Source organism: Silene latifolia, chromosome 5, assembly GCF_048544455.1.
Source record: "Silene latifolia isolate original U9 population chromosome 5, ASM4854445v1, whole genome shotgun sequence".
In the NCBI taxonomy this organism is placed as follows: Eukaryota; Viridiplantae; Streptophyta; class Magnoliopsida; order Caryophyllales; family Caryophyllaceae; genus Silene; species Silene latifolia.
Window position 1 is genome coordinate 12,760,703 of NC_133530.1, and position 114,739 is coordinate 12,875,441.

General features: G+C 37.6%; 6 protein-coding genes across 7 annotated transcripts; 2 read left to right on the forward strand and 4 right to left on the reverse strand.

Annotated features, from left to right (window-relative positions):
- Positions 1–6,178: 6,178 nt before the first annotated feature.
- LOC141656756 (uncharacterized) lies at positions 6,179–10,631 on the reverse strand. Its single transcript, XM_074463800.1, has 5 exons — positions 10,189–10,631; positions 8,450–8,750; positions 7,686–7,844; positions 6,993–7,288; positions 6,179–6,705 (listed from the first exon to the last, which is right to left on the reverse strand). The coding sequence occupies exons 1-5, from the start codon at positions 10,381–10,383 to the stop codon at positions 6,487–6,489; spliced, it is 1,170 nt and encodes a 389-aa protein (XP_074319901.1). The 5' UTR covers positions 10,384–10,631; the 3' UTR covers positions 6,179–6,486.
- Positions 10,632–11,825: 1,194 nt separating this feature from the next.
- LOC141656757 (cytochrome b5-like) lies at positions 11,826–14,076 on the forward strand. Its single transcript, XM_074463801.1, has 4 exons — positions 11,826–11,923; positions 12,082–12,180; positions 13,414–13,480; positions 13,613–14,076. Exons 2-4 carry the CDS (start codon positions 12,094–12,096, stop codon positions 13,861–13,863), a joined length of 405 nt encoding a protein of 134 aa, XP_074319902.1. The 5' UTR covers positions 11,826–11,923; positions 12,082–12,093; the 3' UTR covers positions 13,864–14,076.
- An 832-nt stretch (positions 14,077–14,908) lies between these two features.
- LOC141656758 (rab GTPase-activating protein 22-like) lies at positions 14,909–21,222 on the reverse strand. Of its 2 annotated transcripts, none has more exons than XM_074463802.1 (5): positions 20,249–21,222; positions 18,207–18,342; positions 17,685–17,734; positions 17,253–17,306; positions 14,909–16,794 (listed from the first exon to the last, which is right to left on the reverse strand). In XM_074463802.1, exons 1-5 carry the CDS (start codon positions 20,512–20,514, stop codon positions 15,549–15,551), a joined length of 1,752 nt encoding a protein of 583 aa, XP_074319903.1. In that variant the 5' UTR covers positions 20,515–21,222; the 3' UTR covers positions 14,909–15,548. The 2 variants fall into 2 exon arrangements, with proteins under 2 accessions (XP_074319903.1, XP_074319904.1); XM_074463803.1 differs by having other exon boundaries at positions 20,671–21,178.
- A 7,975-nt stretch (positions 21,223–29,197) lies between these two features.
- Positions 29,198–38,038, reverse strand: LOC141656762 (putative 6-phosphogluconolactonase 4, chloroplastic). The gene is made up of 3 exons (XM_074463808.1): positions 37,587–38,038; positions 37,353–37,488; positions 29,198–30,072 (listed from the first exon to the last, which is right to left on the reverse strand). The coding sequence occupies exons 1-3, from the start codon at positions 37,958–37,960 to the stop codon at positions 29,605–29,607; spliced, it is 978 nt and encodes a 325-aa protein (XP_074319909.1). The 5' UTR covers positions 37,961–38,038; the 3' UTR covers positions 29,198–29,604.
- Positions 38,039–38,808: 770 nt separating this feature from the next.
- LOC141656763 (ubiquitin-ribosomal protein eL40 fusion protein) lies at positions 38,809–42,427 on the forward strand. The gene is made up of 5 exons (XM_074463809.1): positions 38,809–39,087; positions 40,893–40,979; positions 41,104–41,206; positions 41,943–42,009; positions 42,183–42,427. The coding sequence occupies exons 1-5, from the start codon at positions 38,985–38,987 to the stop codon at positions 42,207–42,209; spliced, it is 387 nt and encodes a 128-aa protein (XP_074319910.1). The 5' UTR covers positions 38,809–38,984; the 3' UTR covers positions 42,210–42,427.
- A 2,960-nt stretch (positions 42,428–45,387) lies between these two features.
- On the reverse strand, positions 45,388–46,492 carry LOC141656764 (homeobox-leucine zipper protein ATHB-12-like). Its single transcript, XM_074463811.1, has 2 exons — positions 46,007–46,492; positions 45,388–45,932 (listed from the first exon to the last, which is right to left on the reverse strand). Exons 1-2 carry the CDS (start codon positions 46,379–46,381, stop codon positions 45,582–45,584), a joined length of 726 nt encoding a protein of 241 aa, XP_074319912.1. The 5' UTR covers positions 46,382–46,492; the 3' UTR covers positions 45,388–45,581.
- Between the last annotated feature and the right edge of the window lie 68,247 nt (positions 46,493–114,739).

Sequence of the window (114,739 nt, forward strand, 5' to 3'; positions counted from 1 at the left end):
GCCTCTCCTACTCCCACTACACTGCATACCACTACGACTGCCTCTTCTGACTCCCTTCCTCACACTGCACCCACCTCCACACTGCACACTTTATTCGATTGAATAATTTTTTTTTTTTTTTTTTTTTTTAAATTATTTTTATAGTTAGGGTTTGTATTTTGGGTTGTTGAAAGAGTGGTTGGTGGTGGTCGTCGAAAAGGCGGGGGTAGGGTGGTCGGTGAAGGGTCGACTTTATGGGGAAGGTGTAGTGGGCAGGCGCTTGTGGTGGCTGTTTCATAGAAGTATTGTGGTGGTTGTTTGAGGGGACTACTAAGGGTGGTTGCTAAGGGGAATGCAAGTTCTGTCGTTGTAGAGGGTGGTCAGCGGCTTGGCGTTCAAAGAGGCGAGGGAGGTTGATGGTGGGGCGGTTGGTGGAGTAACAAATCTAATTATTTTTTTCTAGTTTTATTCACTTTTTTTTAAAAAAAAATTATTACCTCTATGTGTGTGAAAAGTGAGAGACGTCAGTCGAAATAAGGTGAAAAAACTTGTCGGAGTAAGCGAAATTGTATGCAGGAATAGAAGATCCCCTTCATTTCTTTTCTCTCCATTTCCTCTCACGAATCATTTATTAACCATATATTGCTATGCATAAATCGTAAATCGTTCAATGTTGACAAAATATAATCTTAACCGTTAATAGGTAACGGTCTCTTCATTTTTTTTAAGGAAATGTACTCTTTGAGCTTGATATACTGGCATGGATTTACATTTCTTACACCTGTTTGGTTCAATTTGTATCAGGAATCAAAAAAAAAATTGTTTCTTTATTTCTTATTTTCGAACTAGTTTTTAGGGCTTGCCTGGAATCCCCGGAATAATTCGGGGGTAAAAATTAACTGAGTGATAATTACCGGGGAAGTTATTAATTACTTGGGGTAATGAGTTCATTGATGATATGTTTGGCATAAGGGTAATAATTACTGAGTAGATGTTTTACTCCTTTAATCATTACCAAGGGAGGAGAGTGGGTAATGTATTACCCTTTCAGGAGAGTAATAGATTCAGGAGGTGAATAATTACTCTCATGTCAAACATGGAAAATGCACCTTAACTATTACTCCCATATTCATTCCTCTCCTTTTACCCTCAATCCAAGCACGCCCTTAAAGTTAATGTAATTATTTGTAACGAGATGCTTAACATCTTTAACTAATTTCCATAATTAAATAGTTTGTCGTTGAAAATGTAGAAATATTATTAAACTACCGAATCATTTGAACCATAATTTCTCCGAAGTTAATTATCATGTGTAACTTTTCATTTGTATTTTAAATTATTTTAAATTATTTTGAAAGAAAAGATCCATCTATTAATAAATCGCCAAACGACACTTATAAGAGATATATATACTCGAAAACAACAAATCTAACAAAAGCCAAATGATAAATTCCTCTCGTAAAACTAGGGATCTCAAAACATGATATGATAATTCGGCTCGTCCTTGTATCGCTCTTTTCATGTACGAGTAGCTTTTAAGGGGATCATTTGTTTGATTCATTGATGGAGAAAGTTTACTTTTTATCGGCACCATAGATCGTCGGCGAATAACGTGTATCAATTGTAGAGTCGTATGACAAGTCATCAACAAACTGCTCTTATTTATATTTCCAATAAAACAAAACCCTAGAATGATATAAAAGACATAAAAAAACTCCGAAATTGGAGACAGACAAACGGATTTCACCAAAATGGAGACTTTTATTAATGGATTCATAATTTTCCATACTAATAATTGATACATAAAACTTTTATGGGGCTTACCATCAATTAATGGTCGATGAAAGCCCCAGATTTGATTGATGGAGATTAGGGTTTTTAACACAAATTCTCATTATAGACGGACATTATCCACATTCATTTGTGAGAGGGCACTATCCGTCTATATCTATAAATGGATAGTGTCTGTCTATAATAAGACGGAGAAAAAAAAGGAATTGGAGAAAGTAGAGAGAGAAGTAACAGAAAACACTTTTACATTTGTATTTTAATTTTGATTCATTAGGGGTAGTATGAGTCATATTCGCCATTTAGGTTGCACGAAAACGGACACGGACACGCGACACGACAATAGAAAATTTGTAGGACACGACAAAAAAAATTAATATACATATTAAAATAAAGGGAATTTGAAGAACGTTATAATCAACATCTAAACTTTGGTCATTTAAACTTTAAAGGCCACAAAATCGTAAAATGACAACCAATATTAATGTCTTATACGTTAAAATCAACATGTTTTAATTAAAAATTAAAAATTTCCAAATTACAAACCCAAATTTAAATAAGCATTCAAGTCTTACAAAATAAAATAAAAAGTATCAAAGGTTCCAAATTACAAACCCAAATTCGAGTCTTACAATACTGTTCGCCATAGTTATCAAACTGAATATTTTCCGCAAAATATATTAACATTAAAAGGCACTAGAAATAAGTTGGACAAGAATGTTCACCAAAAGCTGAAAAAAGGGAGTTCACGGATCATCCTTTGCACCATTGTAATTATTCATTAAACTTCTTTCGGTAAGTCGGAATAACACTTCAGTTATCCGCTTCCAAAAATTACCCCTAAATGAAACAAACCCTAGCTTCCGAAAAATCTACAATAATCTCCAAATTTAAAACCCCCAAATTTAAGAACAACAACAATAATAATCATTATAACATTGATTTTGATTAATTTGATTATTTAGAAACTTATTATTATGTATAAAATATATAGAGATTAATATAGAAATAAAACATAGATTGAGAAATTAGGGAAAAATGAAAAAATAAGATACATGGCGAGAGAGGTTGTCGACGGCGAAAGGGAGGCTAACGGTGGCCGGACTCAGACGAGGGGAGGCTGGAAGGCGTCGCAATGTAAGAGAAACAAAGGGAGAAATGAGATGTAAGGGGAAAATGGAAAAGTGAGATGTCGTGATAACTGATAAAGTGGGATTTTGATTTCAAAACTGCTTATTTGGTGTGTGGTGTGTCCATCGGACACGGGCCGTGTCCAACCATGTTGGACCGTGCCCGACACGTTTTCTTTTAACGTAAAAACCGGGGACACGGTTTAAGGCGTGTCCAGAACATTTTCAGGCGTGTCCTACGAATGTCGGTGTCCAACACGAAAACACTGAAAACTAAGCGTGTCCGTGCAACCTAGTTCGCCAGGGCGCCAGCCGCCATCCCCTACCTAAATTAAATCTTCCAAAAAGCCTTCAAATGAAAAGTATCGTGAGCCCGCCCATGTTGTTTGAGAATGCATGAATTCCTAATTTTTTTTCATTTTCTTTTGGAATTCTCGAAGAAATGTTAAAAGGACCTTGAGACTAGTGGTGGACATTGGGCTGGGCTGGGCCGGGCTGGTGCGGGCCAAGGGCGGGCTGGGCTGGGGTAGAGCGACCACTGGCACTAAGCACTAACATAGGACCAGTGTCTTGGGCCGGACTAGGTGGTTTTAGTCGGGGCAGACACGGCACTATAGGGGGGTAGTAGGGCTCAAAACCGGCCGGGTTGAAAAAACCCAACACTAGCACGGCCCGTAGGGCTGACCTGGTGGGCCATGTCTGCCGATCGGCCGCTAATTTCGCCCGTGTGATCTTTGGGCGGTACATCTTCGGGTGGCCCGCTATGTTGTCCAGCTCTACTTGAGACCGATTGTTTATAAAGTACATTCCTAGATGTTTACTATTTCCGTTCAAATCCAATTGTCATATTACTTTTTGCATACTATTTCGTATATTCATAAATAAAAAGAATTTTCAATATATATCAAGAAAAATATATTTATATTGGATCTTGTTTAATTTCTTTTAAAAAATACTCTCTACTTATCATTTTAGGGATGGCAATGGGTAGGGTCTGGTTGGATCCATATCCATATCCATATTATATATGTTGGATCCATATCCGACCCATATCCACTGGGTCTAAAATTTTCAGACCCATATCTAGATCCACAAGATCTGGGTAGGATATGGGTCTTAAATGGGTCCGATCTTTTTCGTTAATTTCGTCATCTTCAAAATGTATTTTCGCTATTAATATTACATAAAATGTATTAGAATGTTTAATAGAATTATGGATATAAAATATGTCGATATTTATCATGATAAAGTAACAAATTACCACGTAAATTATTATTTTTACGATGAAAAAGTTATTACTTGTTTCTCGAATATTTAAATTAGGTTTTAAATTCGTTAATGACTATGAAATAAGAAAACTGACATAAGTGAATTAAATAAAAGATAAGAAAACATGAGTTCTATAAACGTTAATTATTCTTATATACTCCCTCCTATTCATTTTAACCTTCCCCCTTTCCTTTTTCATCTATTCATATAACTCTCCCCCTTTCCTTATTTAGTAAAGTTTTATACTTATTTTAATTACCTTACACCACAACAATATCCCACAATACTCATACTTTATCTTATTTTAATCACCTTACCCCACAACAATACTTATTTTAATCATCTTACCCCACAATAATATCTTCCCTCTCTCCAATTACCTTACACCACCACAATACTTTACAATAAAATAATCCTACCCTTAATTTGCGTGCCCTTTTGAAAGGGGAAGGTTAAAATGAATAGGAGAGAGTATCTAAAAATCTAAAAATAAAATAAAAAATATGGATCTGGGTAGGGTCTGGATCTTAGCGATCAGATCCATATCCATATCCATATCCACATCCACGTAAATTTTTCTAGATCCATTTCCGATCCATATCCATTGGATCCATAAAAATGAAATCCATAACCGCTCAATCAAGGTTCGATCCAGCGAATATGAATAGGGTCCTGGATCCATTGCCGTCCCTACTTATCAATATGTCCTGAAAAATTAACATGCATAAAAAGAGTAAATGTGACAATTGTGTTTGAGGCGAGGAAGTGTTTCTTTTCGGATCTTTCAAGAAGATTTCAAACAAAAAGTACCATGAGTCCATGACATTGTTGTTTGAGGATTTTTTTTAGGGCTTTTTAATAAACTAAACTACTCTGTATTCATCAAATTGGCATTTATTACAAACTATTTGTCTTAAATCAGTTAAATGGGTCACGTAAGAGTGAATACATTTTTGTGAGGGCCAGAGATAAAGTCGCTACCGAAATGTACGCTGAAGTTGTGCAATGGGGAAAAATTAATGATTATCATGGTGAATGTAACTATGTAACACACAAATTCTCATTTGTGACGGCACTATTTCATCACAAGCATATGATCTCTCATAAGAAGCAAGTGAGAGGGAGGCTATAAGAGATCACAAACTTGTGAACGTCTTTATGAAATAATTTGCATTTAAGATTTTTCGCCATAAACTACCTTATTTTGTAAATCAAGTCCCTTCGAAGTCCTTATGTATCTTGTGAATCCATTTTATAATAATACATGGTAAAATAGTTTACAAAATACTTTGATGTCTATCACAGTTTACCAAAGTTGCTTTAACGGGATAATCAAGTAAAGTAACGCATGGTTTGACGATAAGGTTGACATATCCGTCTGAAATGGTCAGACGGATATCATTTCCTCTCACAAAAAACCCATTTAGGGTGTGAGTGGGAAAGCACATGGGGGTGTCCCACCACCCATGTGCTTCTCACTTATGAGAGGTCTTATTGCGGTCTGAAATAAGGCGATCTTAAACAAGACGGACTGGATTCCATTATTTTTACCAAACTCTACCAAAGTGACTTCTCCAGCTAAATAAGTCACATTTTCGGCGTTCTTGTGAAATATGGTTTTAATAAACCCAGACTCAAATCAATACACATTTTATCAAAAATCTTGATATGAAATAGGACGGACAACAACATTACCCCAGTGCCTCAATGGCTCCCGCAAATTGCGGGGCAAGGAGGGGTTAAATGTACGCAGCCTTACCCTTGTGTTAGCAACACAAAGAGACTGTTTCCGAATGACCCAAGATGAAAATTGCGTCGAGAACTCTATTGAAGAACCGCTACTTCACAAAAGAAAGAAGCGCAACCACTTTAGTGAGCCATTTTGATTTATTCCATTATAATCCATAACCAAAGAGTAATGAGTCTTTGACTCCATTGGAAATATGAAATAGGACGTAAACATATTAATTTTATTACATTAGGGGAACAAGAAGGGAAAAAAAAAATCCAAGTTCAAGGCACCAAATTGAACTTTATATTACCCTGAATCACTTAACATCATAGTTAACCCGGCTCCAACCTTGGGGCATCAATCGAATCGTTTCCAAAGTTTTCCAGTAGAGAACATGAAGAGCAAAACTTGAGAGTGAAAAATTACACATTCTTAACCATGAAAACATTTAACACATTGAAAAAGAAAAAAAATATGAGTATTACACGTAAAACCGTGCCATATATCCCTATAAAAAATCACCTTACCAGCTACATTTTTCACCTAGTTGGTTAGTGTGGGGGATGATAATTGATACACAACATAAGCTTACTTGTCTTCGTTCTCAGCTTGGATGTTAAGTATTTGAGATACAACCAGCTTTGAGAGCTCGCTGATTGCATTGACAGGAAATTCTTCTCCGTCATTCGATACAGGCCACGATGATGAATTTGAAGCCAACCTCGAGTATTCATGAGCAACTGCTGCAGTCCTTTTAGTTGTAAGCAGAACTTTCTCCAAATCCGTTTGGGTTAGGGCCCTAGGAGCCTGATTATAGAGTGCAAAATATCAGTCACAAATTCCCGGTTTTCTAAGAATAAATGCCAATCACATATTCACACGGAAAAGGTTCACCATAATTACAAATGAGCAAAAGAAGCTGTTAGGAGACGGAAGGGGGAAAATTAATGTACATTCATTTAAGTCAGCGCGACTATGAAGTATTGGACGCAAGATGTGTTCTATAGTGTTAGATGTTGTGTCGGGAAGGGAAACTGTTGGGCATGCAACATGTAGCAAGAGTTGAGTGAAAATAAACATAGAAAATGCTTTACCGAATAAGGTTTCCCGCTTTTCTCTGCATCCAAGAGCTCTCTGATTGGAAGATATGCAGCCTTCTTACAAAGATCAACCAGATCAGATCCTGTACATCCATCACACAGGCCGGCAAGGTAGTCATAGTTGATGTTCTCGTCCACCTGTTCACCTTTCAATGTAATCTTCAATATAGCTGCCCTTTCCTTACGACCAGGTACTCCAATCTCAAATGCCTGAGAAAAACGGCGAAGAATAGCCTCATCAAGCTCAGATGGGCGATTTGTCGCAGCAAGAACCATCACTCTAGCATTCTCTACAAGGATAGAAAAATGATGTCACTCATATACTCAGCTCACAATGAATTTGGTAAAGTGAAAGCAACATATAAGAGTAAAAACAAATTATCACATGAGAAATTGACCCAATTGTATTAAAAGTAACTCGAATGATAATACCTAATTTCTTCCGTGACTCTTTCAGTAAGTAACCTTTTTCATATTGTTACTTGTTAGTGACCAATTTTCATTCATAATGGTCCTATTGCTTACCATTTTATCGTTTGACAAGTCCAAGCGATTGTTTAGTTTCCTTCTCACACTAAATTATTCGAGACACTCTCAGAGGGTCAGAGCATATCTACTAACAAGTACTCCGTAAAAGATATCTGTATATTAAATATCAGAATAGAAAACACAAAACAATTGGCTTACGATCAGTTGTAAATCCATCCCACAGAGACATAAATTCCGTCTTCATGTTTGTCATAGCCTCATGATCAGAATTTCTACGCTGTCCGAGAAAGCTATCAACTTCATCGATAAATATAATAGCAGGTTGCAGTTTGTAAGCCAAGCTAAACACAGCAGTAACTGCCAAAATTTGAAGCAAGTGTCAGCAAACTAATGTAGCTACAATGAAAGTGAATATGATGATAAAACTACAAAACATTTTCGCCATTTATAAAAGTGATTAACACAAGTTTGTCACTTTGTATCTTACAGAACCAAAACTACTCTTCTCTGGCGTCTTAACAATTTCACTCCAGATCCCATGCGTTCGAAATTTGGTGTGCTATAAAACACATCCTAGTCCGGACCATATCACTCATACCACTCATGCTCACTTTTGGATTGTCCCATTTTATATTAGCAATAAATGCAATTTCACCAAGCTGTTTCTTTTTCATAAGTGTATTTCGAACAAATAACTGCAGTTCTTCGTGTTAAGCAACAGTCAGAGGAGTGAAAACATGAACACTCAGTTCACTGGCATACAATCTCCTAATAAAGGGAGCTACATGAGCAGTTTTCATGCTGAATGCAGGTTATTAACACCAATGTACAACAACTTTACCTAGCAGACAATTGCATCTCTGGTTGATAACATCGCCATCAAACAACCCCATTGTTACCGATCATGTCAATTTCAATGCCATCGAGACAAACATTAAAAAAAAACACTACCATAGCCTTACCAAGTTTTTGTGCGTCACCAAACCATTTGCTCATCAAGTTTGATATCCTCACATTGATGAAGACAGCCCCAGACTCTTTAGCAATAGCTTTGGCAAGCATAGTCTTCCCAGTTCCTGGAGGACCATACAATAAAACACCCTTCTGTGGACCAAGCAGTTTGCCATAAGAAAAAAGCTCAGGCCTTTTCAGCGGAAGAATCACCAGCTCAAATAGAGCTTGCTTGATGGTTTCTAAACCACCAATGGATTCAAACTCCACTTCAATGTGGTCAGGATTGATGACATCACATGCGATTATATCCTGCAGAGAAGCTTACCATTAAAATTTAAAGATAATAGCTATCATAGCATGAACTAAGTTTATTTAAGAAATAGCTTGTTGTATTACAGGCTAGCATCAATCGCAAAAATAATATTTCCATATGTTAGGGATATCAAACGGCAACAACATTCATCAATAGTCATTTGTAAGACTCGCCAAAACAGAAGACAAGTAAAACTTCATAAAAGCAAATCTCGAAAACATAAGGCAAAAACAAAAATTGTATATATTTTTGAACTGGGTAGCCTCAAAGTACGTAAAAGTTTGACAAAATCACAGCTTGATAGGTTTTACCAGCTAGGTAATAGCCAGTCGAATAAATAACACATCTATATGAAAGAAAGCCAAGCAGAACATTCAAATCCCTTGGCTCAATTTAATTCTTAGTGCTCAAATAGTTGATCTATGAACTATCAATTCCAATCCATAGACATTAAGGGTGTGTTTGGATTGAGGGATTTTGAGGGAAAAGAAAGGGAGGGAGAGTGAGGGATTTAAATTCCCTTGTTTGGATAGCAAATAAGGGTGGAGAAAAATGGAGAGGGAAAGATTTGGAGAGATCCATTTTCCCTCCTCCAAGGCAAAACAAAATCTCTCCACAGTAGAAGAGATTTGGGAGGAAATTGTATCCAAACACCCACATCCCATTTCCCCTCCCTTTCTCTTCTCCCTTCCCTTCCCTCCACTTTTGCTATCCAAACACACCCTAAGTTCCATTAAAATATTGTTGGCAAACAAATTGTTCCACAGGTGCCACTAACCCGATAAGTAGGTAAAACAAATTCTTCCATTACATAGGAATTTAGATTAGTGGTTGCCATTCATTACACTACATCTTCATATCGCCCTTACAATCTACTCCCTAGCCATCGAAAAATTAACAATCTCTAGTCCTTATAGATGGAATCCTCATTATAGGGCCTTCCTAATTGTAAACTTTACCATTACCGTGCTCGAAAATCAAGGTCACTACATAACACAAATGCACAATAGTGGCCAATATAACAACGAGCCAACAGACAAGAATAAAACAGCCTAAACAAAAAGATTACAACTCTCAATCAAAAACACATAAAAGAAGAATCAGAATACCTTTCACATCAGCAAACCTAAAACCCTAATCAACAAGATTAACCAATAATTTGAACTACCCAGATTACAAAATCATCAACTAAATTAACCCAAAATTAAAACAACCCACAAAGGAAAACAATTCTAACAACCAAAAAGATTACAACTTTCAACCAAAAACCCTAATTAACAGAATTAACCGAAATTTCAAGCTATCCAGGTTACAAATACATTCAATCAACAAAATTAACAAAAAATTAAACAACCCAGAAACAAAAACAGCTCTAACAAACAAAAAATCAAAACTTTGAATAAAAAAAACATAAAATTAAGAATTAGGGTAAACCTCATAAGGATTAGTTTGAATAAGAGGACGACCAAGACGTTTGGCAATTTCTTTCTTTTGTTCAAGAGCTTTTTTGGCGGATTCTTTATTTGGGTCTAAATGTTTAAGACCTGCAACTAATACTAAGCAACTTAATGCTGCACTTGCTGCATATAACACCAGTTCCTGCACAAAACTTGTTTGTGAATTTCTCATTTTTTTACCAAATAATAATTAGTGCTTTATTAATGATATATTGTTGAACAAACAAAGTTTAATTATAAGATTAATAATAATAATAATAATAATAATAATAATAATAATAATAATAATTAGGAGATGATTTATGGTGATATATGATTATTATGTGAGGATATGAAGGGTGTTTATAGAAGATTAGATGTTGGGGTTCTTGGAGGAGAAGAAAAGGGGAAGAATTTTGTGGGGGGGAATTTTGAGAAATTAGGAATTGTTGAAGGGAAGTGGAAAAATTATGGAATTTCTTGGTGACGTTTGGATTGATTTAGGCAATGTTTGGGTTTTTGGGTTATGTGGTGGACCAAATTGTGTAAATTGGGCTTCTTATTTAATTAGGTTCATATGTCAAAGATTGGAGGTGAGAGGAAAGTGTAATTTGGTTTACAATTGGCCCATTTGGTTTGTTTAAGACGATAATATTCGTCTTAAACTTTAAATGGCTTAAATATGGTAATCAAGGTAATGCGTCGGGTTATTGAGCTTTTGGAATCGGGTCGGTCAAAATTCGGCTCGTGCTCGGTCAAACTAGGCTCGAGTTTGAGCCGAGCTTGGCTAGATACGAGCTGAGTCCATGCTCATGCTGAGCTCTGAATCTCGTTTGGACTCGTTTATAAATTATTATTTTTGTATAATTTTTATGTTGTAATATTATTTTTATTTCAAATTAGATGTTATTTAAACATTTATTTAAACATATTTGAACCGTTTTCATTGTAAGACGGATATTGTCGTCTTAAAAGATACTAAGGCCATGTTCTTTTGGACTTAGGACCAGTTCTTTTGGACTTAAAGTCACCCGTTTAAGTTCAGTTCAGATCCTATAAATTCAGTTTAGAAAAGTTCAGCAAAATTAGGTAACACTTCCTTTTTGACCCTATTCTATTCAGTTCAATTCAATTTGACTCTTTTTAATCGAAAAGAAGAATGACATAATGTCGGACCACAAGATATGTCTACCACACTACCACAAATCAATTGGTCTCCCTTGTGACGGGTTACCATTTGTGACGGATATTTTGTGAGATAAAATGGTAACAAAATGGGTTAGTGGAGAAAGGGGACCACATGAATAGTGTTGCAGAGAGAGAAAAAGTGGGTACATTGTGAGGTAAAATGGTATCCGTCTTCAGCTTGTGACGGATATGTCATGTCTTCAATGAGAATTTGTGACCACAAATATGGTTACAGATCATGTTTACCAGAATCACCCCAATTTATTTCCAAATGCAATACTGTATGTAGACAATGTACTTTATAAACACAAATTTGTTACCAAAAGCTGCAACACAGTAACACAATGCAGTCAAAAATGAGCACCTATCAGAAATTACATTGGATAATTTGGATTTGCGGGTCAAATTTACCAACCCACTTGAGTATAAAATTGAGCACACTTGACACCACACGCCCCACATTTCCAACATTCATGTCTCTTTGAAAGTAGTTGGTGATTTATAGAGTCAAATAAACACCTGGCTCTCTGTTTCTCTCCACTCTTGTAAGTAACGAATTCCTACCATTTACTAGATCTCTGTTAAAAATCCAATCTTTCTTTTGATTTCTGCTTGTTTACACCATTTTATCATCTGGGTTTTTGTTTAATTACAGTTTTATCTAATCTTTTTTAATTCTTTTGTGTTTTTGATTGTGAATTAGGAGTATTAGAAAATGTCAGCAGATCGAAAAGTTCTCACCTTTGAAGATGTATCAAAGCATAACGGCTCTAAGGATTGTTGGCTTATTATCTCTGGAAAGGTCAGATCTTTCTTTCCGAATCTCGGTTATTTCTTTACGTTTGCTTTTGGCACAAAGAGTAAAGAAAAAGTAAATAATTGATCCGATAGAGGGAGCATTGATCGTTTTTGTTGTCTTTTTTAAAGTTACTTTACCTGAATTATCTGCTTGATGATTACCTTTTTTTTACTGTTTTGGTAAATCAATTGTAAATTACTGCAACTTAGACATTTTTTTTTGTGTAAATGTTTAATTGTTTGTTAAAATGAAATACTGTAACATGTTTGACTTAATCTTGGGTGTTGTTAATAATGCTGTGGAGACTGGTGAGTGGTTTTGTTATAGCCTTATAGGTAAAGTTTAGGAAGATGTGTTACTGAAGAGCGAATTCTCTGTCCCATTTTCATGTTCCTTATCATGGATGGGACACGTAAATGGGACAGAAGATCCGGGCTCATGTTGCTGTGTATAGTTGGACATTTTCTTACTGATATCAAAGAAATCAAAATTCAAAAGCACTTTATAATTTTTATCCCTTTAAGAGCAACAAATTATATGATGAGAACATGATCTATGATAGGAAAATAAGTCGATAAATTTTAACGTCACTTGGGTCTGTGAACTCCTTCTTCATTGACACAAAAATCCCTTCCAAGAGGGTGAAGGCTCTTTAATTACCAAATGGAATGCAATTTCGTTCTACTCTATTTTCGAAATGTAATCTGTATGTTGTCTGATTCGTGTTATATACGCACAGAATGTGGCGTAAGAGATTGAAAGCCAAGGATATGTTTCTGAATTGTGATGAAAGTATGAATGAGGATTCTCCGTCCTTTCATTAGGGAAGGCACAAATTCACGGGCCAAATGTATTGGCACACGGGAATTGTCAACATAGCCCCTTATTATAAATCAAAGGATAAATAAGACACCACTGCTTTTAGAGGGCTTTTAAGGCAAGTGAACTATAAATCCCGTGTGCCAATACATTTGGCCCGTGGATTTATGCCCTTCTTTTCATTAAATGAGCGCTCAGCTTAAGGCTTCATGAAGCACTATTTAGTACAGTATGAGACATTCAATGGGATTGGGGAGGGGTCGAGGGGATATCCGCCTCAAAGACATTAACACCGACCAATATGACTCCTGTCAATAGTAGATTCAGGCTTGCCATAAACGGGATAGTAAGTTAGATTGCTCGTGTTTTTTCTATTTGCAATCGTTGATCATGTGTTATACTGTCTAATGTGTTCAGGTGTATGATGTAACTCCCTTCATGGAGGATCATCCTGGTGGTGATGAAGTTCTACTCTCTGCAACTGGTACATACCATTATCTCTCCCATTCAACTATCGCTTTGCATCGCCTTTTCACAAGCCTGAGTGTCTGACCATGCTGCATAAATAATAATACAGTAGTAAATGTTCTCAACTGTTCTGTTGGTCCTTTTACAGGTAAAGATGCAACAAACGATTTTGAAGATGTAGGACACAGTGATTCAGCGAGAGAGGAGATGGAGAAATACTACATTGGAGAAGTCGATGCATCAACAATCCCTGCTAAGCGGGCCTACGTGCCACCTAAGCAAGCACATTACAATCCCGACAAGACACCAGAGTTCATCATCAAGATCTTACAGTTCCTATTGCCCATTCTCATCTTGGGGTTAGCTTTTGCGGTGCGTCACTATACTAAGAAGGATTAGAGACTCCCTCATTTCCTTGTGTTATAGTCTTATAGACATGTGTCTTGGCTTACGAGTTCTTAGAGTCGTCAAAAAAAAAAAAAAACTTCACAGAACAAGAAATCGGCTTTAAGTACATTGTGGTTTGAGACTCTTATGTTTTATCCATCTTATTTTCCTCAATGTCCGCGAGCTATCATAATGGAGCATCCTGAATGATTTTACGCTCATAAACCGTGTGTTATCTTTTACATTAGCTGATCATTACATTCTCGTTTTACTAAGATCATGCCTCTTGACATGATCTCATTCTCGAGAGTTGGTCTTTTAGGAGACCGTCAAAGATATAACAAGAGTTAGATTAAGTTATGAACAGGAAACGAATCCATATATCGAAAAGATTAGTCCACACCCATCTAGTTTCTGCACAGCTGCCAGCTCTATTTGACTTGGTGTTTGTAATTTGAGGCTAGCATGTTGTCAAATCATTGTCAAGAATGCAGTATTTGACCTAAATTAACGTCACAAACAAGAATTTGTGCTAAATTAAATTGTCTAACAGTCAGTCAGTCAGTTTGGATAGTGTATCATCACGGACGTTTTAAAACAAATGAAGACCCGGTGCGACATGGAAAAATGAGGCCCCAAATATGAATGCACAAGTATATACCTAGTAAATTCTTCTCCGACCACAATCCCTTCGACTTCATTCCTCTATCATACAAACTAGGGATGGGGCCTAAATCCTTGCTTCCATGATGTCACATTCCGAATCTAGGGTGTTTACCTAGGTCGAATTTTTAGGTCCAGTCTTACGCGTATATGGATTGGTCGTTGCACCCGACAGGCGACAACAACGGTAGGACCAAGATTCCAAAAATATTGATGACCGAGAACTGGACCTAAATTTATTTAGTCAAGCCTTAAGACCCCATCCAGACTCCTGACAGCGTGGTCCGGTCCGTTATCCAGGTCAGGACACACGTGCGCAACCCTAACATAACAGAATGCGTGACCAAAAGGGCCAAACCTCAGAAAACCCCTGTATGCAAGATGAGGATGTAAATTAGGCTATACGCAATATTTCTGAGCTAAAGAACAAAATGTCGAAGATTTATTTTGTCATTCCAGTTTCTGGAGTACAAGAGGGCCTAAAGTCTTACGGTCTCAAACAATTGGATTAATATTCATAAACCCCTTACAACACAAGATACAGAGTATGACGATCAACGACAAAGTAAGATTTTCACCATCTTCAGCCACATGGTAAGCTTCTCCTAGTACCATCGGCTCAAAATCACTTCATGTTCATGCAATACGAACATAGCCACCATCACCGTTTTTGAACGAGACATTCCATACATAGATAATTCCGTATCAGCCACGGAGCATAAACAATTCATCCGATGGTTGTTCAACAGCAGCTGTCCAAAATGCTGCAAATGCTGATCTAAGCTCCACAATGAGAAAACACTTTGAAGGACTTGTTCCAACAAACGATCTCTTTAAAAACGGTTTTAACATTAAAATATTGTAAAGTTGCAGTTATCTACCCAGATAGCCCTATAGAAACTTTTAAGAGACCCCCTGCTATATGGGTATTTGGGTAAATAACATACGCTTTTACAATAATAATCATGTAAACCCGTCAAGTATTTGTGTTGTTCGCAAACATGTGTGTCACGAGAAGTGGGAGAAGTAATCAATCATCCATCAAAAGGCCCATCAACCTTGTCATGAAGTGTTATCACCAGATCATGAGCATCATCTAAGAGCTTCCAGACATCAAGTTGCCCTGCCATATTGTTGCACTCTCGCAGGATTTCGTCCATGCTACTATACTTCTCGATGATCTGTTTTCTCCTCTGTAACACAGAAGCAGCAATAGCATATAACAATAGATCCTCTGTTGGGGGTGCGCGCTGCCTTATCCTGCTCCAGGACGTCTTCCCTATCCCAGCCCTGAGTGCCGCCTGGTCGGTCCACATAACCTCCCAAAGGCAGAGTGTCTGCTCGAAATTCAGCTCCCTTCTAAAGAGGACAACCACCATTCTATACACAAAGAAACAATCCTCCGCCTGCATTTTCACCAAGTGCTTGTAAAGGTGGGAGTCCTTGTACTTTATTATCTTTGCCACTGTTGTAAGTTGCCTTCGGATTCCCACCTCATCAAGCCTGAAATTATGACGAGCTTTCTTCATAAAACCCACAAAACACCAGAACGCCATGTGGTCTTCCTCGATCATTGAGATAATTGGTGAAAGAAGATCGCTCATTCCTTGACAGTATCCGATTTCTGAGTCATATACAGCATAAGCTTCAAGTATTGCTACCAGTCGAGCAGCATGGTAAATTCTGCAAGGCTCAAGGTGTTCATAGTCCTTCAACCCAACAGCCTCGGCAGACCGGTGAGCCCGATCTTCAGGCACAGCAGCCTGAGAAGGGGAATACGGAATCCATTCTCCATTCGCCCTCACAGCATCAAGACGAATAATCCGTTGCCAGCTGGCAAAATCTTCCTTCTGGCAGACATTTGACTGCAAAGTTGACTTAGGAGGACTAGGCTCCCCTTCAGGAGTCACGTCAATATCATTCAATTGCTCAGATGGATACGAAGCTTCATCAAATTGCTCGTCAACAGAAGAACCGGAATCAGAGGAGTCAGAGTAGATTACAGAAGGGGTAGCATTAGAGATTCGGCGAGAGCTACTCGTGTTATCCAAGACCGTGCTGGAATTATTTTCAGAGGATTCAACGTCAGAATTTCTTTTCTCACTAGAAAGGGAATCTCGTGCACTAACAATATCTTCAGAGGCAGGTGAACCAGGCTCCGGACTGGAGCTCTGGCATTCCCCATTGATACAGTCTTTTCTTGTTTCCTTCTCTCTAGTATTCTCATCAGCTTGCTTTCGTAGTCGCCTACACTGTCTTCTGAGTTTTTCGTATTCTTCTCTGAAAACAGAAACAGTCAAACACAAATATGTAAACAATAAGTTCTTCCCAATACTAGTTATACAAGGCCATAGGCGCAACGATGACCCCCCGCAATGAAGCGCAACTGCGCAAGGCATGACGTGTAGGCACACACCCCATACAAATGAGGATACTGTTCTTAAAACAAATTTGCATTTCTAAAATAAATTTTTGACAACAATACCCTCTTTGCATTTTCAGGGGGTTAATATGTACAGAAACATCGTAATAGAGCTGATGGAGAGGGTAACAAAAGAACTGGGATAAAAAAAATATGGATATTGCATATCAATGTGCTTCTTTAACTCCGTCTCATGCAAAAGGCGACTGAGGTACTTTTGCCTCAATGAGGCTTGAGCTTAAAGAGCCCAAGGTGGAATTTTTCTATCGAAGCAAGATATGAAGATAAAGAAATTTCATGTAAACCTTCACAGTACCTATTCTTGTTCCTGACAGCATCTCTTTCTTCTTTGGTACTGTTCAAATCATAGCTGTTGACCGAAATAATGAAGATCAGCACAATAATAAGGACCCAACACAAAAAAAAAAAAATCACTGGAGAAGAAACTACAGTGCCGTTAGCAAATGTGATGGTGCTACTGACGGTATTTGCTTTGCATTCAATAACCAATATACTGAATACAATCATTATAATGTAATTATTTGAACTTCTATTAACATATTTAATGAAGTCCGAGAAATCCAGCATGATTGGATACCAAAGCAACATTCAGAGGAAACACAATCAGAAGCTAGTTTCATGGCCTTAAGCCGTCAACAGAACTGAAATTTACCCCCACCAAAAATAGGAGTAAAACTTATTGAGACCATAATTGTGGGATCAGGAATAGCAGTTTTAGTGTACTTACACCCCAAGAAGGAAAGGCCAAACCTCAGCCCGAATGCTAGGTTCAATACCCTGCATCAGAAAATTGAAGGTAATGAAAATCAACATACTGACATCACGAGAATTCAAGTGCTCTACTACACTCCGTATTCAACTATGAATTTTCCTATTGAAGTTGTCCCCAAATCCACAGACTAGCTCTATGGTTATTATTCAAACAACCACTGAGGTGAGGCGAGTTTTGTCTACAGTATATTTGACAGCAGAAAATTCGATTATATGAATGCCACGCAATTAAACAGGTGACAAACTCGCATTAAGAATTCCAAAGGACACAAAGACAACGAACTCAGGAAAGGGGTGTTAAAAAGATGCAACTCTTATCTGACTCTCAAACAACACAACTTTGCCAAACTGAGTCCCTGGATAAAAATAAAGGTGTGACCATAGGGCTCAGCCACTCGGGTAAACTATTTACAAAAACAGGAGGTCGTTCTAAAATGCATGTACATGTATTAGTTTGCATGTATGTATGGTAACTCACCCCACTCCGTATTTTTTTCAGAAGCTTAAGTCCACCATCGCGGAGTTTCCCATCTTCTGTAAATGAACTCCTCCACAACTGTAGAGTGAGTGTGTGCTTCTTTCTTCTGCGAGACCACGGCGACTTAAGGTGACCACTGAAGAAAAGAGTCAAGGGTACACAATTTCAAACCCAGTACAAAGTATAAAAAAGTGAATTAGTTTAAGTAAATAAACGAAAAATTCACGTGGTACCCATTAGATTTTCATTAATTATTTAAAAACTAAAACTTTCTGCATACTTTTTAGTTGTTCCACCTGGTACCCCTGGGATTTTTAGGACTTTGGCCACGGTGGGTGTAGATAAACCTAAGGAGCGTCATGTGTACAAACTTGAACTTTTAGGTACCATGGTAAGGTGTAAAACCTTAGGGTCATGATGTGAATTTTCCGATAAATAAAATACATATAACAATGTACATAGCAGCATATAAGGAAATAGTCATCCATAAAATCTATAGAAAAATACTTTCTTTATCAATTTCTTAGCAACCCACAAGTCATAACATAACACTGAATGATATTAGCAACCACGAAAACAGAGTTTCAAAAGAATTAGTACAAGTATATAGACTTCTCTAGTGTAAAGACTTCCACTTAATCAATTACGACATTTCAAATCTTAGCCTTTCCCTGTGACAGGTTGACAGGATATGACAGATGATTACTCGTCATACACAGCTACGATACAAAAGAGAAGCTGACACATGATTCTTAAGCAGACATGTCATTCCACCCAACAAGAGATTAGCTACTTGTTAGCTTCCTAAAGACGGTATTGCTCCGAAGATCACTAATATTTGCTAAGAAGCACTTTAAAGCACGCTGAAATAGGACCCTTGGAACTCTAAAATACAATTAGTTAGTCTGACCAACCAATCCAAAATGCTCATCAAAATTGTAAGCACTTCCTATTTACCATCAAGTGAAAGTTAGTATTGCACTTTCATTATGGGCAACTAGAAGCAACCTGCCTTCCGTCAAGACTGCTTAATATCCCCTCCCCCGCCCCCTTGCCCAGGTGGAAGACTCCTTAGAGACCCTGGGATATATAAATTGTTTTTCCTTGACATAATTTCTTAATAAATACGAACTTTGTGAACTATAACACCAACTAAAATGCTGAAAAGCAATTGCCAGTGAGAATGAGACAAGTGGGAATCTGAAGCCAGCAATATGACCTATATGCAGTCACATCAAAGCCAAAGATACAAACTTTTGAAGTTTACAGCGTCTAGATATAGAAACTTGACGTGAAAGAAGTCACAGCAATGCAAAATATAGACTTTTAAAACCATGACATGAAAAAATAAGATAATAAAACATAAAATACAGCCTTTGAAAGATGACGATACATAAGACCAGTACCAATTAAAACAGAAATGTGGAAACTGTCATTGTAAAGCAAAAGATGCGACCTTTGAGCTACCTATCACAAGCGGGTTGCGCAATAAAACCAGTTTTGAGTAAGAAGGAAAGCGCACTTAGTGTTTTAAAACTAACAACCTAGATTCAAAACAGTTGTATTTAGTAAAAGATTCAAACTTTGAGCTCTATATAAAAAATGAACGAGCTACAGAAGCTGAAGAAAGTTTTCCAATATAATGAGAGGCACTACGACTCTAAGAGTGATCCAAACCTAACAATATGAAGTATGAACCTACAACTGCTACGATACGTCCACCAAAGAGTGACCTAAAACCAGCAAGTTAAAACCAAATGTCCTAAAATGGAAAGAATTGTTACGATAATGCAAGAGAATCGAGTTTTTGAGGACCTAGCACCAACCAACACGCGAATTAAGCTAAAAACCAACAATTACGAACCGAAAACTGGAGGAGCTGCTAGTAAAAGAATCAAATTTCTGAGGTCTTGGCACCAACCGACAATGAATTAAGCTAAACTCATCTAAGCTAAAAATTGAGATACACTAAAGAATAATCTAAAAACCAGCATATTTCGAGTCGAAAATGGGAGCTTCTAAGAAAGAGTGAGAAGACGCACCGATCAGATAAAGGTGATGATGCCGGTGAGGAAGAAGAACTAACAACAAACAACACTGATCGCAAATGAACCCACGACGAAGACGATGATGATAATGGCGACGACGATGAATTTTGTTTTTTATTCCTACTATGATTTCGATTAAACGGTGATAATGACGACGACGAAGACGGTGAGGATGACGATAATGGTGACGGAGTAGAAGAAGAAGACGATAATGATTTCGACGAAGACGAACTAGTATGATTTCTTCTTAAAGCTTTCATTTAATTTAATTCAATTCAAAATTCAATTAACCAAATCCAAACCCTAAATAATCACCTAACCACCTAAAATCTCAATTAATTCCACACAATCAGGGAAAAGCACAATTAAACAAGAGCGAAATCTAGGGTTTTTTATTTGATTTTAAATTCGTTTACCTACGAGTGTAAACAATGGCGGCGACAAGAGCAAGACCAGCAACCGCCGTAACGGCAACGGCAACTCCACCGCCGGCGCCGCCGTCTCTTCCGACGCCGCCGCCGTTAAAGAGGAGGAGAACGCCGCCGATGCTGCTGTATAAGCTCGACGACGACGGCATCGAAACCGTAACGAGGGTAGTGAAATTAACAATCAATTAACACAACTGATATTGAAATTTATAAAGGGTATTTTTCAAAATTGCAACTTTTTTGAAGATTTTGATGAATTTTTTTAAGGAGAAAAATTAGGGAAAACTACAAGTTGTTCTTTCTCTTTCCTCTTTATCTACAAAGTAAATTAATTTTTTAATTTTTTAATTAATTAATTTTAATTATTTAACTAAAGGGTTGAATTAGTTTGTCTTTTCTACTGGTATTTTTTAGATTATTTTATTTATTTAGTTATTTCTAGTGAGAGAAAATAAGAGAAGGGAGGAGGTGAAGAAACTTTGAGAAGTGGTTTGGTATCAACTCATTTTGTAGTTGTAGACTTGTAGGTGGTGGTTATCCAGGGAAGAAGTTAGATTAGATTGCATTATTTAAATGTGGATTTTATTTTTTATAAGAAGTGATTTAATGGAGTTATGGAGTACTCATTTTGATTTGGTAAGTAGATGGGTGGTTTAGTTAGAATTTAGATGCATGCTTCAAAAGATAAATTTAGACAAATTTAACAAAAATAACTCAATCTTTGATATGTCTTTGACAAATAACTCAACCTTGTAACTTAAATAATAATAATAATCCAACTTTTATATTTTGTCACAAAAATATACTCAAATCTCACTTAAACTAATTTCTACCTAATATTGAAAAATGATACTCCCTCCAATTCACAATAAATCTCCCATTTTATTTTGACACAAAAATTAAGAAAACACACTATCTCACCATATAAATAAATTTGAACCACACAAATACACTACCCCACCATACAATTAAATTTGAACCACACAAACACTTACCAAAAAAGGACAGAAATGGAAATAGGGAGTTTTATTGTGAATTGGAGGGAGTATTTTTTTAAATAGTTCCATAAATCTTTACATAAAGTTTATTAACACTACATAAAATTTTTGCTAACATTAAAAAAGTTTAAAACTTGCAATCTTTTCCAAACTATTTCTTTTTTCAAAAAATTATATTTGTTTTATTAATTAATTTTCCATTTATAACTAAGGAAATTATAATTTTTCAAATTTTTTGGTTGCGATTTTTTTTGAAGTATGATATCGCAAAATAAACTTTATATAAAGATTTATGAAACTATTTTACAAAATATCATTTCTCAATATTAGGTAGAAATTAGTTTAGGTGAGATTTTGGGATATTTTTGTGACAAAAATACAAAGTTTTGATTATTATTGTTTAAGTTAAACACAAAGACTTTGGAGAGACTTACTGTAAGTTTAAAGGTTGAGTTATTTATAGAAGACATAATAGAGGTTGAGTTATTTTTGTTAAATTTGCCATAAATTTAATGACATGTTAAAAGGGAAAATGGATTATCGGTGTCAAATTGATGTTATTATCCTTTTTAATTGTACATAAAATTCTTGTATAAAAGAATTTGTGTTATATTACCGTGTTTAGTCGCTTAATTCAAAATATCGGAATGGATTGGAATGAATTGTGATACCATAGAGGCATGGAGTTAAAGCCTCATACTTGCTCACAATTGTTTGGTTCGATCTTGGAATAGATTGAGTATAGTATTGAGGAATGGATTGAGTATAGTAATAGGATGGAATGGATTTAGAAACCTTGGTTTATACATGAGTATGATATTTTAAGGGGTTGGAATGGAGTTAACATCCATTTGGTATCTAACTCCATTTCAAAACCCTCTCACAAAATCTCATCCCCCTTAAACTAAAAGAGTAACAAATCTCTAAAGTTTTCCCGCCTAAATGAATTAGGATATAAATGGGCTTTAACATCATATCTACAACCGGGCCATCTTGATTAATTTCGACTTAAGTTATAAATGGGTTTCATAATATCATATTTACAACTGGAGCATGCTGATTAATTTCATACAATAAGTAATTTTTATATACCATTTAAAGAAGGGATAATATTCTTTTAATTTGCATAGACATATTAACGGATATTCTTATTTTGTTACATACATGAAATTGCACTAATTATATGGGACAATGTGATATAAATATTTTTACTTATGATATATTTTTTTTTACACATTAACTTAATATCCATCTTTGCTCCATACTATATGAAAACTTAAATTTTGATTACTTTTTTGTTTAATTATTTATACAACGCCTTCAGAATATAGTGATATAATTAAAACAACGTTTTATTAAAACAAACTTAACAAAATAATTTTAGTAAAACCGACAATCTTATACGGAGTAAAAAGTGTTGAACAATCTCTTTTCTAGCTCTTAATACAAAATTACTAATAATAAATTTTATAATTAAATTTCAAATGGATTTGAATACCAATAGTATAATTATTAAATTCTCTAATATTATTTTCTAAAAAACCGCGCATTTGCGCGGGATCTATACTAGAAATGGATTGAATCCATTCCAATACATTTCAAAAGCTCAAACCAAACACCTCAAGGCGTGGCGGTTGCTCATTTGATCCTTTAACCACGAGGTCGGGTGTTTTATGATGATAGAATTTTTCTAAACATATTTAGGAACCCTAACAGAGATTTAGGAAACTCTTAACACAACTTTTAAAACAGCTGCATAATAATTAATGAAACTTATAACTAACTTCCTTAATCAAAGTTACAAACATAATCAGATACATAATGTGGAATATGCTCTTTAAAAAATCAAGGCATATTCTAACAAATTTTCGCCATGACTTGAATTTTCTCACAAATAAGTAAATAACAGATGTATCATGCACAATATACTATTGTCAGATGAAGAGAAGATGTGAAACGAAAATGGATGAATTAGTGAAGAAGTAGAATAAAATATTGATTACCATTTTGTGTAATATGCATGTTCTACATGATATTTGGTGTTCTTTTTTATTTGCTTTTAATCAGTAATCAACGCTTCTTTTGTGAAGTTTTGTATATGAGATCAACATAATAATTTGTTTATAGTTAAAAAAAAATTGTCGTTTATTTATTTTGTTTTGGTATAAAACTAGTCAATGTCTACAAATTTCACCCGGTCGTTTGAATTTAAAAAACTTTTAATTAGTAAAAAAAATATAAAATAAAAATATCCTAAATTAGAAAGAGAAAATGGTAATTTAAATACTGGTAAAAGTTGTTGCCAAATCAAATATCCACTTTGAAAACTAATTTAGTTTAAAGTTTACTATATCGATGAACCTTAATGTCTTATGAGATCAGAATTTATTTAATAATTTCGTATACCCCTTTGTTCCGGTATTTGTTTATTTATTTCATTTTTGGGTGGGTGTCTCATTTATTTGTTTAACAACTATAGTAGGAATGTTTCTAGTAAGCAATTTGATATTCCACATCTCTTATTATCCACTTGTCATCCAATAATACTAATAATCACAAGAGTTGGTCTTCTTTCAAACGGACCATTTTCGTCTGAAACAATAAAATGGGGTTTTGAGTCCATTTTACAGCTAAATATGACCATTTTTTGAAAAAAACGTTACCGATAAGATGTAGCACTAGTTGAATCATTGACTCATTGTGGCTATATTAGGCCACAAAAACCCGTAATATTATTTTAGAAAAAATGACCCATCTAAAACAAGTATTTTTTTTTTCAGAAAAGATCATTATCATTAATAAAAAGTCATACGACATCTACAACATTTGCTAAGCTCAATCGGATACAAATCGATTACAACCATAGGAAATAAATTTTTGTTCAAAGAATGAAACACTGCAACAGAGTCTCTATCATCGATTCGCCGCAAAAGGCTTTCATCCATAAAAGGGTCTCCGAATCTTCCTTGACGAGTATCCATTTCTTCTGACGTGATTGATTGTAGCCATGAATCGGGCAAAATATGTAAAACCATATAACGATCTATAACAACGCCGATCTTCCGACTTATTAGAAAAGCGCAAACGAACAGGTAAAACGAAAGCTCTCAAACGAAAGAAGGACACCAGATGATAGACGGGGACAGAGCCCTCGTAAAGAGAGACGAAACAAAACGAAAGCGAAAATTAAACAAAAACATAAAGGAAACAAAGCGGAACACGGGAGAAAAAAACGGAAGCCACCGCCTCCCTACCAACCCACAACACCGCGCGGATCAAGCACCAACCCGCCACACCACCTCAACAAACTCGTCCGATAAGACCCGAATAGCCCACATACACCACGCGAGGCCGAGAGGGCAGGCGGGACCGTCACGATCCAACCGGGTGTGGGTAAGAAAATGGAGGAGGTTAATCGGAAGAGAGGAGACGGGTCGCCGGAGAAAGGTCTTAAGAGACCCCATCCCCGGCGACATGGTAGGGGGTTGATGGATGGCGGTGGGAGGAAGGAGGAGAACGGCGGCATCAAAGGGGGAGGATTTAGGGTTTTGTTTTTTAGAGAGAAGGGGGAGAGAAAACTAGAGAGAGAATTTTTGGATTTACTTTCCGAATTGGTTCGATTTCATCTAAAACAAGTATTTGATTAATCACAAATGGTCTTCCTCAATTTCCTTGATCTTTTTACAAGAAGCAAAGCAGGAACGGAGGAAGTATTAATATTGATTATGCTTTTACACAAAATCTCATTTGTGACGGCACGTATCCGTCACTTTGGAGTGACGGATACTATTTTCCCTCACAAATGACCCAAATAGAAGAGAGAGGGAAGCACATGGGGGTGCCCCACCTTGTCCCCCCTATCCGTTTTATGAGTGGCATTATCCGTCACTTGCTCCGACCCGTCTTCAACAAGACTAATTGATACTTTTATTATGCCAAAGTTTTTTTGGACTCGAGTAGTAGAAGTGTAGAGTGATCCAAGTAGTTCAGGTAGTTATCAACTGATTTGTGCTTCTTATAGGTCCCTAAATTGGCAATTGGCATAAACACACGAGGACTTAAACACATGTACAAGTTGAAGATGTGGTCGGATTTTGAAGTGTCGCAATGTTGAATGCTTCTTTGTCACACTTTCACTATTTAACAAGTGCCAAGGAAAGGTCGTTGTATAATCGCGATATATCAGTAGCTACTTTATTCTATGTCCCCTCCACTTCACAAATTCTTGTTTGTGACAGCATATGTCCGTCACTCTTGAGTGACGGATACCATTTTACCTCACAAAGTACCCACTTTTTCTCTCTCTGCAACACTATTTATGTGGTCCCCTTTCTCCACTAACCCATTTTGTTACCATTTTAACTCACAAAATATCCGCCACAAATGGTAACCCGTCACAAGGGAGACCAATTGCCTCCACTTTTTCTTTTTACCTTGAGCCTTCTATAATCTATCCCTTCATTTATACCAACTACTATTGAAATACCACAAATAGCCAATGTAAAACCTTGCATTCACATTTCCTAAACAGTTAATCGTCCTTAAAACGGAGGTATCTCTGATTTACATTGTTAGATTTCAACTGGTATTGTACAACATTTTGTATTTTTGTCCATATATTCTGCTCTATCTTATTGTTACGGGAAAAACCTTGCGTTTACATTGTTAGATTTCAATTGGTGCTGTCCAAAATCTATTGTCGGAATATTAAAAACATTAGTAGAATTATTGGAATGAAATATATAAACAGCTCATATGAATTTTAATCACATTTCAAACTCATATAAAAAATCTGGCTTATTTAGTGAATTTCAATCACCTCATGAAAAATCATAGGCGTTTTTCAACTAAAAGTCTCAATTCTTAAGTTGTACATCTATTATTTCTATCGATATAAAAAAAAATAATCGTTAAAAATTCTTGTTTTACCTAACTTAAAACTTATCCTATACTATTTTCATTTCAATTTTATTGTCCTATTTTCTTTTTTGAATAAATAAATAAAAAAACCTAATATAATGGTAAGGTTGAGTGCAAGTTCAATAATTCAATAATTGTTGCATAAAACAGTTGTAATTAAAGGTTATTTTAAAACCATCAATTACTCCAACTAGGGATGGCAGTGGGTCGGGGACCCGACCCAGACCCTGAGGGTCGGACCCTAATGGGTCGGGTATGGGTCTCATTTTTTCAGACCCAATGGGTATGGGTCGGGTATGGGTCTTAAGAAAATATTGCGGGTCCGGGTCCGGGTCTAAGTTTTGAGACCCATACCCGACCCTTAGACCCTTTATTAATAAAGAAAAAAAAATCAAAATTACAACTTTTCTGAATTCATACTGACAGACTGTAGAAACCCAACTAAAGTATCTTTCTCTTCCCTCATCCCATAAAGTGATAAAACCCAACCACTGACAATACCACCACTCCACCACTGACACAAGAAAACCAAAGACCACAAAGATCGATACGCGACCGGCAACCACCTCTCTAATAGCGTGTGACCGACAACCACCATTAACGGCAGATTAATAAACTCATAATGTTAAAGTAGTATGATTTTTTTTTAATATTATAAACCTCATAGCTGTTAATCTTGTTACTAAAATGGCTGAAACTCGGACCCGCGGGTAGACCCAAACCCTACCCTTACCCATAGGGTCCGGGTATGGGTCCTCAAATTTTAGACCCTTGAGGGTCTGGGTCGGGTACGGGTCCAAAGGGAAAATCTCGGGTCGGGTCCGGATTTAGGCGGACCCTACCCAGACCCTACCCATTGCCATCCCTAACTCCAACCATGAATTTGGGAGTTCTATTCTCATCCGCGACATAAGTGCGCTTATTTGAACAAAAAAACCGTCAGTTACTTTAGCTAATTACCCTCACGCTAGTAAAGTCGAGTGACTACCATGAATACATGATTGACTAATGAGGACATCAAGATACTTTATTATGGTTTTACAATGTTTATCATAAATCTGTTTTACAAGAAACCTACTCGATTGTATTATAGAATAAATATACTTATGCAATTCATAAATGGGACAATAATTTTGGAATAATCTTGACGAGAAATGGGACAATAAAACTTGATTGGAGATAGTATTAAATTATTAAACAATGCAAAAATAACATGAAACAGATAACTTCCAAATATGTACTCCCAAGTTGTCCAAGAAAAAAAGTACTCCCAAAGACTAAAGACACTGTACCTTAAAAAGAAAAGACTAAAGAAACTTTAATAATCACGTAGTAACATGAAAGTCTGACACTTAAATCATACCATAAAATACATACAAAAAATAGATATTATGAAATAAACAAAATGATTAAGGAGAGTATAATTGAAACGTGAAAGGGTAAAGGCATTTTGCAATGAATTAGTTTCATGCATGTTTTTCACCTTAATCTACTTTCTCTAACATTTTAGTCTACACATGCTTAACATAATAATTTTCACTTAATCACTTTGCCATTTTGTTGATCGTATCTCATTCATACTATTGGGTCGGTGTACGGTGCACTATATCTTATATCGGGTCGTAAGCCTGCAACCAGGTAAGGATGTCGATGTACAAGCACCATATCCTGTATCGGGTCGTTGAAAGCCTGTAACCAAGAAAGGATGTCGGATGTACACAATAAATCCTCTGTACTTCTACGTAATCAATCAAGGGTTTCCTTTAGGCAAAATGCGGAATATTTACAACGCACTGGTAGTTAAAGGGTCGTGATACTGCTAGCCAACCAATTACGGAGTAACATGACTTGTCAGGTACAACAATTGTTAGGAAATAATCGACTTAGAGTTATACCTATGAGTGTTACAAATAGTCTTACGCGAGGAATGTGGCAACGTTGGAAACATAAGATGGTCGTTTTCGAATGATGCAACAATCAACATAAATCATTTCGATCAAATTCAATATTGGGACACCGAACTTAACCCCTATCATGAAAATCAATGACAAATTGTTCAAATCACCTTTAATCAACAAAATTAGGGCTGAGCAAAAAACCTGATTATCCAAACTTATCTGATATCCGATTCGAATCCGATCCGAATTTTTGGATATCCGATCCGAAAGTTAAGTTTGGTTTGGATATCTGATCCGAAATCTTTGGTTTTGGTTTGGATATGGATATTAGAATTAAAACATTTGGATATCCGATCCGATCCGAAACTATAGTTTTCTAGTATAATTTCGAGAAAATAAAATTTTATTTGATACAACTTAATTAATGTTTAAGATATTAGAGAAATATCTAGGTGTTACTTATGTCGATAACATTGGAATAAGAATACTAAAGAAAATCATCATGTAACTATGAATATAATCATGTTTCAAACTTAATTTTAAAGTAAATTAAAAGTATGGATATCCGCATCCAATCCGATTATTTTGGATATCCGAAACATTTGCTTTGGATATTGGATATCTAACTTTAGGATTTCTAATATGGATATCCGATCCGAATTAGTACTTTGGATCAGATACCCGATCCGTACTCTGCCCTAAACAAAATCCACCATCTGATTTGTGGAACTTTTAGTTCTTCAAACTCATGTTCTCTCAATCATTTATTTTGATACATTTTATCAAGATCAAGACTAAGGTACAACACAGAATGGATACTACCAACAAAAAGAACACCTCCTGCATAGACTGGATGTCCCTAAAACTCCTAGGTATTTCCGCACTTCATCCCGTCGAAGTTCCGCGATTATTGTATCGAGATTCAAGACTCAAGAGCAAACTCAAATTTACAACACCAGAGCTTAATGCAAAGCCTCATTGCTCGAAAAATTTATTTAGGCCTGCTAAGTCTTATGGTCACATTTGATCGGAAAAAAAAAAAAAAAAAAAAAGCATTACAAGAAAATTTTGCTCATTTGGGACAATTTTCATAGAGATGCCAAGAGCTAGAACAAGGATGCTGCATCCTTGTCCAGAAACCATTTCAGCTCCCCTTCTGGCGAAACCATTTGAACAGGCAAAACTTCGGAACTCTGATTCTCGCCACCGAGTGCTGACTTTACGATACCGGCTTTACCAGCCCCACAAACCACAAGGGCAATGTAAGCCGAGGAATTGATCACGGGGAAGGTGAATGTGATTCTCTCTGGTGGTGGTTTCGGGGAGTCCATTATATGGGTGACCCATTTCTTATCCTCCTTGACGAGTGGATGGCCTGGAAATAGAGAAGCTACGTGCCCATCGGGGCCCATTCCCAAAAGCATGGCGTCAAATTTAGGGAAGCCGGTGGTGGGGGATGTAGCTAGGACGCTGCTGTCCACTAGTTGTTTAAGACGGATTTCATATTCCTCCGCAGCCTCTTTGGTCGGGAGAGTGTCGTTGATGGCGTGTACGTTGTCTGGGAGGATAGGAACCTGGAAGAGTCGAAAAATATGAGCAATATAACGCCAGAAATGAACATCATTAAGGAAACATGAACACGAGTAGAGCTATGCTTTGGTAATTACAAGTTGGTTTTGGAACACCTAAAACTGATAGTTCGAGTAAGAAGACTATATTTTTTTCGATTCTTACATAAAAGTTGACGAGAGAGTGCTTGCCTGAGGACAATCAAACATAGCATGCAACAATCTCCTTGATCAGCCTAATTTGGAGTGTAAAGTACAAACCATAAATAGGGGTGCTAACGAGCCGAGCCGAGCCCGAGCTTGGCCTTGCTCGGCTTGTGCTCATAAAGTAAAACTCGAGTTCGAGCCGATCTCGAGCTTACCCGAGCTTGAAAAAATTGTGCTCGTTATCAAGCTTGCGAGCTTTAATGCGAGCTCGAGCCAAACTCGAGCTCAACTCGAGCCTATATATAATTGTTGAATTGTCGTTTTTTCTCTCTCAATATGTTAATGAACAAGGCTCAAAAGTTTTATATACAAATATTGGAAAATCAATAAGACAGTTTTGATATGTGTGATACAAATATATAATCATGACAAAATATTTTTATAAAATATGAGTAATATCTCATCTAATTACACAAGTTCGAGCCGCTCACGAGCTTTTCGAGCCGAGCCAACGTTTGCTCGGCTTGACTCGTTAAGCTCTCGAGCCGAGCCCGAGCCCGAGCCGAGCTCACACGAGCCGAGTTTTGATCGAGCTTTGACCAAGCCGATCTCGAGTTGCTCGCGAGGTGTCTCGTCTCATTGACAGCCCTAACCATAAATACCACTGAACTATGTTACTCAAGTCTCTCGGGTAGAAGGACACGATTCATGTACGTGTATAGGTGTTAGGCTAGGGTATTTTAATAAAGTAATCATACTTTTGGCATAAGCGAAAACACGTCTGTAAGCACTTTCATCTTCATGAAGGGGGCAAGGCGCCGGTCAGAACTATAACCTTGCGGCTCGAATCTAGTCCTATTGTTAGCTCATCTATCAATATGGCTTGCGGTGAACGCCTTGCCGTAGGTGCGTACATAAGTATATGAGTGAGCTTGTGAGAGCTAGTCCAGTTCATGTTTTGGGACTAGGTTGCCCGTACGTGTCTAAGTGTTAAGGCTAGGGTATTTTAGTAAAGTAATCGTACTTTTGGCATAAAATGCTACCTAAGTCCCGGTGTAAAGTCCCACACATGTACCACGCAAGTTAGCATGGAGAATCCTTGGCATAGACCTTGCACTCCATACCTTCTAGTATTAAAAATCTCTCAGGTCAACCCGCCTACTAAAAGTTTTAAACTAATTCCTTCACAATCAAGCCTATCCTTAAAACAAAAGTCACCAGTCATTTAATCAGAATGCAAGTAGAATGCAGTGTCCGTCTCTACTTTGAGGTTGTACAAGCTTGCAGACATTGAAGTCGAAATCCGGTCATAAAAAGATTCATTTACAGAAATCTGTTATAGCCTTATGGGGTGCTAAAATAATTCTTCAAAAACAAAAAAGGATATTTTCTATTATTTGTCACAAAAAACTGCAAACTAGCACTCGATTTTTAAATCCAGGTATGGTGGTCTGGTTGGATTGGCTGTCCACTTTACAGACATTCTATGACCTCAATAGGAAATGAAGAGCTCTCTTGAAAATGATCTTACTCGCATCATTCAATAAAGGTTCATGCAAACATTATTTATCTAGCTCCAAGAAGTTTAGCTGCTGGTGGTGATTAACATCAGTGCTGGTTCTCCAACTGGCCATAGCATATATGCAAAAATTGACGAAAGTCTAGAAACTGCTCGGCCTTCTTATAACGGCAATTGTGACGGATGAACTAAATTTTTTGTCTAAACATGAGATGTATGTTTGTTTTCCTCGACAAAAAGTCGTAACAAGTACAAACTTTGTGAACTACAACACCAACTACTATGCTAAAAAGCAATTGTCGATGAGAATGAGACACATAAGAATCTAAAGCCAGCAACATGACCTATATACAGTCACGTCAAACCCAAAGATATAAACTTTTGAAGTTTACAGCACCAACTAATAAGCTAATCGAGCTGAATACCACTTTCAATCAAATATCAGAGACTATTAGTGCCTACTGCCTAGATGTAGAAACTTGACGTGAATAAAGTCACTGCAATGCAGAATATATTCAAATGGAAATTGTTTACGCTTAATTGTTGATAAGAATACACGAGCTCAGTTTGATTATATTCAACAATTAAGCGTAAACAATTCCCATTTAAATATATTCTGCGTAAACAATTTCCATTTGAATATATTCTGCAATATTCAAATGGGAATTGTTTACGCTTAATTGTTGATAAGAATAGATGAGCTCAGTTCAACTGAACCCTCGCTTGTGTTAGGTGTTTGGACACCGTAGCTTTTCAACGTCTCCTATTCCTCGAAAAGAACCCATTCCAGATGATGCATTAATAATATGCTCTGATACGTCAGTAGCGGTAAAAAAATTTCACGGGTATTTTGTGTCGATGGAACCGAGACGGTTCCTCCGTACATCAGAAAGTGCTTAGAGAGGTTGTACACGGCGTTGATGGTGATTCTGATTACTACGAGACCCACTCTTTCGATCGCACTGTTAGGTATATCTTGGATTTTCAAGAGAAAGGCCAATTGCCGTATTCGTCGTCGCTGATTTTCATCAACGACAATCAGACTGCTGTTAATTATATCAACAAGACTGATCTTGTGGTTGCTGCTACACGTACAAAAATGACAGCAGCTGTTTTGGAAGTATTTATTTCTTACTTGGCTAAGAAATGTGCAATGTACTCAAACAGGTTTGTCTGTTCAACAGGAAAATACGTCTCTTCTTTTGTTTAATTCCTTTTCCCTTTTTGCCTCTTCGGGTGAATTATCATTTCTCAACCGACTTACAAGATGGACCCCCTTCACTAGCCATTTCACCTTGTGATAAAGGTCTATATTGTTCCTTTTCTTCAGCCAAAAGCGTCGAATGACTAAAATCACCGGGTTCTTTGAACCATTTCGTTTGAAAGGGCCTGTTCACAAGTAAAAAGTCATTAGTAACCGAAACCACCGGCTTTTTTTAACTTTTGCAATGGCTTTTGCCCCGAAATTGCTATGTCTCTATCCTCGTCACCAATGGAAGGGTACTTTTCTTTCCATTCCACATCATCAGCCAAAGCTTCTGGTGGAGCATCCTCAAATATTTATAACTTAGATTCTTAGAATAAGGGTTGGGCCTGGTCTCCTTAACATTGATCGAACTTATCCGCCCATTTATGGCGAACTTCGTCCCTTAACCAACAACCGCTGATACCGGTTAGGACTTTCTCGAAGAAAAGGAACAATATAGACCTTTATCACAAGGTGAAATGGCTAGTGAAGGGGGTCCATCTTGTAAGTCGGTTGAGAAATGATAATTCACCCGAAGAGGCAAAAAGGGAAAAGGAATTAAACAAAAGAAGAGACGTATTTTCGTGTTGAACAGACAGACCTGTTTGAGTACATTGTACATTCCTTAGCCAACTAAGAAATAAATACTTCCAAAACAGCTGCTGTCATTTTTGTACGTGTAGCAGCAACCACAAGATCAGTCTTGTTGATATAATTAACAGTAGTCTGATTGTCGTTGATGAAAATCAGCGACGACGAATACGGCAATTGACCTTTCTTTTGAAAATCCAAGATATACCTAACGGTGCGATCGAAAGAGTGGGTCTCGTAGTAATCAGAATCACCATCATCCACATCAACGCCGTGTACAACCTCTCTAAGCACTTTCTGATGTACGGAGGAACCGTCTCGGTTCCATCAACACAGAATACCCGTGTAAAAAATTTTTGCCGCTGCTGACGCATCATAGCATATTATTAAGGCATCACCTAGGATGGCTTTGAAGAGTCTATCGATCCAAAATACTCAAGAGGGGGTGAATTGAGGATTAAAACATTTACCTCTTTTTCGATTGTATAAGTATAATTAATTACTTAAAGTTTATTGATTAAACTTTAACTAATTAACTAATGAACAACCAAGAACGAAATAAACAAACGAACGAAAGAGAGAGACGCACGGTTTTTGAGGTGGTTCAGTTTCACAAATCGAAACCTACGTCTACTATTCTCGATTAATAAATTTAGTACTTTTCTACGGATTACAAATTTACTAACCCAACTTGTACAACTAACCCTAGTTGTAACTCAAGTGAGTACCGTTAAATACTTGAGTGACTATCTTACGCTAATAAGAAAGCACTAATGATTCTTGCAAAGGTTCACGTTAATGAACAAGTAAGAAATCGATTGAGCACTATTATCTTATAACGATAACTAATGAATGAATATACGAGTTTAAGAAACACACGACCTTTTTCGAAAATTGCAAAAACGGTTTTCTTGCTTTTGAAACACACGGTTTTGCTCTTAAAAATAAAATCAATTTTTATGCTTGGAGATTCTACTTTCAAATGTTACAAAAGCAAAGTATTTATAGGAAAGGAAAGATCGTGGCTCACGGTTTGCTCGAAAACCCTAATGGCCGAAATAAGGATATGTAAACAAATCACATATTTCATTATTTCTTTCCTTAAAGCCTTAAGAGATAATAGAAGATATTCCAAAAGATAGAATATAAATTATTCTTCTATTATCTTTTCAATAAACCTTAAGATATGATAAGATTTTCCATAATAAAATATTCTTATCATAAACAACCATATCAAGTTAAATATAAAAGATATGTTAAGATAATTCTAGAGAATCAAATCAATAACAATCTTTTATCCCTTAAGGCAACACGAGATAACACGTCACATATGCCTCGTGATCCGTGGAAACCCTAGCTTGATATTAGGTTAGATTTTAGGGTTTAAGAGTATGCCATGTTAAAACCCTAATTAGTAATATGGAGCAACTCATAAGTTGATCCGACGTGATTACTAATTATAAGTTTAAAATAAAATCATACTCCATATTAATATGGGCTTATATAATAAATACTTTTGCTAGAACAATTAAAAGAAATAAAAACATTTTACAAAAACAATTTGGAAACATTTTAAGTCGTGTAGTATAAACTCAGTATCTCAATGTTATAGTAGAAGAGCTATAACGTTGAGCTCTTACGTTGAGCTCTTACACAAGTAATGTTATAACTGTGAAGCTATAACTTTACCAATAAGAAATCCACTCATAGGTTACCATTACGAGATAATCACCTACATTATTCTAAGCTTCTTAGGAGATCTTCGAGTGTAGGCTACTTCATCATTCAAGCTTGATTAATCTTTAGACGAGCTTCGTCTTTCGTGATGCTTGAATAATTCTTCCACAATCTTGCAAAATCGTGATCCGTAATTGAGGACTTGATCATAGTAATAGTCTTGTATACTTTCATCACAATTCTTTAAGCTTGGCGAATAGTCAGTCTAATCTAAAGAGACTAAACAAACAATTACGCGCAACGAGTATATAAAAAGTAAAGCATTCTTGACATCATCAAAACATAAACATATATTCTATATGATTCAACAGGGTTCTTTTCGAGGAATAGGAGACGTTGAAAAGCTACGATGTTCAAACACCTAACACAAGCGAGGGTTCAGTTCAAAATATAATCAAACTGAGCTCGTCTATTCTTATCAACAATTAAGCGTAAACAATTCCCATTTGAATATAATTACTCCCTCCACACACCTATTTTCACCCCATTTGCTTTACTGCGGTCTCCAAGACTTTGACCGTAATTTTCGACGTCTATATGTTAATTTTTTTTTCTTGAAATTTTTTTTTGTGAAAGCTATCATGAAAATAAGTGTGAATATTTTTATTTTATAATCCAATAATTTTTATTCTCCAAATTATTTACGGTCAAAGTTCGGAAACTTTGACCTCCCAAAAGCAAATGGGGTGAAAATAGGTGTGTGGAGGGAGTAATATATATTGACCAGAATAAATTCTAAAAACTGCCGGACGGATGAACTAAGTTTTTTGTCTAAACATGAGATGTATGTTTGTTTTCCTCGACAACAAGTCATAACAAGTACAAATTTTGTGAACTACAACACCAACTAATATACTGAAAAGCAATTGTCGATGAGGATGAGACACATGCGAATCTACAGCCAGCAACATGACCTATATACAGTCACGTCAAAGTCAAAGATATAAACTTTTGAAGTTTACAGCACCAACTAATAAGCTAATCGAGGTGAATACCAGTTTCAATCAAATATCAGTGATCATGAGTGCCTATTGCCTAGATATAGAAACTTGATGTGAAAAAAGTCACAGCAATGCAGAATATACAGACTTTTAAAGCCACGACACAATAAATAAGATAATAAAACATAAAATCCAGCATTTCGAAGATAATGATACACAAGACCAGTATTAACTTCAACAGAAATGTGAAAACTGTCATTGTGAAGCAAAAGATACGACCTTTGAGTTCCCCATCACAAACTAGTAACCGGGTCGAGCAATAAAACCAGTTCGATGAACAAGGAACATACACCCAGTGCTTAAAAGCTAATAACCTAGATTCAAAACAACTGTATGAAGTGAAAGATTCAAACTTTGAGCAATAAACAAAAAAAAAAAAAAAAAAAAAAAAAAAAAAAAAAAAGAGCTATAGAAGCTAAAAAAGTTTTCTAGAATAAATGAGACACATTACTACTCTAGAGTGATCCAAACCTAACCCATTTGAATTTACAACTATGACGATAACGTACAAGAATCAAGTTCTCGAGGTCCTAGCACCAACCACCTCGGGAATTAAGCTAAAATAACTGGTTCAAACTAAAACTGATACACACTAAAGAGTGTCTAACCAGCAATTCCTAACCAAAAATTCAAAGAATAAAGCTTCGAGGTCTTAGCACCAACCAACAAGCGAATCACGGTGAAAACTACTCTAAACCCAAAACTGACACACTTTAAGAATGATCTAAAACCAACAATTTTCGAATAAAATCGATAACCTTAACTATGCTAAGGTCTTATGTTCATGGAATTTGGGCTGCAAAAATTGATAACCTTAACTATTTTTAGACGATTTGGGGCACCACTCCTACCCCTTGCAACCATTCTACCAGCTAGATCCATCCTCGGTTCTACCACTAGAAACCTTACTAGCTAAACTATGTCACAACAAACCACTCATCAAAATTCACAACTTAAAATAGAAGCAGTAATTCTTGTGTGAGACGGTCACATCATATAAAAAGACAATCATTTATTCTAGAATTTGTGCAAGAAAAGATGATACCTTTGATAAAAATCCATCATAAGCAAGTTTATAATTACTGTCAGGATGATCCTTTGGAACAACTCTCTCATCAACCCAAAACACATGCCATTTTGACCAATCAATTGAATCTACATATGGTGCCTCCACCAATTTCCTGATCAAATCAAATTAATTAACAAATTAATCTCCGACGCGCAACGGAAACAAACAAAGAAACAAACAAACCCACAAAAAAAAAGATTCAAACTTTACCTAAGTGATTTAATAAGAGAACCACCAGAAACAACGACAGTGAAAAACCCTCTTGAATTAACAAACTTTTCTGATAATTCAGCCGTGTATTTAGCCAATGAAATGGCAACAGTTTCTTCAGAATCAAATATTTCAAAACTTCCTAAACTACCCTTTTGAGAATTGACTTCTGTCATTGATGCTTTTGGGGTGAAGTTGTAAATACCCTTTGAAGATAGGGGTGAAATGGTCAATTTAGGGGAGATGATTGAGGGTTTGGTGAACGAGATTTGTGGGGTTTTGAGGAAGAAGAGAGGGGTTGATGTTGGTGTTGGATTAGTTTGGTGAAAGTGAGTGGTAGGTAAGTGGGAGCAGAGGTGCATTGAAGATGCCATGTAACTATGTAAGTGTGATTTATCACGGTGTTTTGTGCTAGTAATACTCGTGTACTTCGTCCATGTCGCCTCACAAAATAACCATTTCACAACTCAAATGTTTTGAGTTTTGTTTCATGTCCATGTTGTCATGGCGAGTCATAACGGGTCGGGTGGTATCGAGTCATAATATCTTTTCGGATCGAGTTTGGTGGATTGGATGTGGCGACGAGTTTGGCCACCTGGCAAATGCGCCGGTCAATTTCGGGTTTGTGGATTTCGGATTGGGTCGGGTCGGATCATGGTGGTCATTTCGGATTTACAGCATTTTCGGGTGAACTACTATCAATTTTCAATTTATTTATGGACAATAATTATTGTTCAACAAAAAACATTTGTATCGAGTTATATTGGGCGGGTCAATTTGGGTTCGAGTCAAGCTTGGTCTTGGCTTCGAGTGTGGGATCAGGTCAATTTTGCTAGGTCTAAGTTCGGGGATCATTATCGAGTCCAATTACTTTATATCGCTACTTCAATATTTTACCATTAATTTGAGTTTCCGACTATTATTTTGGGTGGGTTACTTTGTTATTAAGTCAAACTTATCTAGGTAACACTTGCTCGTTTTTATTCTGGTTATTAATATTAAGTTTAATAATTTTCGGCTCGTTAATCATATCGGGCCCATATTAGATCAGGTTAAGCTCAGATCATTATCATCGAGTCATCTTGAGATTCGGGCCACAAATGGATAAAATTGGATCGATTTCAAGATGCACCACTTACGAACTTTATCGGATCGATTTTCGGATGAGTCGGGTCAAGTTTGTCAGCTACAATAATACTAACCTACTAACGTAAAACAAAGTGACAAGTTAACGCAGCAAAAAGCCCAAGAAAAACCCTAAACCTACAAAACAACATGTAAGTATAAATACCAGTAACACCATCAAAATTGAGATAACACACCTTCCGCCGCTCCTGAGAATAAAAAAGCAAGAGATAGAAGGCAAAAGAGAAAGAGGGGGAGGAAGGTCAATTGAAGATGCAGATCTTTGTGAAAACCCTAACTGGGAAAACCATCACTCTTGAAGTTGAATCCAGTGATACCATTGATAATGTTAAGACTAAGATTCAAGATAAGGAAGGTATAATCTCTTTTTTGTTTAAAGTTCTTGTTTTTTTGTTAAAATGTTGTTGTTTTTCTTTGAATTTGATTATGTATTTGTATAATAATGGTGGGTTTTACTTTTAATTGTTATTAGATTTGTGGGTTTTCCTTAGAAATGATTAATTTTGTGCTTTATTGATTTATTTTGTCAAAAGTTTAAATTTTTCTTTGCTTTTTATTGTTGTTCGATTTTTGGGTTTTCACTAGAAATGATAAATTTTGATTTATTTTAACTAAAAGTTTGTATTTTTCTTGGGAAGTTGTGCATTTTCATTTTTTTGATGGATTGTTTTGATTATGTAGATAGTAATTGTATGTTGATTCTAATATTTAGCTTAAGTATTCATCTGGTTGGATAGAATATACCGCTTCATTGCCTTTGATTAAATTACGGCTTGCAAAGGAAAAAAAAAAGATAAACAGACGATTAGTATGGAAACAGAAATTTGTATTAACTGATGATTTTAGAGAAAAAAAAGTAAAATGATTGTGCTAATTATAGAGGTTTGTTAGTAAATGTTGTAAGATAGGTTTTGGATTGAAGGTATTGGTAGGTCACTTCCTGTTGTTGATCATGTCGGTTCTAATTCAACTTTTCTTATATTTGGGGACTAGTGTAGTTTATAGAAAAATGGCAATGTAAATTAAGGTGATTAAAATGTATAAAAGATTTTTTCTTTTTGAGGTTTTCATGATTGAATTTGTTCGAGAGTCTTATTTGGTGAAGTTTATCTTTAATTGAATGTTTCTAAGTCTGATATTCAATTCATTTTGAATGAATTTGGCATCTCAGTATTGATTTATACGATTGTTCTTAGGAGTGAACTAAACACATCTTGTAGTTGACAAATCTATGATCGAAACTTAGATGGGCTATGATTCTTGTAAACCTTGTTTTGTGCATTAATCGGGAGTTACTCTAGTTAAAAATGTTGGTCTAGTTGTCTCAAAATGAAAACAATGCCAATTATTTCTAACAATTAGGATGATAGTACCTAAACACTAGAAGGGTTAGTTTTATTTTAGGTGACGAGAAATTTTCGTGCTTTATCACTCAATGTACAGTAATTTTCTTATTCTGGTTTTCGTTTTGGAATCATTTGCTTTCAAAGTCTTGCTCTTATTGCCGGTCTTATTGTGAAGCTTAAAAGTTTTAGTTTGTAGTCTCCAGTCGATATACTTAAGTTAGACTCAAGAGTTTGCCTTCTACTTATAAAAAAAAAGAGTTTGCCTTCTACAAAACTCCAGTTATCAGTAATCTCTCAATTATTTGTTAGTTATAAGGGAACATAAAATGCTGACCCCAAATGTACGCATTTTGAAGTGTGCGTTTATCCATGCACGGTTCTAAAGGATGATTCATGTTTGTTGACCCCAAATCATTTTGGGATTAAGGCTTTGATGTTGTTGTAACTTGTATGGGAACGTAAATTGCATCTGTCCATCTTTTCAAGAATGGAAGCAGTCTTTTATGCTTTGGCTTAAAACAATTACACAATTGGTTTGCACAAATGTTTTTTTATTTTACCTATTTCATCAAATCTTTGTTTTGGTTTTCTTAAATTTGGTACAATGCATTATTGGTGATCTTTATAACCTTTACAATTGTTACTCGACTGCATCACATCCTTTATTTTAAAACCATTGTTTGTCATTGGATATTAAATTTGTTAATTTATTTTGGATGACTCGTTTTGTCTGTAAGCTGTTTTGAGTTCTTTATTTTGCAGAAATACTTGGATTTTGATTTCTGATTTCTTTCTGTGGTTGGTGTTTTTATAGGCATTCCACCAGACCAGCAGAGGCTGATCTTTGCCGGCAAGCAACTTGAAGACGGCCGTACCCTTGCTGATTACAATATCCAGAAGGGTTAGTTTTATTCTTTCTAATGTTTCACTCTCTTGATTATATCATTTGCCCTTCTCATGGCTTTGGATTTATTGGTTATGTGTGAATAGCTGGATTTAAATAATTCCATATTTCTCTTTTGTAGAGTCTACTCTTCATCTTGTTCTGAGGCTACGTGGTGGAATTATTGAGCCTTCTTTGATGGCCCTGGCTAGGAAGTTCAACCAGGAAAAGATGATTTGCCGCAAGTTAGTACTTACCCCATATTAATTTTGGTTTCAATGTCATCCTAAATTTCCGTTCACCACTAATGAAAAAAAGGTTAAGTTGCTGTCTTCTTGACTTGCCAATATAAGTGGAATAGTTGTATAGTGACTTCCTCATAGTATGAATCCTCATTAACATCATATTCCACCCATACCCTGCCACACCCACTCATTATTGCTTTCAATTTTTTTCTTCTCTCATGTAATTTCCCGTCCCATTGCGCATCACTTACCAGCCACCTCCCTCTTCCCATTATCTTTACCTTGACCACAACCCTCACCATGTTCCTCAATCAATATGTGATTACCATATCGCTCCCCACCCTCTCTTCGTCCCCATAAACACCAAATGATACCTTATAGTTGCTTAATGAAATTATTTGTCTGGGGAATGATTAAAGTGGGTTGTTGGTTGTGACAATGGTCTTGAGGGTAGCCCAGCTTGTGGTGGTTGTGGGTGAGGATGAGGTTAGAAGAGGTCGGTGAGGAGGGTCATGTTTTGAGTAATTGTGTTCCACTTATCGGAGAATTTTCTTCTAGTTTTACATTTGTTCTAGGAATCAGTCAGTTGATAATTGTGAGCATGAGTCGGCTATTTCTCGTGTTTTCTTTGATCCGATCATTTGATTGTGAAGTCGACTGTTGTTTTAACTTGATCTCGACTGAAATAATTGTACGAAATCTTGAGTGTTCTATAACTCATCTGTTGTATTTTCAGGTGCTATGCCCGTCTCCACCCACGTGCTGTTAACTGTAGAAAGAAGAAATGTGGCCACACCAACCAGGTAAATACTATTATACACTCTCCACACTGAAGAAGGATAACCTATAGTGCCAGTATCTCTCACATACTCTTTTTAGTTACTAACTTTGACTATAACCAACTACAATAAAACCTTTCTCGGCGGTGCCCATGATTACTTGATGGTAATTTTTTTTTTTTTCATTCTTCTTTCAGTTGAGGCCTAAGAAGAAGATCAAGTAGAGCGATCAGTTTTTTGCAGCCAATATTCTGGCACCGCTTTCATGCTGTCGTTGCCAGGATCAAAGCTACTTCACTATGGCTCTTATGGATGTTGTATTGTAGTAGCTACATTAGATCTTATTAGTACTGGATTTTCACCAATAAGGTGTAAGACTTGGTTTTATTTATTTGAGTTTCCGGAACTTTTGGCTTTGAGCAATACTAATTCGTTTTCCTTACTTTGGTTATCCTTCTGTTTTTGCCCCCCCCCATCTTCAAATTTTTAATCCGAGTTTTATTTCAAGTTTATGAACTCCTATCTTTTTTGGCCCACTGGCCTTAAATTTTTTTTAACTCCAATCGTCCTGAAATGCCTCTTTGTTGGGTGTTTTCTGGCCAATTTAGGCGTGTTTCTTTAGAAGGCGCTTTCTTTTTAAATATCAAGGACCCTATAAATTCACAATCTTACATGTTCATGTCAATGGTAATCTTGGTGAGCTACTGGTGCGGTGCAGTATTGCCATTGTTGTTTCTTGTCGTGGACATTACTTGAGTTGAAAACCTCCATCTCATCCTCGTGAGTTCCCGAGTTGTATTTGGGGTATCCTTTGCTTAAGAATCAGATCGTACATTGTATGCATTCTCTGATGAAATTGTCACTAGTTAAGGTGGCCATGGCCCACGGAGCTGGTCGGGTGAGCTGGTTCTGACCATGGGTTTGGGTTGAGTGAACCAGCCCTGACCTGACCAAAAGGGAGGGCCTGGTTGAACAGGTTAGGATGGAGTCAGCTTTGGCCGAACCCTGACTATTTTAGTTACACCTTTCACTTCTCGAACGAACTCTTGAGTATGACTTGGCAAAATATCCGATTATCCAAACCAATCTATAATATTATTTCTAAGAATTTTAAAAAAATTCATATGAGCAAAGCACCGACAGTGTGTTAGATTTGGTACTCTTTTTGGGATCCACAATAATTCATAGGAGGAATCTTTGAGTGCAGTCCCTTTCATTTGCCAAACATACATTTACTTTGAATGCCTTCGCAAAAAGGTAATACCTATTTTTTTATATTTCTGCCTTTTTTTTTTTTTCTAATGCAAACGTAATCTTGCTTTTGTTAATGCACAACACTAAGTATAGTATATTAATTAACAAGTGATTATGATTATTATCTGCAATTAATTAAACAGTTGTTAATTAGCCAGTTGCTAAATTGAATCCAAAAGACCTTTGAGGCTTTGATGCATGCTGTCACTTTGTACTCCCTTAATTGCGTTTGTCTCTTTTAATCAATGTTTTGTACTTCATTTTTCAAGGACCCATTTCACATTATTCATTGATTTTGTCATTCTCCCTTTAATTTTTGGTCCCTCTTTTTCATAATTACACTGTTTAAGTACTGTTTCAAAGTACTGTTTCCTATTCCTATTGTAGTGGTTAAATCCGACTCCCCTTACCCGACAATTTGCGGGATCCGTTGAAGCACTGGGGTAATGTTGATAATTCTATGTGATGGTTAATTGGTTATCAACTTATGATACATTGTAGTAATTGAGGAAAAAAGTTTTCAGCTTTTGGTTCAAAACTCAATTTGAAGAACTTATGACATCTTAATATTTTGTTGTACTTCGCCATGAGTAGTGTCCAAAGTGTCATGTCGTGTTTAGGGTGATTTTCGACTCTTTAAGAGTTAATATAACATGGATTCATCTTAATTGATTTATTATGGTATTTTATTATGGATCGTCCATTGTGTTAGCAGCGGGTAAGACTGTGTACATTTGATGTTCTTACTCCGCAATGCACTGCAACGCTTGAGACGTTGGGGGTAATGTTTGATGTTCATATATCGTGTACTACATGGAAAACCAATGGTAACTGATCTTTTGGTGTATAGTAGCCGTTACCTCCTACGCATCTTACGGCAGCTGAAACAGATGAAACAAAAGATGAAGAATCCAAGACTGTACCAGCCATCGGGTTAAATTCCCCATGGCCTCTCGGATGAATACCCGTGTGCCTAAAGGCGACATCTTACAGTGACTTAGTCCGAGACATTGGAATACTGGTGGTATGTTATGTTTCCTGTTTGCTAATTCCAAGTCATTATCATACAATACACACAAACACCAACCATGGCAACTAATTCAAAAGTTGCTTTCCCCAACTTGAACTTGTTTATAATTTTATCGACGATAACTCTCGAAGTACATCATCATCATAATGCTATGTATAGAAAGTTTACATCTGCAACTTGAGTTTCTGACGTTACATACCACAATATCAGCTATAGTTATAGAAAAATGTATGATATTCTAGGTTGTTAACTTGTTATTATCTTATGCTGAAGTGCTCTTTATTTTATTGCATTATTATTATTATTATTATTATTATTTGAGATGCTTGTGACAAAGTACTGGTGTTATATGCTTTCCTGAGTTAGTTTTTGTAGACAAGATCTTGTCCTTAATATATTTGTGTACCACTACTCTGCTACTCCACTGACACTCCTTTCCTGTTTTTCCTTCAATTTTTTGTTGCCATCCATTTATTTTATATTCTGAATCCTCTGATACTATTCTCATAATGTAGTCAATAATACAAGCTCGGAACTCGTACTGTACTACCCCGACTCTTCATATTATTTCACATACCCATGTACGACCCTTGACACTCGGACATTGATATGGAACGTGAGAACGTCATTTTAAGCATGTGATCTGAATTTTTTCTTGACGTATTAGTCTGATACTTGGATATGCTTTGTGTTAAGTATTGAATATGAAGTATTATACTTATGAGTATTGTCGTATCATTTTCCTTATTTTTCGGCTATATGGATTCGCGCCTTCAAATGAGGCGCAAATCCATACAACAACATCAGAGCCTTAATCATTTTGGGATTAAGGCTCTGATGTTGTTGTTGTTGTTGTATCACTTGTATCGATTCGCGCCTCATTTGGAGACAGGATTTTATACTAGCAGTAGGTCTAGAATCTAGAGTACAGCATGAAGTCTAAAATTCTTACCCAAGTGATTCTCATAACCATTGAATTAGGATCGGAAGGAGAAAAACCAGTGACGCTTGCGTCTTCCATCTTACAAAATCCACTGTCGAATCCTGAATTAAACTCAGAAGAATGCTTCTAAGTTCTGAATCTCATGATCTTCGAGAATCCTATGCGCGAATGAAAATTCGTTGAAAAATGCATTCTAATCTGCAGACCATTCTTTTATTTCATCTTACTAGCTTACAATCTTTACACACTAAATGCTGATACTTTCTTACAAACTACCTCTCATCTACTGTCAAATACAACAAGCATAATACACCTTCATGCAATCACATAGAACTCGAAATATTATAGGTTCAATCTGTTATCGATAACTCAACTCCACGATTCCCACCAATGAGAAGTAGAACTCGATTGGTCAAAGAGACTTCCTGCATCAAAACTACACCATTTCACCGGTGATATAATAGACCCATCAATGTTTTCGCTCATGTTGAGAAGTTCCGGTTCTTCTTGGCCTAAGTAAGCCATGTTTCCGCTTTTATCATCATCCGAGTAAACCACACCTTGGTGATCTATTTCTTCCTGCAAGCTGCTTATTTTTGTTCCTAGTTCTGCATCTTTATTCGTATGCTCTTCTTTGATTTCTTGGTTATTGGTCACGAGTTCTTCATGTTCACTTCTCTCGTCTTGAGATATATTCGCCACTCTTCGTAACTCCTGAAGCTGTTTACAATCGCAGTTAGTGACACTGAGCGGAGTCAGGATTTGAACTTAGGAAAGCAGAAGAAATAATATACCTGAGTAAGTAAGTTTTCTTTGTCTCGTCTAACGGCTTCTAATCTCGCTTTAAGATTATCATAGTTCGATTTAAGCACCCGGTAATTCTTCTCAATTTGCTTAGATTTCCACCTAGCTCGTTTATTCTGAAACCATATAGCAACCTGTCGCGGTTGCAACCCAAGTTCTCTTGCAACTTGCACTTTCTTCCGTGGCTCAAGTTTTGTTTCCGACTCAAATATCGTCTCCAACGACCTTACTTGCTCGTCGCTAAACCTCCTCTTGTTCTTGCTCCTCCTCTTCTTTGTACTCGGTGTGTCGTCTTCGTCAGGACTTAACGAATCAATATCGTCCTCCGTTGCTTCATGGGAGAAGTCTCTTATCCCTTCCATCATATTTATTTCTTTTCTTTTAATTTCGCTCCGAAATTAAAGTATTTATGATGAGTATAATTGAATATATTCTTTGTGTCAATAGTCTTTGTATATGAGAACAAGCAAAGGGTTATATAGACAATGATGGTAATTGTAATTTGTAATTACTACTATTAATGTCGCTTTCATGACAAATTTGGTTTTTAATGATGGTTTATCTAAAGCTTATGGGTCCACATTTCGTAGGAAACTTTCTTACTCCTAAGGCCAGAGTATCCCTATATACATCGTCGTACTAAATCTACGTCCCGACTCTCGACATTGCGTCCCGGCCACATTTATCGCCAAATGTCCGGTTCAGGCTACGCCAAGTGAGCATGTGATTAATACTAAGCGAATAATTATCTACCTTCTCCTCTCACAACCGATTAAAATACCATATATTTTGCTTCATCCGCCTTCCTTTTGACCCCACACGATATATACTAGTTTAATCGATTGTGAGAGGAGAAAGGCAGAAGGTGGATAGACACCCTCATCGAGTTATTCCAAGTATGTTGTGGACACAAGGGTTTGGCCGGATGGGTTGGGATTTTTCGGGTTTACACTTGTTTTGGTGTACACCCGAGTAATTTCGGGTATGGGCTACTTAAAATCGGTCATTTTGGATAGTATGGTTATGAGTCGTGCAGTTCTAAGTCAGGTTATCTCGAGTCAATTTTTATTAAATTTTTTGTCATTTACTCCGTGTTAGTTATGTAGTTAAGTCATTTGGGCTCCATTCAAATCAATTCATTTTTTGAGTTGTTTCGGGATGAGTCATTTAGGATCGGATTAATATCAGATCGAGCCGACTAGGTGTTAACTCGTGTCGATTTAGCTAGACGGTCTCTATATTCCCATCGTTTCATGTTTTTTTTGTTTTTGTTGATTTCATTCATACACAGTTGTAAATTTGATGTTGAATGTGAGATTGTAAGTTCAACGGCTATTGTGGGTGCAGGTATATGGCTATATGCTACTATGGGACCCACCAGAGTTTGGTTTTACTGGTTATTATAATGACACTGATACAAGAAAGTGATATTGCTGTCTCATTGGGCCATCAAAATATCTTGTCCTTGTGAACCAACCTCTTTCTTTGGTGAAGGTGAACAAGTTTACCTCGTTCACAAAATGCCTGCATGCATTTTTCACCTTTTCACCGTCATAGATTCTTATTTAAGACGATAAGATAAGTATGGTAAATAAAACAAAACAAAGATGCCGTAGGAATTAACAAATGTTTTCTCCTATATATGCAAGTGGGAGTATATTTGACCTGTTTTCATAGTGGTCTTAGAAAGACTTACTGTTTCATCACGAGTGCCACAATCTTTCACCGTGCAACGCACCAGATTTTGAAATGTGATAGTTTGGCGGTGTGGAAGGATGGGGTGTGTCGATGGGATGGGGAGTCAGCATCTTAGCTTCAAATATGATAGTTTGGCGGTGTGGAAGGGTGGGGGTGTGTCGGTGGGGAGTCAGCATCTGAACTAAGCGAGGACGATTTTTTTTTTTTTGCAAAGGCGAACATGCAATGATATAAGGTAAACTCCTCAAAAAGTTTGAAAGTTTTAACTAAAATCCTCAAAAATTCATCCTCCAGCAATAACCCTCCTAGTTCCACCACTGGGTGTGGTGGGGAGAAGTAGGATCGGTGACACCAATGGACTAATGGTGAGGTCAATGATCGGAGTATAAATTATAAGTCGAGTTTGTCTTGGTATATGTTCTTATGACGGATTCATGTATGTGCAACCCTCCATAAAAAATTTTGTTCGAGATTGGCCTGTGGTTAACATGTTATTGCATGTACAAGGAGAAGTGGTCTACAATAGTAGCCATAGCAAGCATTGTTGTCCGACGCTAACATACAAATGACAAATCACTGTCTTTATTTAACATCATTCATATAGTACATTATCTAACGTGTGACGTGAATAGTTCGAAAACGATAATACATTGTACACATGGTAGGTGATTCTTTAAACCGATAATTCAGGATCATATATTATAAAACAAGAGTTATCCTTGTAGTTGAACGACGGTAATTAAGGCCGACGATCGTCTTCCATGAACAGTATAAAATTTCAATTTAAAGTTTTTGAAATTTCGTTCTTTTCGGCGTCGTCTAGTTAATTTTAAACAGTTTTTTTCCCACTTTGACCTTCCTATCTATTCTTAGAGAAGAGTATATATACTTACTAATTACTACGGATTTTCTAACGTCTACTTTAAGGGCACGTGTTCCGTTCATTTAAAATCCGTACTAAATATTTTAACGTCCTAATAATTTTTACTATAGTTGCCATAAAAATTGGTACAAGTAGGGTAGAAAAATGTGATGAATTGCCAACAAGTGGGTTTAAGAAAGCGAGAGTTCTATCATTTTCGCCTAATAATACCAAAATTACAAGGCAAAAAGATTCAAGTCTTTGCTAACATGAACGTTATAATAAACTTTTTAAAAAAAATCAAAACTTTGTGTCAACTTTTCTATTTTTAAAACCAGCTGGACAATTGTCTTTCAACGTCTACTTTAACTTTGGCTTCTTTAAACGTTTTCTAGTTGATCTATACTCTATTTTACGTATGCGGTATGCCTTTTCTCTTTTTACTGTTGAACTAGAACTCATGATATGGAAAATAATACTAATGAGTCATGATTCTTGATGCATGGTTTGCTTATCGATTTAGTCGTGTGACGATTTCACAATAATTTCTCGGAAAGATCTTGTATACACGATATTTAATTAATCTGAGTCGTAACACTTTATTGTGATCATTTTATCAAGGCTATTGTAGTTATTACAATGTATTTTCTAATTTATACTTCTATCATAATAGAACATTTCTTATTAATCTTAACACCATAATATACCATAAAGTTCTATGTAGTACTATTCCATATGATTTCAGCTTGTTTGGTAACCGACGGATAGCTTTCAGCACAAATATCTTGCAAAAGCATATTATAATAATACTATAGATTTTATTACAAGGTCTGACCAACATATTTTAATTAACATAACTAGTTTAATTGCTTAGAAATTAGCAAATTAAAATTTACTAAACGCCAAAATTCGCATATTAATCAGTCAAACAAGCTAAAAACCTTAAATATCTTAATAATTTTCCAACACGCCTTTTAGTAAACACCCACTTCGTGTATTTTCTTGGTTAAATTTAACTTTATAATTTTTTTAAATGTATTATAACAAAACAAAATAGAAAAACCGTACTCCGTATGTAATCCCAACATACTCATAAAGTCACAAATCTTAATTGCGTTTACATATGATGGTCATGGATGAGTACAAGTTATGGACCATATTAAGGTACACTTTATAATTTAGTAAATCGGGAATATAATGTCCATATCTTAAAGGAAGGGGACCAATTCTACAAGTGTAAACTGTGTCGAAGGTCAATTGGTTAGGGGTTGCCCAAATCGTAAGTTTAGCATTGTCTTTACTCTTTTGCATTTTGGTTTTCTACACCTCCTTAGCTAAAAGGGCAAAGGAGTAAGATATAAATGCAATTGTTGTTTTTCTTTGATTGGATTAATTTCTTCGTAAATTCTTTGGTTTGTTTGACTTTTACCGTTTTAGGCCATACAAAGACGTCTTCTATACAAATGAGATTAGGTTTGTAATTGTGAAACCCATGAAGTAATTTTATGTGTACAACCTTATCAAGACGTTGCGAATATCGATTTTGGATTGTTTTTTTTTGGGTCCTATTTACATCACATAACCATAAAAATAGATTTGGAAACGAGCACTAAGATAGGGTTTGGGTCGAGTCATATCATGTAGGATCAGTTTTGAGTTTGTGCATCGTAGTAGGCTACCAAACTTGTGTATTTTTTCCCAATTCTTCATTGGTCGGGCCTTTGAATTGAAGAGTTTGAGCAACTCGACCCGCACCTCGAGTGCTCCAAAACAAGGCCTAACTAGTCCGCCTTAAGCCCATAATGGCCCATTTTGTCCCTCGGGTCAGGTAAGTATCCAAAGTCTGGAGCCTGGCCCGCCACCTCTCACCCAAAAAAATACGGAGTATAATATCGCACCGGACCAGTGACCCTAACCCGTCCATGCCCGCTCAAGGGTCGATTTAAGATCGACCATCCATGAACCATCTTGGCATGGCCAACTCGCCCCACCCTAAGGGTCGAGTCAAGGTCGAGTAGGCTAAGCTCGGCCCATCCCAGAGCTGACCAGATCCAACCCGACCTTTAACCAACATATGGCCACCCTTAAGTGTGAGTAACATTTATGATGTGTCGATGCTCGAGCTTAGGAATCTTCTGTATATATATATGGATTGATTAACATATTTGGATCACATAATTTGTCACACCTATGTCAACAATCTAATTAGTCCTATGTACCACCCCCAATCTTCGCTTCTCGCCACGTCAGGTAGAAAAACATAAGCAAGAAAAAATATAATCTATCTATCTATATATATATATATATATATATATATATATATATATATATATATATATATATATATATATATATATATATAAACAAAGTTCTTCTAAGTCCTTCTTTTTTGAGTCCATAAGTCCCTCCCACAACCCTTGGATCATGCATGGTGGAAGGTTGAGATTGAAAGAAAAAAACACACTTAACACTAATGAATTCACTTCTCTCTCTAGTTTTAATAATACATTCACTAATTCATTATCATACACAATTAACACCATATTTTGTCTTATACTTCAAAGTTTATGAAAATTTTGTTAACATTTTTCTGTTTTTTTTTTTTTTTTTTTTTTTTTTTCGAGACAAGTTTTATTTGTTTTCTTTTTTTTTTTTTCGAGACAAGTTTTCGACAATTTAGGATTTTACGAGTGTAATTCTAACAGCAAAAAGTGTAATTTTAAGGAATATTTTCGAGAATTTAGCGTTTTACAAGTTTAACTTCAATTTTTTCCGAGTGATTTTAACGAATAATATTTTGAATTTTTGTAATTTTATCACAAGTTATTGTAATTTAGCATTTTACGAGTGTTATTTTAATGACAAAAAGTGTTATTTTAGTCCAGATAAGTGTAATTTCAGTCCAATGAGATTGTTATTTTTAGTCAAGGAGAATATAATTTTAGTCCAGATAAGTGTAATTTCAGTCCAATGAGATTGTTATTTTTAGTCAAGGAGAATATAATTTTAGTCCAGAAAAGTGTAATTTTAGTCCGAAAAAGTATAATTTGGTCAAATTTGAGAATGTAATTTTAGGCCATTGAGAGTGTAACATTAGTCCAATGAGAATATGAGAATATGACCAAGTCCATTGAGAGTATAACATTAGTCCAATAGAGCTAAGTGTAATTCTAACAGAAAATAGTGTAATTATAACAACAAAAAGTGTAATTCTAACAACAAAAAGTGTAATTTTAGCCGAAAAAAATGTTATTCTAGCAAAAAAAAAGTATAATTTTAACAGAAAAAAAGTGTAATTCTAACAACAAAAAGTGTAATTTTAGCCGAAAAAAGTGTTATTCTAGCAAAAAAAAAAAAGTGTAATTTTAACAGAAAAAAGTGTAATTCTAACAACTAAAAGTGTAATTTTAGCCGAGATAAGTGTTATTGGAGGAAAGTGTGATTTTAACAACTAAAAGTAAAATTTTAACAGAAAAAAATGTAATTTTAATGGAGGAAAGTGTGATTTTAACAGAAAAAAATGTAATTCTAACAACAACATAAAATGTAATTTTAGCAGAAAAAGTGTAATTTTAGTCGAAAAAAGTGTTATTCTAGCAGAAAAAAGTGTTATTCTAGCCGAAATAAGTGTTATTCTAGCCGAAAAAAAATGTTATTTTAATAAAAAAAAGTGTAATTTTAATGGAAAAAGTGTAATACCTTAAAAATACCAACACAACTTTTACTCAAAGAAAAGTGATATTATGTGAGATCTAACATTTAAAAAAACCGAGTTCACCCACAATACCCATTTAAACACCAAAAACAACCAACAACACAAACGAAAAAAACAAAAAAACAAAAACTAGATCTGGAAAATATTATTGAAAAGAAGAAGAAAAATAAAGCACCAAAAACAACCAACACCACCAACTCAAATTTTTGTTTATGAGTGAGGGGTACAACTTCACTCTTCTGAAAACCTCAAATTAAGAGGCCCGTCTCAGAAAGGCAAAAACCCAATCTCTCAAAAGCCTAAACGTGAAAGATATCCATATAATTCCAGTTGACCAAAACATTTGTATCACTAATCTAGCTTAACAAGAACTCACTTTTGTCGAAAAAAAAAAAAGCTTAACAAGAACTCTCAAGTTCGCTCCTTAAGAATGCAGTAAACACCAACACCAAGTAGAAAAAAAAAAAAAAAAAAAAAAAAAAAAAAAAAAAAAACCAGATCTGGAAAACAGGGAAGGGGAAGGGGAAGGGGAAGGAGGAGCATGCGGGGTTGTGGTGGTGCGGCGTGAAGAGGAGAGGAGAGGAGAGGAAAGGAGAGGTGGAGGTGGTCGTGGTGGAGAGTGATGCTGGTGGGTCGGCGGCGTGTCGGGTGGAGAGGAGAGGAGAGGTGGTCGTGTGGGGATGCGGGTGCGGTTGGTGGGTGGGTGGCGGGGTGGTGGGCTGGTGGGTGACGGGTTGGGGTGGGTGGTGGTGAGTGGGAGAGGGTGATTTTTTTGGGGTCGTGGGGTGGTCGTGTGAGGGCGAGGGTGGCTGTGGTGGTGGCGGTGGGGGTGAGTTGTGCCCGGTGGGGAGGGTTGGGGAGAAAAGGGGGGGAAATTTTTGGATTTTTTTGTTTTTGAATTTGTTTGGTTTTTTAGAGAGGAGAGGTTTTTGAGAGATAAAAAATGAGTGAAATTATGAGATATGAGAGAGAAGTGGTGTTTGGAAAAGTATATATATTAAATTAGTAGTTAATTAGGAAGAGTTAGTGATTAATTAGTATAGGTAGTGAGAGAGTGAGTTTAATGAGCTTTAATCCCTCCTTTTTTGCTTTCAATCTCATCCCTCCATCTTCCTCATCTAATGGCTCTAAAGGGAACTTATGGACTCAAATGTAAGAGGTGGACTTAGATGATCTTATTACTATATATATATATATATATATATATATATATATATATATATATATATATATATATATATATATATATATATATATATAGAAGAGATCAACTAAGGTCCACATTTATTTTGAGTCCATAAGTTCTATTATGAGCCATTGGATGGAGGGAAATGGAGGGATGAGATCAACTCCAAAAAGTGTGTTTATAAAGCTAATCTCACCATCTCTCTCCTCCTTCACTAATCCACTCTAATTAATCACTAATTTACTTTATATTTCTTTTCCACTCATCCATTTCTCTTTCATCTTACACATTTCATTTCTCTCTTCTCTCAAACTCTAAAAAAAAACCCAAATAAATAAAAAAACCCAAAAATCCAAATAAATAAAAAACCCAAAAAATCCAAATAAATCAAAAAACTCAAATAAATCATTCATTCCTCTCTTCCTCATTCACCACCACCCACCACCACCCCACCCGACGCCAAATAACCACCCACCACCCCCGCCGCCGCCACCCCACCACCGCCGCCCACCGCCGTATTTTTTTTTTTTTTTTTTTTTTTTTTTTTTTTTCCGATTTGTATTAATTTGTATGTTATACAAAAATGAAACAAACCAAAATTGTATAACTTTAGTCCAAATTTGTGTAATTTTAGTCCAAAATTGTATAACTTTAATCCATAAGAGTATAACTTCAGTCATAAAATGTATAACTCTAGTCATAAAATGTATAACTCTAGTCACAGTTTGTATAACTCTAGTCATACAATGTATAACTCTAGTCACAGTTTGTATAACTCTAGTCATACAATGTATAACTCTAGTCACAGTTTGTATAACTCTAGTCATACAATGTATAACTCTAGTCCAATTTTTGTATAACTTTAGTCCAAATTTTTTTATAACTTTAGTCCATTTTTTGTATAACTTTGGTGCATTTTTGTATAACTCTGGTCTATTTTTGTATAACTTGGTCCAAAATTGTATAACTTTAGTCCAAATTTGTGTAATTTTAGTCCAAAATTGTATAACTTTAATCCATAAGAGTATAACTTGATCATAAAATGTATAACTCTAGTCATAAAATGTATAACTCTAGTCACAGTTTGTATAACTCTAGTCATACAATGTATAACTCTAGTCACAATTTGTATAACTCTAGTCATACAATGTATAACTCTAGTCACATTTTGTATAACTCTAGTCATACAATGTATAACTCTAGTCCAATTTTTGTATAACTTTGGTGCATTTTTGTATAACTTTGGTCCATTTTTGTATAACTTTGGTTCATTTTTGTATAACTTTGGTATATTTTTGTATAACTTTAGTCCATAGTTGTATAACTTTAGTCCATAATTGTATAACTCTAGTCCATTTTTGTATAACTCTAGTCCATATTTGTAAAACTTTAGTCCAAAATTGTATAACTTTAGTCCAAAGTTGTATAACTTTAGTCCAAAGATGTAAAACTCTAGTCACAATCTGTATAACTCTAGACATACAATGTATAATTCTAGGCATTTGATGTATAACTCTAGTCAAAAAAAAAAAAAACAACAAAAAAACAAAAAAAATAATATGAAAAATCTAAAACAAATCTAAAAATCTAAGGTCCATTATATATTTGAGTCCATATTTTTGTATAACTTTAGTCCATAGTTGTATAACTTTAGTCCATTTTTGTATAACTCTAGTCCTTCATATGTATAACTTTAGTCCATATTTGTAAAACTTTAGTCTAAAATTGTATAACTTTAGTCTTATAATGTATAACTCTATGCATAATATGTATAACTCTATGCATATAATGTATAACTCTAGGCATTTAATGTATAACTCTTGTCACAGTATTTATAATTCTACTCAGAAGATGTAAAACTCTAGTCACAATCTGTATAACTCTAGACATACAATGTATAACTCTAAGCATTTGATGTATAACTCTAGTCAAAAAAAAAAATAACAACAAAAAAAACAAAAAAAATAATATGAAAAATCTAAAACAAATCTAAAAATCTAAAAACTAGATCTAAATAAATAACAACATAATAAGTAAATCACAAAAAAAAAAAAAAAAAAAAAAAAAACCAACAACCCAACCCAACCCGAAATCTGAAATAAACCAAATAACAATAAAAAAAAACCAAATTTAAATATCGTGTGTATAACTCTAATGCACGCAGTGTATAACTTTAATAACCAACAAAAAATTAAAAACCAAATAACAATAACCAACAAAAATTAAAAACCAAATAACAATAACAAAAAAGTATAACTTTAATGTTTTAAGTGTATAACTTTAGCCATAAATAGTATACCTTTAGCCATAAATAGTATAACTTTAATGTTTTAAGTGTATAACCAACAAAAAATTAATAACCAACAAAAATTAAAAACCAAATAACAATTACAAAATAAAATAAATATGACAAAAACACAAAAAAACCAATAGATCTAAAAAAACACCACCACACAAAATTAATACCAAATCTCAAATAATAATAAAAATAACTAAACTAAAAAAAAATAACCAAAACACAAATCATAATGTTTCAATGGTACAACTTTCTAAGTAAAAAAAAAAACAAATAACAAAAAAATACAAAAATAAACCAAACAAAAAAATACAAAAATAAACCAAACAAAACAAATAACAAAAATAACAAAAACCAAAATATAAAAAAAAAAAAAAAAAAAAAAAAAAACATGAAATGAAGACAACACAGTAGAGATCTAAACAAAACACAAAAAAAAAAAAAAAAAAGAAAACGACAAGGAGAAAGGAAGAGCAGGGAGGGAGAAAGGAGAAAAGGACAAGAAGGAGGCATGAAGGAGGGAGGAGGGTGACGGCGGCGGTGAGGCATGAAGGAGGGAGGAGGTGACGGGCGGTGAGGCATGAAGGAGGGAGGAGGTGACGGCGGATCTGTGAAGGAGGGAGGAGGTGGCGGCGTGTGTGCGGGGTGGTTGAGGGAGGGTCGTGGTGGAGGGATGTGGGCTGGGAGGAGGGAGGTCGGGTGGGGGCTGGGTAGAAGGGAGGTCGGAGGAGCCGAGAAGGAAGGAGGAAAAGGGTGACGGGTGGTGGCCGGTTGAGCCGTGGGTGAGGAGAAGGAGGAGGTTGAGCCGTGGGTGACGGGTGGTGGCCGGGTTGGGTGGTGGTCGGGGAGGTGTGGAAGAGGAGTGGGTCTTTTTGGGTTTTTTTTTTGTGGATTTGGTTTTTTTGGTTTTGTGAGAATGAGAGGGAAATGAGAGTGAATGAGAGAGAAGTGAGAGGATGAATTATGAGGGAGTGAGAAGGGAGAATTAGAAGGAGGATAGAGTTATACAAATTAGGATGGAGTTGTACATGGATTAGGAAGGGAGATTAGGGAGGGAGATTTATGACCATCCATTGAGATGTAATCTCATCCCTCCATCCCTTCCATCCAAAGGCCCTTATAAGGACTTAGGGACTCAATGGATGTAAGGGCCTTATAAGAACCACTCTCTATATATATATATATATATATATATATATATATATATATATATATATATATAAAAAAGAGAGTTTTTTCGAGCGATCTGAGAGAGTCCACATCATCAAAAATCAATTTAGGAAAGTATAATTTTTTATGTAAAAAATAAAGTGGAAAATATTCTAATTATTATAATATGTATATTTCCTAAATTATATTCAAGTGATATTTCCAATTTTTATATCAAACTTTTACATTTCATTTGATAAAACAATATCGCTAAAAATATTATGAAAATAATATAATTAGCTTTGTGGTAAAAATGCTATTATTAGAGTATCAATTTTCATATTATTTGCACATATTAAAGATGGTGTACTTCTTAATATGTAAAACTGTGTAATTTTTAGTATGTTTTGTCCCAATTGGAAAATAACGTAGGTGTGGTGAATATACTACATATAAATAGTAGAATTGTCCCACATCGAAAGATTAGTATTAAGGTGATGTGATCCTATGATTATAAATAGGAGGCATATTTGGAACTTATGTATCCACCCAAAATTTGTTGAGTCTCATAAATATTGTTTTAAAGAGCTCTTAAGATTTTCTATCAATATCTACGATATGATATAAAAAATAAAGTGAAAATCGTTGGGAAATACCCGGAAAAGAGTTAAGAACATGAACATGAAAATCAAAAAATACAAAACTAAAGGTTTTACTAATGGTAGTCTCCTGACACAGTACAAATTTACTAATGGTAGTCTCCTGACACAGTACAAAACTAAAAATTTTGCTAATGGTTATCGATTTTACTAATGGTTATCTTCTTAATGCAGTAATAAAGCGTTAATGAGTCGTTATATGTACGATGTAGAGATCCCTATCTAATTAATGATCGAGGCTAAGTGGTTTTACCTCTAAAGAAAAATAATATGTATACATTAGTGGTTTTTTTAAGAAGAGACATGTAATTCTTGGTATGTTATATCTTTCACATTGAAAAATAATGTAGGCATGATGAACATACTACGTCTAAATAATTAAATTATGTATCTCACATCGAAAGAATAGTGTACGGTAGAGTGATTCTATAAATATAAACAATTGGTCTTCCTTGTGACGGGTTACCATTTGTGGCGGATATTTTGTGAGATAAAATGGTAACAAAATGGGTTAGTGGAGAAAGGGGACCACATGAATAGTGTTGCAGAGAGAGAAAAAGTGGGTACTTTGTGAGGTAAAATGGTATCCGTCACTCAAGAGTGACGGATATGTGCCGTCACAAACAAGAATTTGTGAAATATAAATATGAGGAATCCTTGAAACTTAGGTATTAACCCAAATTTTTTTGATATAAAAAATATGTACTTTTTAGTATGTTATATGTTCCACATTGAAAAATAATGTAGGTGTGGTGAATATATTATGTATAAATAATAGAATTGTCTCATATATATACATTTTCTATATTATATTAAAGTGATGTTTATAATTTTGATATAAAAACTTTATATTTCATTTGACAAAAAAGTATCGTATGAAAATTATATAATTAGATTGTGAGAAAAAAAATGTTATCATTAGATTGTAGATTTTATTATAATTTCTCATTATTAAATCAAGATGATGTCAAAGTAGGTGCAAAAAAAAATGGTGCATTTAGTATGTTATTTGTCCTACATTTAAAAGTAATGTAAGTGTGGTGAATATATTATGTATAAATATTAGAATTGTCCCACATCGGAAGATTACCATAAGGCAGAGTGATCTTATGATTATAAATAGAAGTCATAACCCAAAATTTTTTGATTTCTTAAGTATTGTCAGAGAGAGCTCTTAAAAGAGTTTGTATTACTGTCTCTAGAATAATGATCTCTAACCTAAGTTAATCTTTGGAAAATCTTTTAGTTATTATATATAATATATACTCTGTATTTCTCATTTTATATTCAAGTGATCTTCTGGGAAAGAAAAAGGTAAACACATGGATACCATTTGTGGAAACTTAAAATTAGGGGTACCATGTGTAATCTATCAAAGTTCAAGGTTACCATGAGAAATTCCCAATATTATAATGATATAGTTAATTAAATTTTCATTTAAAAGAGAGAGAAATCTGTACCAATAAAACAATAAAGAGGGTATTATTTTTTAGTTTTCATTTTATTGTCACGCTATCAAACTTAACGGCCATTTAATAGCCTTTACATTAGGGGGTACCATGGGCAAAAAAATGGAACCTCAAGGGTACCATAGGCAGATTCTTAAAAGTAAGAGTAACATGGAAAATCTGACAAAATTAAGAGGTACCACGGGAATTTTCCGTATCTCAATTATGATAAAAAAAAATTGAAGAAAAACAAAATACAAATATTAATGGAGAATACGTGATCATATTATTAAATTTAAATATAACTATTAGATATAATGAGTAGCAATTGTCCGTATTCGGTATTCGGGATATGTTGGATGTCGAACTAAGTGCCAAAAAAATGGTATAATTCTGAGTATGATATTTGTCCCACATTGAAAAACAATGCAGGTTTGATGAATATATACTATGTATAAATAGTAGAATTGTCCCACATCAGAAAAATAATCCAAGTTTGGTGAATATATTACTTATAAATAGTAGAATTGTACCACACCAAAAGATTAGTATAAGACAGAGTGATTATATGATTATAAATAAGTTAACCCACGTATATATTAATCCTTTATTTTTTTCTGAAAGAGATATTTTAATAATATGTAAACTAATCATTAGACATAGAATGTAAATATTAAACCCCTATAACATTTTTTTTTGCATTATAAATAAGTTAATTACCCTGTTGCAACTCACGGGCATTCAAACTAAGTTAATGTCGGAACATTATTAATGATGATTACTTGATCATATTATTAAATTTAAATATAACTATTAGATATAATGAGTAGCAATTGTCCGTATTCGGTATTCGGGATCTGGTTGGATGTCGAACTAAATGCAAAAAAGATGGTGTAATTATGAGTATGTTATTTGTCCCACATTGAAAAACAATGCAGGTTTGATAAATATATACTACGTATAAATAGTAAAATTGTTCCACATCAGAAAAATAATCTAAGTTTGGTGAATATTACTTATAAATAGTATAATTGTTCCACACCGAAAGATTAATATAAGGTGGGGTGATTATAAATAAGAGTTAACCCACGTATATATTAGTCTTTTATTTTTTTTGAAAGAATATTTTAATAATATGTAAGCAAATCATTCGACATCCAATGTAAACATTAAACCCTTATAATGTTTTTTTTTTGCATTATAAATAAGTTAATTATTCCGTTGCAACGCACGGGCATTCAAACTAGTACTCCCTCTGTTTTTCTATATATGACTTTCTCACATTTCGAGACACACACTTCTCTCTTCAATATCTCTCAAATTATATGCTTAAATATAGTGATATGTATACTCACATGAAAGAGTTTTTCATAAGGAATTTAATGGTATAATTTTTATAATTTTTTACCAAATATATTTTTGTAAATATTAAAGTCAAAGGCTTGCCTCAAAAAAGCAAAACGTCATATATTAAAAAATGGAGGGAGTATATTTATAAAAGAGGCTTTTTTCGAGCGATTCTAAAGCATCCACATCATCAAAAATCAATTTTGAAAAGTATCATAAATAATATTTTTTGATGTAAAAAATAAAGTGGAGACTATTTTAATTATTATAATATATATATTTCCTAAATTATATTCAAGTGATATTTCCAATTTTTATATAAAAACTTTTCCATTTCAATTGACAACAAAGTATTGTTAAAAAAAATTATGAAAATAATATAATTAGATTCGTGATAAAAAATACTATCATTAGAGTATAAATTTTATATCATTTGAGCATACTAAAGATAGTGGACCTCTTAGTTCTTAATACATTATATGTCCCACATTGAAAAATAACGTAGGTGTGGAGAATATACTACGTATAAATAATAGAACTGTCCCACATCGAAAGATTAACAAAGTGGGTTAATCCTATGATTATAAATAGGAGGCATCCTTGAAACTTAGGTATTAAACCAAATCTTTTTAGTCTCTTAATTATTATCTTAAAGAGATCTTAAAAGTCTGTATCATATCTCCACAATATGATATAAAAAACTAAAATGGATATTTTTTAATTATTATAATATATATTTCATATATTATATATTCAAGTCATGTTTATAATTTTTATATAAAAACATATTACATTTCATTTGATAAAAAACAATCGTAAAAAAATTATATAATTAGATTTGGGATAAACAAAAATGAAATTATTAGATTATGAATTTCATATCATTTGCACAAAAAAGGAAAAAAAAGTACGATTACTAATAGACAGTATAGGATGTCGAACTAGGTGAGAAATAGAAGACATGCTTCTTAGTATGTTATATGTCACGCATTGAAAAATAATATAAGTGTGATGAACATACTACGTATAAATAGTAGAATCGTCCCACATCGGAAAATTACCATAAGGTGGGGTCATCCATTTATAAATAATAGAATTATCCACATCGAAAGATTAATATAAGGTGTGATGATCCTATGATTATATATATGAGTCATCCTTTGAACTTAAATATCAACCCAAAATCTTTCGAGTCTCTTAAGTATTGTCTTAAAGAGCTCTTATATGTTACAGTTTTCTTATATGTTACATTTGTTGCGCTCTAACAGTTAAATTGATACAAGTGACAGATTTTCTTGATTCAATTATCTAATTATATTATACTCCCTCCGTCTCGGTCATTTATTGTCCTTTGATTTTGGTACAAAGATCAAGGAAAGGGGAAAGGGCTAATTACTAAATGACAAGTGGAATAAATTGAGTGTGAATGATCAAGTTACTCATCAAATTCATTATTAATATAGAAATGACAACAAATGACTGAGACACCCCATAATGGAAAAGGACAACAAATGACCGGGACAGATGGAGTACTTTAATCTAACAATCGAACATCGATAAGACTAACTAACAAATGTAACAATAAGTATGCACGATCTCCATAATTAATAAGTCTTAAAAGCGATTAATATTGATTAATTCAATTTAATGAGAATGATGAGAATATAAAAATGAGTTAGGTATGATTTCATTACAATGGGATCAATTAACTGAATATTAGTCAAACAATTAAGCAGACAACAGTTGAAGAAATCCAAGTATAGCAAAGAGCTCAAGATTCGGCTACCATATTAGCTCTAAGAACTGCTAACACACTCATAATAAAAGGCTACAAAAAACATTTTCCTAAAAAAATCCATAGGCCATAACAGCTTATGTAGTCTTAATACTAAATTTATTTGTATTTTATTATCCACGAATTTTTATTTAAGACGGAATTATCCGCCTTCAACCTTTTTTTGTTTAAATATGTACTTAAATTAAAAGACTTACAAAAAGAGTTCATACATCAGTTAAGGGGAAAGAAATTCAAAGAACAAAACGTTATTAAATCGAGTTGGGTGTCGAACTAGGTGCAAAAAAGATGAGCTAATAATTCTTAGTATATTATATATCACACATTGTAAAATAATAAGATGTGGTGAACATACTACGTATAAATAGTAGAATTGTCCCACATCGGAAAATTACCATAAAGTGTGGTCATCCTATTATAAATAGTAGAATTGTCCCACATCGAAATATTAACATAAGGTGTGTTGATCCTATTATTATAAATAGTAGAATTGTCTCACATCTAAAAATTAACATAATGTGGGGTGATCCTATGATTATAAATATGAGTCATCCTTGGAACTTAAATATCAACCCAAAATCTTTTGAGTCTCTTAAATATTGTCTTAGATAGCTCTTATAAGAGTTTGTATTATTACCTCCACAATAGTAAAATTTATTTGTATTATACTTTTGATTTTGGTGGTTTCACAATTATATAATTATATATTATTATATCATCTCCTTTTCTACTCAAATTTAGTAGTTTAGCAATAAGTTATTTATTATTTAAATTTTAAGCTGAATTTTTAAATAACGCACATACATCAGTAGTATTCTTATTATATAAGAGACTTTAAAAGTAACGTTACATAATGTTAATTTTTCAAGTTTTAACATTTTTTTCATCTAGAGAGTTCAACCCTTAAAAACTACTTAATATTTATAAGAAAAAATGTTAATTTTATACGTAAGAAAAACTTTGGACATTAGATAAGATTAATTTGTTAGCAATAAGATAAAATTGCACAAATATTACCTATATACGTGCGGAAAACTTTAAGCTCTAGATAAGATTAGTTTGTTCGTATTTGCTCATTATTAATCGGATTGGATGTTGAATGTATGAATATTAACATATAGTATTTGCTCATATTATTAAATATTAAATATAACTACTATTAGATATAATGAGTAGCAATTGTTCATATTTCGGGATTCGGGTTGGATGTCGAGCTAGGTGTGAAAAAGATGGTGTATTTATTAGTATGTTATTTGTCCCACATTGAAATAATAGCATGCATAAGGTAGGGTGATATTATGATTATAAATAGAAGTCATCCTTGAAAGTTGGGAATCAATCCAAAATCTTTCGAGTCACTTAACTATTGTGAAAGAGAGCTCTTAAGAGTTTCTATTATTAACGGGTAATATTAAAATTTAAAAAATTATAATTTTGTTGTCACTAAATTGTACTTATGTTTGATTATATTGTCCAAAAACATAGACCGATTTATCTTTTACGCTTTTACGGTGGAATGATAACAATAAGATGATCATATGAGTATACATTACAAGTGCTTTGTGAAAGAAAGAACATAAAAATGAACTCTATGTATCAGTAATTAGAATAATAATAATAATAATAATAATAATAATAATAATAATAATTATTATTATTATTATTATTATTATTATTATTATTATTATTATTATTATTATTATTATTATTATTATTATTATTATTATTATTATTATTATTATTATTATTATTATTATTATTATTATTATTATTATTATTATTATTATTATTATTATTATTATTATTATTATTATTATTATTATTATTATTATTATTATTATTATTATTATTATTATTATTATTATTATTATTATTATTATTATTATTATTATTATTATTATTATGTAAGACGGTCTTATTAATTGAACAAGAAAACTTTAAAATGACTAACTTATAAGAATGACATGTGTAAGTAAATTTTCCATATTTGAAGGATAGGTATATAGTTCAAACAAAATATATATTCCCTCCGTCTCAATCAATAGTTTACATTTGCTTTATTGTCCCTACCAAAATATAGCAAATGTAAACTATTCATTAATTTCACATCTGTCTTTGTATTAATCATAAGGATTATCAAAGCGCCTCCATTGGCGTACATTTATGATGATTAGTACTTAATAAATTTTGCTAGAATTCGAGATAATAAAGTTTTATAGGCTACTTAATGATTAGAATCAAGTACGTATCAAGAGACCATAAGAGATTATGATATTTCATTTTTTTTAGAATTATGTGACACCCGAATTTGAACTTCGAAATACCTATCTTTATATTAATCATAAGGGCTATCATATCAAAGCGTCCCGATTGGCTTATACTTTTGATGATTAGTATTTAATAAATTTTGCTAGAATTCGAGATAACAATGCTTTAGAGGCTACGTAGTGCTTAGAATAAAGTATGTATCCAAGAGACCATAAGGGATTAAGATATTTCATTTTTTTTAGAATTATGTGACACCCAGATTTGAATTTCGAAACATCTATTCGATAATGTTCTATAACTTAGTTTTAAAATAATCAAGGTCATTAACCCGTACGAAGTACGGACTTTCAAAATAGTACAAAAGTGAAGAAAGCTACAAGTTAAAGCTATCTATGTGATTCATTAACGCTATGTTATCTACAAATACAAGCAGAAAGGGACGAGAGTTTTATTTACTGAGGAGTTGCATATTTTAGAGTTCAGACTTAGATTTTTACGATAAGCGGATTACGACTTAGAGAGTTCATATAATGCACTTTTAGACCAATAATAAAAACCTTATACTTACCAATCCATCTACTACAGATGGGCAGCCTTAAAAAAAGACCAATAATAAAAACCTTGAACGACCCAAATAAAAAAACCCTAATTAAGACAGAATTGGGGAAATCCTAATCAGAAGATGCGATACTAGTATAGATCCCGCGCATGCATGCGCGTTATTTCTGGATCATTTAGTTTATAATGTATTATTTATAGATTTAAAATTGACACATTATCAATTTTTCATATTTTAATAAAATGGAAAACTAATCAAAAGAATTGAGTAAATTCATAAAATGTGTATTTTAATGAAATTTTTTATTTTTTATTGCAAAAAAATAATAATTTCAATTTATAAATTTTCTCAAATAATTTTTTTAAAAAAATTGTCACGAAATTAATAATACAGTTCATAATTTTTTTATACAAATTACGTACGTTTTTATACGAAACTAATAATATTAATATATAGGTTTTTCTTATACGAATTTTTATATTTATATCATTTTTTTTATTTTAATTAAAAAATTACTCATAATTTAGTTAAAAAAAGATTATAATGATTAAAAGATTTTATAGTAATTAAAAGATAATAATTTAATAATATATAAAGTCTTGTTTCCTTATTTAAGTAGATTCTTTTTTTAAGGGAAAATCATTGAGAATTTTTATTCTCTTAGTAATAAGAGAGATTATTTTGGTTTCGGGGAACTTTACCTCTAATCCCACAAGAGCGTTTCACCCCTATACCTTGACTCCTTGACCGGGTTAGCAAGGCTCCTTGACCGGGTCAGCAAGGCCTCCCTTTTCGTTGTTCGAAATGGCAAATAAAAAGTTTAAGCACAAATTAATTGGAAATGTTAAATTCAATAGCGGGCTTGGACCGCACCCAAATAGAGGAGAAAGAGTCTACTATATATACAGGCCCAAGAGGGTTCCACTCTGAAATCAATTGGCAAAAGAAGTAGCCCCTTATTCTATAAAGTGGTAAACTCTCTGTCTTTTATCAATGTGGGATAACACTCACGTGTGGAAATATTGGGTTCCATCACAAGAAACAACGCTAGATCATGTTAGTAGAACTTTACATTTCCTAAATGGGATGGAAAATTTTATTCATTACTCAAAAGATTAGTTCAATGAATTTGATGGGGCATATTCTGCACCCGCTGACCGAGTCAACATATTGAGCAAGGTCAAAGATATCCACAGCAAGTCAACGACTTAGACAGCCTAACCAACGCAGCGTGTCGGCCTGTCTCTTGTGCCTCGGCTAGGACAACTAGCCAGCCGGGGCACATATCCGCGTACTCATATCCAAGACCTCTCGGCATGGAGTCAACAGGGCCCGCCGGCCTGCCATGGGTCCCCCGGCCGAGGGTACATTAGTCTTTCCACCTGCTAGCCACTTGGCCACTACGTGACAAAAGGTGAAAGTCTATAAATACTCCTCAACCCTCATTGAGGAAAGGATCCACAACCTAACCTAAAACTCACTATTCATTTGGTAATAAACTCCCTTATCTCTCTACAATATACTTTGTCAAGTAACAATACAACTTAATCCCTTTAAGTTCACTGACTTGAGCGTCGGAGTGAGTACGCTCGGTGCAAAGCCGAGCCCTCAGTTTGTTCATCGTTTCAGGAGAGACCGAGAGGAAGAGTCAAGGCAAGGAAGGACATCTATTCACCAAGCTTGCGTGGTAAACAACACTGCTCTGGAATTACACCTGGAACAATTGGCGCCGTCTGTGGGGAACAGATACTAGAAGCTAGTCAAATCCCTTACAACAAAAAAACACAAAACAAAACCCACCCAACGAGCTAAGAAGATGTCGAAACAACCAGAAACGGTGCTTGTGGAAACCGATTCGCCAAGATGACACATTCCACAACTTCTGAAATCGGGCGTCCCCCACCGCCGTATCACCGATACGACGTACGGGATGCCAATAGAACAAAATACGCCGCTCCCCGCCGACCAAGTCACTATCATGGGACATGTGGTTGATGCAGCTAAACTGAAGCTACTCCTGGACCTAATGGGTAGCACGCCGACTCACACTGTCACAACGACAAGAGCGGCGGCACCGCACAGAGATCGGGCCCAAAAGGTGACTCCGAGGAACTTGAACGAAGCATTGGAGGAAGTCGACCCCGTCAAGACGCCGGGGAGCCCAGAGTGCAAGTGGTAGACTGAGTCCTTCCCGCACTCGCGGGAGGATGTGTCGCCGCAAAGACCGACGAGGCCTACCCTGTGAGGAGGAGTGAAAGAAGTCCGACTCACCGAGTCGGAGAAGAAGTCCGACTCGCCGAGTCGGAGAAGAAGCCCGACTCACCGTAGTCGGAGAAGAAGCCCTTCCCGCCACGGGGAGAGGAGCCGAACTAAGGATGCGAGGAGCCGATCGCCGCGTGTCGTTCGACACGTGGTCGATGACCCCTCGGTGACTATGTCCTAGAGGTCCCGGTGCCGACTAAGCTATAGTTGCCACCCATATCATACAAGGGAGAAAGCGACCCAACCGACCATGCCGAGGCTTTCGAGTCTTACATGTCGGTGTGGAAGCAACCTGATGAGGTTTGGTGCCGGGTCTTCCCAACGACCCTGCATGGGATGGCACAAAGTTGGTACAAGGGGCTACCCGATGGGTCGATATCTTCGTTATTCCGACCTAAGGGACACATTTTGCCCAAGATATTCCCGCATAAGAGGAGGGGTCGAGACATCGGATCTCCCGACTATCGACAGTGAGGGGAGGGGTGAGTCTCTCCGAAGTTATGTAAAGAGGTTCGACGCCAAGGTTCAGCAGATTCGTGAGCCGAACAATGAGTCAAGCTGGCGCTTTCAGACCGATGAAAGGCCTCCCAAGAGGGGACTTAAAGAACGAGCTCATCAAGTGCGGGGGCCTGAACCTAGACTCCGCCAGGAAGATGGCCGACCAAGCCATAAAGGTAGAGGACTATCACAAGACCTGGGTAGGCCCCAGCGAGGCCGGGCACTCAGAGAGTAAGAGCCGCCGGGAGGACAACCCGGATGAAAGACGCCGTGACAATAATAGGTCACGGTCTGACAAATCCGCCAGGAAGCAGAACTCGGCGGGCGCCGGGGAGTTCGGGACCGTACTACCAAAAGCGGTACAATGATCACACCCCCCGGTCGATCCGCCGCCGAGGTCTTTGCCCCGAGCAAGAACGAGGGTCGAAGTGGGAAAGGCCTCCCAGGGCAAGGGGGACGGTGACACGAGCCAAGATCGTGAGTACCACGGCCACACCGATCACTTAATCGACAATCGCCAGATTCAAGAATGCCATTGAAGAGCCGATCCGGAAGGGGAGCCTCAAAGAAATATGTTGCCGGAGGCCAAAAGACTAATACCGCGGCTCAAATAAAAAATCCGTCTTTGAACGGATAGGAGTAATCCATGTTGTCATCGGGGCAACGAGAACGGTGGGTCCGCTCATGGGCACAAACGGCACCTAACGAACGAGCCGGGCCATCAACTTTGTGCCCAAAACAGCGATCCCCGCTTTCAACATCCCCGATATGACTATTGGGAAGAAGGACTACGAGGGGGTCATCGCCCCGCACAGCGACCCACTTGTAGTCCACTTGGACATAGCCAACCACCTGGTCAAGAGGTGCGATTGACACAGCGCCTACACGAACATTATGTTCGGGGGAGTGCTTTTTCAATCTCGGTCTCAAGATTGAGGACTTGAGCCCCGCACCAATCCGTTGTACAGATTTTTTCCGGCCGGCCTGGTACCCCCGGGGTCAATCGATCAGGTGATGTTCGGCGAAGGGAATGTGGCTAAGAATGTCCTATCTGAGTTCGTGGTCATTGACGGCTCGTCCGCCTACAACGTCCTCATAGGCCGAGTCACTCTGAGCGAGGCCGATGCAGTAATGTCCATCCGGGCCCTGACGCTGATGTATGTCTCGGACCGGGGAAGCGCATAAGCTCGTCTCAAAGGACGAAAAAGACGAAGTGGTCAACGCCCGGATATCCGCGGAGGGTGCAACATGCAATCCTCAAAGTGGCGAAGAAGTCGGAGAAAAGGAAAAGCCCATCCTTACAACGGGAGGGCGACCACATGGATGCCACCGTCGGCATGGTCGAAGGAGCGGAGACCGAAGAAGTGGAAATTGACCTAGGGCGCACCGTAGAATCGGTGTCAACCTGGAGCCAAAATTCGGGGCCGCTCTCCTCGACTGTTTGAAGAAGAACAAAGACGTCTTCGCTTACTTAGCAGCCGAGATGCCAGGCGTGAGCCGGGAGGTAATTGTTCACAAGCTGAACGTACTCTCCACCGCTCGCCCTATCAAGCAGAAGATGAGGAACTCCTCAGCCGAGAAGGATGAGGCCATCAAAGCCGAGGTAGACAAATTACTAGCGGCGGGCTTTATCATGCCTTGTACTTATCCTGAGTGGTTAGCTAATGTTGTAATGGTAAAGAAATCATCGGGGGCGTGGAGGATGTGTGTAGATTTTACCAATCTTAATAAAGCGTTCCCCAAAGATTGCTATCCCTTTCCTCGAATAGATAGTTTAATCGACGCCACGACAGGCTACACTATGCTGAGCCTGCTGGACGCCTTCTCAGGGTATCATCAGGTATTCATGGCCGAGGAAGACATGCCTAAATGCGCATTCATCACCGGTAACGGCACATACATGTATAAAATGATGCCGTTGTGGACAGCGGGCCGCCCACGGGGGCGCTTGGTGAGAAACGAAACAAGCGTTTGCATTTTGTATGGAGTCGCCACCAATTTTTATGGGAAATTGGAACCGTTCGAATACCTCGTGTCATGTCAAGACACAAAGTAGTGACATGAACACTAAGCAATCGTTACCCTTAGCATTCTATGTCTAGAATGACTCTCGTGGATGCCAATGAACACGGGTGCTCACGGAGATCTGGAGTAAGGGGTGAGGGTACGTATTAGGAAGCTCTTTTGATCGAACACCTAATCCCGCTTGCCTCGATAGCGGCCTCTACTAATGATTAGGGAAGTTATTCGTACTCGATATATCGTCGGCTATATGCATGCAATGCAACATCCAAGTTTTAATCCTAGCATGTGAGAATTAATACTAAGTCGGTTGACACGTAATTAGCATACAATTTGGTCGAAGTAGGAATTTAAGGTTGATTTACATGTGAAAACATACAAATGATAGAAGAATAAAAGAAATACAATAAATGAATTACAATAATGAAAATTACAATAATTACAACGGGTTAGGCGATTTATGTCGAAAATACCTTTAAAACGGATAATTTGAGGAAAAGAAATAAAAGGAATAGATTAACGAACAAAACAGAAGGTGATAATACGGTTAATAGTTGATTAATACGTAAACTAATTAAACTACGTCAAGGCAGAAACGGAGTTCGTGACGTAACTCGGCCAGAACAAAGCGCATTTAATCAAATCCTTTGGAATAGGCGCAGAATTCTTGCGTCTGTTCAAAGGTCGTTCGAAGTTCTATGGTTTTAATCGCAATTTGTTAGTATTCGTCGGTGAATTTAATGATTGATTAATAGTATTTACTCGGATGGAAGCGATTAGCATGTTAATTACATATGATTAAGGTCATAAAAGCAATAAAACATGGATGAGACGATGTAAGCGGATTAATTACATGATTAATGATATTAATTACAAATTGATGAATTAAACTAATTAAGCTAAACAGGTTACTAATGACGAATATATGATGAATAAACAGATACAAATATATCAACGACGAATTCCAGAGATTCAATATGGGTAAATCGAACCTCTAAAACCCGAATTGACTTTAATGACGAAAAGCCGCAAATATGAGTTATTAGGGATTTAAGTCGGATTTAATGATAAATTAAACGTGTTAATGATGATGAATAATATACATGTGGAATTATTATGATGTTATGTCAAAGAATTGGCGAAAACAAATGAAACAAATAAAACAAGACGAATTACAGAGGATTTAAGGAAGAAGAAAGAAGCGAGGCTGCGGCCCTCACGAAGAGGCGCGAAAGCGATTCTGCGTCCTTTCAAGAGCGCAGCAGATTCTTGCGTCCTTTCTCGACGGTTAGTCTTCTGGAAATCCGTAAAAAGAGGTTTTTTAAAGCACGTTTTAGAAATCGATTTTAACGGTATCTTCGACATAAACCTTACAATTGATGATGATAAAGGTAAAATACAATAAATAAAAGAGGAATTATACACCCTCAGACTTACATGTTGACGGAACGAGAAGGACTAAGATATCGATTAGTGATGCTCGACGCGAATGCAAAGAGAGTGCCCTCGTAAGAGGAAAACGATTGATTAATTAAGTTGATTGAGTGTAGTTGGTCAAATTGGTCGGTCATGCAACGGAGAGGCTGGTACCCGGAAAGATCCGAGCTTACGTGGTCGAAAGTTCAAGCACGTAGGCGCCAATAAGTAAGAACAAAGTCTAGAATGCAAAGGGAGAAGAGAAGGGCGGACACTCGCGTGAGAAATATGAGGAACGAAAGCTCCTATTTATACTAATCACTTGAAGGAATAGGGTTTCGGAGAGGAGAGAAAGATCCGGAAATAACCGACTTAGGTTAAACGCGGAAACTTGGACAAAAAGAAAGCCCTGAGGAAGAGGCGCAGCAGAGCTGCGTCCCTTGGAAGAAGAGGCGCAAGACCGCTGCGTCCTTTCCTCGGGTTCTCCCGCGCAAGAAAGCGCGTTTGACAGCCTGTTGTATTTTAGGCATAACTTTCTCTACAAAACTCGGATTAAGGTGATTTCGGTGGCGTTGGAAAGCTAAAAGAAAGATCTAGAACTTTCTGTGAAATAGGCTTGACCCAAAAAAGTTGTTATCACCTCGAAAAGTGGGCCTAAAGGTCGGGTTGTCAATTTAACTAAATGAAATGCACATTTTGAATGTAAAAACTTTAAGTTTAGCCCAAAGAAGTGACATGAGACTCAAAATGAGATATAATCTCAACATTTTATGACATCCTAACCTTAGGTAGACAAGCCCATTGCTTTGACTCTGGATTTGACGGTTTATAGAAAATGAAGACGGTTTTTGACCCGGACTCCAAATGTACTCTAAGTACTGCCAAAACGACCGTAATGACACCTAGATGACGACCATGAGGTAGACATTAATATTTGAGCAATCACTTGACGATAATCTTACGAATTATCATAAATCGTTCCGCGTATCAAACATGCGGCCCAATCATCACCGGTGGTTTCATGGAGGTGCGTAAATGAGGTATCTACAGAGCCCCACTTTGACCGAGGCTTGGACAAGGCGAAAGTCAAAGTATAGCCATCAGTCAATCAAGATTACAACCCGACGACTATGGCGACGCGAGGAGGCGCTCTAGGGGTCTCGAACCAAGGACTGTCGTCGGGAACATTTTAGAGTCCGTCGACTATCGGGGAGGGTCGTTTAAAGTCCATTAGACTACGTAAAGGTGCTCGCCACCATAAGAAGAGACCATACCGAGATACCCCCGGGTGAAACGGAATCGGTGTGACGCTTCAAGCAAAACTCTTTGGTCTGAGGATAACTTGGTGTCTGAAGGCATTAGGGGTCACAGGGATTCTGAGAAAACTTCTTAATACTTCTGAAGGCTAAACTCTGAAGGCTATCTCCCACTAAAGGAAAGGCTGAAGGGATAGTTCTCTCTAAAGGGAAGGCTGAAAGGGGACTTAACTGAAAAGGGGATATTTGAAGGTTAATGAAAGGATCAACATATGAAGGATTATCTTGAAGGGATAAGGCTGAAGGAAGGATTATCCTGAAAGGGATATCTAAGGAGTTATCTGGAGGGTATCTGAAGGTTATCTGAATATAGGAAGGTTATCTGAAGGGATAAAGCTGAAGGAAGGATTATCCTGAAAGGTTATCTAAAGGGTTGTCTGAAAGATTAAGGTAAGTTTTTGAAAGATTTGAAGGGTTTATCCTGAAAAGGGTTACCTAAAGAGTTGGGTGTATGAACCTGGGTATATGAAAGGCTTAAAGGATTGTGAACCTAAGAGGATTTGGGATCCTAGGGTTAAGTTTAGGAACTTACTGGGTTACTAATTCTTGTTTTGAACGCATGCACTTAAGCTTTCTGAGGTATGAGAACTCCAAAAGGATTTATGGGTTTATGAACCTAAGGACGTTGGTGTGGGAGCTTAAAAGTTTATGAACCTAAAAGAAGCCATTTTGGGATCTAAGAATCTAGGGGTAAGAATCCTAACTTTGGGGTTTACGAACCTAAGGAAGGAGGCCTGGTTTGGGAACTTCTGGAGAACAACACCTTTGCCGAACTCCGTGAGAAAACAATAATATTGAGGGTAGCAGGACGTCGGTAGAAACTGCTGGGGAATCTGCTTGCGTCGGTCTCAAGCGAACTCTGGCAAAAACTTGAGGTTGAATCTGCTTGCGTCGGTCTCAAGCGAACTCTGGCAAAAACTTGAGGTTGAATCGCTGCGCTTGGCCTCAAGCGAACTCTTGTTGGGGAATATATTGACGATTAGGAACATCTTGATCGCCATGGAAGAAATCTTGAGTAAGCAATCGCAAAATATCGCTACTGGGACAAATATTTTGACGACTAGGAACATCTTGATCGTAATGGAAGAAATCTTGAGTGAGCAATACTGCAAAATACTGCTGCGCTGGGGAGAATGAAGACTTGGGTGAAGCCCCTAGTCGGAGCGAGCACTGCTTCTGATACTTACCTGCATGGTTAGTAGCCACACAAGAATGCAATCTAATATATGCACGTAAGCGATTATCACATGGACCTCGAATGAGGAAACACATAGGCTTTTCAAAAGTTGCTTCTTTTTTAAAAGTCGTTTAAAACTTCTTCAAAGAAATTTGTCGTTGTAATGCGTTATGCATATTCAATGGGCTCATGACACAGACCTTATATGGACACGACGCGAAATTTAGGTTTGACTGACACGACACTAACTTTGACGTGACACAGGGATGATTTTGACAGACTTTGCTTAAGTATGCGCAACCCCTAGCTAAGTGTGGGTGACAATGCGTATCAGTTCCAAAGGTATAAGAATTGCAAGAATGATGAAGGCATATAAAGGCAAGGCATGAGCCATGGATCATCTGTCTACTAGGACTTCTTTCACCACCGTTTGCTGTAAAAGAGACTCCTCTTGAGGCACGATGACTTGGAGAATCGATCTAAGACCTTTGTCATCGCCTGGACCGAGCACTAGCTAGACTTAGAGGAATAAAGGAAGGGTGGCATCTTGGAAGAGAAGCCCCCAGGATGAGAAGATGACTCTGGACTTTGGTAAAAAGAGACTGGGCGACAATAAGGAGCCCCCAGTATAGAGGTGTTGTTTGTGGAAGGGATGTTAATTGAGGTTGGAAGGTTGAAAATTGTGATGGTTGAGATGGTTGTGTCCTTGAGGACTGCCTACGTATTCACGTAAAGTGAAATCAAACCAGATCGTAGTTCTGAGGTTTGGTTAATTTTGTTTAGGTGTTGTGGTTGTATCCTTCTTGTGTAAGAAAGGACTGCCTACGTATTCACGTGAAGTGAAATCAAACCAGATCGTAGTTCAGGTGTGTGCCTAAGCTATGTTGTTAGGACCTTAAAGTGCATGGGTCACAAGGGTAATATCCCTTTGGTGACTCGAAGAATCGATTTGAGATAACACCCTCTGATCATAGACCAAAGAGGTATAACTAATTTTGTAAAAATTTCCTTGTCATGTGAGCACACTTAGAAGTGGACCCTAAGGATGAATATGGGTATGTCCCGTCCTTGGTAGCAAAGTATTTGAAGACTCCGTGTATGGGTCAAGGTGAAACTGGATTGGATATTTGGAATGTGGAGCTCGGTAATAAGAGGCTTTGATGAACAAATCTCTGGAGCTTGATTTGGTGGAGTTAAGGCTTTATGGGGTTATGGCTTGTAATATGGCTTGGAAATGGAGTCTCTTGGCTTGATGTAGCCTGAGCACATAAAGGTAGGTTAAAATGACGTGGGTTCAAGTTTCCATGTCTTGGCCCTAAAGGATGGGTATACTTGACAAGCTTGAGAGGATTCTCAAAATTCCTAACTATCTCCTTGTAACGGTCTCGAGAAGGACTTAGGGTGTGTGATGTGTAAAAGGCTAAGTGAGGGTGCTAGCTAACCATCTTGATTGGTGTCTTGATTCTATATAGATTTCGACATTATTCCGTATAGCATTTGAGGCTTGGTCTTGATTCAGGCTCAGATTCTTGGTCTAGAATATATCTCGGCTTTTGCTCAGATTTTTGATCACGTTTTTTTTAGGATAACATCGACTTTAACTTTGGGTATCGAAATTGACTTGCTTCATTGAGCCTTGTTCTTTTGACTCTTTTGTGTTGGATTATGGGTATAATTGTGGCCTTGGATATTGACCTCAGTTTCTCTTGATTGAGCCTTTGTCTTTGATCATGGCTCGTATTGTCTTGGATTTGCTTGCTATCATGGATTTGGGTCAGACTAGCACTTTTGGTGTGAAATGGGTTAGTCTTTTAGTAATACGGGTTGTTTATTGTGAGGAATGGGCTTGCCTTCCGTCATGGATCGTTAACAAGGGAGATGGTCTGGATTCGTCCTAGAATCTCTTGAGATAGGCTCGTCCTAAACTAGGGTTATATTGTGGTTTCTATTGCCAGACATGGAATAGGTAAGAAAAGAACACGGAGTTTCGGGTCCTCTACAACTTTGAACAGAACATCATTTAAGTGTACTCACATTGACTTGGAACGTGTTGTTGTTGCCATTTTAAAAAATGTCTCCAACCAATTCTTGTTGTCACAGGAAAAGGGATAAGAGAAGAGATATGATAGAAGAATATGTGGATTAAAAAGTGTGCTTTTATTGAAATGGATAATAAATGAATTTATCATAGACTCGAGAAGACACGTGACTCGTGGAACAGCCCCCAGGTTGTCACTAGAAATGGAAATGGACACGAAGAAAGATACTAGAACAATTAGGGAAAGAAAGCCTAAGACTCGGAGTCGGACCCGGACTATGACTCGATCTCAGATCTAGACACGTAATCATCGGCCCACGCTTGAACGTTTACTCTTCTAGCAACTGGCTTTGGCATCTGACTTTGAGCATTCACCCATTTGAGCACCTCATCCTCATCATTGGGAACATTGGAAGGATAACAATCAAGAAGAGTTTCTTGATAAGTGGTATATCCATGAGGATTGCCTAACTTGCCATGTGAGATAAAGGTTGAGAGGGACAACCTCCCGCTTTTAATCATATCTTGGATCACATGCTTGAGCTTATAGCACATCTCATTATCGTGTCCTTTGCCCCTGTGATATTGGCAATAGGCATTCTCATCCCAGAACCTAGACTTCTTTTCTGGATCAGGTGTAGGACCGACAGGTTTCAACATTCGTCGCTCCATGAGTCTATGAAGGGCATCCGTGTATGTAATACCAATGTTGGTAAATTTCCTAGGAGGTGTGCCCTTACTTTCGGAAGCCTTTGTGGATGACCTTACAGGGTTGTTAGGTTTCTTTGACGAAGGATCCATGAGGATGCCTTTATTGATTTTGATTCTTGGATGAGAAGAACTAAGAATGGATTGCCCACTTGTTGCTTTCTTCTTAGGACTGTCAAGTTGAGGGTTTGTCTGGACACTTTTCGTCTTGAGAAGTTGGGCATCAAGCTTCTTACCCATTTCGGCGAACTGGTTTTCAATGTTGGAAAGCCGAGAGTTTAGGCTATCAATAGCTCCCTCTATTTTGGAAAATTTGTTGTTGAAGGCAATGGAAAGCATGAGCATTCCATTTTGGATATCTTCATCTTCGAGGACATTGATCTCTTCGTTATCATGATGATTGAGGAGATGAGAACAATCCAGGAATGATTCTTCATCATGTTTAATGATATTGGACCCAAGAGGGTCGGTCTTCTTGGCTTTCTTGGCGGAAGGTGGCACAGGAAGCTTGCCCTCTTCAATCATGTCTTGGATAATATGCTTTAGACAAAAGCATTCCTCCGTATCGTGTCCCCTACCTCTATGGTACTGACAATATGAATCGCCCTTCCATCTAGGGAATATCTTTCGTGGTCCGGGGTTGGACCGATTGGATGAAGTTTTCCCGGGAAACCAGTCTTGAGAGCTACTTCATATGTGGTTCCGAGGTCAACGAATTCCCTATAAGCTCGTCCCGGCCTTCTGGGTGGAGTTTGCAAGAGGTTAACTCCCTTGTCTTCATTGGCCTTCTTAGATGGGTTAGTTGTGTTGAAGCTATGCCCTGGCCTTAGGGTATGAGAAGATGGTAAAGGTTTCATCATGCCTATCTTGTCTTCCATATTAATGACACGAGCACTCAAGTCTTCGACGGTGGCCTGGAGCTTAATAACTGCAGTACTTAGTCCCTCGACGACGATAGATAAACGTTCTTGAATACTTCCACTTGAAATTGCAGAATTCCTACCGAGAAGAAAATGATGCGCATTACGACTTGATTTGACACAGGATTACGCATACTAAGGCAACAAACAAAGGACATGCAACGAGACGAGATGACTAGACTCTTGATTTGTGAATCCAGGAAATGTCGTGAGTGACCTCTCGTGTTTGGACTCACGATGTTTGACTTTGACTTTAGACTCGAGTGTTGACTCTGACGGAGTGACCCTAATAAGATTGATGGGATTGATGACACGTGTTGATTCTGGACTCGAGGTTTGCTTATAGGTGTTAAGAAGACTTGTTGTAGTTTAGACTCAAATATAAGGCCCATTGAGACTCGTGTGTTGAGCCTCGAAACGTGTGACTCGATGTGTCGAAAAATGCTTAGATCCTAACTGAATTGGGGTAGGGAGTCCAAAATGACGGCGTGACGCCTTAGGACTTGACTTGAATTTGAAAAGACCCAAAACGTAAAGGAAGACGAGTTTATGATTCGACAGAGTTTCGACTAGGACGTAGTCGGTTTGAACTTTGACTCTAACTTAGCCCAATTGAATTTACATATTTACATTTACATGGTTTGGAAAATATTTTGGATTAAAATGCTTTTTTTGGTCTTTTATTTTTTTGGTCTTTTTTTTTTTTTTACGTTTTTTTTTTCGTTTTTTTTACACGGGTTTTGCAATGGGTCTTAGGCCCGAAGTTTTGACTCGACAAACGGACAGAGTTTTGACTGGGTTTTGCACTAATCAAAGGCCTTTTCGAAATTTTCTTTTGAAAATGGGTTTTGATTTTTACAAAAATGGTTTTGTTTAGAAATGGTGATCACGTAAGGTATACATATTTATACAAGCATTATAACGGGATGCTGAGTGCATTTAGAAGGGTTTTGGTTTAAAGGGTGGGTTGCCATACCGAACCATCAAACCCGAAGTCTATGGAGAGGCTCGTACCAAACAAGAGTAAGGCCGATTCCTAGTCCATTTCCTCAAGTAGTGAAGGCCCTTGATACAAACAAGAGTAAGCATCATGGTATGGATGACGTCAATCGCTATCCATCCTTAGGTCCAAATAAGAATTAGGACCGTTTAGACGGGACGATTGGTCGAATGGGTTGGGTTGGGCATAGGAAGGCCGAATGAAACGGTCTAGGAAGACCGAGTTATGAAAACCGACAATTGTCTTGTACAATCTATTCCCTAACCTTGTTCAAGTTTCACCCTTGCTACACGTAAGTGTATTATCCCATGAGTCGCCAAACCGTGGATGCGGGCCGCCCACGGGGCGCTTTGGTGAGAAACGAGGGACAAGCGTTTGCATTTTGTATGGAGTCGCCACCAATTTTTATGGGAAATTGGAACCGTTCGAATACCTCGTGTCATGTCAAGACACAAAGTAGTGACATGAACACTAAGCAATCGTTACCCTTAGCATTCTATGTCTAGAATGACTCTCGTGGATGCCAATGAACACGGGTGCTCACGGAGATCTGGAGTAAGGGGTGAGGGTACGTATTAGGAAGCTTTTTTGATCGAACACCTAATCCCGCCCGCCTCGATAGCGGCCTTTACTAATGATTAGAGAAGTTATTCGTACTCGATATATCGTCGGCTATATGCATGCAATGCAACATCCAAGTTTTAATCCTAGCATGTGAGAATTAATACTAAGTCGGTTGACACGTAATTAGCATACAATTTGGTCGAAGTAGAAATTTAAGGTTGATTTACATGTGAAAACATACAAATGATAGAAGAATAAAAGAAATACAATAAATGAATTACAATAATGAAAATTACAATAATTACAACGGGTTAGGCGATTTATGTCGAAAATACCTTTAAAACGGATAATTTGAGGAAAAGAAATAAAAGGAATAGATTAACGAACAAAACAGAAGGTGATAATACGGTTAATAGTTGATTAATACGTAAACTAATTAAACTACGTCAAGGCAGAAACGGAGTTTGGGTGATTAACTCGGCCAGAACAGCGCAAGCTTAATCGCTAAATCCTTTGGAATAGCGCAAAGAATTGTCGCGTCTGTTTTGCAGGTCGAAGTTCGCTATGAAGCCGGAACTGCAATTTGTTAGTATTCGTCGGTGAATTTAATGATTGATTAATAGTATTTACTCGGATGGAAGCGATTAGCATGTTAATTACATATGATTAAGGTCATAAAAGCAATAAAACATGGATGAGACGATGTAAGCGGATTAATTACATGATTAATGATATTAATTACAAATTGATGAATTAAACTAATTAAGCTAAACAGGTTACTAATGACGAATATATGATGAATAAATGATACAAATATATCAACGATTTAATTCAGAGATTCAATATGGGTAAATCGAACCTCTAAAACCCGAATTGACTTTAATGACGAAAAGCCGCAAATATGAGTTATTAGGGATTTAAGTCGGATTTAATGATAAATTAAACGTGTTAATGATGATGAATAATATACATGTGGAATTATTATGATGTTATGTCAAAGAATTGGCGAAAACAAATGAAACAAATAAAACAAGACGAATTACAGAGGACGAAGGAAGAAGAAAGGAAGCAGGAACTGCGGCAGCCTCACGAAGAGGCGCAGCAGTTGCTGCGTCCTTCCGAAGAGGCGCAACAGTTGCTGCGTCCTTTCTCGACGGTTAGTCTTCTGGAAATCCGTAAAAAGAGGTTTTTTAAAGCACGTTTTAGAAATCGATTTTAACGGTATCTTCGACATAAACCTTACAATTGATGATGATAAAGGTAAAATACAATAAATAAAAGAGGAATTATACACCCTCAGACTTACATGTTGACGGAACGAGAAGGACTAAGATATCGATTAGTGATGCTCGACGCGAATGCAAAGAGAGTGCCCTCGTAAGAGGAAAACGATTGATTAATTAAGTTGATTGAGTGTAGTTGGTCAAATTGGTCGGTCATGCAACGGAGAGGCTGGTACCCGGAAAGATCCGAGCTTACGTGGTCGAAAGTTCAAGCACGTAGGCGCCAATAAGTAAGAACAAAGTCTAGAATGCAAAGGGAGAAGAGAAGGGCGGACACTCGCGTGAGAAATATGAGGAACGAAAGCTCCTATTTATACTAATCACGGATTAGGGTTTAGGAAAGGAGAGAAAGATCCGGAAATAACCGACTTAGGTTAAACGCGGAAACTTGGACAAAAAGAAAGCCCTGAGGAAGAGGCGCAGCAGAGCTGCGTCCCTTGAAGAGGCAAGACTCGCCGCGTCCTTTTCTCGGGTTCCTCCTGCGCAAGAAAGCGCGTTTGACAGCCTGTCGTATTTTAGGCATAACTTTCTCTACAAAACTCGGATTAAGGTGATTTCGGTGGCGTTGGAAAGCTAAAAGAAAGATCTAGAACTTTCTGTGAAATAGGCTTGACCCAAAAAAGTTGTTATCACCTCGAAAAGTGGGCCTAAAGGTCGGGTTGTCAATTTAACTAAATGAAATGCACATTTTGTAATGTAAACTTTAAGTTTAGCCCAAAGAAGTGACATGAGACTCAAAATGAGATATAATCTCAACATTTTATGACATCCTAACCTTAGGTAGACAAGCCCATTGCTTTGACTCGGGATTTGACGGTTTATAGAAAATGAAGACGGTTTTTGACCCGGACTCCAAATGTACTCTAAGTACTGCCAAAACGACCGTAATGACACCTAGATGACGACCATGAGGTAGACATTAATATTTGAGCAATCACTTGACGATAATCTTACGAATTGTCATAAATCGTTCCGCGTATCAAACATGCGGCCCAATCATCACCGGGTGGTTTGCGGGAGGTGCAAAAATGAGGTATCTACAGCCGTTCGGTTTGAAAAACGCCGGTGCAACTTATACAAGGCTTGTGGACAAAGTGTTCCAAAATAAAAAAGGGCGAAACATTGAGGCTTACGTCGACGATGCCATTGTAAAAAGCAAGTCTGACAGCGAGCACTTAGCCGATTTACACGAGACATTTTGTTCACTAAGGAAATACAAGATGAAACTTAACCCAATGAAATGCAACTTCGGTGTCCGGGCAGGCAAGTTCCTCGGCGTGCTTGTCGGCGCTTGGGGGAATTGATGCCAATCCGAGAAAAAGTCCAAGCACACTTTGGACTCACGGAGCCGAGGAATCGAAAAGAGGTTATGACGTTGACCGGGAGGATGGCGGCTCTCGCCCGCTTCATCTCCCGGTCAGCCGACAAGAGCACTCCATTCTTCAAAGTGTTGAAGGGGAATAAAGACTTCAGCTGGGGGGAGGAACAGAGCACACCTTCAGCAATCGAAAGCTCATCTTTCGACTCTCCCAACCCCGTCGGTGCCGATCTTTGGGGAGACACTATATCTATACATATGCGATTACCTCGGCCACCAGTGGTCGTGATCATCGAGAGAAGAAGACAAGCAAAGAACACCCAATCTACTTTGTCACCATACATTGTTGCCCGCCGAAAGAAATTACCCGCCGATTGAAAAAAAGCCTTTCTTTGTCGTCGTTGCCGCAAGGAAATCGAAACCTTACTTGACAAGACATCCCGTGACGGTCTTAACCGACCAGCCACCGGAGAAAGCATTGGAAAAATTTGAGCAATCCGCAGGCTCATCAAATGGGCAAGAGAGCTATCCGCCGGCATTCAATACAAGCCGAGGCCCTCGATAAAGGACAGCACTTGCAGATTTCCTGGCCGAGTGCACATATCAAGAAGAGCAAAACCACGGAGTATGGGAAGTATACACCGACGGGTCCTCCACGGCAAACAGCTCAGGAGCCGGCATACTTATCATCAGCTCAAACGGGGACGAGTTTGAGTACGCCTTGAAATTTACCTTCTCGGCCTCAAACAACGAATCCGAATACGAGGCGGTGATAACTGGAGTCGAGCTAGCTAGAGCTGCCGGGGCGGAGCACATCATTTTGAAAACAGATTCACTTTTAGTGGCTAATCAAATCAGAGGAGAGTACGAGACTCGAGACGACGGGATGGTAAGATACCTGGAAAGGGTAAAAGCTGACACTTCAAAATTGAAATCTTTCCAGATACAATGCGTTCCCGTGTCCGAGAACAACCGAGCCAACGCTCTCAAAGCTTGCCGTTCAACCATCAAGAATGTCGTCGAACCGTCTTTGGTGGACATCGGGAATGCCAAAAGCATTACTGAGACCGTCGGCATGGTGGGCGACATAGAAGCCGAGACGACGTGGATGACTCCGATAATGAAGTACAAACTGATGAATGAATTACCGGAGGACCGCAGTCTCTCACAGAAGATAAAGAGGATCGCAGCAAGGTACTTGGTGTTTGAAGGGGAATTATACAGGAGGTCCGTTATAAGGCCACTCTTGAAATGTGTCGGCCCAAACCGACGCGAGCTAATCTTGACAGAAATTCACGAAGGCATCTCGTGGTCATCACATGGGGGCAAGAACACTAGCCCACAAAGCTCTCCGAGCCGCCGGCTACTTCGGCCCACCATGCTTGAGGATTCCGAGCCAAAACCAAAAAGTGCAACAACTGTCAAATGCATGCTCCGGTGATACATGCACCTTCCCGAGACTCGCAGGTACTTAGTCCCCTTCCTTTTGCACAGTGGGGGATGGATCTACTAGGGCCGTTTCCAACGGCATCCGGAGGAAGAAAGTACTTGATTGTCGCCGTTGACTACTTCACCAAATGGGTTGAAGCTGTAGCGGCACCTGCGAAGACGACGGCGGCCGTAAGAAAGGTAATCTGGGAAAATGTCATAACTCGTTTTGGGTTACCCCAAGTCATGGTATTTGACCACGGCGAGAGTTTTGGAGTGACACAATAATGAACTGGTTGGAGGAACTTGGTATCAAGTTTGCATACTCCTCCGTCTGCCACCCACAGAGCAACGGACAGGCGGAGGCAGCCAATAAAACAATCCTCAACGGTCTGAAGAAGACAGTCGAAGACCTAAAGGGAAGATGGGCCGATGAACTACCGGCGTCGTGGTCCCTCCGGACCACGGAGAAAGAAGCAACGGGCATGTCCATTCCACTTAGTCTACGGATCCAAGCGTCCCCGCTAATTGAAGCAGCGGTGACAACATTCAGAACGGCCACCTTTAACCCGGTTGAAAACGAGGAAGGTCTGAAAGCCTCCCTAGTCCTGGTCGAAGAAAGCCGAGATACAGCACGCCTCAACTTGGCAGTATACCAAAACCGAATGAGAAGAGCCTACAAACCGAAGAGTCCACAAAAGGGACTTAAAGGTAGGAGATCTAGTCCTAAGAAAGTCGGCCGCCACCAACAAAGGAAACATTCATGGTAAATTGACGGCTAATCGGGAAGGTCCCTACAAAGTGGTTGAAGAAATGAGGCCGGGTACATACCGGCTGACAGACATGGAGGGTGTGCCTTTGATGAGCCATTGGAACACTGACAATCTCAGGAAATACTTTGTATAGCGGCGGAGGTATCCAAGACAATTGTTGGCACCCCGATGCGTGTTTATATCTAATAAAGAATCATCCAAGTTTTCCATCAAAGTGTTTATCCCCTCCGTGGTCATATCGAGGTAGACGCCACGGCCCAAGCCAGGCAGTCACCCCAAGAAGTAGACGCCACGGCGATCCACAACAAACAGCAGATTGATACTCGCGAAAGCGACCAACATGCCTTAGGAACGTATAAGTACAGTTGAGACGCAATTCTAGCCGCCTCGGCCAACCGAAGGCCTGGCAGAGGAAGCGACCAATATGTCTAAAGATACGAACGCTGTCGAGCCGTAACCTCTAGCCGCCTCGGCCAACCGAAGGCCTGGCAGGGGATACAACGGTCGATACGCTAACATGTTCACAGCGGCGGTTGGAAAACGCAAATCGGACGCCTCGGCCAGACCGAGAGTGAAAGAGGAAGCGACCAACATGCCAACTTGTTTAAAAAGACGTTAAACACAGTTGAGATACGCATTCTAACTGCCTTGGCCAGGCCGAAGGTAAAAACGAACAAGCGCTCAATTAATAACGCAAGAAGACAAGTGAAGGATTGTGATCAAAACCCCGGCCAAGCCGAGGGCCAATAAACAAGCTTTATTAAAAATGATTACAAGTAAGGAGAATACAGACGATGGCCGTCCCCATTGGGATAAGCCAAAACACAACGTACCAAAGTTTTACAAAATACAAGGAAAAGAAAAGCAAAAGGTTACAGACATATCATTTGAAGCGCCAAAAGATGGCAGGGAGGAAAGGCTTAATAATTGGCCCCGAGCAAGTGAAGCTATCCGAGATGCCGGGTGAACCCGGTGACGACCGCCGTCTCCCTATGCCTGTTCTTGCTTGCCATCGCAGAACGTTAGCGAAGATCGTCTTTGGTAGGCGACCGGGAAGGCTGTCTTGGCGGCCTCATCTTGGCGACCTTAGCTGAGCGAGCCTCACCGCCTTCATTCTCTCAGCTTCCTCCTTGGCCGCCTTAGCCTTCTCAGCAAGGGCCGCCTTCTCCGCGGCCTCCTCTTCCTCCTTCTTCACCCTCGCCTCTGCGGCCTTCTCCTTAGCTTCGAGCTTGTCATCAAGCAGCTCGTCAAATTTTTGCCACGGAAAGGAGCCATCAAGAGGAAAGAGCTCCCCAATCACTTCCCTGGCAGCTTCTTCGGCCAGGTCCCGGTATTGGGCGCACATGTTAGGAAGAATCTCGCGTTGGAGCGTCTCAATGTCCTCCTCCCTCTGGGCGATGATAGCATCCTTATTCCGGACCACCTTCCTCTAGGCCTGAAACATGCCTTTCCATTCGTCCCTCTTCTTAGCATTGAAGTCGGCGACTTTCTGAAGGTGGTCACGCCTCTCCAGCCAGCCTTAGCGCCTTCGGCCGCCCGCAGCCTCGGCCTTGGCTCTCTCGGCGAGGATCGCCTTTTCGGCGTCCTCCCTAAGTTTTCTCTCAAGACGGATCGCCTCTTGACCTCGGCCTTGGCCCTCTCGGCCTTCCTTGTTCGCAGCGTCGAGTTCAAGCCCGAGCCGCTCGAGCCGTGGAGCAGCTTCACCATGGCCTTTTCTTGCTCCACAAGAAGAGCACCGCCGTATCACCCACTTCGATAGCATCCTCGGCCAAACTCGGGCCCTCCGACCTAACCGGACGGGGGTAGGCCGAGGAAGGAGGTGACGACGGTGGCATCTTGACCACTTGCTCGCGCAGTTTTCTTCTCAAAGACGCCGTTCAACAGTGTGCCCGGTGAGACGACGGCGGTTGATCTACAAAAATTCAATCAAAGCATCGCGTCAACATACATGGACATACCGAGAGCTGTCATCGGAACGCCTAATGAACGGCTAAGTCTGAGCCACAGGATAAATCTGTACCATGCTTGGCCTTCTTGGTCGGAGGACGCATTTCTTTGTCGGCCTCGGCAGCAGTAGCAGCAGTAGAAGCAGAAGCAGAAGCATCAGCGGCAGTGGTAGGCTCTTTCCTCTTGCGGAAGAGGGGAGATTCCACTGCCAAGGTGACCACCTCCTCGGCGGTAATATCAACGACCTCCACCGTCTCTAACGGATCGAAGGGATGGGAGGTGGAACGATGTCGACGCCGTCGCCGCCGAAGACTTTGTTTTCCGCGTTCGCGCGCAAGCATGTTACGCAAAGAACCTTCGCCGGGCCGCCTTCACATCTAGGGCCTTCAGCTGCTGATCCATGAGATCATTTGGCGGCGTTCTACGATCACGGGTCTGAGCCTTAGGATGCAAATTAACAACTGTCTTGTCCTTGGCAAGTCCCATTCTCCTAAGGATATCTTCGAGATGTGTCCGGCCGAAATGGTCTGCAAAGGAAACGAAGCAACAGTCAAGTGAAAGAAATAAATCGAAGTTCAAAAAACAGAAACATTAAAAGCAGAGATGGGCCTCACACCGACCCCACTTACCCCGTTCGAGGGCCGGTATGAGGCCGACGTGGTAGAGCAGCTCATCCTGAAGAATGATCTGCATCGGGGGAATCCATCCCTTCGGCATCCCATTCTTCTCCGCCTCAAACAGCCTCATCGCCCGCTTCTCATCCGCATTAAGAGAGAACTTGCTAGCGTCCATCTTAAGCTTACTCCGGGAGACCCATTTGTCATGCTCCGCCTTACTCTCGCACCGCAAATTCACTTGGTGCTGGAAGGACCGGGGCAGTGGATAATCCTCCGGAACCTCAACGTACACCCACCGATCTTTCCAGTCCTTGCAGGAAGAAAGCTTATCAACGGAGACGTAACCTGGCTCCGTCTGCACGCTGTACCACCCAACGCGACCAGGGGCCGACGGCCGAAGGTGATGGAACCGGCGGAATAAGTTCACCGTCGGGACCTCCCCCTTGAAAAGGCAGAGCCACACAAAGCCGACTATAGTCCTAATGGCCAACGGGTGCAGTTGGGCCACGGCGACGTTCATGGCTTTAATTATGGCCATAACGTATTCATTCAGAGGAAACCGGAGCCCATACTCCAGGTGTCTGATGTATACGCCGATGCAGCCCGGAGGAGGGCAACAGACCGCCTGACCTTCCCCAGAAATAACAATACTATACTCCCTGCCGAAGGAGAAGTGACGTTCGAAAATGTCAGGACCAGAACAACTGGCAAACTTGTGGCTCCAAGCACGGTCAGGGCAGACCATACAGGCGTCGCCGTGATCCATGATGTACGGCCTCTCCTCATTAGGATGAGCCCTTTCCTCATCATCACCGTCATCATCAACATCATCATCATCCTCCCAATCCTCCAGAGCTTTTGGATCAACTTCAGGAGAAGGAGACCTAGGGCCCCCAGACCTTATCGGAACGGCGGCTAGTGCCTCCTCTTCATCAAGACGCGACGGGGAACCCCCCGGCGCAAGGTTACTAGGTCCGGCATCAGCAGAAGACATGTTCACAACAAAAATTTAACAATTAAAAGTTGGTGAATTTGTTTGTTTACCTGGAAGAAAAAGTGCTACGCCGAAGTAACGATTCTGAAGACTAGAGAGAAGTTTCGTCAAAGAGGGCTAGAAAGAAGAAATTTTTTGAGAAAATGAATTTGGAAGGCCAAATTCAGGGGCTAACTCTCCTATTTATAGGGCAAAGCCCACTCAATCCGACCAATCAGGGCAAAGCCCATGAAGCGTCAACCAATCAACAACGAGACACATGTCAAGCATGCAGCCATGGAATGTCAATCGACAAACAGTTACAAAACTTCTTCAACACGCTCCTTGACAGAATGCCAATCGACGTATCTTCTTCAACACGCCCCTTGGTATCTACTTGCCAAACGGCCCGCTGATTCAACCAAGCTTGACAGCACCGGCTGGGGGCAATCAAAAGCACACGCACTCACAACCAACCTCTGTCTCGGCCGGCGCCACTTTCTTTTCCACATCGATGTCCATTACACATCCATGTGGAGGGGGATATGATACGGTACGGCCTAAGCAGAACCAAGCCGAGGTAGAAGAAGCCGGCGAAGATTTTTCTTGCGCGAGAATACGCTCAACACTCATCGAAGGTCCATACCACGGCATAGACTATGTAGGGGGCAAATTGATGGGGCATATTCGCACCCGCCGACCGAGTCAACATATTGAGCAAGGTCAAAGATATCCACTGCAAGTCAACGACTTAGACAAACCCTAACCGACGCGCGACTGTCGGCCTATCTCTTGTGCCTCGGCTAGGACAACTAGCCAGCCGGGGCACATATCCGCGTACTCATATCCAAGACCCCTCGGCATGGAGTCAACAGGGCCCGCCGGCCTGCCATGGGTCCCCCGGCCGAGGGTACATCAGTCTTTCCACCTGCTAGCCACTTGGCCACTATGTGACAAAAGGTGAAAGTCTATAAATACTCCTCAACCCTCATTGAGGAAAGGATCCACAATCTAACCTAAAACTCACTATTCAATTGGTAATAAACTCCTTTATCTCTCTACAATATACTTTGTCAAGTAACAATACAACTTAATCCCTTTAAGTTCACTGACTTGAGCGTCGGAGTGAGTACGCTCGGTGCAAAGCCGAACCCTCAGTTTGTTCATCGTTTCAGGAGAGACCGAGAGGAAGAGTCAAGGCAAGGAAGGACATCCATTCACCAAGCTTGCGTGGTAAACAACACTGCTCTGGAATTACACCCGGAACAGAATTTTTTTCTTTATGTTTATCAATACATCAATTTGTTACTCGAAAGATGCAGAAACAGAAGGAGAACAGAAATACCAGACGAAAAAGAAACGATCAGAAAGTATAACTCGTAAGTAGTGTCGTGGTAGAAGCCACTGCCTTGAAAACTATTTCTCCGGTACGACCGTGGTGGCGATCAGCTAGTGCCGGTGGTTCCCCAAGGTTAACACTACAGTCCCCACGCAGTTCCGCCCACTCGTAACTGTGAGACTTGGAACGATAATATAAGCAATACCCAGAAATTATGAGAGAGCAGAGAAGAGGAAGAATAGAGAAGAGTGTGATTTTCTGTGTATTGAAATGCTGTGAAGAGGCTCGAATTTATAGCAGAAAAAAGGTCAGTTACAAGAGCCAAAATCGACTCCTGAAACCCTGCCACAATCCGAGTTAGTGGGAGTAAGACTCTCCCCACTAACAGTCAGTTTGACTGACTAATTCAACTCAGCACACAAAAAACACAGTCCAAAAGCGAAACTCGGATCCGGCCCAAAAAGATAGGCACAGCCCGCCGCAGGCGATTGCCAAATCCCGAATCTGAATCCGGATCCGGGCCGGGCCGGGCTCGGGCACAACGCGCGCGCGTGTGCGAGCTGAATTATGAGAGAGAAGAGAAGAGGAAGAATAGAGAAGAGTGTGATTTTCTGTGTATTGAAATGCTGTGAAGAGGCTCAAATTTATAGCAGAAAAAAGGTCAGTTACAGGAGCCAAAACCGACTCTTGAAACCCTGCCACAATCCGAGTTAGTGGGAGTAAGACTCTCCCCACTAACAGTCAGTTTGACTGACTAATTCAACTCAGCACACAAAAAACACAATCCAAAAGCGAAACTCGGATCCGGCCCAAAAAGATAGGCACAGCCCGCCGCAGGCGATTGCCAAATCCCGAATCCCGAATCTGAATCCGGATCCGGGCCGGGCCGGGCTCGGGCACAACGCGCGCGCGTGTGCGAGCTGAATTAAGCACATCGCAAGGCTTCCACAAAAGCCTCCCTTGACCCACTAGTGATATGGTAAGGAGGGTGGGTACATATAAACCCACAAAACTTCCTTTTCCTCACCAATGTGGGACAATTGGAAACACTTCAAAGACAAAAAGCCCCTATATTTTCCAACAATCCCCCACTAGGGGCGCCAGAGACAGAGAAAGAAATTTCTGGGTAAAGGAAGGATTGGATTCTTAGGTATCAATATCTTTCGATTTGAATTGACACTTTAGTGAAATGAGGAAACAACTTACTTACAGCGAGAGAATATCTTGCGATTTGAATTCCTAGCTGAGCTTCGATCGATACCCCCCACAACAGATATCATACCTTCAAATTAAGATTGTTCCGCGAAAGTGCAACGCGCTCTTTTAGAGCAATGCGTTTAACTTGGTATTGGCAGACATGTTCACAAGACTTCACATAGTCTTGTGATCATCACACCTGCATAGGTGGCTCAAGTGCTTCTCAATAGCACTTCTCACATGAGTCATTAAGGACCTAAGTCCAACCTGGTGTATGATCCATCAAGTGCGTCTCAAAAGCACCACCATTAAGGCTATGAATCATACAACGCCATATGAATAGAAGCTTTAGACGTAGTCAAGCCTCACTCTTGACCTAAGGACTTAAGCCCCATTCCCCTCGACGTATCAACGACTAGTCTCCTAGCCAGCCCTTTAGTAAAGGGATCAGCAAGATTGTTTTCGGACTTCACATAGTCCAAAACAATCACTCCATTGACTTGGAGTTGTCTAACTGCAGCGTGCCTTATTCGAGTGTGTCTCTTTTTCGAATTGTAGACACTATTCTTTGCAACATCAATAGCAGCCTGCGAGTCACAGTGCAAAGAGACCGGTGTTAGCCGTTCGCCCCACACTGGTATATCAGCTAAAAGGTTTCTCAACCATTCAGCCTCTTGTCCTGCCAACTCAAGAGCTATGAACTCAGATTCCATGGTAAAGCGTGCGATACAAGTCTGTTTAGAGGACTTCCACGATATAGCACCTCCACCCATGGTAAAGACATAACCACTAGTAGAACAGATCTCATCGTTACCTGCAACCCAGTTCGCATCACAATATCCCTCTAACACGGCAGGACATTTACTATAATGCAAACATAAGTCAACTGTTCCTTTTAGGTATTTTAGTAAACGACGAAGAGCATTCCAGTGTTCATTACTAGGGTTACGTGTATAACGACTCAGTCTACTAATTGCATAAGCAATATCTGGTCGAGTACAGTTCATTAAAAACATCATACTACCTAGGATTTTAGCATACTCTTCTTGGGAAACACTCTTGCCCAAGTTTTTACACAATAGTACACTAGGATCATAGGGTGTTCTAGCAGGCACATCATCAAAGCAGTTAAACTTTCTCAACACTTTTTCAACATAATGAGATTGACTTAGACAGATTCCATTGGGGTTTTGGATGACCTTAACTCCTAGGATAACATCAGCCTCTCCTAAGTCTTTCATCTCAAATTGTGATGACAAAAATTCTTTGGTTCTAATTATCACCTCTAAATTATTACCAAGTATTAACATGTCATCAACATATAGGCATATAATTACACAATCAGATCCCATCATTTTTGGATAAACACATGAATCAGAATTGTTAACCACATAGCCATTACTTATCAAAGTGTTGTTAAATTTCTCATACCACTGTTTAGGTGCTTGTTTCAGTCCATAAAGTGACTTGTTCAGTTTACACACTTTACTCTCTTGACCGTCAATCACAAAACCTTCAGGTTGAGACATATAGATCTCTTCCCTTATTTCACCATTCAAAAAAGCAGTTTTAACATCCATCTGATGTATAATAAGGTTATGAATAGCAGCTAAGGCGACAAGAGTCCTAATAGTCGAAATTTTGGTCACAGGAGAGTAAGTATCAAAATAATCAATACCCTTCTTTTGTGTAAAGCCTCTAACTACAAGTCTAGCTTTGAACCTTTCTATTGTACCGTCAGGCCTCATTTTCTTTTTAAAGATCCATTTACTTGTAATGGATTTACTACCTTTAGGTAAATCAGTCAACTCCCAAGTCTGATTTGACACAATAGAGTCAAGTTCACTTTTAATAGCATCTTTCTAAAAATTAGCATCAATGGATTTCATTGCCTCACTATTGGTTTTTGGGTCATCTTCTATTAAAAAGGCTGAAACAAACTCATCACTAGCACAAACAGTGTATCCAAGTTCAGACAACATAGTTGTATCATAATCATCACCAAAGTTCTTTGGGCATCTAGGTCTTTTACTCTTCTAGGTTCAACAGAAACATCAATAGAAGTGCTAGTACTAGCATGTGAAGACAAATCAGGAGATGCAACAGATAAACTAGGAGATGGTACACGGTTTTTTGAAAAGGAAAAACATGCTCAAAAAATACAGCATCTCTAGCCTCAGATATAGAACGGTCACTCAAAGACATAAATCAATAAGCGGAGCTATTTTGAGTATAACCTATAAACACACAATCGTAGGTCTTAGGTCCAACGGTAGGTCTCCTAAAATCAGGTAAACCCACTTTAGCTAAACACCCCCACACCCTAAGAAAGCTCAAGTTAGGAGGATAGCCCTTCAAAATCTCGTAGGGTGTCTTGTCAATTTTCTTATGAGGTACACGGTTAAGAATGTGGCAAGCTGAAAGAATTGCTTCCCCCCACATATCGTCAGATAGGCCGGAACTTAAAAGTATAGCATTCATCATTTCTTTTAAGGTTCTATTTTTACGTTCAGCTACACCATTGGATTGGGGTAAGTAAGGTGGAGTAGTCTCATGTATTAAACCGTTTGCAGCACAAAAGTCAGCTAGATAACTGGATTTATACTCACCACCTCTATCAGACCTTACCCTTTTAATTTTTCTGTCAAGTTGGTTCTCAACTTCATTCTTAAAGTTTATAAAAGATTGTTCTGCTTCATCTTTAGTCTTAAGCAAATAGACACGGGTGTATCTTGAACAGTCATCTATAAACGTAACATAATAATTCTTGCCACCTCTACTTGCAACATTTTTAAAGTCAGTCAGGTCGGTGTGGATTAACTCAAGAAGACTCGTGTTCCTAGTAGTCACAGGTTTACTAGGCTTCTTTGCAAACTTAGCCTCAACACATCTAGCACATTTAGAGAATTCTTGACTCGTCAAACTCGAAATTAAACTCATAGTTCTAAGTTTTTTTAATGTAATCCACATTCACATGACCTAACCTACCATGCCAAACATCAATAGACTCAGCGATATATGCAGAAGAAGATGCAATATTATTAATAGCAGAATCAGTGTTCAATACAAAAAGACCCCTAGAAAGATAACCCTTGCCCACAAATTCCCCATTACGCGACATTACCACCTTGTCAACCTCAAAAACAAGTTTCAAACCAGCTTTGTTTAACAAGGCACCAGACACAAGGTTTCGACGCAATGAGGGTACAAATAAAACATTACTGAGAGCAAGTATTTTCCCCGAGGTGAGTTTGAGAAAGATCTTGCCTTTGCCTGTGATATTTGCAGATGAAGAATTACCCATGTAGACGCATTCCCCATCAGCAACTTCCTCGAACTCGACAAATAAACCCCTATCAGCACAGAGGTGTCTTGAAGCTCCAGTATCCAAAACCCATTCAGCAACATTACCCACTAGATTAGCTTCCACAACCACAGCTGCAATAACATCATCAGTCAAAGCAACATTGGCCTCAGCAGATTTCTTCTCAGAGCATTGGTAGGCTTTGTGACCAGCTTTTCCACAAACATAGCAGACTATAGGACCCTTAGCAGCTTTCAAAATCTTAGAAACCGGTTTGGTATGCTTCCCTGGACCATTCTTCTTAGCAGGACCCTGGTTCTTACCCTGACCAACCTTGGCCTAACCCTTACCCTTATATTTCTCAGCATAAGACGGACCACCAGACTCAACCATATTAGCTTTAACAGCAGCAATAGCAGGAACAGTCACATATTGACTAGCAGAAAGGTCTTTAAGGCGATTAGTGTAACACCCCCATATACCGAGGAGCCTTAACTAGACCATCCTTAGCATATAAGGGCGTTACCATCTCGGTTGTCCGAGGTAAGTAATCAACAAAAGTCGATAAAAGAACAATTATAGTTATATTACAAGTGTTACAACCAACTAACAAAATAAAGATACAACTCGTCAGCTACACACTATCTCTAACAGAACTCATGACGACTCATCCCCGCCAGGACTCCAACTGTCAACCACATCAACACCTGCCAAGATTGACTGTTTACCATAAGGGATCACGGCAGACACATAAACAAACAAGACAACCACACAAGGTCAGTAACTGTGGCAAGACTCAACATAAACCAACAACAATTGTCAACACAATACAGCACAACCAGTCACACACAAACACACCTAAGCCCCACTCATCATACCGAGCGATAACCCTGTCCCATTAATGTGCACATCCCCTCCCGTGGCGGGTTCCACGGAGGGCGAAACTAGGGCGTGAAGCCACTCCCGCAAGTGACTCCACTCAGCCGAGGACGCACCTCGAGAACCAGAGACAATCAATCACAGACAGCTGCAATACAACAACAACCAACAAACTGCATACACCAGCCGATTACCGCATACACTCTACCACACAAACACAACAACAACACAACAACCACGACACAACAACCACGACACAACAACCGACACACTAGACCATCCAAAGAAACTGAGTAGGCGAACCTACCTTTAAGCGACTGCAACGATTCCATGCCAACACACGCAATATCCAGCATTCAAGCAACACCTATATACACAACGCAAACACTTATCACTACCAAGCTAACCCTAACTGCAAAGACAAGGATACGGATGATGACGACGACATACCTACATGAGGAATCCCCGCAAAGGACCGCTACCCGACTCAAGCTATGCTCTCCTAAGGCACAAGGACCTTCAAAGGCTTCCATGGAGGTTATATGGTGAAGGGAAGGGAAAGAGGCGACCTAAAGATCTGAAAAAATGAGGCGGAAATGATTTGCGGTTTTAACAAAACACGATTATAAACCCTCGCTGAAAAGACGCTACTCGATCGAGTGGCCCACCTACTCGATCGAGTGGCCCCTACTCGAACGAGTGGCCCCTACTCGATCGAGTATCCAAGCTACTCGATCGAGTAGCCTCTACTCTATCGAGTACCACCCCTAACTCAAAACACAGGATAACTTTGGTACGCACTTCTAAGGACTATTACTGCTCCCAAGGTCGGTCAACGCTGGTCAACGGGTCTCTAAAAGGGTGGGTATTACAATTAGCCTCCTCGGTCCTCATATGTCCTATAAGTTCCTTAAGGGACAGGTCTTTCTTTTTGTGCTTAAGTTGGTTTCGGTAATCAGACTAGGAGGGAGGGAATTTCTCTAGCAGAACATTAGCTACAAAGATATCATCAAGTTTCATGCCCTCATTCACAAATCACAACATCAGCACATAAGTTTTCATAGACATGGACTTGATCCATGATAGGTTTCCCGTCAGCCATTTGAAATCCCAACCATTTTCCCACAACATATTTCTTTTTTCCCGCGTCATCAGCCCCATACTTAGTTTCTAAAGCCTCCCAAATAAACTTAGCCGACTTATTCACAGCAAATAAGTCGAACATGGTGTTTGTCATATTATTCAAAATGTGACACCTAGCAGTTTTGTTGTCCTTCACAAATTTTGCAATATTCTCTTCATTGGACTTAACATCTTTAGTAGCAGGAGGGCTCGTCTCAACATCAGTAGGGGTGATAGGCTTAGGCGGGTCATTAAATAAAACATAATCAACTTCTAACTGCTCAAAATACATCAACAATTTCTGGGACCAACGCTTATAATTGTGACCATCCAACGACTCAAGTTTGGACATATCAGGTACGATTTTCGAGATAACAGACATGTTGCATCAACAAATAGTTTTCAAATTGTTACTCGAAAGATGCAGAAACAGAAGGAGAATAGAAATACCAGACGAAAAAGAAGCGATCAGAAAGTATAACCCGTAAGTAGTGCCGTGGTAGAAGCCACTACCTTGAAAACTATTTCTCCGGCACGACCGTGGTGGCGATCAGTTAATGCCGGTAGTTCCCAAGGTTAACACTACAGGTCCCACGCAGATTCCGCCACTCGAATCGCTGTGAGACTTGGAACGATAATATAAGCAATACCCAGAAATTATGAGAGAGCAGAGAAGAGGAAGAATAGAGAAGAGTGTGATTTTCTGTGTATTGAAATGCTGTGAAGAGGCTCGAATTTATAGCAGAAAAAAGATCAGTTACAGGAGCCAAAACCGACTCCTGAAACCTTGCCACAATCAGAGTTAGTCGGAGTGAGACTCTGCCCAAGTCAGTTTGACTGACTAATTCAACTCAGCACACAAAAAACACAGTCCAAAAGCGAAACTCGAATCCGGCCCAAAAAAATAGGCACAGCCCGCCGTAGGCGATTGCTAAATCCCGAATCCCAGATCCGGATCCGGTCGGCCGGCTCGAAGCACGTGCGTGTGAATTAAGCACCATGCAAGCGCTTCCATGAAAAGCGCTCCTCGACCCACTAGTGATATGGTAAGGAGGGTGGGTACATATAAACCCACAAAACTTCCTTTTCCTCACCAATGTGGGACAATTGGAAACACTTCAAAGGCAAAAAGCCCCTATATTTTCCAACACAATTTTGCAATATGTAGTTACGTCTTTTTCCAACTGTTAAAAAAAAAATTGCAATGTATTTAGATTTATTAGAACGTTGCAGAATTCGATTGCACCATTGAAAGAAAAATAAATCTTCATTCGCTTTGAAATATCACAATTAAACCGGTTTTGTTTAAGATCATATTATTTAAAATTGATTGTGAAAAATGCCTTAACTTAAAACGGTCCAAATTGAGAATTTGCGTAAAAAAATAGAGAAGATTCATACTCAACGAATTCATGCATCGTGAATTACGTGTTCTACTCCATTTGTGATGAAGATAACATAATATTTTCCTTGAGTCGGGCCCTCAAGGGGTTACCATTGTTGGTGGTAAGTAAAATGATAAGCATATACTTTAGATAAGAAAGGTAGTACAACGTACTAACTAAAGAGATCAAATGCTTGATGAAAGGACAAGTTAGGCTAAAAGAAAAGTGTTGTGTACTCATATTTTGTCAAGGCCTAAGTCAACATCATCTTAATTAAATCATATTTTATATTCTAACAGTTGGTATCTCTTATAATAACGATCATATCTGTGTCAAATGTTTTTTTTTGGTATAAATATCCGTGTCAAATGTAAAATGGGTTAAAAACTACCAAACAGATGGATACAGTGGCGAATTTAAAGGAGCTAGCAAAGGCACTCACCCATATACTTTTTTGCCTTCTAATCGTAAATTCTGATTCCGCCAATGAGTGGATGGAACAAAAATTTGTCATTACATAATCACTCTGCTTTTTATCTCATCTACATATTATACTATTTAAGACGGATATGTTCGTCCATCGTTTATCTTACATTATGTGGATTAGCCTAGAAACTTACATGTCCAAATCTTGAAGACTATACTGTCAACTGGTAGAAATTTCAGTGGGTTTTTCACCATGAAAAAAGTATAGTGTGCTGTTTAAATGACAAACTACACCTACTATTAATGAACAAGACCCCTTAATTTGTCTTTAAACGGCTATGATTATGATTGTTAATTTTTAAATTTCTTTATTTGACTCCTATGGGTCCATTAATTGGGCACCCAGATATGGTAATTTTGTAATGTAATGCGACACATGTCAATTTATGAGAGGCGACTAATTGTCCATTTGTCCATAGTATTGAACATTGGACAAGTATTGGTTTTGCAATTAGGTTTTGAAGGTTACTGAATCTGATAGAACCTGTTAGTATTAGTCATGTTTATAATGAAACTTATCTGTTAGTTGAGACAATTTCTCTCGGAGTACTGAAGGCAATTTAATGGGTTGACCCTACTAAGCTTGGCTTTTTCATTCGTAAGAGTAAGGAATCGAACCTCTGACCACTTCTTTAAGAGATGAGAGCCTTAGCACTCACACCAGCCAACTTTGGTATTAATTGTGTTAATTGTGAATACAATAGATTATATGTATAATTGAACTTGCTTAAACCGATTCAGTGTATGTATGAAGCTTGAGAAATTATATCAGTCCGTCTTGCTTAAGACCGTCACTATCCGTCTTAAGCTTAAGACGGATAATGGCCTCTCATACAAATGCAAGTGGGAGGCAAGTGGGTATATCCATTTTTCACCCACTTGCCTCCCACTTGCATTTGTGTGAGAGGCCACTATCCGTCTTAAGCTTAAGACGGATAGTGACGGTCTGAAATAAGAATTTGTGAAATTATATAGAGTAAGTTATACTTACATCAAAGTTTATCCATTTGATAAACTTAGAAAAGTAGTAACTTGAACGTGTCCTTAATTGTTAGAACAAAAATGATGCTTATATCATTATATGATCCATGATTAGATAGATTAATTTACTATGTTTGACTTCCATCACCTAAGGATCAAGTACTCTATTAGCACGTGTAAATGTGTAATATCAGCTGATTTCTTGTCTCCACTATAAAGTTTGGATTAAGAGGACTAGATATATAGTTAAGCTAGTCTTTATGGATATATCCGTCTACAGCTAAAGACTGGTCAAATAGCTTGAAAGTGGTAACATTTTTTGCCCCTACAATCCCACTTGTTGCTTATCCTATTAGGAATGTGGTATTGTATTTAGCCCGTCTTTAGGTATACACGGATATGTGCCGTCTATAATGAGATTTTGTGTATATATTTTACCACAAATTGTCATTGTAGACGGATACTATCTGTCTAAAGCTGAAGACGGATAATGTCCTTCTTGCAAAATGTAAATGGATAGTATAAGTAGGTCGAAAATGGATACCCCCACTTACCCTCCCACTTACATTTTGTGAGAGGTCAACTATCCATCTTCAGACTGATAGTTCACCGACTTTATTTCTACAAAACCGTTTTATATTAACAACAATTTTAAAATATTAATTCCATATATCGAAATACTTGTATATGTGGTAATCAACTCTATTTTAAATAAATACTCAGTAAGTCGACATTTTATGATAATAATAGTTTCGCTTCAGGTTAGGTAATAATTTAGACCATGCAAATTGCAAAAAGTTAGTCGGGTTGGGTGTAACTTTGTAAGTCGCGCTACCTCGGATTGGGTCAATTTGGGTGCATCGTATTTTCTGGTAATTCAGCTCGGGTGGGGTCATTTTCCGGTCAATGATTAAGAGAGAAAAAAAATCGTTTTCGGGTCAATTAGAGGTAGGTTTTGCCGGGTCATTTTCGGGTTGGGTGATTTCGGATCAGGTGATTTCGGGTTATGTCAGTTACGGGTCAACAAAGCTCGGGTCATGTTCGGAACAGGTCGGGTCATGTCGGATTTCGGGTCAAATTCGGCTGTTGTAGTTAAGGTCAATTTCGGGTCTCGGGTCGGCTTGATTTAGCCAGGTCTCGATAATATTAACCATAATCTATTCCACAAAATTATTATTTAAGACGGATATATCTGTCTTAAACTTAATAGTATGAATAAGACAAATGAAAAATACATCATTAAAAAAACATAATAAATTCAATAAATCGTCAACTTTTAGATTTGGGTTTGTTACGATTGTTTGATCTTACATGTAATACCGTCCGACGAACAAATTTTGTGTTTAGACGGGTAGGAAGTTGGTCTCGTTCATGCTTCAATTGTGGGCTGGCCTATTTTTGAATAAAATACAAATTCAATGATGGATCATGCTACTCAGCCCAATCAATAATTCAGCTTAAATCCATACACAACAGTCCAACACTAGAATAACAAGATTTACGCTAGTTTCATGAATAAGCCCATGTTTAAATGACTTCCCATTTTATGTTGCTGGACTTACTGTTTTATGAATTGCAATTCATCATCGGACCCGTGGAATGACTTTATGTGACTAGTAGATACAACGGCAGAATGGGAGATCTAACAAGGACGCTCACCCACCTTTGCAATGAAAAAATCCTCATTTTTTTCATTTTAATCCGAAATCCTAATAATTTAGCCATTGAGTAGGCACAGCCAAGGCACGACTGGGTGGATTTTATGTTGTGTCCTGTCGTGTATGTAAAATGGAAATGGCAGCCCGAGAAAGACCCACAGTCCATGACATGCCCGCGCACATTCTCTATTTCAGCTTTATTTCTTCGTATTTTAAGCATGCTTAGGCGTGGGTCGTGTTATGCCTGGGCTAGGCACGATCTTTTTTCTCAAACTTTAGCCCAGGCACGGCCCACAACCCATGACGTGTCGTGCCGTGCTGGGCCGTTTCAATCCCGTGCTGTGCTAAAATTGGCCTTGGGCTATACCAGCCCAACGGCCTGCGTGCCCTTTCCATCTCTACCGCCAACACAAATCATGAGGAGGCTTATCAAGGTTTAAAGAGGCCATAAATGATTATAGGAGTGAAAATATTAGTCTATCAATTAACTACTACCTCTATTCCGGTTCTTTGTTTACTTATTCTATAATGGATTGTCTCAGTAAATTATTGTTTAACTTTCTATTTCGAGACTAACTTTGATGGACAATTTGATTCTCAACCTCAATTTGATTCACTTATCAACCAATAACTGGCCCCCACCTATCATCATCTTAGTCTTTGTGCCTAACCAAAGGTAATCAAATGAAAAATTCCTAGGTCCTCCGGGAGGACCATTAATGTGTCCTCCCTAGCCAATAAAAAGTATTCATGGCTATTTAAAAACAATAAATATAAAGGTAAATATAAAATAAATATAGGCATGAAGGCTTCTTATTGGCTAGGGAGGACACATTAATGGTCCTCCCGGAGGACCTAAGAATTTTTGGTAATCAAATAATCGAAATAAAAGAAGTACATCTTAATTACTCCCTCCGTCCCTGTCATTTGTTGTCCTTTTCTATATTTGGGTGTCTCAATAAGTTGTTGTCCTTTCTATTTTAAGAATGAACTTGATGAGCAATTTAATCATTCACACTCAATTTGTTCCACTTGTCACTTAGTAATTGACCCATTTCTCTTTCCTTAGTCTCTGTGCCAAAACCAAAGGATAACAAATGACCGGGACGGAGGGAGTATTTTTTAACAACTCATATGCTAAAAACTCCACATTATTGCATAGTAATGTTAAAATGGATGATGGTGACTCTTTAAGAAGTTTCTTGGGGTGTTCGTGAGGGAGGTGTTTTTCTGCCTCAAGGTTATAATTAATGACTTGTTTCGTCGTTACTGTTAGAATATAGTGTAAATAAGTTATTATTTACTAAATATATTGGATGTATTATATTAGGTAAAATATCTCTTGTAATTAGGGTTTGGTATCTCTTAGTATCGTATGTCTATATTGTATATATACCGCATTGATTTATCAATAATAATCAAGCATTACAATCTTTCATGGTATCAGCTTCCTAGGTTAAATCGATCTAACAAATCGCTTCCGCTACCCTAGTCTCCTTCCTCTCGGCTGCATCTTCTCCCTCGACCTCTCGTCCCCAAACTTGCAGCCATGTCGAAGAAGAACCAGTATCATCCAGCCCTAGCCGTCACGCAAATTCGCAATCACGTCACCGTTACCCTTGGAATGGATAACGATCAGTATCCTCTCTGGGTCGCCCTATTCACGAATCATGCGAAATCTACTCGTGTGCTTCATCATATCATTCCTCCAAAATCAGGGAAGCCCGCTCCTCCCCGTCACGGATGATGAAAAAGAGATGTGGGAGACAATTGATGCGATGGTCCTTCAATGGATTTATGCGACGGTTTCTACGGACTTGCTTGAAACTATTGTTGAACCCGATTCCACCGCCATGGAGTGTTGGAAACGGATCGAAGACATCTTTCAAGATAATCAACACAGCCGTCTTTGTTACTCTTGAGCAAGAGTTCTCCTCCACCTCTATGGGGGATTTTGCATCTGTCTCGCCATCGTCGGAGGCTAAAGAGCCTTTCGGACCGATTGAAGAACGTTGGTGCTCCTGTTTCCAACAATCGCCCGGTTCTCCAACTCGTGTCCGGACTCTCTCCGCCTATCAAAACGTAGGAACAATTATTCGCCAAAAAGAACCCCTGCCTCGGTTTATCGTGCTCGCTCCATGCTCACTTTAGAAGAAGCGAGCATCGCAAAAGCATGCCGCATCCTCCTCCGCGCTATATGTTCGACACCACGATGATGGCTCTAATTCCTCATCTCAATCAATTCTTGGTAAACCCCCTGCCTCTTCAAATAAAAACAATGGGAATAAGAATGGGAATAACAAGAAGAAAGGTAACAACAAGGGCAAGAATGGGAAGCAGAATGAGACGAACTCAGGCAGCGGTTCAGCAACCAGTGGCGGCACTACTGTTTCTGCACCGTGGGGTGGCTATGGCGGCTGGCCATGGGGTCCTTCAAACTGGCCCTATCCTCCTTGTCCATATCCGACTCAAGGGTATGGTACTTGGCCTAGGCGGCCCTAGTCCACGGCCCACTGTCGCTCCAAGACCTCAAGCTTACTCGGTGAAAATCCTCCTAGTGCGACGGATATTGAGCAAGCTATGTATACTCTTGGTTTGAATCCTCCTGATCCGAGATGGTTTATGGATACCGGTGCCACTTCGCATATGACGTCTGATGCAGGTAAACTCTCATCTTATGTTAATTCGAGCATTAATAACGGTATAATTGTTGGAAATGGTCAATCTATTCCTATTAGTGGTCATGGGCACGCTACTCTAGACAACCCGCACCCTCCCCTTCACCTTAAGAATATCATACATGTACCCCAAATTGTCAAAAATCTTGTCTCTGTCCGAAAGTTCACTAAAGATAATTCGGTCGCCGTAGAATTTGACCCGTTTGGTTTTTGTGTGAAGGATTACAAGACGGGGACGCGTCTCATGAGATGTGATAGTCGTGGCGAGCTCTACCCTATTACCTTGACCGACACAAAAATTCCAGCTGCTTTCACCGTTGTCTCTCCTTCCCTTTGGCATGACAGATTAGGACATCCCGGAGCTCCAGTTTTTAATTCGTTGCGTATTAAAAATTGTATTCCGTTTAGTTCAAATAAAATACCTTTAGTTTGCTCTACTTGTTCAATTGGAAAAATAATAAAACAGCCATTTTATGCTTCACATACTCGCACTGTATTGCCATTCGACATTATTCACTGCGATCTTTGGACGTCTCCAGTTTCGAGCTCCTCGGGTCACAGGTTTTATTTGGTTTTACTAGATGATTATACCAATTTTGTTTGGACTTTTCCCTTGTCTCACAAATCTAAAGTCTATGACATTTTTGTCACTTTTCGAAAATTTATTAAAACCCAATTTGAGCGAAATATAAAAACTATACAATGTGACAATGGTAGGGAATTTGACAATGCTCCATTTTGGGCGTGGTGTGAGAAACACGGAACCTCGTTTCGTTTTTCGTGCCCATATACATCACCCCAAAATGGAAAGGCCGAACGCAAAATTCGTACCATAAATAATGTTGTTAGGACTTTACTGCTTCGTTCATCCGTTCCATCGAATTTTTGGCATCACGCTCTTCAAATGGCCACCTATTTACTTAATATTCTTCCAAATAAACAACTAGCAATGAACTCTCCTGTTTATGCCCTTTACTCGAAATTGCCTTCATATGACCATCTTCGAGTCTTCGGTTGTCTTTGTTACCCACTAATTCCGTCTACCAAAATTCACAAACTTCAACCTCGGTCCACTCCGAGTGTGTTTCTTGGTTATCCGGAAAATCATCGTGGTTACAAATGCTATGACCCTCTTACAAAGAAAATTCAAATAAGTCGTCATGTTATTTTTGATGAGTCCCGTTTTCCCTTCACTGAAAAACAACCATCTCGCTTGCCCGACTATGATTTTCTTGAGAGTGTCGTTCACCCTGCTGTTATCCATCACCAGCTAAACCATACCCCTGCCCCACCCGTGTCACCCACCAATGGACAACCCGCAACTTCCCCTGCGTCATCCACTAGTGGCCAGCCTAGTCCTTCAGTGTTGTCCCCTACCCCTGCTCCTATCCCTCCGTCTCCTACCCAGCCTCAAACCGTGCCCAATACCCCACATAACGACCCCCTGCATTCAAGTCCCACTTCGTCCCCTGTTCCAAGTCCTCAACCGGTCACGAAAGCAGTCACACGCGGCGACCACGGCATCCGTAAACCAAAACCTATTTTTGATCTAAACACTCGTTGTTCTTTGTTTCACCATTGCCCCGTAATCCCGTGTCTGCCCTTAATGACCCTAATTGGAAATTGGCTATGGATGACGAATATAATGCTCTTATTAGCAATAAGACGTGGAGTTTAATACCTCGTCCTTCTCATGTGAATGTTATTCGGTCTATGTGGATTTTTCGTCATAAATATAATTCTGACGGTTCTTTTGAGCGGTATAAGGCTCGCCTTGTAGGTGATGGCAAGACTCAGCAAGTAGGTGTGGATTGCGGTGAGACTTTTAGTCCGGTTGTCAAACCGGCCACGATTCGTGTCGTTCTTTCTCTTGCCCTATCTCACGGTTGGGATATCAATCAACTTGATGTCAAAAATGCGTTTTTACACGGTGACCTCCATGAGACCGTGTACATGCACCAGCCGGTTGGCTATAGGGATCCGAAGTTTCCTAACCATGTGTGTCTTCTCCATAAGTCCCTTTTATGGCGAAACAAGCCCCTCGAGCTTGGTACACTCGGTTTGCTAATTTTGTTTTGAAAATGGGATTTACTAATAGCAAGTGTGATCATTCTTTATTCATCTACAAGAACGGGAGAGACACGGTTTTTCTTCTCCTATATGTCGATGATATAGTACTTGTTTCATCATCAGCTGCTTTACGTCGCACTATCATTGCTCAATTAAGCTCGGAATTTGCAATGAAAGATTTGGGTCCTCTTAGCTATTTCCTTGGAATAGCGGTTCGTCGACAAGCCTCGGGTATGTTTCTTTCTCAGTCCAAATATGCTAAAGAAATTCTTGAACGCGCGGGTATGTCGATGTGCAAGCCCAGTTCTACACCAGTTGACACAAAGCCTAAGTTGAGCTCGGCACCCTCCACTCCTTGCTCCGACGCATCCTTGTATCGCAGCCTTGCTGGTGCGTTACAATATCTCACCTTCACCCGATAGGATATTTCCTATGCGATTCAAATAGGTATGTCTCTTCATGCACAATCCCATGGAATCGCATATGAACGCTTTAAAGCGGGTTTTGAGATATGTTCGGGGGACTATGAGTATGGTCTTTGGCTTAATCGGTCCAAAACCGATTCCCTTGTCACGATATCTCGACGCCGATTGGGCCGGATGTCCTGACACTCGCCGTTCTACAAGCGGCTATTGTGTGTTTCTCGGGACCAATCTTGTTTCGTGGGCTTCGAAACGGCAACCTACTTTGTCAAAGTCGAGTGCCGAGGCCGAGTACAGAGGGGTCGCTAATGTTGTCTCCGAGTCTTGCTGGTTACGCAATTTATTGCTAGAACTTCACCATCCTTTGGCTAAAGCTACTATTGTTTATTGTGATAATGTCAGTGCCATTTATCTCTCTAAATCCGAGTCCAACATCAACGGACTAAGCATATTGAGCTTGACATTCATTTTGTCCGTGAAAAGGTAGCTCGCGGTGATGTTCGTGTCCACCATGTTCCCTCACGATCGCAAATTGCCGATATTTTTACTAAGGGCTTGCCGGTGTTCATTTCTTGACTTTCGAGCAGTCTAAGCGTTTGCAAGCCTCCCGTCGATCGAGGGGGTGTGTTAGAATATAGTGTAAATAAGTTATTATTTACTAAATATATTGGATGTATTATATTAGGTAAAATATCTCTTGTAATTAGGGTTTGGTATCTCTTAGTATCGTATGTCTATATTGTATATATACCGCATTGATTTATCAATAATAATCAAGCATTACAATCTTTCAGTTACTTTCGGTCAAGTCAACGTAAACGTACCAAAATAAAAGATTAGTAAAAATTGTACTCCCTTTCGTATAAGTTTAGTATGGCAATTGGCAAAATTTATTAGGATGGATTTTACAAGGATTCAATTTGTAATTTGAGCAAGTATTATGAGTATTACTTAAACTTGTAAGTTATTGTCTGAACGTCTTATATAAAATTTGTGGATTAAGGATTACAAAGATAGGAATTCTTAATTTGTGGATTAAGCACGAAAATATAAAAGGTATATACTCCGTATCTCATAAGTCATAACTAGCTCAATCAAGAGAGCGTAATTTCTGTCTCATTTTATGTTCCATCTTGTATCCCGGTACTAGACAAGGAAGAAAACAAAACACAATTTGTTGGGCTATGGTGGCCAATTATCTCGGGACGACTTCCATCCACGAGTCCATGATACAATGCTCCTAAATTAGTATCACAACAAAGATTTGAAGTTAGCAAATTAAACACTCGTAATATGTTGGACATTTTTAGGGAGAAACTAAACCTTTTTTTAAAAAAAAAAATCATCTCTTATCAACTATCGCTCAATATTATAAATAAGGTGATCTATTTGTATGGATCTTTATAATTATACAAAGAATCAAATAAGACCATTATGTAGTCTATTACATATTCATCCTAAATTCCTAATGTATGTAGGTTAACTGGCATTGCGCATAACCTTGCTAAGCAAGCCATGAAACTATAGAACCTTCTTTTACAGCTGACAAAAAAAAAAAAAAAAAATGATGATAATTAATTCAGTAGGTCTCATGAAAGACCGTCTCCTACTAATTTAGTGGGAGACATAATAGGAAAAAAAAAAATTTAGTGGGTCTCTCACCCTATCATGTGAGATGTCTCTCAATAACGTTATTGCGAGATCGTCTTTTCGGAGTTTTTGTGTAATTATAACCTGTATCCTACAATGATTTTAAACCAGATTTTATTATACTTAGAATGTTGGAAATGGCTCAAGCTTGCATGCATTGGAGTTACTATTTCGACCGTCAATTCCTTTTGATCCTTAGACTTTAGGTCAAGTTATATTCTTTATAAGATGAAGCTTGATTAACAAGCTCGATTTTTCGATAGAAAACATATAATTGAAAAAGGGTGAAGAAATCAACCGGGATTGTACTTTAAAGTGGCCAAGACTTTAATGATATCCGACTCGTGTGATAAAGTAGCCAAGAAAAATCGGCCAACAACAATGACACTAGTTGACTTGACTTACTCTATTTAATTACATGCAACAAAACCAACAACTCTCTGCCTACTTGCTACTATGTCACTCCTTATAATCAGCAAACATCACCGTCTACCCAAAAAAAAAAATCAGTATTCCATTATTTACAGTTAAGGGATCGATGAAATATTTAATCAGGACAAATTAGTAATGTCATTAGGAAAACTCTAGAAAAACGAAAATGTAACAAATCCAGGGGTGAGCGTCAATGCTACCCCTTTGGCAGTTAATAGACTATACATTCTGTTGTATAATGTTATTATACAACTAAGGATATTTTAGTCTTTTTCTCCTTATAATTGTTGTAACCTACAAAAAAAATTCAACTAACTCTCCTCCTCCCTCTAATTCTCTCCAAATTTTTCTAACTGATTCTTCGATTACTCAATCATCTTCTCAGTCAATATCATTTTTTCAACTATTTTTATTTTTTATTCTCCCTCTCTAAAAAAATTCAAAGATTTAATCAATAATTACAATTTGTGGTGGACAAAGCAAGATACATCAAATTTACGTGGCTCTAGAACTTTATGCGGAAGATTTCTTATAGAGCTCGAAAACTTTGCTCTCTAACTCGGAATATATATCATAAAAGCTCCAAATCATTACGTTTTCTGAAACGCCGAAACTATTATGTAAGTTAGGATTTTTTCGTAAAACGGATTCCAAAAATCATAAATCATAGTCAATTCACGAAGTCAAGTTTGTCTGAACTTAGATTTATTAATAACTCACAAATTTAAAATTAGATACATACAAAACTCGAAAACTTTGTTTATAAGCTCATAAAATTTCTTACATAGCTCAAAAGAGTTACTCGCAAGCTCGGAATATATCTTAAAAAGTTCGAAATCTGTACTTGTAAATTCAAAAAAATACAAGGCTAAAAAAATTACATAGCTCGAGAAATTTACTCGAAAGCTCAAAATGAATCATACAAAACTCGAAATCTCAAAATATGCCCAAAAAATACATGTCAATATACAAATTGATATCGAAATTTACTGCAAAATATTGTTAGAAGCATTTTTCTTCTTGATGGAATTATCAATTTCTTATATTTTTCCATCATACGATAAATAGGAGAGCAATGAATGTTTTTTTTAAGAGAAGTGTGAGAGGTTTAACATTTGATTTTGGTAGGTTTTAATTTGTTGGTTTTTTTTTTTTAAATATTGAGTTGGCTTGAGCCAGTTGTATAATGCTAGTATACAACTGATGGTAGGATAGTATTTGTGCCCCTTACTCCACCACTATTTGTATTTATCTTTAATTATTTATTTATATATAAATCTTCAGCTAAAAATAATGTATAATAGTTCATGGTAAAAGCATGTTACCATGATAAATACACTCATTAAAGTGATCAAAATGTCACTAATGATCAACATATTACAAACTAGTACTAGTATGGATCACGATCGGTAAATGATAGAAACAAATCATATCACAAAATGGTTACTAGCAATGTAGATATGTTACTTTATTCTCTTGATTAATTTCCAACATTATTTGTGTAAAATGATTTAGGATAAGTTAGCTAAGATAAATAGATGGAGTTTAAATTTACACAGTCTAAGAAAGTCATGAATTTCAGCCGTTTAATTTGAGTTGTAACGCTACACACCTATTGTAGTTGGGTTAAATTTACAAAGATGTTTAAGGCACTATTCTTTCTGTCTCGCTTAATTTCAGCTCATTTCAGTACAGTTTGGTTATATTCAATTCAGTTCAGTTTCAATCAGTTCTATTCAGCTCATCTATTCACAAAATTAACTCTTACTTCAGCTCCATTCATTTCAACTCAACTCCAATTAATTTAATTTAGCTCGTTTCAGCCGAAAAGAACAGAGCCTAAGTAATTACATTTCTATTATTTGGTAGCTTCATCTCAGTTCAATAAACGTTTATTATTGTTTTGTTTTTTATTTTGATTCAATAAGTTTAATTTAGATAAATTAAATTAAATTCAAAAGATTTAGATTTAAGTGAATTAGGATGATAATTTATCTTAAATTATGTTTCTATGTAAACAAAAAAGTCAACTTGGTAGATAAAACTCGCAAACTGGTCAACTGGATCAAATCGAGCCAAGCTATTTCAAATTTGTAAGAATTTGGGTTAGGTTGGATTATTTTAAGCTCAGATCTCTTGTTACCAAGTTACTTAGTGATAATGACCATTGTACCATGTACACTAATAAAATTTTAGATTATTGATCAAGCTTAGGCACACAATTTAATACCAAATCAGTTATAAATCGGATCGAGTTAATTTTACGGGTATATAGTTGTACACTTGTATACTTGTACAGCAATCCCCTGGAAATTAGAGGACACTTTCCTAGTTTCCTAGTTCCTACACACTCTCTTCCTTTATATCTTTCACTTCCCTCCCTATTTTTACTCCCTCTCTCTAATTATTAACCTCATCATTATGTTCTCTGTTTCACCTCACAGCACCCAATAAAATTCACTCCATCTTTTTACCATTTACCAACCTAACCTCATCCTAATCACATTATAATCACAATTACACAAAAATATGACAAGATCTTAGGAAGCTCGATCTTTGAGGGGAATGTTGTCTAGGCTCGAAGGCTGCTAATTATAATTACAATTATTATTATTTTACTTCATCCGTCTCAATCATTTGTTTATCTTGTTTGTTTATCGGGTATTTTTAATCAAAGGTAAACAAATGAATAAGACGAAGGAGTATTATCTTGCTTTCGGACCAGGCTTCATTCCCCTTAATTTGATCTTCCAAATCTGTTCAAAAATCTCAAGTTATAATCTTGTTTGATTGCTAATACTTCACTTTCAAATGGGTAAGATCTTAAATTTTAATTAATTCATTAATTTTACTGTATTTTCCATAATTATCCATGATGGTAATATTGTGTACATCCGATATTCCGAACCCCTTATCCCTTAATTTACGGAGTCATTGAGACACTGAGGTAACGTTATTGTAATTAATTTGTGTGATAATATTGATTAATTTGATGAATTTATTGGTAATTGAGAAGGGTTTTGATAGTTGTTGGGTGAAGATTGGTGTAATGATGAAAAAGTTGATACAACATTTATTTTAATTTATTTTTTTATTATCTTTGTAGACAGAGTAAATTAGGTGAAATTGAAGGTAGTAGCTAGTGATTTCATCATTGCAGTAATTTTTTTTTATGATGGGGTGGTGAAATTCAACACAAGTTATGATGACAAGTAGATCTGGGAGTTGAGAGTTGAGTTAATGTGTCAGTCAAAATTGACTGTTTAGTAAAAACCTAGAATTTCATCATTGGAAGTGATTTTTATCATCATGACTCCTTTTGAATGTTCTTGAGTTTTGTTTCTTCTGTTACTTCCAACTCTAGGGTTTTCAATTCTTTTGTTTTATTTTCACAAAAATTTTATCTACTTCTCCTTGATTTTTCATGTTTTTCTACAACATTCATCATTCGATCTCGTCCGTTAGATAATGATAGGGAGTCACGGTGTGGTACCGAATCTCAGTATCATCTGTTACCTGATGTTATATAGTGTCCCTGATTCATCTCTTACATTTGAGATATGTGAATTCAACATGTTATCAAATCCTGAATTTGTTCACAAACCCACATTTTATTTTAACTTAGTGGTTATAATGACGCAATGCGAATATGCCATGAAAGGAGGCCAAAGGGAGACTTGAATTTGGAGCTGAAACTTCGTCGTCTTACCTAAACTTGTTTATGTGAGTCGTCTTTTAATCGTGTTTAGATGGTTTTCGGGGTGTTTAATTAGGTGCGACTAAGGGCAATGTTAATGCTGACGATTTTCAAATCTAAGGTAGGAGTATAACCGTTACCAACGCTACATAAATTACATTCATCTTAGTCCATATCATATTATCATATGTTGATTTTGGTTGCTTCGTTAACTATGTATAATCGTCACTAAAGACTTTGTAGCATCCATCGAATTTGAGGAGAGACAAATAGCTTACTTTCTTGTCCCAGTGAATAGTTTACATTTATTTTATTATGTGAGAGGAAAATAAAGTAAATGTAAATTATTGACTGGGACGGAGGGAGTACAAGTTACAAGTCATAAACAGGATGCTACATTTCATTCATCTCTATGATAAAAGATGTAATTCTTTTATTTCTTTTTAGACTTTTAATACACAAATATTACTATACAACCAGTTGTATAATAAGCATTGTACAACCCTATACATTAATCCGAGCTTATGTGCAATTTTATCGAGTTTGTAAGAGTTTATTTTTTTTATGTTTAAGTGTGTGAGTTCAAAAACTTTAAAGCATAGCTCAGATTCTTTTTAACAAAACTCGAAAACTTTAGTATACAGCTCGGATTCTACATTATACAACCGTATACAACTGGTTGTATAATGTACTAATTGCTTTTAATAGCCCTAGCTTTTTAATAAAAATAGTCACTTTTCCATAAAACATCTCTTTTATGAGTAAGATTCTTCATTTTTACCTGATGAATTTGTCTGCAATTGGATCATACAGTATTTTTCATATTTGATTTTTGTTAAATACTTGTTGGAATCTTAGAACTGCGTGTCACAACAGCAAATAAAAGTCAAAATAATAAACTCCTTGTGGATGAAAATAATGTTGACTTTGACGTTTTTAGAAGTGCTAGGGAAAAAACGTAAAGAACCCGTTGAATCAGATGAAGTACGGACTGCAAGTATTGTTTTTCTTCCATTCATGTGATTGTTCTTTGATACTGGTAGTCCGTGCTTCATGTTCCAATAGACATTGTGGTGCAATCCAATGTTGCATAAACTAAACAAAGGCGTTAACTTCTCATGTATAGTGATTTTTTTTTTTTTTTTTTTTTTTTTTTTTTTTTTGGCAATGGGAAAGAAAGGTTCCTTACATAGTGCTTAGCCGACTCTCGGAGCCAGCCTTTATATGAAGTATAGTTTGGAAAATGAGTTTGCACCATTCAACGATACGGAATTTAATGGCAGTATGTTTAACTACGAATATTACATTAATACGTATAACATGAACCTTCCATTGTGGATTTGTGGTGATATGAAACGTTAAAAACTCAATACTATCATGTAGCGTTCTGTCGCTTTTCACTAGCTAATACTCCCTCCCATCCAAACCAAAGGTAACATGGGAGGGAGCACAAATTTTAAGAAAATAGAGAAAAGATAAGGGTAGTATTGGAATTGAAGTAGGACAACTTTTAACTTGATTAAAGGAGAGCCATAAACATGATGGCATTGTAGGTAAATAACAAAGGTATATGAGGAGTCTTTAGTATTGTTTTTTGCCAAAAAAGAAATGGGTAGTTTGATTTGGATGGTCCGAATAAGGTAAGTGTTACCTTTGGTTTGAATGGGGGGGAGTATGAGTTAATTCCGCTTCTACTTTACCCAAAAAAAATAAAACGAGCTAATATTATGTCAATATGAGAATACCTGAACTAGTATCAATTAGACTTCTTTTTTTTTGGATTAATTTAACCATCATTATTTTGGTAATATAATATCTAGCTAAATTCTACTGTACATTAGGATGTTATCTCACTTAGACATTTTCTTTTGCTTAAGTTTTCACGAAAGTTTACAAAATATATTTTGAATTTGAATCGGATGAGAACATCAAAATAATATTTTCTCCATCCCATTTTTATTATTGACTCCTTTCTTTTCTGGGAAGATTTAAGAAAAAATGATGAACTATCTGCCTTTTAAATTAAAAAAGAGTTGAGATATTCATTTTATGGAGGTTATGCGTTTAGTTAGTTATCCAAGGCAATATTGGATAACTAGTTTTATACCCGTGCAACAAAATTGCACGGGATTATATATGCAACAATTTAATCAAATGCATAAACAAAATTCTAAATAATTATAACTTGAAACACTAATATAATTATAGTTATCCTAAAATTTATTTGAAAATCACCGCCTCCATATATAGCTATGTAGGAATAATTAATTATGCTTTAATATTTATACACTTTATTGTTATACGTTAATTTGTCATTCTCATTTTTCGAGAAATAAAATGAAAAATATCATGAAATGTATACTCATATGAAAGCCCTTTTTATAATGAATTTAATGGTATAATTTCTATATTTTTTGAACTACTATATTTTTGTAAAAATTAAAATCAATTTGTCGCTTGGCCTCCAAAAACAAAAATGTCACAAAAAAAAAGGTATAATATAATTATTTTTTATCGTAATATAAACACATACAAAATAGGACTATTTATTTTATATTTTAATACAAACTCACTTAAATGCTATAAATAAAAATTGAACTATATTCTCTACAATATGCAACGTGTTAGAAAAACTGATATATGATATAGTACAATAAGAAAGCATAATATAGAGGTTTTTAGTGTTTAATTAACAAAATTGCTACATCACGCCCCCTATTTTACTTGCTACGCCCTCTACTTTTTCATTTATTCCTTTCTTGCCCTTGGATTTGAAAATTAATTAAACTAAAAATAAATATTGGTTTATGGTTATTGACTTTCGAAGACGATTTTTTACATTAGTGTTGGATTATGGTTGTGTAGAGCCTATTAGGGTTGCGTTTTTGTCGTAAATATGCTGCGTTTTTTGGGAGTGACAATCGAAATAGTTTAGGAAAAAAAAACAATAAACGACGGTGGGTGGGTAGTGTCATGTGAACTACATGACGGAGTCAAGGCCTTATCGTGTGACTTACATGACGGTACCATGGCCATGTCATGTGACTTACATGACGGTACCATGGCCATGTAATGTGGTCTGCACGACGGTGCCTGATGGGCCATGTCGTGTATTTCACATGACGGAGCCTGGGCCGTGTCTTGTAATCCACATGACATAGAGGATGTTTTTTTTTATCCTGTATAATGTATTTGTTTTCTTTAATCAGTTTTGTTATTTAAATACATTAAAATAATTTATGTCAAGGGTTTTAAGGGGGACCGTCTACATTACTAAATTAATTATTATAAAAATAGTCGTCAAAATACATTTGCGTAAAACGATATTTAATTTTTTCTAAAATTAATTTGAAAGTCCAAGGGAATAGGAATAAATGAAAAAAGAGGGGGCGTAACAAGTAAAAGAGGGGGCGTGATATAGCAAATCCCAATAATTAAAGAATGTAGGAATGACAGTAATTAATTAATGAAAGTGTGAGAGAGATTAATTAAAAGTATGGATGAAGAACATGGGAGGGCCTATATAAATGAAAGTTTTTCAAGCCTTTAAAATTATGAGCCAATAGAAATGCAAGAAATAACTTAACTTTTATACTATGTAGATTGAAGTTTTTCATTATTAGATTTAGAAAAAGAGGACAATTAAGTTTGAATAAAATTTACAGGTAAATGTTACAATAAAAGTGGAATGAAGGGATTACTATGTAGGTCTCATCCTCTTTTTTTTAGTGATACGAAGTATAATCCGGTTTAATTTGAATTCAAGCCGGTTAAGACTATTACAACAGTAAAACTCTTTTACATAAGTTTTAGAAGTTTTAACACTATTGTATTCTTAGACTTTAAAATTTAAACCCAAAAATTCAGCTAGAAAAATCCCTTATCATTTGTGTTGCTCAAGGTATATCTCGTCCTCATTAAGGTGCTTCTATTAATCTTGAATTTTAGACAGTGGCATAGAAAAAGGGAGTTGGGGTCTCAAAAGTACAACCCCACATATCTTTGCAAATACTTAAAGTTAGGTTAGGAAAAATTGACGCCTTAAGGACCCTGAGCCAAACGAACGCGATGTGACGATACTCTAAAAATTAAGTAAAACGAATCCAATCTGGCCCGATCAAAATTAAGCCGATGATAATCCTTTTTATGCCAGCCAGGTCGAATAGAAATCAATCTGAGAT

Bases quoted from the DNA above. Each gene is read 5' to 3' on its own strand.
- LOC141656756 (XM_074463800.1), bottom strand. From the start codon at position 10,383: ATGAGAAATTCACAAACAAGTTTTGTGCAGGAACTGGTGTTATATGCA. The intron at 8,751-10,188 runs GTTTACCCTAAT...GCTTCTCTGCAG, and splicing joins TTCAAACTAATCCTTATGAG to GATATAATCGCATGTGATGT. The intron at 7,289-7,685 runs GTAAGCCAATTG...CTATCCTTGTAG, and splicing joins GGATGGATTTACAACTGATC to AGAATGCTAGAGTGATGGTT.
- LOC141656757 (XM_074463801.1), top strand. From the start codon at position 12,094: ATGTCAGCAGATCGAAAAGTTCTCACCTTTGAAGATGTATCAAAGCAT. The intron at 12,181-13,413 runs GTCAGATCTTTC...TAATGTGTTCAG, and splicing joins GGCTTATTATCTCTGGAAAG to GTGTATGATGTAACTCCCTT. The intron at 13,481-13,612 runs GTACATACCATT...GTCCTTTTACAG, and splicing joins AGTTCTACTCTCTGCAACTG to GTAAAGATGCAACAAACGAT.
- LOC141656758 (XM_074463802.1), bottom strand. From the start codon at position 20,514: ATGAAAGCTTTAAGAAGAAATCATACTAGTTCGTCTTCGTCGAAATCA. The intron at 17,735-18,206 runs GTGAGTTACCAT...TTTCTGATGCAG, and splicing joins TGAAAAAAATACGGAGTGGG to GGTATTGAACCTAGCATTCG. The intron at 17,307-17,684 runs GTAAGTACACTA...TTCGGTCAACAG, and splicing joins TGGCCTTTCCTTCTTGGGGT to CTATGATTTGAACAGTACCA.
- LOC141656762 (XM_074463808.1), bottom strand. From the start codon at position 37,960: ATGGCATCTTCAATGCACCTCTGCTCCCACTTACCTACCACTCACTTT. The intron at 37,489-37,586 runs GTAAAGTTTGAA...TGATTTGATCAG, and splicing joins TCTCTTATTAAATCACTTAG to GAAATTGGTGGAGGCACCAT. The intron at 30,073-37,352 runs GTATCATCTTTT...CGACTCTTCCAG, and splicing joins ATGATGGATTTTTATCAAAG to GTTCCTATCCTCCCAGACAA.
- LOC141656763 (XM_074463809.1), top strand. From the start codon at position 38,985: ATGCAGATCTTTGTGAAAACCCTAACTGGGAAAACCATCACTCTTGAA. The intron at 39,088-40,892 runs GTATAATCTCTT...GTGTTTTTATAG, and splicing joins TAAGATTCAAGATAAGGAAG to GCATTCCACCAGACCAGCAG. The intron at 41,207-41,942 runs GTTAGTACTTAC...TTGTATTTTCAG, and splicing joins GAAAAGATGATTTGCCGCAA to GTGCTATGCCCGTCTCCACC.
- LOC141656764 (XM_074463811.1), bottom strand. From the start codon at position 46,381: ATGATGGAAGGGATAAGAGACTTCTCCCATGAAGCAACGGAGGACGAT. The intron at 45,933-46,006 runs GTATATTATTTC...GATTGTAAACAG, and splicing joins AAGAAAACTTACTTACTCAG to CTTCAGGAGTTACGAAGAGT.